At 40.7% G+C, this 117,930-nt stretch overlaps 3 protein-coding genes across 9 annotated transcripts; all 3 read right to left on the reverse strand.

Moving 5' to 3' along the window:
* Positions 1-1,496: 1,496 nt before the first annotated feature.
* On the reverse strand, positions 1,497-9,638 carry si:dkeyp-118b1.2 (Sgf11 domain-containing protein). Of its 4 annotated transcripts, none has more exons than XR_002196424.3 (10): positions 9,528-9,638; positions 8,938-8,977; positions 8,653-8,778; positions 8,265-8,397; positions 7,921-8,092; positions 6,674-6,777; positions 6,108-6,130; positions 5,764-5,809; positions 4,144-5,157; positions 2,511-4,012 (listed from the first exon to the last, which is right to left on the reverse strand). XR_002196424.3 is itself a non-coding variant. In XM_010864575.4 (9 exons), the coding sequence occupies exons 3-9, from the start codon at positions 8,701-8,703 to the stop codon at positions 2,425-2,427; spliced, it is 609 nt and encodes a 202-aa protein (XP_010862877.1). In that variant the 5' UTR covers positions 8,704-8,778; positions 8,930-8,977; positions 9,528-9,635; the 3' UTR covers positions 1,497-2,424. The 4 variants fall into 4 exon arrangements, 1 of the variants encoding a protein (XP_010862877.1); XR_827382.5 differs by having other exon boundaries at positions 8,930-8,977; XM_010864575.4 differs by lacking the exons at positions 2,511-4,012; positions 4,144-5,157 and adding an exon at positions 1,497-2,504 and having other exon boundaries at positions 8,930-8,977; positions 9,528-9,635.
* Positions 9,639-16,976: 7,338 nt separating this feature from the next.
* On the reverse strand, positions 16,977-48,208 carry LOC105006184 (nucleolar transcription factor 1-A). 2 transcript variants are annotated; one of them, XM_010864576.4, is made up of 16 exons: positions 47,841-48,208; positions 44,944-45,119; positions 44,659-44,742; positions 43,559-43,714; positions 43,358-43,422; positions 43,124-43,247; positions 41,188-41,301; positions 37,157-37,266; positions 32,699-32,846; positions 32,444-32,485; positions 32,157-32,281; positions 30,777-30,842; positions 30,404-30,599; positions 22,695-22,745; positions 17,548-17,628; positions 16,977-17,467 (listed from the first exon to the last, which is right to left on the reverse strand). In XM_010864576.4, the coding sequence occupies exons 1-16, from the start codon at positions 47,887-47,889 to the stop codon at positions 17,375-17,377; spliced, it is 1,680 nt and encodes a 559-aa protein (XP_010862878.2). In that variant the 5' UTR covers positions 47,890-48,208; the 3' UTR covers positions 16,977-17,374. The 2 variants fall into 2 exon arrangements, with proteins under 2 accessions (XP_010862878.2, XP_019900273.1); XM_020044714.2 differs by lacking the exon at positions 47,841-48,208 and adding an exon at positions 45,349-45,389.
* Positions 48,209-50,614: 2,406 nt separating this feature from the next.
* Positions 50,615-77,674, reverse strand: slc4a1b (solute carrier family 4 member 1b (Diego blood group)). 3 transcript variants are annotated; one of them, XM_010864573.3, is made up of 17 exons: positions 77,603-77,674; positions 71,989-72,166; positions 71,560-71,695; positions 70,853-70,922; positions 70,630-70,672; positions 65,789-65,973; positions 65,038-65,248; positions 62,467-62,667; positions 62,070-62,218; positions 61,684-61,878; positions 61,246-61,494; positions 60,952-61,041; positions 60,626-60,792; positions 60,167-60,408; positions 53,534-53,703; positions 51,914-52,087; positions 50,615-51,634 (listed from the first exon to the last, which is right to left on the reverse strand). In XM_010864573.3, exons 1-17 carry the CDS (start codon positions 77,648-77,650, stop codon positions 51,554-51,556), a joined length of 2,589 nt encoding a protein of 862 aa, XP_010862875.1. In that variant the 5' UTR covers positions 77,651-77,674; the 3' UTR covers positions 50,615-51,553. The 3 variants fall into 3 exon arrangements, with proteins under 3 accessions (XP_010862875.1, XP_010862876.1, XP_019900271.1); XM_010864574.3 differs by lacking the exon at positions 77,603-77,674 and adding an exon at positions 77,269-77,303; XM_020044712.2 differs by lacking the exon at positions 77,603-77,674 and adding an exon at positions 77,273-77,285.
* Positions 77,675-117,930: the final 40,256 nt, after the last annotated feature.

Genomic DNA, 117,930 nt, shown 5'->3' on the forward strand with positions numbered 1-117,930 from the left:
GTGTCGAGACAGCAAGTGGAAGCTTTAAGATCTTGAACTGTTTCTTCTAGGGATTTTTTATCAATTGTATAAAATTGTGACACAATAACCAAGTTATGTCTTGGTGGTCGTGGTGACGGTACAGTGTCCTTGTTAGACGGTGCAGTTCTGATGGTCCGTCTAATACTTGAACATTTTTTCACTAAAGAAACACGCAAATTCATTACATTTCACTGTGGACATGAGTTCTGATGCTAATCTGCTTTATTGGTTTTGTAAGCTTGTCGACCATGAAAAATAGAGTGTGAGTATTATTGATATTCTTGTTGATCATTCCTGATAAATGTTGCTGTCTTGCCCTGCGTAACTCATTGTTGAAACTACCAAGGCTTTGTTTATAGATGTCATAGTGAATTTGAAGGTTAGTTTTCTTCCGCTTATGTTCCGCTTTCCTACATTCTCTTTTCAGGACGCTTACCATCATGGTGGTTCTCCATGGTGCTTTCTGTTTGCTCATAGTTTTCTTTACCTTTACCGGTGCAACACGATCCATGACATTCAATATTTTGGCATTACAATTATCCAGGAGTACATCAACTGACTCAGCACTTATTGTTGGAGATATAGCCATGGCTTCAATAAACTGAGCATTGGTACTCTCATTAATGTACCTTTTCCTAACAGAAACATTCGGGGTCATAAGTGATTCAAAAAAGACACAGAAATGATCAGACAGGGCCAAGTCTTTAACCATGAGAGGAAATATTTAGACCTTTTGAAATAACCAGATCTAGAATGTGGCCTTGAGTGTGTGTACGCTCTTTCACATGTTGAGTGAGATCAAAAGTGTCAAGTAGTGCATAAAGTTATTTGTCCATACTATTATCTATGTGGATGTTAAAATCCCCTGTAATAAACAAGTTATAATCAACTGATAAAACAGTAGTTCAGCAAAATCATCAAGAAAATTTGCACAATATCTTGGAGGTCTGTAAATGGTTAAAAACAAAATTTCCGGGGTACCCTTCAATGTAAAACAGAGGTATTCAAAATAAATAAAATTAACTTGTGTATTTCCTTTGCACTGGAATGTATCTTTGGATAGTGGAGTTTGGAGTGTGACTGTTTGAGGTTGTGGACAGGTGTCTTTTATACTGATAACAAGTTCAAACAGGTGCCACTAATACAGGTAACGAGTGGAGGACAGAGGAGCCTCTTAAAGAAGAAGTTACAGGTCTGTGAGAGCCAGAAATCTTGCTTGTTTGTAGGTGACCAAATACTTATTTTACAGAGGAATTTACCAATGAATTCATAAAAAATCCTACAATGTGATTTTCTGGATTTTTTTCTCTCATTTTGTCTCTCATAGTTGAACTGTTCCTATAGTGAAAATTACAGGCTTCTCTCATCTTTTTGAGTGGGAGAACTTGCACAATTGGTGGCTGACTAAATACTTTTTTGCCCCACTGTACTTTAGGTTCCTATTGTTTCGGGTAAAAAAATTAGAACACCTTGTGGCCAGAGAACAATCATTTATTACTTGACAGATAAACACAGAGCATGATAGCAGCAATTCAAACTATTCAAATATTTACACTATCACAAAACAGACACACATCACCCTTCACAATGTAAACACGATACATATACACGTTTGTGTGCTAGAAAACAAGCCTAACTACAGTAACAACCCATCAAAAATGAAACATTTACCTGTAAGTGATGAGGAGTTTGTGGCCTGTTTTTCAAAACCTACTTTTCAACTTATATCCGTATGATTCTAGTTCTGTTCTTTTTTTGGTGCATTGAATAAAAAAATATTTGTAACACAAACCATTTCCACAGGTAGGGACTATATGTCAAGTGATGAGTGATAATCTGACCTCAATCTCATAAGAGAGTAGTCATGATTTTGACTGGGTTCATGTAATAAAAATGTAACCACAAACTATTGATCATGATTCAGAGATGTGACTTATTGTACATGTTATTGTACAAAGAAATTTTAAAAAGTTTGTATTGAAATTGAGTCTAATTAAATGGTCCTCAATATTTTTTGCTCTGCTCACTTCAACTGCTTCTGCCTAGCCACTGCACTGTTTGCTCTCTTTGTCTGTGGATTGAGCAAGACATTAATAAAATTTTGTATATTTTTTTGAAAAAAATATTTGTGTAATGATTATGTGAAGGAAAAAATAAATAAAACTGCTTCAATATGTTGTGTTCATTAGGGCACAATGTAACAAACAGTTTTAAATCGTTTCGCAACAGAAACCAAAAACAAGCATTTGATGTTGGAGAGGTTCAACCACTCCCTTCTGTTTGAGTCGGGTTTTGTCCTGTTTGCTACCTAATAAACACAGTAACAGTCTAACACATGTGTAACGGTCCATTGAAAAACCAAAGGAGCCTGGTGGGCTCTGAAATAATGTTCCTGACAGTTGGTCACTGAGGGAAGGCTTCGTCTTTCATCAGCATGCGTGGGCTCTCCTGGTTGTCCGTACGCCGTCTAGGACCCATCATACCTGTGTATGGAAAATAACATTGTGCCAATAGGTAAACACAGGACACACCACTATGCTCGCTGTTTAACCTATAGGCAGAACTTCACAGCCATAAACCTGCTCACTCTGCCATTGGGCATACATGTTTCTGTTACAGCTAAAGCTCAAAGACCCTCCGCCTTCCCTCCACCACTGACTAGAATCCTTAATACATTTAATATGGTCTTAATACTCTCCTTCTGTATGCTTCCCCAAACTGTCAAAAATAACCCACCTTCACTGAACCCCTCAAATCCAGCAGCTTAATTGCATTTTAAACCCCAAATCTATTTTGCATGAATAAACATATTATTCATCACAACCTTTATGAATATCTGGGTTTTCCCTCTTCACAGTGCAGAAAGACTGCATTTAATCAGAGGATACCACTCGTTCCTTTTTTTTTAGCAAGAGATAGCACTTGTATAGCCTATGAAATTAGCAGAAATGTCCAGAAAGTAGTTTTGAATGCATTTTATTGAAAATAAACAATAACACAAAAATTGTGATATTTTCTTATATACTGTACATTGAGGAATTCAACCACAAAATACTAGTATTTCATTTTCTGAACCATTGCTCCCACCCACAAGGAGAATAAACAACAACAATTAGAATAAAATAAGATAATAGATGCAAAATAAAAACTTGAAGACCATGAATCAATCAATTCTAATTAGCACATGTAGAACAGTATGCAAGTGTGTGTGGATGGACTTTCCAGATGTATTTCTCACATGTGCAGCAGCAGCACATAGTATTTGTTTCACAGTCCTTCTTTTGGGGGAGCAGAATCAGCATCTCCTCCTCTTGCCTGCACCAGCTGCAGTGCTGGGCACTTTTTTGAATGTGTAGGGTTACAAGTGCCTTTCCCAGCTACTCCAGGAACCCCACTATTGTTCTGCTTATTAGGCATCCAGGTAGGGTTGATCTTGTTCCATATCATGAAGGCATTGTTTGAGGACACATCAATGTTACGGAAGTTGTTATCCTCCTGCAGCGGTAAGTTCCAACCACCTTGTCCAGGTTGTCCTACTTTGTTCTGGTTGTAGTCCAGGTGATGATGGCTTGTTCCCGGTCCTAACAATCGCTGAACTTAACCATTTTGTGCAGTGTGCTCAGGAGGACCACATTCTTGTTCCTCTTTGAAAGGTAAGAAACAAGAGTGGTCGTGGGGGTGAAGGCAAACTTTAATGAAAAGGCCTCGTTCCTGCTTGTTGCGAGGAGCGCAGTGGGGAGTTCTGGCTTGTTCTTCTAACTGTGTCAAACATGGTGAGTTCATAAAAGGTGAAGAAATTGTCAAATGTATATTTGTGCCCCCTCAGTCCATCTGTCACATCAATCACAACCCACATCCGGCCCTTCACTGGTCAGCTTCCTGTGTAGACTTGCATCTTCTAAGTGTACCTGGACTGTGCATCACAGGCCACCCATATCTTGATGTCATACCTTGCTGGCATGCTGGGCATACTGCTGGAATGGACAGCGAACTTTTGACAAAAGAAATTACATCAATAATTAATATCAGTGTCACCGTAAACAATCACATAAATCAATGAAATTACAGCTAAACACGAAAATTTAAAAATCACTTACATTACAGATACAAATAAAAATGTACCTCTGAATGGAACCAGGTGCTCATCCACTGTTACTTCAGGCCCAGGGTTGTAGAGGCATGGCAGACACTCCACCCACCTCCCCCAAAACTCTCTTATGGCCGCCAGTGTCCCTCTCACACATCTTAACCCCCGGCTATCAAACGTGGCATTCTTGAGAGTGTAAAAGTCTTTCAGAGGCATCGTGCTGTTCTTCAATCAATAAGGTCTCTCTTTCAGCTTTGGGGATTTCTTCTGCATCTGAAGATGATGCATTGTACTCCTGGTTGTATTGTTCCCCATCTTTTTCAGATAGCTCCTCTTCTAAATCATTGTTCTCTTGTTTCTCATCTGAGAACATCAGCTCTTCGACCTGCTGGGCACTAGTTTCCAGTTTCAACATGCCCTTGTGGCTTCAGCAAAGAAAGAACTGGGGACACTCATCTGCAGCACCTTTATAGCCTCCGGCTGCATTCCCCATTAGTAAACAATGCTTTCAAAAATGTTTCACTTTATCTGAAATTGTTTTTATTTTACCTGTGAACTTGAGTCATGTGTGCGGTCATGGAGGGGAGATGCAGCACATGCACAAGAAAGTTTTAGTTTTTGGTTGGAGTTCAATCAGCAGCACACAATCTAACTTTCTCATTGTGTATGTGTGTCTTTGTGGTTTTTGTGGGGTGGATTGTTTTTTTTAAACTGCCGGGTCAAAAATGACCCTAAGACAATCTTTGTACCCTGGTGGTGTACAGCTTTCATGGAAATATGAACAAAGGCAATGTTTCCCTTTTTCTAACGTTCGGGTCACACTAGGAAAAGTCATCAAATCTGAAGTTCATCTAGGGGGTTTTCTCTGCTGTTAAACATAGTGGTGGGTAATTTTTCCCCTTAAGACAACACAAGGGTATTAAAAAAAGTATATATATACTATAGCATTCTTCTGTTCCCCAAACAGACTGAGGTACATATGCACTGTTTGGTAGGTCTAGCATTGGGGTTGCTTGAAGCACACCAGCTTTGATTTCCACAGGCGCCACCTAAAAATAAGATGTATGATGATGATGACTAAGTCAGATGAAAGTGTCAGCTAAATGGCACATAGTTATTATAATTTAATTAATTAGTGTCAGGCCTATACAAAGGAGGCATAAAGAAATAACTATTGACTGCAATAACTATTCAAAGGAATATAACAGTACCATATTCCAGCCACAGGTAGCAGCAGTGATCCAGGTTCTGAGACAGGCCTTAAGTCCAAATGTGCTACCGTTCAGGTGGAGAGGAGGTTCAATAATAACCCACAAGGACCTTGTGGGTTTGTGGTATATTGCCAATATTCCACATAAAAGATCAATGCGTGGTGCTTTAGCCGTGGTATATTGGCCATATGCCCCACCTCTCAAGCCATATTGCATATATACTACAGCTATCCACCAATCAGCATTAAGAATTTAAACCACCCGGTTTATAAGGTCTTATATTCCACAGCTTGGAACCAATCACCATTCAGGACCTAACCCATCCTGCTAATAATCTGTTTCGTAACTCCTTTGGCCTCCTGCCTGTCACCACTGAGATGCGTGTTAATCCCCTGGCCACTCAGCTGTGTGTTAGTGCTTATTTACTGACTGATAATGACTTACCACTCTTGTGTTTAAATGATTTGGATCTCCTGGGTGAGTTTGGATTCTGTAATAAAAATAAAAAGTCTATGCATTTATATATACACACACACACAAACACTAAATCATGTTGCAGTGTTGAAAGCTTTATGAACATACGATAACTTTGTATATTCATGGCTTGTTTTGTTAATGCAATCCTGCAGTTTTTTGATGAGGTTGGTTAGAAACACAGAAATCCTTTGATCTCTTACTAGATAAAGCAAATAAATATATATCTGAATCATCAATAAACAGCAAAATATCTTGACAAACATATACAATCTTACCAATAATATAGGTTGTTTCAAAGAATGTGCAAATACCTTATCTGATTTTCTCTTCTTAGCTGCAAAGAAAGAGCATTACAAGAAAAATTATTTTGAAGATTTACATCATTATATACTAACATACACAAGTGGAAATATCAGCATTTTTATTGTTTGACAATGCACACATGTATTTTCATGTTTAAAATGTTTTATTTGGAAAATACTGGATATCAAATCTTTAATTGCACTTTAATTGCTGCGAACATAATACTATAATGAATGCGTTGGCCAAATTAATTCAGAGAGCAACAAACAAAGATTATGTTATTGCTATATTAAAAATGTTATTCCTTTTTTTATTTTTTATGTCGTATTATTGTCATTGCTTTTTACTACCAGAATTTAACCAGGAAGGTATGACTGAGAACAAATGCCAGTTCTATCTATTGAGCTCCTATGAGCGCGTTAGATGTTACTGCTTACAAAGGGTAGTGTTAGCGGTTTTGCACACTGTTGCAAGACATAGTGCACAATGCAATACCTGTCTGTTTCATTCTGCTTAATAACATTGGCCATCATCTGATGACCTCTGAATAGGACCCGGATAACCAGTCCTTTACCTTTCTTTTCCGCCCCATAGGACCAGTCATTATCATTGACGTCATCGTTATCCTCCTGATCGCTCTCGGATTTGTTGTTTGTGTTGTTACCACCGGTGACTATTCTGTGAAATGACAGTGACATCATCCATTACTGTAACGCCCGACCTGGGTCAGAACACTATGCAAATACTTTTCCGTAGTTAATGTGCACTTGATTGACCTTGTGTTGTATATCAGCCAACAGAATAATCCCAAAATGGCTAACCCGAAACCATTTGGCATTCTAGGCAGGGTAAAGCAACGTTTTTTGAAGCACGTAGCATCATATTCTGACATTCATACAATAAAAAAGTACACAAGAAAAGTTTACATTAATGTTAGGTTGAAAGGACAAGACTTTGCCTTTATGAAGGGTTTGGTATTTATTAAAATCAAAACATTACATTTTTGAGCTAAAAGAATCAAACAGAAATGTCATCAACCATGCTCATAAAAGCTCATCCTTAGAGCTTTGCAAACTTATCAAATTATTTTCACATTATTATGCTGTGGATCTCAGTTGAAAGGGGATACCTGTCAGTATGCACACAAGATCCAACCAAAATGGTGCATAAGCACTTAACTCAACCCCTTAAATTGGAGACGTGCTGGAAGCTGCCATTGTGAGCAATTAGGATCAACAGAACTTCTGCAGAAGGACATCATTTTTGCACATTGTCTGCTTGGACATGATCTAGCATCCATTTAGTTACAGCTTAGGCTACCTACCCATGCCAAATACTTCCGCTGATTAGGATATTTCAACTAGGGTGAGAAAAAAGACTGTTGCCAGGGTTAAAGAACACTACTTTGAAACTGTCTCATTAGGCCATAGGCTTTGTGTTCTGAATGTTTGTTCAAGTAGCGACATGGTTTAAAATTTAATGGGATCTAAAATAAAGTAAAACACTACCATATCAAATTAAAGTGGCACGCAATTTTTTTTTAAACTACTACTACACAGGATTGATCACATCAATCCAGGGAAACTCGAGCGATATGAGTGCATACTGCACAGAACCTTGACACAGCTCACAACTGTCTTCACCCTTTCAAACGTTCGGGAGAGCTCGTCCGAAAAAGCGGCGCACGCTACCTCGGAAGGGGGCGTCTTGAGCTTTCGATATTTGCAGGGTTACACAACAACAAAAAGCGTCTTCGATATGCCTCAGAATATGAAGCATAATGTAAATAAGGCCTAAATGATGTGCAGGTGGGTGGCTAACCTGCGGTTGGCTATGCGGCTGCTGTTGCGCCCCATGCCCAAACATTTCTCCAAGTGCGGGGCGAAGCGCGATGCAGCGATGCTCCGGCTGCAGTTAGGACAGACGCACTCCTTGTTCTTCCACTGGTTGTATACCTGCCCGAAGACATCCAACCCTGGCTGGTCCACAATTTCTACACATCCAGAAAAAATAACCACAATTAAAAACCACTATGGGGTGCCGTTTGTGATGGATCTAGTGAGATTCTCCAAGAGAGTTATTGTCCCATTGATTTGGTTTCTTCTGCGTATTTCCACTATCTCAAAGCCCTCGACATTTGTTGACTACAACAAAGAAATGCATACCAAACTCCCTCATGCTTTCTTGGTCTGTGTCATCCAGGAAGAAGTAGCCCTGCTTGACGGCCCGATGGACTTCGAAGCACACCCCCAGACAAGCATCCTCCACCAGGTCAGACAGGATGTCCTGAGCCACGCCCTGTTAAGAGCCACAGTCTTACCATATTAGAACTAGACTTTCTATGGCCTGTTAAAGGAGTTACAGGACTGATTCCCACTTGGGCCAAACTCAGCAGAACCATGCTAAGTTAATTAATGCTGGCCATCATCCATTTCTGCAGTCCAAATAATGAAGTCTTTGTATAACATAAAAAATGAAATGTGTGAGTGGAAAAGCAGAATACTATTGTAGCCCACACAGAACTTCACCAAATCAACTACTAGGTACATTCACCTCCAGCTTGCTGTTGTCCAGGCTGGACATTGAAACCTCCTCCATTTTCATTTGCCAGAACTAGGAGATGAGCCGATACTTCTGTGTTCATGCTGTAGAGCAGCCAGCATTGGACAAAACGGGAGGCTAGACCAGACATGACAGAAGACACCAGACATATCTATTATTTTATTTTAAAATAATAGAACTTAGAATATCAAATACATCAGCAATGATAGAGGGAACAAAACAACAATTGAGGAGCAAATTTAACATTGTAACATAAGGTGATACTTACAAATGCACAAATGTGTTGTTTGGAGTCTAGGCTATCCACATACATAACCTGACATTAATGACGACGAAAGACAAGGATTATTCGTTAACTGTAGTACTAACCCCAATAATGATGCTATTTATTCGCGTTGCAACACGTAGCTTAAAAACAGCACTGAACAATTAATGTATCCCTCAGATACATCCCATATATATACATTAAAACATGCTGAAGACAATGGCCTTATGGGGAATAACATTGAGTATTTAGCACAATGAAAAACAACGGGGCGATAAACAACGACACTGGATTCGTGTCTATTTCCAATAAAGAGACTGGGGTCATTTTGTGATTACAAACTAGACACATACATACTTTTTTTTTTTAAATCATTAACACAAAATAATTTAATCGGAAACTATTGTTACACTTCGGACGTTAAAAGATTACTGCGAAGCTTGCATTGGTTTGCTATAGTGCACTGCAGCGGTTCGTTTAAAAAAACTCGATGCATTGTCAAAACAACTGCCACTTTCACTGAACAGTTCGGTTTATATTCAACGAATACAGCTACTACATACATAGCAGTTTTGTTTAGTAAACCAATGGTTTTATTTACCTATTTCGGCAGGCATCCATCTTTACATTAAGACGACTCAGGCAGTAGCAATCGATCGCGCAACACATGAAAACATAGATAGAGGATCCTAATGTCCAAAATCGTTTTAACGTGGGTAGAATCAACTGGGTGGGACTTAAAGGTCGATAATAATAACATGAATCATCCCAGGGCTCGACTTTTTAAAATTATCTTTGGATATTCATATAAATTTTTCTAAATTATTACATTTACTTAATGAATGATTAGGTGTTTTTGACAGGATTTTCTTGAAAGAATCCTCTCATATCGATGCAGATATTCTCCTTGTTTAAACAGTGATGCTAAACCGAGTCAGGTTTTCTTTCTATAACATCTCTAACATTTTGTTCTCTGTCCACATTAAGTTCAACATGTAACACATCGAATTTGAACATTCATACTGATGGGGCCTGAAGTAGATACAACTCTAGATGAGGAATATTTTGTCCATTGAGCCAGAAAATCTGAGCTATTTGCTTCTGCGAATGTGTTCAACATTGTGCTCCAGTTCCCTTCTATCTTAAATGCACATGTAGGCTATGCCAAAACTGTTAACATAATTTATGAAAAAAAAAAATATATATTAGGGTTTTATGTAGCGAAGTAACCACTGGGCAATGGACTACTCTTAGTGCTGAAATTGGATTTCAGATCTGGTCTGCCTGTCATGGCCCTAATTTCAGATGTGTGTGTTGGGATGGACAAAATGTCTTGTTTTAGTTTTATGATTATGTTTTCAGACAGGGCCAGATCTAGGAATGAGTGACATAAGCGGTTGCTTAGGGCTCCCAACCGCTATTAATACATTTTTGATATATCGACACAGAATAATTGTGTGAAAGGCCAGAGATCCACTACATCTGCCCCTTCGGAGCAGTTCATGATCTACACAGTCAGAAGTCTTCTCTATCCTGACACCTCTATTTATAGTTTTCATGTGACGTCACTGCATATGGGAATGCCCACTTGGCGGGCAAAACAAAATTCCATTAACTATTCCACAACTTTTGCTAGTTATATTTCAAAATGCCAGATAGTTGCAGTTCCATTGGATGCGCTAACCTTATATATATTGCATTTGCAATCATATCTATCAATCAATCAATCAATCACATTTATTTATAAAGCCCTTTTTACAACTGCAGTTGTCACAAAGTGCTTTACAGAGACGCCCGGCCTTAAACCCCAAGGAGCAAACAACAGTAGTGTCGGATATCTACATGTAATCTGTTTTCATCTGCATCGATGCAAACAACTCCAATGGCCTAGCTAACGTTAGTGAGGCTAGCAAAACCTCTCTTAATAACAACGTTAATACAGGAGAAAATCGCACCAATCTAACCTTCTCCATAGCAACCCAGGCTGTCAATGTTGTGTCATTTAAACAGTAGGAATGGTTTACCTGACATTGGGAAAACATTGATATTATTACTGATACATTTGTCACCCGATTCTGTGTTATACTGGCTGCCCTACGCTACACTGACCACCCACAGAAATTCAATTTTGGTAAATTAGTACTAAACTTCACTTTGACAAAAAAAAATGTTTTCACCTCCCAAACTATTGCATTATTAGCCCAACCTGATTGAATGTACAGATAGCTGTCTGTACTTTTGTATGCTTTCATTCTTCACCCGGGCTGAAGTCACAGAGGTGGTCAAGAAACTCCTCGGTGGCAAGGCCCCGGGGGTGGATGAGATCCGCCCTGAGTACCTCAAGTCTCTGGATGTTGTGGGGCTGTCTTGGTTGACACGCCTGTGCAACATCGCGTGGCGGTCGGGGACAGTGCCTCTGGGATGGCAGACCGGGGTGGTGGTCCCTCTTTTTAAGAAGGGGGACCGGAGGGTGTGTTCCAACTATAGGGGGATCACACTTCTCAGCATGCCCGGGAAAGTCTATGCCAGGGTTCTGGAGAGGAGAATACGGCCGATAGTAGAACCTCGGATTCAGGAGGAACAGTGTGGTTTTCGTCCGGGCCGTGGAACACTGGACCAGCTCTATACCCTCTACGGGGTGTTGGAGGGTTCATGGGAGTTTGCCCAACCAATCCACATGTGTTTTGTGGATTTGGAGAAGGCATTCGACTGTGTCCCTCGCGGCATCTTGTGGAGGGTGCTTGGGGAATATGGGGTCCTGGGTCCTTTGCTAAGGGCTGTCAGGTCCCTATACAACCGAAGCAGGAGCTTGGTCCGCATTGCCGGCAGTAAGTCAGACTTGTTCCCAGTGCATGTTGGACTCCGGCAGGGCTGCCCTTTGTCACCGGTTCTGTTCGTAATTTTTATGGACAGAATTTCTAGGCGCAGCCAGGGGCCGGAGGGTGTCAGGTTTGGGGACCACACGATTTCGTCTCTGCTCTTTGCAGATGATGTTGTCGTGTTGGCCCCTTCTAACCAGGACCTTCAGCATCCACTGGGATGGTTTGCAGCCGAGTGTGAAGCGGTGGGGATGAAAATCAGTACCTCCAAATCCGAGGCCATGGTCCTCAGTCGGAAAAGGGTGGCTTGCCCACTTCAGGTTGGTGGAGAGTGCCTGCCTCAAGTGGAGGAGTTTAAGTATCTAGGGGTCTTGTTCACAAGTGAGGGAAGGATGGAACGGGAGATTGATAGACGGATCGGTGCAGCTTCTGCAGTAATGCAGTCGATGTATCGGTCTGTCGTGGTGAAGAAAGAGCTGAGCCGCAAGGCGAAGCTCTCGATTTACCAGTCAATCTACGTTCCTACTCTCACCTATGGTCATGAGCTTTGGGTCATGACCGAAAGGACAAGATCCCGGATACAGGCGGCCGAAATGAGTTTTCTCCGCAGGGTGGCTGGGCGATCCCTTAGAGATAGGGTGAGAAGCTCGGTCACCCGGGAGGAGCTCAGAGTAGAGCCACTGCTCCTCCACATCGAGAGGGGTCAGCTGAGGTGGCTTGGGCATCTTTTTCGGATGCCTCCGGAACGCCTTCCTGGGAAGGTGTTCCGGTCCCGTCCCACCGGGAGGAGACCCCGGGGAAGACCTAGGACACGCTGGAGGGACTATGTCTCCCGGCTGGCCTGGGAACGCCTCGGTGTCCCCCCGGAAGAGCTAGAGGAAGTGTCTGGGGAGAGGGAAGTCTGGGCATCCCTGCTTAGACTGCTGCCCCTGCGACCCGGCCCCGGATAAGCGGAAGAAGATGGATGGATGGATGGATTTTGGTTGCAGTGTAAGGGGATGGATTCTCCACAAGGTATGCTATGTGGGTGCTATGTATATGGGTCAAAAGTGCATAAAACCTGCAGTGTGTTTGGATACCTTTGGTTTTCATGTTTTGATCTAAACACTAATGGGCTGTAAAAGTATAAAATTTGACCGGCTTGTGCATTAGCTCCATAGAATTCCCAGTGTTAGCCACCATGTTTCAACAATGTTTTGCCCGCCAGGCTGTCAAAGCAACCACGTGACTGAAAACTATGAATGGTGGAGCCAGCTTCCCTTGGAGACTATGTCTGCAGAATCTCTGGTTTTCGTAAAAATAAACCTAACCTTTTCATGGAATACCTAAAATAGTTCCACCGCCACCACCTGTCCGTTGTAAACGTTTTTTTCAATGTTTTATGTTTATTATTTGTATGCTCTTTTCCAGTACTGACTTTTGCTGATAATAAAGTAATTGATTAAAATGCACTTAGTACTAAGCTAACAACAACATAAGCAAAATAAGCAAGCACAAATAGTTTTTTGTTCATATTTACATGTTCTATTAATGAATTGTTTAATATTAATTATATTTGTTCTGTCAGAAAACATACTACTAATAATAAAAAACTATTTTATCCATCCCAATACACCCAACTCATCCGCTGCCCCTCTACCTCATACATCCCCCACACCGAATTTCCACCCCCCTTAAATTAAAGGATTTCTGTTGGATTTTTATATTTAGTAATAATTTCATGTGTAATGTCCATTGGAAATTGTATTAAAAAAATCATATTGTAATATTAAATTTCCCTTACACTCATCCTAATATTGACGATGGAGAATACAAGTGTGTTACTGAATAATGTAGCAACTGGTTGGAGGTGCAACACTATTACAATGAGTTGGCGACAACCTGCCAATGATTTTAGCAGACTAATAGGCTAGCCCTGACAGTAGTATGCCTACATCACTAATACACCTGCGTGAAGTTGCCCCCCCCCACCAACGCAAAACGTCGTCAAACTATGCTCGTTCGTTTGTGCTGGTTTGTGCTGTAAAAAGTTTCGTTTGTGCTGCTTCCGTTTTTTAGATATTAACATAATATTTTTAGGTCAATCAGAGGTCAACCAGCCCTCCCACATGCTCCAAATTCACCCAAAATTGTCTCGTTCGTTTGTGCTACGTTTGTGCTGGTTTGTGCTGTAAAAAGTTTCGTTTGTGCTGCTTCCGTTTTTTAGATATTAAAATAAATAAAAATCGTCAATCTGAGGTCACTCAGCCCCCCACATGCTCCAAATTCACCCAAAATTGTCTCGTTCGTTTGTGCTTCGTTTGTGCTGGTTTGTGCCATTAAAATGTTCGTTTGTGCTGCGTTGGGTTTTAAAATATCAGAAATTAAATCAAATTAATGTTAATATTTATTACACCTATAGGCTACAAATAAGGCTGACTGAATAAAATAAATAAATCAATGGTCACAAGATCAAAAATAGTTATAGACAGCTCTGTATTTTTGTGTGAAGTCAGTAGCCTATAGCCTATGAGCATTTTATTTCGGTTTTGTCTATTCAATCTCTAAAATGTTAGATGCTAATAAAGATGATTTAATAGAACATCATGCAACTTCTTATCAGTGTTTTTTGTAGTCCTGTAGTGTTTAATAAAAACGTCATGTTGTTCGGATATTACATGTCACTTTTTCTGCCACTCTGAGCAAAATGGATTTGTGCGCATGTGCCATCAATTTGTATTTTGGGCAAGAAAACAGCTAAACTATCCTCGAGGCGAGTACACTTTTAAAGTAGAATTGACGAAGATGTTCTGTCATCACATAATTTGTTGACTAAACAATTATCTTCACAATTATTTTTTTAATTATTTTTGTTGAACATTTTGTATGTCATAAACTCTTGTTTTCCTACTCCTGTTAGGAGAAGTAGTGTGCTATTTTATGGAAGTTTGCTCTCAAGTCTATTATTTTGTGTGGTATCTTTTGAAGACAGTTTGTAACTTGTCAGTATTAAGTGTTTTTAAGTTTTAAACGTTTTTTTTTTGTGGTTAATGGAATGTTCAATAGTACATACTTAAATTTGTTAAATCATTTTGACTTAATTGGGTCATGAGTTTCCACATACATAATAATAATAGTAGTAGTAGTAGTAGTAGTAGTAGTAATTAAATGATATATACACAGAAACATAAATACACACACAGTAGCCTACTAGTGAAAAGTTTTAAAAAGTGTTTCTCAAAGTTTTATGTTTTCTTATGCTCACTAAGGCAATATTTATTTTATCAAAAATACAGTAATATTGTGAAATATTATTCCAATAATACTGCAGTTTTATATGTGAATATATAGTCAAGTGTAATTTATTCCTGTAATCAAAGCTGATTTTTAACATCATTAGTTCAGTGTCACATGATCCTTCAGAAAACATACTAAAATAGCTAGCCTACTGATGTTATCAATTTGATGCTCAAGAAACATTATCAATTTTGAAAAGAGTTGTTATTTTCTTCTTCTGAAAACCAATATATACAACAATTCAAAGATTTTGGTTAAGTAATGTAGCCTATATATAAAAAATATATATGTATATTATTTAGCAAGGACGTAATAAATAAATAAAAGGTTGATCAACATTGATCAAAATTAAGAACCTTTCTTAACTGAGCTCCAATAATAATTGAGCATACAATCAACATTTTACTATGATTTCTAATGAATCATGTGAAATTGAAAACTGGAGTAGGTCTAATGATACAGAAAATTCTGCTTTTACATCACAGGAATAAATTACATTGTAATTATACATATAATATATAACCAAAAATAGCTACAAAATAGCAAATAGCTTGTAATAATATTTCACAATATCAGTATGTTCAATAAAAAATAAAAAGCCATAGTGAGCTTAAGAGACATATAGGCCTATGGCCTTTACAATACACACGTGTATAAACACAGCAAACCGATTATGGTGCCTGTATTTGTGACAATTTTTATATTATTAAAAAAACACAGCATACAGTAAGTAAAAACACTTACCTTGAAGTTTATGTTGCATCCACACATCCTGTGATCCGCATCAGTTCGTTAAAAGTTGAAAACGCATAGGATAACAGTAACCTATAAGTGAATATTGTGATTTGGTTTGCCGATTCTTTAGGTCTTACCTTGTTACTTCAGCTAGCCTACTGTTAAAAAAAGTGGGCTGGTGCACCGTCTATAATTCGCTCTCATTCAGTGTCTTTCCCATTCAGTTAGTTGTGCACAAACGGAGCACAAACGAACGAGAATTTCGAGCGTGTGGGGGCTGGTGACGTCATCGTCTATAATTTAATGTCTAATATTTTAAAACCCAAAGCAGCACAAACGAAAATGTTACCGGCACAAACTAGCACAAACGAACGAGACTATTTTGGGTGAATTTGGAGAATGTGGGGGGGGGGCTGGTTGACCTCAGATTGACCTAAAAATATTATGTTAATATCTAAAAAACGGAAGCAGCACAAACGAAACTTTTTACAGCACAAACCAGCACAAACGAACGAGCATAGTTTGACGACGTTTTGCGTTGGTGGGGGGGCCAACTTCACGCAGGTTGTTACCATCTACGTCAGGTTGTAGTACTACATTTTGTCATCTACTGGACAGAATGCGGTATTTCATCACCGTAAAAGGAAAACCAATGAATTAATACATGAAAAGGTACCCTGACTAAATTTATTTATTAATAAATGTATCAATTTATTTGAACAAAAAAATACTGGGCCGAGGATTTTCATGTGAGCAAATCAAAGCTGCAGATGACAACCTTTGTTTAATAACTGTTCAAACAACATGTACCAGGCTGTAGTATGCACCCGTTCAGTTAGTTTTCAAACTCATAAACGCTGTAAACAAATAATTTTGCAATGGATTTGGCCTCAGTGGTGCTGTCATATACTACAATGACACAGCAAGAAAACTGTCCAGGTAAATTTTACATTTCAGCAACAAAAACCATGCTAAGTGACTATAAACAGTGAAAACATCTTAAAACACCTTATCTGAAAATTAGACCGAACCAAAGTAATCTAATTAATCTTCAATCTAGGAATTGTTTGACCTGTTGAAGATGAAAAAGGTACTCTAGGAATCAATTCCTTATGTCCTTAAGCCAGAGGTAGGCAATCCAGTTCCTTGAGAGCTGCAGGGTATGCATAATGTAGATTTAACAGACCTGGAAGATTTGCAAAATTTAGATCACAAACATTTTGCCAAGTCAAATGATTTATTTATATACACTTTGCCTATCCCTGCTTTAAGAAACACGAAACAAAAACTCAACATGTCATATTGTTCCCATGTTTCAGTTCACAAAATATATGACTCCCTGGTATTAACTGTAACCCCATGAATTGTTGCAAAAAATCTGACACTTCAAGAAAGTATAACATTTGAGAATTGGCTTTTTCATTTGAACACAAAAGCGGTCCCCTTCTCAGAAACTGATACACAGCAAATGTGTGTCATTTCAAAATAGACAATCCTTAATCATAGACTCTTGTTTATCAAATAGAGAAAGAGAGCCACAGACTCAGCTGTTGTTTTTATTTAAAACTGATCAAAGCAATTTAATGATTTAGAAAAAATGTGTGTGCATCATTTCCCATCAGTCCTCTTCAGAGCTGGAACTACAAGACTTCTCTGACTGATTCTCCATTCCCATCACATCTTCATCCTCCTCCTCCTCTTCTTCTTCTTCCTAAGGGCACATTAAATCTGTGTTAATTCACTATGGTAAAATTAAACAGACTTGATTAAATTCAGACATTTTTCACTAACCTCATCATCCTCATCATCCTCCTCTTCTTCTTCATCATCACTGGATGTGTTGATATCATCCTCCAATTCATCCTCTGAATCCTAAGGTACAAGAAGTGCATATTGGTGCTGTCCTTCAATATTAAAACTCTACTGTATTTGGCAGTAGGTCAGACTTTTACCTGGACTTTACTTTCAGTTTCACCTGTGAAAAAGACAGGTAGCATGTGGACAAACCATTTGCTCTCATTCCTTTTCCTGGGTATGTTGATTTTATACTTTCTTGGGTAATTTAGTATTGTTTTGAATAGGTATGGAAATATACGCCACTTAAGTTGTTCTTGTTAAGTGTCTGCTAAATAACTAAAATGTATAGTGAGTGCTAGTGCTGCATGGTATACCAAAACATCTGTACTTTTTCAATACTAAAATACCCCAAATGACATACGGTCCTGTGAAAATAATGTCTGAATATACTCAATGTAAACTAAGTTAATCACTTTTGGTTAACCAAATTCAAACCGGTATACAAAAACAACTATATTTGATGTAAAAAAATATTTCTCAGGAATTGGGCAATGAGTCCCTACATTTCAATTGTCCCAGTATTCATATCATCTGTGGTTTTTTTCTAAAATGCTCCATGATACAATTTCAACCGGGTATTTGCTGCAGATGGTGTAGCGCCTCAATCACCTACTCAGATGGAAATGGCATTAAAATGTTTATTTTAGTTATTTTGCAATGCATTACTACTTTTACTACTTGCAAGTCAATTCAAGAGATCCACATGTGCCCCACTGTAAGAAAAAAACAAAGTTTTTGCTATTCAAAAGTAAAATATGTATTTAAATGTGTACAGGCAGACCATATCATTTGTACAAACCCCCCTATTTAACCCAAATTGACTGAAATAGTTATAATCCCCATAAAAAGCAGATCCACAAAATAAGATCTGAGTTTTTTGTAGGCTGACAACACACACCTCAGCGTTTTGAAAAGTGAAAGAAATACACCAATAGCACATTTTGCCACTAGGTTGTATGGGGATTATGACTCTCGAAAAGTAGTAATGCTTTGCTAATTTAATGACAAACTAAGGGAATTTCAAACCACCTATTGTATAATGCTCACATGTTAATAACATTTTGTACATTCAGTTATCAGCTGTAATGCAATGTACCTATAAAATGTTTATGGGCATAAAGATGGGAATCATTTAGGTCACTGTTCAATTATGTTGTATGCATTTTTATTCACCCCTCCAAGAACTGCCACCTTAACGTGGTGGAGGGGTTTGAGTACCCGAGTGACCCTAGGAGCTATGTTGTCTGGGGCTATATGCCCCTGGTAGGGTCTCCCAAGGCAAACAGGTCTTAGGCGACGGGTCAGACTAAGAGCGGTTCAAACCCCCCTTAATGAAGAACAACATTATGAGTACCGTGACGTCGCCCGGTATGGCGCAGCCGGGGCCCCACCCTGGAGCCAGGCCCGGGGTTGGGGCTCGTATGCGAGCGCCTGGTGGCCGGGCCTTCCCCCATGGGGCCCGGCCGGGCTCAGCCCGAACGGGTGACGTGGGGCCGCCCTCCCGTGGGCTCACCACCCACAGGAGGGACCATAAGGGGCCGGTGCGAAGAGGATCGGGCGGCAGTCGAAGGCAGGGGCCTAGACAACCCGATCTCTGGACACAGAAACTAGCTCTAGGGACGTGGAATGTCACCTCGCTGGCGGGGAAGGAGCCTGAGCTAGTGCGTGAGGTTGAGAGGTTCCGATTAGAGGTAGTCGGGATCACCTCTACGCACGGCTTGGGCTCTGGAACCAAACTCCTTGAGAGAGGATGGACTCTTCACCACTCTGGAGTTGCCCATGGTGAGAGGCGGCGGGCTGGTGTGGGTTTGCTTATAGCTCCCCAGCTCTGCCGCCATGTGTTGGAGTTTACCCCGGTGAACGAGAGGGTCGTTTCCCTGCGCCTTCGGGTCGGGGATAGGTCTCTCACTGTTGTTTGTGCCTACGGGCCGAACGGCAGTGCAGAGTACCCGACCTTCTTGGAGTCTCTGGGAGGGGTGCTGGAAAGTGCTCCGACTGGGGACTCTATTGTTCTACTGGGGGACTTCAACGCCCACGTGGGCAACGACAGTGACACCTGGAGGGGCGTGATTGGGAGGAACGGCCCCCCTGATCTGAACCCGAGTGGTGTTCAGTTATTGGACTTCTGTGCTAGTCACAGTTTGTCCATAACGAACACCATGTTCAAGCATAAGGGTGTCCATCAGTGCACGTGGCACCAGGACACCCTAGGCCGCAGGTCGATGATCGACTTTGTTGTCGTCTCATCTGACCTGCGGCCGTATGTCTTGGACACTCGGGTGAAGAGAGGGGCGGAGCTGTCAACTGATCACCACCTGGTGGTGAGTTGGATCCGATGGCGGGGGAGAAAGCTGGACAGACTCGGCAGGCCCAAGCGAACTGTAAGGGTCTGCTGGGAACGTCTGGCCGAGTCTCCTGTCAGAGAGATCTTTAACTCCCACCTCCGGCAGAGCTTCGACTGGATCCCGAGGGAGGTTGGAGATAGAGTCCGAGTGGACCATGTTCTCCACCGCCATTGTCGAAACGGCCGCTCGGAGCTGTGGCCGTAAGGTCTCCGGTGCCTGTCGAGGCGGCAATCCCCGAACCCGGTGGTGGACACCGGAAGTAAGGGATGCCGTCAAGCTGAAGAAGGAGTCCTATCAGGCCTGGTTGGCTTGTGGGACTCCTGACGCAGCTGACGGGTACCGACAGGCCAAGCGGGCTGCAGCCCGGGTGGTTGTGGAGGCAAAAACTCGGGCCTGGGAGGAGTTCGGTGAGGCCATGGAGAAGGACTATCGGCTGGCCTCGAAGAGATTCTGGCAAACCATCCGGCGCCTCAGGAGAGGGAAACAGTGCCCTACCAACGCTGTTTACAGTAGAGGTGGGCAGCTGTTGACCTCAACTGAGGATGTTGTCGGGCGGTGGAAGGAATACTTCGAGGATCTCCTCAATCCCGCTGTCACTTCTTCCATTGAGGAAGCAGAGGATGAGGGCTCAGAGGTGGACTCGTCCATCACCCGGGCTGAAGTCACTGAGGTGGTCAAGAAACTCCTCGGTGGCAAGGCACCGGGGGTGGATGAGATCCGCCCTGAGTACCTCAAATCTCTGGATGTTGTGGGGCTGTCTTGGTTGACACGCCTGTGCAACATCGCGTGGCGGTCGGGGACAGTGCCTCTGGGATGGCAGACCGTGTGTGGTGGTCCCTCTTTTTAAGAAGGGGGACCGGAGGGTGTGTTCCAACTATAGGGGGATCACACTTCTCAGCCTCCCCGGGAAAGTCTATGCCAGGGTACTGGAGAGGAGAATACGGCCGATAGTAGAACCTCGGATTCAGGAGGAACAGTGTGGTTTTCGTCCGGGCCGTGGAACACTTTTCGTCCGGGCCGTGGACCAGCTCTATACCCTCTACGGGGTGTTGGAGGGTTCATGGGAGTTTGCCCAACCAATCCACATGTGTTTTGTGGATTTGGAGAAGGCATTCGACTGTGTCCCTCGCGGCATCTTGTGGAGGGTGCTTGGGGAATATGGGGTCCTGGGTCCTTTGCTAAGGGCTGTCAGGTCCCTGTACAACCGAAGCAGGAGCTTGGTCCGCATTGCCGGCAGTAAGTCAGACTTGTTCCCAGTGCATGTTGGACTCCGGCAGGGCTGCCCTTTGTCACCGGTTCTGTTCGTAATTTTTATGGACAGAATTTCTAGGCGCAGCCAGGGGCCGGAGGGTGTCAGGTTTGGGGACCACACAATTTCGTCTCTGCTTTTTGCAGATGTTGTCGTCGTGTTGGCCACTTCTAACCAGGACCTTCAGCATGCGCTGGGACGTTTTGCAGCCGAGTGTGAAGCGGTGGGGATGAAAATCAGTACCTCCAAATCCGAGGCCATGGTCCTCAGTCGGAAAAGGGTGGCTTGCCCGCTTCAGGTTGGTGGAGAGTGCCTGCCTCAAGTGGAGGAGTTTAAGTATCTAGGGGTCTTGTTCACGAGTGAGGGAAGGATGGAACGGGAGATTGACAGACGGATCGGTGCAGCTTCTGCAGTAATGCAGTCGATGTATCGGTCTGTCGTGGTGAAGATTTACCAGTCAATCTACGTTCCTACTCTCACCTATGGTCATGAGCTTTGGGTCATGACCGAAAGGACAAGATCCCGGATACAGGCGGCCGAAATGAGCTTTCTCCGCAGGGTGGCCGGGCGATCCCTTAGAGATAGGGTGAGAAGCTCGGTCACCCGGGAGGAGCTCAGAGTAGAGCCGCTGCTCCTCCACATCGAGAGGGGTCAGCTGAGGTGGCTTGGGCATCTTTTTCGGATGCCTCCGGAACGCCTTCCTGGGAAGGTGTTCCGGTCCCGTCCCACCGGGAGGAGACCCCGGGGAAGACCTAGGACTCGCTGGAGGGACTATGTCTCCCGGCTGGCCTGGGAACGCCTCGGTGTCCCCCCGGAAGAGCTAGAGGAAGTGTCTGGGGAGAGGGAAGTCTGGGCATCCCTGCTTAGACTGCTGCCCCCGCGACCCGGCCCCGGATAAGCGGAAGAAGATGACATGACATTTTTATTCAAACTTCAGTTATTTATTTATTGCTATGGTATTGTTTTGGATATCAAGTATTGTTTCATTTGAGTATTGTGTTTTTGTTTATTACACCACTATGCGTAAACTCTAGACTGTAGTGTGTGAATATCCCAGTATTTTAGCTGTTTCTGAGATGCTGGAACCAACATATCTCATACCAATGTCAAAGTCACTAAGATCAAACGCCTTTCTCATTTTAATAGTTGTTTGAACAACAAATAAACCTCTTGGCCATGTCTGCATGCTTTATATATTGAGTTACAGTCATGATTCGCTGTTTGGCTCCGTGCGTTCACAAGCACAAGTCCTTAAGGCGCAGATGAGTGTATATTTGCTTTTACTATGTAAAAGAGTATTATGGTATCCCTGAGAAATTGATTGAGATTTAATTAAGTTTCATCATACAGGCACTATTCGGTATGGTAGAATGGCTTATTTTAATGTGCAGTTCCATCAAGCGGATGTGGAATTTTTTACCCAGCCCCTGCAAGTATCATCACATTGTTTTGTTGACTTAGGAATCGACAGAGTTAATTTAACTTACTGACGTTCTGCCCTTCACAGTCAATCCCTGTGCGTTGACGATAGTACATTTCTGAGGATAAAAGGCACACATTAACACATACAACATCCACACTAAAGATCACTCCAGACACATGCACACAATTTCATCTCTACTTACATGCTGGTTTTGCACCAAATCATTTGTCAGTACCTATCGGGACAAAGTCAAAAAATTTGAAGCAAAACCAATGTGTAAAAAAATCACATGCAATTACAGCACCAGTCAAAAGCTTGAAAATGCGATGTCAATCAAGGGCATTTCTTAATTTTTTTACTATTTTACTAGCTGTATAATAATAGTGAAGACATCAAAACTATGAAATAACACATATGGAATCATGTAGTACCAAGAAAAGTGTTAAACATAAAAAGCTTCTCAAATATCATATTGTAGATGCATTAAAGGAGCCACCTTTGGTTTAATAACACCTTTACATACTCTCAAACAGCTTCATGGGGTAGTCAACTGGAATGCATTTCAATTAAAAGGTGTCCCTTGTTAAAGTTTGTGGAATTGCTTTTCTTAATTTGTTTCAGCCAATTAACTGTGTTGTGATAAGGGGTAGGGTTATTATCGAGAAGACAAACATTTTCTGGACAGTATTAGTCCGTATTATGGCAAGAACAGCTCAAATAAGCAAAGACAAATGACATTCCAACACTACTTTAAGACATGAAGGTGTTAGGTCTGCTCTCCCTCCTCCCCGACGCTCCGCCTCGCCTGCGTACTACCCACCGGCTGGAGACTGATGGCAGCAGCGCACCCTGAGGACTCACTTATTCCCCATCACCAATCAGTTGTTTATTTAAGTGTTTGATTCACCACTGCACCTCACAGATTATTGTTTGTCATTACTGACCTTGAGGGGCAGATCTATCAGATTATTGCAAAAGTAAAAATAACTTTTCGATCGTTATTCCTGGTTTTGTTTTTCCTTCCTTTTTGCCTCACCTTTTTATGGACTTGCCATACTCACACTTCACAATATAATCTGTCCAAGCCGAGGCACCTTTTGTTTCCTTCTCCCTTTTTTGTGTTTTTCCCTTCTTTCTTTTTTCCTCTTCACTCCACGTCCCAGGATGAGCCAGGGCTAGCATGAGGGACAGTCTAGGCCTCCAAAGTGAGGCCCGGGGCTCGAGGATAGACTCGTGGTGCCCCTCTGAGGACCGCCTTCTGTATGGAATGACGGAGGTCCAAATGGAGTTGGCGTGCTTCAGGAGTTCCGTCTCGCTGGACACCTTCATCGCCTGGGCTATCGCGATCGACAGGCAGCTCTGAGACCGAGACCACCTGGCACGCCGCCCCCATCTCCTCCCCTCTCAGATGGAACCGGAACCAGCGCCCATGGTGCTGGGAATCACACGACTCCCTGCTGAAGAGAGAGAACGCTGGAGTCGTCAGGGGCTGTGCCTGTTCTTAGGGGAAAATGGGCACTTCGGCAAAGGGTGCTCCTTGGCCCAGACATGGAGCAGGAAAGGGGTGAGTACCAAGGAGTTTCATAGACCAGTTCCTGGTCGCTGTGCTTAGGCTGCCGTTGCACTGTTTTAGGTCCTCAACGCCAATCCAAGCCTTAGATGGCCATCCGGTGGGGTCTGGCTCCATTACCCATGTGACTCACCCTATAATGCTCACCATCAACGGCTGCCATCAGGAGAGACTGGAGTTGCTGGTAATGATGTCATCCATACACCCCGTCATCCTGGGTCTTCCACGGATCCAACAGCAAAGCCCTACTATAACATGGAGCAAGCAGAGGATTCTGGGATGGTCGACAAGGGGCCGTAAGACCTGTCTGACCGTCACGTGCCCTGAGGGCACCCTCACAGCCAACATCCCGCCAGAGTAAGCTTGACCTCTGGAGCGCGTACAACCTTGTGCGTATACGGGAAAGAGATGAGTGGAAGACTTTGTTCAGCATGGCATCGGGCCACTATGAATTCCTCGTAATGCTGTATGGCTTAGCCAATGTGCCTTCAGTGTTCTAGGCATTTTTTAATGAGGTGTTCCAGAATATGTTGGGGAGATACATAGTGGTTTACATACAGTGGATATAAAAAGTCTACACACCCCTGTTAAAATGCCAGGTTATTGTGATAAATCATGTCAGTACCTTTTCCACCTTTAATGTAACCTATAACATTAACAATTCAATTGAAAAACAAACTGAAATCTTAATATTGTTTAGGTCGCATTTTTGCCGCCAAAAAAAGCCCTGACCCATCAAGGCATGGACTCCATTAGACCTCTGAAGGTGTGCTGTGGTATCTGGCACCAAGACATTAGTAGCAGATCCTTTAAGTCCTGTAAGTTGCGAGGTGGGGCCTCCATGGATCAAACTTCTTTGTCCAGCACATCCCACACATGCTTGATTGGATTGAGATCTGGGGAATATGGAGGCCAAGTCAACACCTTGAATTCGTTGTTGTGTTCCTCAAACCATTCCTAAACCATTTTTGCTTTGTGGCAGGGTGCATAATCCTGCTGAAAGAGGCCAATGCCATCAAAGGGTGCACATGGTCTGCAACAATTCTCAGGTAGGTGGTACGTGTCAAAGTAACATCCATATGAATGGCAGGACCCAAGGTTTCTCAGCAGAACATTGCCCAAAGCAGCACACCTCCTCCGCCAGTTTGCCTCCTTCCCATAGTGCATCCTGGCGCCACGTGTTCTCCAGGTAAGTGACGCACAGGCACCCAGCCATCCACGTAATGTAAAATTAAATGCGGTTCATCAGACCAGGCCAACTTCTTCCATTGCTCCATAGTCCAGTTCTGATGCTCACCTGGCCATTGTATGCGCTTTTAGCAGTGAACAGGGGTCACCATGGGGACCCTGACTGGTCTGTGGCTCCACAGCCCCATATGCAAAAAAACTGCAATGCACTGTGCATTCTGATACCTTTCTATCAGTACCAACATTCACTTTTTCAGCAATTTGAGCTACAGTAGCTCGTCTGTTGGATTGGACCACTCGGGCCAGCCTTTGCTCCCCACATGCATCAATGAGCCTTGGCCGCCCATGACCCTGTCGCCGGATCACCACTTTTCCTTCCTTGGACTACTTTTGATAGGTATTGACCAACGCAGACCAGGAACACCCCACAAAGGCTGCAGTTTTGGCAATGCTCTGACCCAGTCGTCTATCCATCACAATTTAGCCCTTGTCAAAGTCGCACAGATCCTTACGCTTGCCCATTTTTCTCCCCTTCCAACACATCAACTTTGAAGAAAGAATGTACAATTGCTGCCTTATACAGGTGCTGGTCATATAATTAGAATATCATCAAAAAGTTGATTTATTTCAGTAATTCCATTCAAAAAGTGAAACTTATACACTCACCTAAAGGATTATTAGGAACACCTAATATCACCTAATATCAACCAACACCTAAAATCAACCAATCACATGGCAGTTGCTTCAATGCATTTAGGGGTGTGGTCCTGGTCAAGACAATCTCTTGAACTCCAAACTGAATGTCAGAATGGGAAAGAAAGGTGATTTAAGCTATTTTGAGCGTGGCATGGTTGTTGGTGCCAGATGGGCCGGTCTGAGTATTTCACAATCTGCTCAGTTACTGGGATTTTCACGCACAACCATTTCTAGGGTTTACAAAGAATGGTGTGAAAAGGGAAAAGCATCCAGTATGCGGCAGTCCTGTGGGCGAAAATGCCTTGTTGATGCTAGAGGTCAGAGGAGAATGGGCCGACTGATTCAAGCTGATAGAAGAGCAACTTTGACTGAAATAACCACTCGTTACAACCGAGGTATGCAGCAAAGCATTTGTGAAGCCACAACACGCACAACCTTGAGGCGGATGGGCTACAACAGCAGAAGACCCCACCGGGTACCACTCATCTCCACTACAAATAGGAAAAAGAGGCTACAATTTGCACAAGCTCACCAGAATTGGACAGTTGAAGACTGGAAGAATGTTGCCTGGTCTGATGAGTCTCGATCATTTCAAATTGGTTTCTTGAACATGACAATGAGTTCACTGTACTGAAATGGCCCTCACAGTCACCAGATCTCAACCCAATAGAGCATCTTTGGGATGTGGTGGAACGGGAGCTTCGTGCCCTGGATGTGCATCCCACAAATCTCCATCAACTGCAAGATGCTATCCTATCAATATGGGCCAACATTTCTAAAGAATGCTTTCAACACCTTGTTGAATCAATGCCACGTAGAATTAAGGCAGTTCTGAAGGTGAAAGGGGGTCAAACAGTATTAGTATGGTGTTCCTAATAATCCTTTAGGTGAGTGTATATTATATTCATTCATTACAGACTGACATATTTCAAATGTTTATTTATTCTATTTGTGATGATTATAACTGACAACTAATGAAAATCCCAAATTCAGTATCTCTGAAAATTTGAATATTACTTAAGACCAATACAAAATTTTTTTTTTAGAAATGTTGGCCAACTGAAAAATATAAACATGAAAAGTATGAGCATGTACAGCACTCAATTCTTTTGCCTGAATTACTGCAGCAATGTGGCGTGGCATGGAGTCGATCAGTCTGTGGCACTGCTCAGGTGTAATGAGAGCCTAGGTTGCTCTGATAGTGGCCTTCAGCTCTTCTGCATTGTTGGGTCTGGCGTATCGCATCTTCCTCTTCACAATACCCCATAGATTTTCTATAGGGTTAAGGTCAGGCCAGTTTGCTGGCCAATTAAGAACAGGGATACCATGGTCCTTAAACCAGGTACTGGTAGCTTTGGCACTGTGTGCAGGTGCCAAGTCCTGTTGGAAAAATTAAATCTGCATCTCCATAAAGTTGGTCAGCAGCAGGAAGCATGAAGTGCTCTAAAACTTCCTGGTAGACGGCTGGGTTGACCTTGGAAAACACATTGGACACCAGCAGATGACATGGCATCCCAAACCATCACTGACTGGAAACTTTACACTGGACTTCAAGCAAAATGGATTCTGTGCTTCTCCTCTCTTCCTCCAGACTCTGGGACCTTGATTTCCAAAGGAAATGCAAAACTTACTTTCATCAGAGAACATAACTTTGGACCACTCTGCAGCAGTCCAGTCCTTTTTGTCTTCAGCCTAGGCGAGACGCTTCTGATGCTGTGTCTTGTTCAAGAGTGGCTTGACACAAGAAATCCGACAGCTGAAACCCATGTCTTGCATACGTTTGTGCGTGGTGGTTCTTGAAGCACTGACTCCAGCTGCAGTCCAATCTTTGTGAATCTCCCCCACATTTTTGAATGGGTTTTGTTTCACAATCCTCTCCAGGGTGTGGTTATCCCTATGCTTGTACACTTTTTTCTACCACATCTTTTCCTTCCCTCCGCCTCTCTATTAATGTGCTTGGACACAGAGCTCTGTGAACAGCCAGTCTCTTTAGCTATGACCTTTTGTGTTTTGCCCTCCTTGTGCAAGGTGTCAATGGTCGTCTTTTGGACAGCTGTCAATTCAGCAGTCTTCCCCATGATTGTGTTGCCTACAGAACTAGACTGAGAGACCATTTAAAGGCATTTGCAGGTGTTTTGAGTTAATTAGCTGATTAGAGTGTGGCACCAGGTGTCTTCAATATTGAACCTTTTCACAATATTCACATTTTCTGAGATACTGAATTTGGGGTTTTCATTAGTTGTCAGTTATAATCATCAAAATTAAAAGAAATAAACACTTGAAATATATAAGTCTGTGTGGAATGAATGTATACAATATACAAGTTACACTTTTTGAATGGAATTACTGAAATCAACTTTTTGATGATATTCTAATTATATGACCAGCACCTGTATATCCCACCCACTGACAGGTGCCATGATAACGAGATTATCAGTCTTATTCACTTCACTTGTCAGTGGTCATAATGTTATGGCTGATCGATGTATAGGTTGACTCCTGTTTGGGAGTCCTACTAGCTGTAAGATAAAATGTTTTGTGAATACGGCCCCTGGCTTCTACTTTCACCAGACCTCATCCCAGTTGAGGTAGTTTGGGTTGAGTTGGACCACAGGGTGCTCAGTATAAGTGGGAACTCTTTCAAGACTGTTGGAAAAGCATTCCAGGTGACTACCTCATAAAGCTGGTTGAATGAATGCCAAGTGTGTGAAAATCTGGAAATGGGTGGCTACTTTGAAGAATCCAAAATAAAATGTAATTTGATTTTTATTGGTCCTGTCCGGGGAAGGTATCTTCCAAACTTTCGACCCTACTAGGGAGTGTTTCCTAGCCACTGTGCATCAACCCGTTGTTGCTTTCTCTTTGGGGTTTCAAGCTGGGTGTCTGTAAAAGCACTTTATGACTTTTGTGTTAAAGAACATAAAAAATTGTTCTGGGAACATTCTTGCAACATCAACATCATCCATTGCTTTATGGACCCTACTTTAAGTAATACACTATACTATGTACAGTCATGTGAAAAAGTACATATTGATATGTAATCTTCACAGATGAAGGTAACCTAATTTAATAAATAACACAAAGATATTTTTCAATCAAGTATTAATCAAAAAATCTACAGAAATGTAATTTCATAGTGAGGAAAAAGTAAGTACACTGCTACCATCATTAGTTGGTGTAATGTAACCATTTCTTCTGTTTATCAGTTACTTACCTTGACTGGGAAGATTTTTTGCAATCCTTTAAAGTACTGCTTTGACTGTGTCATGTTTGAGGGCATTCTTGCACACATGGCCTACTCCAAACCCCCTCAGCATTTTGAGTGGGATTGAGATCATGGCTTGGACTTGGCCATTCTACAACCCTCCATTTCTTCTCAAGAATTCTCTAGTACAATATGTTATTCATGATAGCAAGTTGGCCAGGCCCTGAGGCAGCAAAGCAGCCCTAAACCATAATGGCATCAACTCCATGCTTTAGGGTTGGTATGACTTTCTTCTTGTCTCTTACTGAGTGAGTGAATGACTGATTATCAATCCATTGTCAAATGGCATAGTGGTTAGATACATGGACTGCCACGTAAGCTAACAGCATTTGATCCTCGCCATGGACAAAAATTTGGCATTAGGTTTTTTCAGGATAGACAAATGTTTCCAGACCTCCAATGTAGGCCATGTGAATGGAGTTATCTTTCTGACTCATGCACTTTGATTGTGGAAACAGAGGCCTGTGGTTCCCTTTATGTGACCCTGAGGTTCTTAAAGATTTCTATGAACATCTTTCAGGTTAGCTATTGGGATGAAGTTGATGGGATGCCCTGTCCTATTTAGATTGCCAATGGTCTGGAACAGTGGAATTATGTACTTTAAATTGCTTGGAAATGACTTTGCAACTCCTTGCAGACTCATGGGCATCAACAATCTTTATTCTGGCGGACAGGGTGTTTGATCTCTGATCTAGGCATGATGCATTACCACACACCCATATGGTTAAGACCAATCCAGAACAAGTTTTCAATCTTTATGGAAAGTTGGACCCTTCTAAGTTACTCACTAATCATTTTTCAATCATTTGCATCTTATTCAGGTACATCTGACTCAAAATTTATTTTTTTGTTAAGGATAAAATTAAGGGGTGTGCTAACTTTTTCCGCATTAGGAAATTGCATTTCTGTTTATTTAAATAGTATAAATGATTTCAAAGTGATTGTTTTTGTGTAATTTGTTCAAGACAACTTTTGAGGGATGTACTTATTTTCTCACATGACTTACAGTGTAGGGTGCATTTTGACAAACAACCAGAGAAAGAATGGACTTTACGTTTAACCAGTTTTGAAGATCTACTTCTTGCTCCCCGGTCTGCTGTTGGGCCATACTGTGGTAGCGATCCTTTTCCTTCTTGGCCAGCTTCTTCCAAAGGCGGCTGACTAATTTCAAAATATTTTCGGTACTGAGATGGCTTGACCTGGCTCTCAGCTCTGCCAACTTCTCGCTGCAGAACACTGTGTAACCATTCCTGTTCAGGCAGGGCAGAAGAGTTAGAGGTCTGGGAGATGCTTTCTAAAGTTTGAGTCTGCGGTCACTGGGGAATAATCATGTTTTGGAGGGCAAATAAATTATTCTTGTTTTGATCCACCTGCACAGCATAAACACATCATATAGGAAAAACTTGGGTCAGAGCGAAAATACTCACAAAGATGGTTTGTCAGTAAGCGCCCTTTCCCCTCCTTTTTTGGCAACGAACTTTGAGGGCGGTAGACTGTAACCAAAGAATGGGGTGAATAATTACAGCACACAAAATGTAAGCCAGAAGTATCTTTACATTAACCCGTTTCCAAAAATGTTGTGACAAAGTGTAAAATGAAAAACAGAATGTAATGATGTGCAACTCATTTAAAACCTATATTCAATAGAAATTGGTACAAAGACAACATATTAAATGTTGAAACCGAGAAATTTTATTGTTTCATGAAAAACAAATGGCCACATTGAATTTGATGCCATTTAAAAAAAAAGCTGGGAAAGGGGCAACAAAAGGCTGGAAAAGTTGTGTAATGCTAAAAAGAAAACCCTGGTGGCCACAAAACTAATTAGGTCAATTGGCAACATGTTAGTAACATGATTGGGTATAAAAACAGCATTCTAGAAAAGATGAGTATTTCAGAAGTAAAGACGGGGAGGGGTTCACCACTCCGTGAAAGACTGCACAGGCAAATAATGCAACAATTTAAGAATAATATTTCTCAACATAAAATTGCAAAGGGTTTGGTGATCACATGTGGTACATAATATCAATGCCGGTTGTTATGGACATTTTGAACTAAGGTACATTTGAGAAATGTCTGTCTTTCTATTGCCTGGTATGTAAATCTTTACTTTTATTGTGACACACGTCTGTATAATATCAGAGCATCACTAGGTACTTTGACCAGCTGTTCTCCTCCCTAGACCAAGAAGGGTGTCAGTCATTTTGTTCCTCAGGAATGTGGTCCTTGGGGGGGAAGTAGGAGCAATTGGCTTCTTTAGGTAAACGCAACAGTAAACATTATGGCTGGAAGGATAAGGTGGGGGGACAGTCCGCCCTTTGGTTAAAACCTATGAGACACAAGACAGATGGGCAGCAACTTACCACACCCCTTTTTCCACTATAAGTACTGATGATTGTCATGTATAAAGTTAAAGACTCCTCGGATGATTATTTTGTAAGCATTTGCAAAAAAAAAAAATTATGCCAAGAGAATTTTGTCTCTGTACTTCCTCGTTCAAGAGTTCTGATCGATGGAATTGCCATCACACGGTAAAACAGCATGCCCCTGTCCCAACTTTTCTGAAACGTGTTGCTGGCATCAAATTCAAAATGTGAATATTCAATTCCAAAAACAATAACATTTCTCAATTTCAACATTTTATATGTTGCCTTCATACCCCTTTCAATTAAATATATGGATGAATGATTTTGGATGAATGATTTGCACATCATTGCATTCTGTTTTTACTTGCATTTTATGCAGCATCCCAAAAGTTTTGGAAAAAGGGTTGTATAACAACTTGGGTCACGGCCAGGCAAACTCACTCAGATGGCTTGCTGGACTTCCTTTCCAACTTTCTTTTCCTGCCTCTTTGGGTAGCCAAAGTGGAGGACTGCATGCTTTTCCTGTAATCCACTAAGAGGCGCTGCTGCTCTTTTTCTGACAAACTCTGATTGGGGGAAGACACACAACTGTTAGACCATGTTTCTGCCAGGTTTACAACATGTACACATGAAATAGTGTGTGCCTAACATGCTGACAGGTCAGAATAGTTCCTGCATATGATGTGGGTTTACACAGGATTTCTCAAAATACAAAGAAGATAACATACACACAAATACCGATTCATGTTGACCTCGAACTCCTTCTTCAACTAGAAAAATGTAAAAGCAAATAGTGCAACTGAGGTTAGACCATTAATGTTTCTAAACAACAAGACAATGAAACACTAGTTTCTAAATGGATTCCCACCTAACATGAAAATACTGAATAAAGAAAGCTTAACGGGACAATCATTTGTGGCTGTGAATGGTTTAACTAACTGTATTTCTGCACATTTACGCAAAAGAGGTGTTTGCAGACAAACCTTGTTACATCGTCTCTGGTAGTTTTCCTTTTCACTCAATGTCAGTGTTTTCCATTGCTGGGAGCAAACCACCATATACTGGTCCGCAGGGATTCCCTTTCCTTGTATGACACTTTTCTGCTCTTTACAGAAAAGATTGTAACCGTTCCTAAAACCACAAACACATAACTATAAACCAAAAGGCAGTTACAAGGCAGTTAAATGCCTTGCTAAGGGACAAAAGGACAGACGTTTCACCTTGCTGGTATGGGTATACTAGTAACCTTAAGGTTACTGCTTAGATGCTGTAACCACTAAGCTACCTCCTACCCCAAAGTAATGTACAGAAGCATTCACTAGTGTCATGTGTTTGGTAGTCATGAGATACTAGTTACAGTAACATTGTGGTAGTAACAGCACCCGTAATGACAGTAGTAAGAAGGGTTTTAATAGGATGTTTTATAGTGACCTACATAGTTTGTATGTGTGAACTTATTGTGGGTTATAGAGAGCTAGTACAGCAGGTATAGTTGTGGTAGTGGCAGTTGTAGTATTAGCAATACAGTGATTCATCTGCTGCACCTTAGATCAGCTACTAAACATCTTCAGATTAAAACACTAGCCACAAGAGATTAAAACTAATATAATTACCAAAAGGGTTAGAGATCACATCAAACTATCTTCTTATATTTAAGGGCTAATAAATAAAGCTGTCCTGCTACCAAAACTCTGTCTTAACCCCTACATGTAGATAAATGTATATGTACTATATAGACTGTGTAAAACAACTTTAAATTCCCATATATACTAAATATTTAGCCAGAAAAATACTATTCATGGGAATATGTCTTTTGTAAACATGCAAATGGTACCAGGGACCTGCCATTAAACAACAATTTGCATGAGATAACAAGCAAAATTTGTTACAGTGCTGTGGACAAATCCCACATGTACAGGTTTTTGTATAGTTTCAAATGCTGGAAGGGGAAGGGAGATTGGGCCATAGAGTAAACCATTTTAATGTTTATTTTTATCTGGAGCTCCATTCTCTTGAAAATCTACTTTAAATTCAAATTTGTAAATATATTCCTGATATTACCAGAAATTGCATCTCTGGTAACACCGTTTATTGACCATTGGTTTTGAGTCTGTTTGGATAGTGAGATGTTCTGGACTAATAATGAGCTACACTGTATTTTGGGAAAAACATTTATACAACCCTTGAACAATTAAATATTGATATAAAAGTCTCATTTTCCAATGTTGTTTTAACTGATTTGGAAAATTATCTAAGATTGTGAAAACATGGAAAACTAAATCTTAACAGCCTCTGTTACATATCAGTAATTGATCAGATATAATATAGACCGCCATTTATATTTTCCCTGTAATTTATCTACATTAGTCTATATATATATATATAGCGAATACATACTAATGTATGTATGTATATATATACTTTTTTTAATGCGTTTCTTGAATAGTAATAAATAGAAAAAGAGCACTTTCAGTTAAGATAATCCCTAGCTGTCGAATCAGCTTTTTTCTAAGTAGTTAAAGGGATAGTTTGACCAAAAATCATATTTGGTGACAGTCCCTTCACCCCGAGTTGTTCCTTCAGGCATTTAGTTATTTTTTAAAACAGCAGCTTTGTCCCAGTCTGTAATTAGCGTTATTAGCATTGTCCTAATTCATGAATGGAAATGGTTCGTACCGCTATCACAAAGCTGCATTGCAAGCGGTATATTACTCCAAAACACCTCAAATTATATTCAGTAATCTATAGCGGTAGCATCTATTTTTAAATACATGCCTTCTGTGTTTACAATTAAGCTTATCCTAGTCAGTACCTTTGCCTAAACCTTTTTGACATATGCACTTGTATTTTGCCTGCTAGTTTACATAGTTATGTACCTTATAGCTATATCTATAATATTCAATACTTCCACACATATAGTAACTTCTTATCATATTCTCCATCCTACTTAGTAAGAGCGAATGTCTCTTACTGACTGACTGACTACCCCTTGTTAAATAGTGTAGTGGTTAGAGAAGCGGACCTGTGAATTATAGATCCTGACTTCGTATCTCCTCGCAGGCTGCGTAAAATCTGGTAGATTTTACGCAGCCATGCATGCGTTTTGGGTCAGGATAGACAAACATTTGCTAGCTAAAACATAGGCTACAGTAGTTACGTTACAGTGAGCCTTAACTAAAACTGTATAAGGTTATATTGCAACTGATTCTGGCATGAAAAAGTTCATCTTCAGTCTCGCTAGAAATTGCTCAATTCTTATTATTATTCCTAAAAAGTTAGTAGGTACCAGTAAGGCTATTACAGGCTAATAAGCTGTTCAAACGGCCAGTGGCAGAAGCTAACAGTTCATAGACTATTTGTGGTGGAGGTAAACTTAGTAAGAAACGTTAGTCAGTTTAACTGTATCAATATCATTCACAAATGGCCAATTAGCTGTTAAACAGCCAGTGAGTGGCAAAAGAGGATTTGTTCATAGACAAAAGGCTATACTGGTGGTGTAGTGTTTAGTAATATATATGTATCATCCTTTCTCTCCCAGGCAAATAAAGTTTGACTGTCCGAGGCGAATATAGCTAGCGAATACTAACTTTGGTTTACTGTGATGTATACACTTACTCTTCCTGAAAGAACGCGTTTGATACCATTGTGAACAAAACTAACCGGTAAACACAGGAAGTAACCGTTTATATGAAATGAGAATTATATCACAAAAAAATATTTTGAAGAATACAACATCTTGTCATTTGAGGTTGGAGGGTTTTAGTGTAATTTTCCACTTGCAATGCGCTGCAGCTTTGCAATAGCGGTACGTACCGTTTCCATTCATGAATGTGTGATGCTAATAACGCTAATTACTGACTGAGAATAATGGATTGTCTTAAAGAAATGACTACGTGCATAAAGGAACAACTCCGGGTAAGGGGACTGTCAAACTATCCCTTTAACCTTAATAGCTCCAAAACTGTTGCTCAAAATGAGAATATGTTCTTAGTCATACTTAGCTTGTAAAAATGGGGTAAAAAAGTATGCAATCATAACAATAGTAATAATAATAAATAATAATTAAGTGAAAGAAAAACAATAGGGCATTACTAGGGGTGTAACGATCCATCTACTACATTGATGTATTGATTTATATTCCTATGATCCAACTACATCGATCTGTGCTCAGCAAGTTGGCCTTCCAGACGACATATATCGATCTAACATCGTTTTAAAATGTAATCAATTGATTGTATCGATACTAGGAAATAACCCATTGGATTTAAGCACGTCAGACTTTATAGGAATGTTTTTTCTTAGCACTTTTAATGATAAAGGCGATAAACGTTACTCGATTCAGTCTGCCTATACGTGACGTCATCGCCCCGGGCCAGCAGCAGCGCAAAAACAACAAAACAGCATGGCAGATGGCAGAGGAGAAGCCGACGAGCGAGAAATTATAAAGCCACCATTGCGGTCCAGTGTGTGGAAAGTGTTGGTTGCACTTCATTTTTGATATTAATACTGTATTTGTATTATTTCTATGTTGTTAAACAACAGCAAAAGTAGCAGGTAAACCTACTGTTAATTCAACCTGAAGAGATGTTGGTTGCACTTTATTTTTTATATTAATATAGTAGTAATTTTATGTTGAAAAACAACAGCAAAAGTAGCAGGTAAACCTACTGTTAATTCAACCTGAAGAGATGTTGGTTTGCATTTTATTTTTGATAGTAATATAGTAGTATTTTTATGTTGAAAAACAAAAGCACAAGTAGCAGGTAAACCTACTGTTGAAATGTTGGTTGCACTTACTGTACGTTTATTGAAAATGAATTGAATATTGAAAATGAGAGCAGCACATTTTAACTTCCTGTTAATTCAAGTGTTGGTTGCACTTTATTCAAATAAAATGTGAATGCATTTGCCATTAATTGTTGTTTACTTGTTTGTTTATATCCATAATTAATTGATACCCGATTCCCTTACAAGAAACAACAGGAATCTAGGAAACTTCACCTGCACTGTCCAGTATCCAGGTATTTATTTCAGTCAAACGGGTTGAATTTTTGGCTGAAAAGATACTGAATTGATTTCAAGTCACTGAATCGTTTCGGATCGTATCGTTCTTAATGAACCATTATGGGCCTTGAATCGTATTGACAACCACGAATCGTGATACGAATCGAATCGTGGTTAAAATGAATCGTTACACCCCTAGGCTTTACCAGTTTCTCTGCTGAATTATGTTTTTTTTAAGTATTTTAAAACCGATAAAGCTGTGCTTTGCTTACATTAAGCACTACCCATACAGATACTCTCGAAATATGCTCCCACTCCCAAAGGTAATGCTAATGTTTAACCCTGAAGCAGGCACAGTGTGCCAAACTACTGTTTACCAATACAATTATTGGGAGCATATTGGCCTTTATAGCAAAGGAATAGACCCAACAACCTACCATGGGGGTTTGTCAGGCTTGCCATCTGCCAAGTCCATCAGCAGTCTTTCACTCTTACGCAGAACAGGCTTTCGCTGGGACTTCGGACTCCCCTCACTCCCTGGGTCCTCCTGCAATGAGTGATGTTTAGGATCAAAACATAAATGCATCCTGAAATGTGGTGTTTTGGAACACTGTAATAGTGAACAAGGCTCAGACAGATGGTCTAGAGATGAGAATATTAACACATTTCCAATATTAACAGGTAAGACTGTTTTATAGTGTTTACTGGAGATGCATTGGCACAGCGGGACCATAGTTCGGTACATATCGCTTTTTGTGGGTACGGTAAACTGGTTTCGGTATGAATGATGTCAGCATGTTAGAAGTGTTTCCACTCGAGTAGCCAACAGTGGCAAAGCAATGCTTGCCGACTGTACATTGTTTACATCTCCTTACACTCTTCATCCCATTGAACCATTTTGTCAAAAAGAAATAGTGATGAAAACATTCGTCAAACACCAAATTTGTATTGCAGTCGATGAGACAATAACTTATTATATAAATCCAGAGAAGAAAATAACTATTTTTTTTTATTTTGGTTGACAAAAACAAGACTAAATTATAATTTTCTTTTGACAGATATCTAATATAACAACCATGATTGGATAAGAGGATTTTGGAAAGGGAGCTTTTAAGAAATTCAGTTTTATTTGTTTATATGCTATTATTGGTGGAAATTAAATGTCACGCCCAGGTCATTCCAGAATCTCCTCCGATTTTTCTCTAATCTGGTGGCAACGGATTGACTGTGTTCATTAAGGGTAATCCCTCAGCACAAACTAATGGTAGAAAAAAGGGCATACATTTGGAGGCACTTTAAATATCCCGTACTATAGACTCAAACAAGACGGAATACAACGTTTCCACCGGTGAATACAGCATTTGCAACCACAAGTTGACAGAAAAATACTACAAACATCAAAACTCATCTGAAAGCGCATCATACCAAATTCCCAATATACACGCATAGGTAAAATCAGTGGTGTGGTGACTGAATAAGTGGGTATACCCTAACTTGTCAACTAAAACATCTAAACTTTTTTGAATTTTCTGTTCCCCTTAATCTTACATTTCAAACTGATATTTCCATCCATGTTATTTAAACTACTCAAACAATAACGCGTGCCCTGTATGCATTATGCACAAGTTAATTACATTTTCCATGCTATGCACAACGCTGTGTTAAAATTGTAATATACACTCACCTAAAGTATTATTAGGAAAACCTGTTCAATGTCTCATTAATGCAATTATCTAATCAACCAATCACATGGCAGTTGCTTCAATGCATTTAGGGGTGTGGTCCTGGTCAAGACAATCTCCTGAACTCCAAACTGAATGTCAGAATGGGAAAGAAAGGTGATTTAAGCTATTTTGAGCGTGGCATGGTTGTTGGTGCCAGACGGGCCAGTCTGAGTATTTCACAATCTGCTCAGTTACTGGGATTTTCACGCACAACCATTTCTAGGGTTTACAAAGAATGGTGTGAAAAGGCAAAGCATCCAGTATGCGGCAGTCCTGTGGGCGAAAATGCCTTGTTGATGCTAGAGGTCAGAGGAGAATGGGCCGACTGATTCAAGCTGATAGAAGAGCAACTTTGACTGAAATAACCACTCGTTACAACCGAGGTATGCAGCAAAGCATTTGTGAAGCCACAACACGCACAACCTTGAGGCGGATAGGCTACAACTTGCACGAGCTCACCAAAACTGGACAGTTGAAGACTGGTCTGATGAGTCTCGATTTCTGTTGAGACATTCAGATGGTCAGAATTTGGCATAAACAGAATGAGAACATGGATCTCGCCTTGTTACCACTGTGCAGGCTGGTGGTGGTGTCATGGTGTGGGGGATGTTTTCTTGGCACATTTTAGGCCCCTTAGTGACAATTGGGCATCGTTTAAATGCCACGGCCTACCTGAGCATTGTTTCTGACCATGTCCATCCCTTTATGACCACCATGTACCCATCCTCTGATGGCTACTTCCAGCAGGATAATGCACCATGTCACAAAGCTCAAATCATTTCTAATTGGTTTCTTGAACATGACAATGAGTTCACTGTACTGAAATGGCCCCCACAGTCACCAGAACTCAACCCAATAGAGCATCTTTGGGATGTGGTGGAATGGGAGCATCATGCCCTGGATGTGCATCCCACAAATCTCCATCAACTGCAAGATGCTATCCTATCAATATGGGCCAACCTTTCTAAAGAATGCTTTCAGCACCTTGTTGAATCAATACCATGTAGAATTAAGGCAGTTCTGAAGGCGAAAGGGGGTCAAACACAGTATTAGTATGGTGTTCCTAATAATCCTTTAGGTGAGTGTATATGGAATTAAGGAGTATATACCCCGGTTCCAGCTGAAGAAAAACAACCCCAAAGCATGATGCTGCCACTACCATGTTTCACTCTGGGTATGGTGTTCTTTGGGTGATGTGCAGTGTTGTTCTTGAGCCAAACATATACCTTTTGGAATTATGGCCCAAAAGTTCATCCTTGGTTTCATCAGACTATAACACATTTTCCGACATGCTTTTGTGAGACTTGATGTTTGTTTCAGCCAGGCTTGGATGTTTTTCTTTGTAAGAAAAGGCTTCTGTCTTGCCACCCTACCCAATAGCCCATTCATATGAAGAATACGGGAGATTGTTGTCACATGTAGCACACAACCAGTACTTGCCAGAAATTCCTGCAGTTCCTTTAATGTTGCTGTAGGCCTCTTGGAAGCCTCCCTGACCAGTTGTGATTAGACAACACAGCAGACATTACTGTGGAGTAAACTTTGTCAGCCTTCAGGAGCCCCCTAACGACCTGGGGCCCCAAGCAGTTGCCTGTTCACAAGCTACGAGTCTGGTTCTGTGGATCTGAATCTACAATGTGCATGTTGTCTGCAGCGCAATAAACATGTTTTGGAATTTGTAGGGAAATGATCACGTGTGTAGTGAACCGTACGGGGAGATAACATACTGTGTATTGTTGTATCCCTACTGTTTACGTGGGGAGTCTTGAAAGGGAACAATCAAGAATATCTGACATTTGTCTACATACATAAATTGCTTGAAGTAATTGTTAGACTGTTAAGCTATTCAGCCAACTTTAACACTCAGGGAAAGTAGAATCAGACTTGTTCAGCATCAGAAGGTTAAAGACCCTCTGATGCTGCTTATGCAGTAAGTCTACAAGCCATCTATGGAGGAATTGTGAGAAAAAGCAAACCTGTGACTGACATTTCTGGGGCTGACCCCATTCAGAGGACTAGTGGATTGTTTGATCTGTAGGCTATTGGTCAATTAAGATTTTTTTAACAGAGCATTTGCATGGCAACATAAGATTCCTGCCTGTACTAGTCCATTGCTATAAGCATGGGGATGGCTTAATCTATCCCCCAAAAATGTGAGTGTTTCTGAAATTGTAAAAGGAAACATTATGTAAGAAAATGGTGCAACACTAATAAAACGTAATTTGCACTCGTTATGCACTCAAATCTCCTACTTAGAGAGAGCACGGTCGAGCTAGTGGGAGTGCAGATTCATCTGGTTGTTGCTCTCCCCCACTAATGTGATTTGATAAAACTGGAATTAATGATTGTCTATGTAAAAAATTTAAAATTCACAACAAAAATACAAAGTTGGGGAATCCAATTGATTTTGGTACATTTTGTGATAAATGTCTGTTGCTGGTTTTAAAGTTGATAGTTTCTAACATTACCTCCATGAAAAGCTCATGGGCTTAGGGGAAAAAGAAAAAAGGTGTTGATTAGACAGAGATCAGTCGAATCTTGGTCAACCAAATATATATATATTTTTTTTTTCTGTACTGTAGATAATCATTATTTCACAAAGTGCTATTAAATCACTTTAGAAGGAGGAAGAGCAATGTAACCCTCTTACGCCACAATCGCGGTCGCACGACCCAACTCTCCCTGAGAGAGTTGTGGTTGTTCCCAATTAATGGTGAATTATATAAAATTATATGAAAACTCACTTCGGCATATTCCTGCTCCAAAGAGAGCCTGATCCACTTGACTTTTTCCTTCTTGGACAGCTTGGACCAGCGCTTCTTACACTCTATACTCTGTCTGATAGAGTCTCTGCTGACCTGGGGAGACATGATGCAATGTCACTTACAGTGGGGCAAAAAAGTATGTAGTCAGCCACCAATTGTGCAAGTTCTCCCACTTAAAAAGATGAGAGAGGCCTGTAATTTTCATCATAGGTACACTTCAAATATGAGAGACAAAATGAGGGGGAAAAAATCCAGAAAAACACATTGTAGAATTTTTAATGAATTAATTGGTAAATTCCTCTGTAAAATAAGTATTTGGTCACCTACAAACAAGCAAGATTTCTGGCTCTCACAGACCTGTAACTTCTTTAAGAGGCTCCTCTGTCCTCCACTCGTTACCTGTATTAGTGGCACCTGTTTGAACTTGTTATCAGTATAAAAGACACCTGTCCACAACCTCAAACAGTCACACTCCAAACTCCACTATGGCCAAGACCAAAGAGCAGTCAAAGGACACCAGAAACAAAATTGTAGACCTGCACCAGGCTGGGAAGAATTCAACTGTGGGAGCCATTATAAGAAAATGGAAGACATACAAGACCACTGATAATCTCCCTCGATCCGGGGCTCCACGCAAGATCTCACCCCGTGGGGTGAAAAAGATCACAAGAACGGTGAGCAAAAATCCCAGAACCACACGGGGGGACCTAGTGAATGACCTGCAGAGAGCTGGGACCAAAGTAACAAAGGCTACCATCAGTAACACAGTACGCCGCCAGGGACTCAAATCCTGCAGTGCCAGACATGTCCCCTTGCTTAAGCCAGTACATGTCCAGGCCTGTCTGAGATTTGCTAGAGAGCATTTGGATGGTCCAGAAGAGGATTGGGAGAATGTCATATGGTCAGATGAAACCAAAATATAACTTTTTGGTAAAAACTTGTCATGTTTTGAGGAGAAAGAATGCTGAGTTGCATCCAAAGAACACCATACCTACTGTGAAGCATGGGGGTGGAAACATCATGCTTTGGGGCTGTTTCTCTGCAAAGAGACCAGGACGATTGATCCGTGTAAAGGAAAGAATGAATGGGGCCATGTATCGTGAGATTTTGAGTGAAAACCTCCTTCCCTCAGCAAGGGCATTGAAGATGAAACGTGGCTGGGTCTTTCAGCATGACAATGATCCCAAACACACCGCCTGGGCAATGAAGGGTCCTGGAGTGGCCTAGCCAGTCACCAGATCTCAACCCCATAGAAAATCATTGGAGGGAGTAGAAAGTCTGTGTTGCCCAGCGACAGTTCCAGAACATCACTGCTCTAGAGGAGATCTGCATGGAGCAATGGGCCAAAATACCAGCAACAGTGTGTGAAAACCTTGTGAAGACTTACAGAAAACCTTTGACCTCTGTCATTGCCAACAAAGGGTATATAACAAAGTATTGAGATTCACTTTTCTTATTGGCCAAATAATTAAATTCATTAAAAATCCTATAATTTTTTTCCCTCATTTTGTCCCTCATCATTGAAGTGTACCTATGATGACGATTACAGGCCTCTCATCTTTTTAAGTGGGAGAACTTGCACAATTGGTGGCTGACTAAATACTTTTTTGCCCCACTGTATGGTGCAGTTATTCTGTTTTTTTTGCCATATAGACTTAGAAATAGTAATAACATATATGAATAATGGCTAAATTAAATGAATTTATTGGAAGTGGGCAGCAATAACACAAGCAATTCACCTAATTAATAAAAATAGATACTGTGATTAAGAAAATCTGATTATCTGAACTCTACACCAGCATTTGCAGAACAACACTGCAATATTAAACCTCTAGCTAGCCTTGAAGGATTAGGTGTCCAAAAAGATAAGCCTTAGAAAGATGACAACAGATAGGAAGAGAGCCATGTCACTCACATCTGGGTTGGCTTGAAGGAACATCTTTCTCTCGTGGCGGTACCAGAGTCCTTGGGGTGTGAGGGGCCCTTTACCCTTTTTCAAACGGTCCCTCTGTACCTGCTTCACTCCAGAGTACTCATTACTGGAACAGTTTTGGTTCAGATCAGACTTCAGAAAGTCAAACATTATTATTAAATCAATGAAATCAGAAGTGCAAATGAATGCTCAATAGACTGCTAAATAATTTCTTACCTCAGTCTACTCTTAGCTTTTTCATAAATTTTTTGCTCTTTATGGAATTTCTCCATGTATTTTGCCTATTTAAAAATGGAAACCAAAAATTAACTGCAAGTTAGTCAATGTATCCAACTTAAATCAAAACAATAACAAATAAATCAACAGTGCTATGGCCACTGGGAGACATTATAAAAATCAATCCACACACCAACACACCTTCTCGGGCTCTGGGAGCTCTGTGTAGGCCTTCCTGATTAATGCAAAAAGCTCAGAGTTAGTCATCTCAGGATGCTTGTTCTTGAATGTTTTAAAATTCTCTTTGGAGAAGATGCTGTTTGGAGGGGTCGGCCTTTTGGGAATGTCTGGGTGTATCTGCAGAAAAGAGCAGAATGTTTTGCTAAATAAAGTGTCCTCACTTACAGTGGATATAAAAAGTCTATACACCCCTGTTAAAATGCCAGGTTCTTGTGATGTAAAATGAGACAAAGATAAATCATGTCAGAACCTTTTCCACCTTTAATGTGACCTATAACGTGAACAATTCAATTGAAAAACAAACTGAAGTCTTTGAGGGGGATTTTTTTTTAACTCACAATAACCTGGTTGCATTAGTGTGCACACCCTTAAACGAATTCTTTGTTGAAGCACCTTTTGATTTTATTACAGCACTCAGTCTTTTTGGGTAGGAGTCTAATAGCATGGCATATCTTGATGTGGCAATATTTGCCCACTCTTCTTTGCAAAAGTGCTCTAAATCTGTCAGATTGTGAGGACATCTACTGTGCAGAGCCCTCTTCAGATCACCCCACAGATGTTCAATTAATCAGAGTCACTTTAAATGATGGCAGGTGTGTAATGACTTGTATTTAACATGAGTTTGAATGTGATTGGTTAATTCTGAACAAAGCCACATCCCCAGTTATAAGAGGGTGTGCACACTTATGCAACCAGGTTATTGTAAGATTTTTATGTTTCATTTTTCCCCTTTGAAGATTTCAGTTTGTTTTTCAATTGAATTGTTCACATTATAGGTCACATTAAAAGTGGAAAAAGTTCTGACATGATTTATCTTTGTCTCATTCTTTTACATCAAAAAAACCTGCCATTTACACAGGGGTGTGTAGACTTTTTATAACCACTGTATGTCAACAGTAATGTAACTTGACAATAACTTTTGTATCCCAACTTCAGATTACAGTATTTTTCTTGAACCAATAGAATGTCAGAGCCAGTGCCTATAGCAGCTTCTAGGTAATTTTACAGGTTTACGATTAATGTTTAGATGGAGATGTGCAATAAATGGAGTTGACCCTCACCTTTGCGTTTTGGCACTGAAAAGGGTTTTCTAAGGCACATTCAGCTTCAGCGACCAGCTCTGCAAGAGAACGAATCTTGCGTATCTGAGAGAAAAATTTAATAATGAAAAACCTATATACAATAATTTTGATAGTAGCCGGGAAAAGAAATATGCATCTGGTTGGCTTCCTTATCATTTAATTGGATTCAGATCTATAAGTCTGTTTCACACCTTATGATCATCATTTGGCTATATGAAACGAACCTGGGAACAGGCTAGGGTTTGCAGGCCAATAGTCACTCACCTTTTGTGAGAGCTCCTTCCATTTCTTCTGACACATCTCTGGAGAATAGGGATGGAAAGCCACCTTGTCCCACGCCAGCATCCTTTCTCCTTTTGTGTATACACTCGTTATTATGGCTTTGGAGATGTTTTCTTTGATACCGTCCAGGAGCTTCTTCAGGTCCTCCCTACCCCAGGCTGCAACCAAAGGAAAAACATTCAGACAGAAGACTCGCTGGTGTAACGACTCGTCTTGGTGTAGTGTTGGAGGGAACCAGGCGCAGGCAGATATCACGTTCGTTGGTTTTATTAAACAACAAACAAACCAAACACGAACGGAAAACAATACTAATGACTGAATGAAATCAAAGTGCGCAACATGCGTCTTAACAATAAACATTCAAACAGTACATTAAACAACACTCACCGATTAACTAACAAACAGCAACAATGACAGTGACAGCAACAATGATCCACAATGTGGGGAGCAGAGGGGAAACATATATACACATACAAACGAGCTAGATTGGGACCTGGTGTGGAAGATGGGAAACATGTGACAGTCCGGGATGTGTTCGTGAGAATATGGGAACTTGTGGAAATATGGCACGGTGGCGCTGCTGCTCACCGCACCATGACAGCTGGTCAAATAAATGTCTACAGGACATAAAGAAGGCCAGACAAACTGATGACAAACTAGTCAGTCGGTCAAATAATGTTATTAAACAGACAATGGAACAGAGTGTCGTACAGTCACCTCCAAAATGATTGCCACCCTGTATAGGTAATAAATAATTACTGCATGAAATATACACCGATAACCCATAATATTATGACCACCTGCCTAATATTGTGTAGGTCCCCTTTTGCCACCAAAAAAGCCCTGACCTGTCGAGGCATGGACTCCACTAGACTTCTGAAGGTGTGCTGTGGTATCTGGCAGCAAGAGGTTAGCAGCAGATCCTCTAAGTCCTGTAAACTGTGAGGTGGGGCCTCCATGATATTGGACCTGTTTGTCTAGCACATCCCACAAATGCTCAATTGGATTGAGATCTGGGGAATTTGGAGGGCAAGTCAACACCTTGAACTCATTGTTGTGTTCTTAAAACCATTCCTGAAATGTTTTTGCTTTGTGGCAGGGCGCATTGCCCTGCTGAAAGAGTCCAAAGCCATCAGAGCATACTGTGCCATGAAAGGGTGCACATGGTCTGCAACAATGCTCAGGTAGGTGGTACGTGTCAAAGTAACATCCACATGAATGGCAGGACCCAAGGTTTCCCAGCAGAACATTGCCTAAAGCCTCACACTGCCTCCGCTGGCTTGCCTCCTTCCCATAATGCATCCTGGTGCCACGTGTTCTGCAGGTAAGCGACACACCTGGTCATCCAAGTGATGTAAAAGAAAATGTGATTAATCAGACCAGGTCATCATCTTCCATTGCTACGCCCATGACCCTGTCGCCGGTTCACCGCTTTTCCTTCCTTGGACTACTTTTGATAGGTACTGACCACTGCAGACCAGGAACACCCCACAAGGGCTTCAGTTTTGGAGATGCTGTGACCCAGTCATCTAGCCATCACAATTTAGCTCTTGTCAAATTTGCTCAGATCCTTACGCTTGCCCATTTTTCCTGCGTCTAACACATCAACTTTGAGGCCAGAATGTTCACTTGCAGCCTAATATATTCCACCCACTGACATGATAACGAGAATCAGTGTTATTCACTTCACCTGTCAGTGGTCATAACGTTATGGCTGATCAGTGTATATTATAGTTTAACATTATGCAATTATATAAATGTATATTAATACAAGTGAGAAAGAAAGATTTTAACCATTCATTAAAAGAAACAAAAACATCTCTTTACATCAAGTTGGCAATCTGATTGAGCTAGCAGTTTCACACTCAGTGAGGTACTCTGTGATACATGCACTGGGAAAGTGCATTCCCCAGAGAGACATGATTAAATTTACAGGTTTCCTATCACCCATAGGACTTCCCAGAACACAACCCTGAAGACATCCATTCCACTATTCCAGACAGCGTTAAGATGATTTGCATTGCTATTTGTGAGACCACCATGCACTGCCATTACACTGCCACACTGCCAACAAGATATAACCTCATAGATACAATCACACAGCTGAGTATTCTTTTACACTTGGGGCTCTGTATTTCAATAATTATCTGTTTCATCAAAAATAAGTTTCAAGTGGAGGATGCTTTATTTATTTATTTGTGTCACAGCTACACAGGACCAAGAAGACAAAGCTTTAAAATTTTAATTACAAATTTCTGCAGGTGTAGTTGCCCACAGGGAAGGAATTGTAACTTTACAGGGTTAGAGAAAGAGAAAACAGAACTTTACATTCCCTATAATAATGTCAAAATATTGAGGACCAAAGAACAATGTAGGAAACAACATAATTCTAAAAATATAGACATTCCTTAGTTTATGTTACAGTAACCATCTGGGGACTTGGAATTACTGTTAGAATTTTTTGAACAGACTGCAGTATTATCCAGATGTTTACAGCCCAAGGAACTGTGGTCAACAACCCAGGATGTGGCTGCACGCTAGTCAACCCCAGAGGTCACTGAAAGTTGGTTTGAACAATTGAAAAAGTACCTTACACAACTGTAGAAGACCTACATACTGACCGAAGAACTGTCAACCTGCACTATCTACCGAACATTTCAGTAGGAGGTATCTCAACTCATGTCATCTTAATTACGACATAATGAGTTCAAATGTTTGCATGCAACCACTTTACTTTTTATTAAGTCACATCCCAAAGACACTAAGCAGCTGGTCAAGTAACTTAACACTTGCCTCTAACTGACGTTTTTATGTGAAAATACAGATGAGGCTAAGCTTAAAACTGTCGGTGGTTGTGAAAACCATTAATAATGTCCTACCCTGATCTTCATCCATTGCCTCCATTTGACCATCCTCTGTGCTGTCCATCACGAAACTGTTACGACGATATCTTCAGATATATTTATGACGCTGAAACAGAACTAGACAGCAGCTAAATATATAGCCAGCTACGCAATACTAGGTTAGGAACTGAAGAACCACATGGCTTATTGAAATTAATTCATGTGGCTGCTTTTAGCACGTGAGATGACACCTTTAACGGTGATTAGTTAGTAAATGAAACATAAACATTCTAATCCAGAAACTAAAGAATTAAGTGGAAGATAACTTAAGTTCTAGCTAAAATCTTGTTTTCATTGCAGCATGTTCTATATTGCTACTACATAGTCACTTCCGTGTTTGCAGAGTGGGCGTGTTAAACCAAAGTTACCAATCACGTGCGCTCAGGACAACACGATAAATACAAAAAGTGTGATCTTATTTTTATTTTATTTATGTTCATTGGTGACAGACCACAAAAAAGAAACACTATACAATATATTGCACGATACAAAATTCTATAAAACACGTCTATGCATTCCTCTCTTCTCCCTCCAAGTTTACATGTAATTCATGATTTTAGCTTTGATTCGCTTTTTCATATTGTTCAAAGCTCAGATCAGATTTGATTCCATCTCCCATGTTGGCGCGTGTTGAGATAAATGTAGTTTAAATAATGTTGATTTAATAACCATGTATTCTTATGTTTTTGTTTTATTAAATTGTATGCTGCAGCCAGGTTAGGGAAATATGATTGAATACAATAATCATAAAGTTTAGAACTCCTGGAATTACACACAGCCACACACACTCAGACTTTACACCTGGCTCTGATAGAGAGACAGGATTAAAACCCCACAATTAACATACAAATGAAACTGCCCCTATACAGCACAAAGAGACCTTCTGTCTCCAGCCCCCTGATGTTCTAGTCTAGGTTAGGACAATAGAATGTAAATTACTGTAACCTGATTAAGATTTCACACCTGTATGCAAAGAACCTGTTGATCTATGCTCGAGAGTTAGTGCATGTCCTTCCTCATTGGATAGCGAAAACCAAGAAATTCGTCCAACATGTCACCATGCCAACGAAGAGCCAACACGGATGGGTTTTACTCACGAGAGTGAAAAGTAACCGCCCCTGTGGCGGGAGTATTAAAACCAATGTTCGATCTTTATTCGGCGCGAATATTTTGTGGAAGCTCGAGGGTTGAGCAAATATTTGACCGCTGCAGTGTATTTCATGTATTTTGACTTATCAATTCATATTAATAAATCTTTGTGCTAAATTTCCATTTGGACCGGATCCTCGTCCTTCTTCAGAAATTCTGGTACACGTAAAATTCTCAACACGCGTCATCAACACATGACAATATTTAGACATTACTTGAAAGACACTTTTCGGTGATGTAGCTGATATTTATCTTATTGTGAATAAGACAAAGATTCCTTAAATATGTTTGAGAGATATTTACATTGATATGGCTTCTATCTAACAAAAAAAAAACATTACGGTAGGTAGATCAGTGCACATTTGTTGGAACAGTAAAACAGGTTTTTAACCGTTATATAGCAGATAGTTAGGACAGTATGAAATGAACATACTAAAGTGCTACTATGGTTAAAGAGTTGTTTGGTGTATAAATATAATTGCACACATTTCTGGCTGTAGGATTGTTTGACTTGAACACTGAAAAAATATTTTTTTTATGATGCATTGCAATCCGTCCACCTGCACTCAACAAAGCAAAATGCGATGAAGACCTGGGCTTTTACAAAGTATTTGGACAGTGACACATTTTGTTATTGGCTCTGCATTCCAGCACTTTGCAAGATGATACAATGCTATAGCGTTAAATTGCAGAGTTTAAGCTTTAATTTGTGGGTAGGGTGGCTTGGGATTAAACGCCTCCCTGGGTTAAATGCCCCCCGTTATTGTCCAACAAACCACCAAATGACAATTAATTTTATTTCCACACTTTCCTTGGTTGCTATTATTCATCCACAAAAACGGTTTTGACATAAGTTTATATTATTTTTTGTCATTTAGAAAACATTGCCATGTGGTGTAATGACGTTAGACCCCTTAACTGGTTTTGATATGTCGATAGGAAGGCCTTAGGCCAGAGGTGTCAAACCGGTTCCACGGAGGGCGAGTGTCTGCAGGTTTTTGCTCTCTCCTTGTACTTGATTGGTTAATTAGGTCACTGATTGGTTAGTTTCTACCCTCACCTGGTTGTGTAGGTATGAACTAGGAACCAATTCATAGGAAAAACCAAAAACCTGCAGACACTCGGCCCTTTGTGGAACCGGTTTGACACCTGTGCCTTAGGCTAAGTAATCCACACTTACAGAGACAAAAATTAGAATACTTTTTTATAGCCATCTTGTTTTTTGTGGTGATTATGGTTGGGCCTAAAGGCACTCTCTCCTTTGGGGAAAAATGCCCCAGGGGGTCTTTTACCCCTGAGAATATACTGCTAAAATATTACAAAATTATAAGAAAAAATTTGCTGAAATATAACAAAAGTTCAAGATATAGCTTAATACAAGTACATTTTTGTTTACTAGCTAGTTTACTGAGCATATATATATATTAACATCTAATATAATAAGCATATCAATTGGCACTGATATTTAATTAATTGCTCAATATTATTGATTAAATGTTTTTAACTTAATACTTTCACAAAGTTAACAAAATGTATTTAAAAATAGTCATCAAAAGTTATTTGAAATTGTAATAAATGTTATAAATAGCTTTTTGCCTTTGGATATTGAAATGTGCAGTATCACGGTTAAATTGGTTTTGTTAACTCACTTAAGCACTGCTATCAAGATTGAATTATTTTCAATGGTATAGTTTACATTGACAGAATGAGTTTTACACCTAAATATGGAATACATTTTAAGTGGGGGTAAAAAAAAACAGGGGGCATTTTACCCCATAGGGAGGGGCATTTTGCCCTGATAGTGGGGTAAAATGCCCCATTTACATAGTTTGGTTGCAATAAAATAGAATCATTCTGCCCAATATTTTTTTCTAAATGTATTTGTCTGACTTTAGTCAATATGTTCATATAAAAACCTGACCAAACATTTATTTTTTGAGTCAGAAAATACAGATTTCCCTTAAGAAGGGCGTTTTCCACCAAGTTACCTTATTTCTTATCCATATCGGTTGAAGCAATAAAAGTGCATTTAGGATATAGTCCCTTGATTTTAGAGAGAGTTCACTGTATATCAGATTGGAAAGATAGCTTGCATTACCTTCTCAATCAACTTCAGACACTGTCTTATAAAACTGAAGTCCTTACATAGACTACACTTTTCCAAGGCTAAGCTCCACAGCATATTCCCTAACACGCTTGCTTCACAACTTTGCCTTATAATCCAACCAGCAAGTCCCACATGCTCTGAAAAGATATACAGCACTCCCAACAACAATTAATCAATTACGTTTTTTCATACCTCAATTTTATGTCTGTCATTATGCTTCCTTTCTGAAATGTAACAAAATTAAGCAACTTTCTCTAATGCAATCTTTAATTGTATATTCTTTGTATTCTATAATATGTGAAACATGAAAAAATATATCTGTCATTTGAAACAGTAACAGAGAAAATATATTGATCCCATTAAAATACTTTGAATTGTGTCAGCAGTTAAATAAAATAAAGGAGTTTTGGATCAGAATCACAGAACCACATGTCTACACAGGCATCTGAGTTTCATTGTACACGTCCTGTCCGGGCTCCTCCTCGAATGTCACCTTGGCATCATCGCCATCCAACTGAAACCAAAATAAAAATAAAATGCTTGAGACTAAGGAACAGCCTCATTCAATGTCAAGAAACTGAGGTTTGCTTAAGTTTTGCTGCATTGTGCTGTACTGTCCTGCATTGTTCACATAATAGTATATGGTATATCACAGATTATGCCATTCAAAGTCACTTTCAATACAGTGAGTGCATTAATAATGTTTTTATCTTTATGTTATTGTTTATTAGTACCAAGTCCAGCATCACGCTTTAACCATAGGATCACCTGTAACACCCTGATGTCCACTTACGCATTTCATCTCCAGCTCTGTGAAGAAGCGTCCGGTCATGGCCACTCGGAGAGGGATGGTGAGGATGAGGACAAAGGGAAGGGCCAGGGAGACCGGGCTGGACTTGACGATCCATAGTACCACCAGACACACCACCTGGATAGCAGTGTATAAATGCATTCTGCCCGTTGACACCTAGGCCAGGCAGAAGAAAAGGTATTCCCTTAAGATTAGGAATCTCCTTTTTTAAGGAGGCATACAGAAACAACCTATCTGGTTGCAACATATCACCAAAATATGAAATATAATGCGCCTCAAAATAATTAAGGGAACACTTAAATCACACATCGTGTCTCTATGAACGAAATATATTAAGGATCAAAATCTTTACTATACAACTTGCAATTTCATCATGGCAACTCATAATGTGACTCGGTGGTGTGTATGGCCCCCATGTGCCTGTATGTACTCCCGACAACAACTGGGCATGTTCCTGATGCAGAGGGTGGATGGTGGGGTATTTCCTCCCAGACATGGATCAAAGCATCAGTGAGCTCCTGGACAGTCTGTGGCGCTACTTGGCAGCATCGGATGCAAAGATACATAACAGCCCAGAGGTTCCCAATTTGATTCAGGTCTGGGGAACGTGAGGGCCAGTCAATGGCATCAATGCCTTCATCATCCAGGAACTGCCTACACACTTTGGCCACATGATGCCAGGCATCGTCCTGCACCAGGAAAACCCCAGGGCCCACTGCACAAGCATAAGGTCTAACGATGGGTCTGCGGATTTCATCCTGTTACCTAAAAGCAGTCAGGGTACCATTAGCTAGCATGTGGAGGTCAGTGCAACCCTCCAAGGATATGTCTCCCCAGACCATCACTGACCCACCGCCAAACCGGTCATAGATGATGTTGCAGGCAGGATAATGTTCACCACGGCATCAGCAGATTCTTTCTATCACATGCTCAGTGTGAACCTGCTCTCATCTCTGAAGAGAACAGGGCACCAATAGCGAACCTGCCAATTCTGGTGTTGTCTGGCAAATGCCAATCAAGCTGCACGGTGCTGGGCTGTGAGCACAGGTCCCACTAGAGGATGTCAGGTCCTCATGCCTCCCTCATAGAGGCAGTTTCTGACAGTTTGGTCAGAAAAATGCACACCAGTAGCTCGCTGGATGTCATTTTATACGGCTGTTCAGCTATCCTTGTGTAACGGCCCGTCTCCTGGTATCTCCTCCATGCTCTGGACTACCTGTGCAACCTGAATGGGCGGCAGGTATCGCCTCATGCTATCAGTAGTGACAAGGACACTAGCAAAACGCAAAACTAGAGAAGAATCAGCCAAGAAGGATGAGGAGAGAGCAATTGTCTGTGGCCACCACCTGTAAAACCATAACGTTTTTGGGGGTTGTCTTTCTGTTGCCTCTCCAGTTCACCGGTTGTCACTTTCATTTGCACCAAAGCAGGTGACATTTGAACTGACTTGGTGTTATACTATAAAGATTATTTGTTCCCTTAATTGTTTTGAGCAGTGTATTTTAAATGTCTTTGTCTTGACACATTTGACAGAAAATTATGTTAGTAAGACCTAGCCAGTGTCTGACAAGCATAATGTGTTAGAGATGTCTCTTAATTAACCTTAGTGGCGTAGAGCTCGTTGGGATGGTATTTTTTGGGGACGAGAAGGAGCAGGATACGATCCCACAGCTGGATCCCGTTGAGTGAGGTTATTCCCATGTAGAGAAAGATCCCAAACAGAGCGGTAATGGGAATCATCTTCAGGATGGGCTCCATGAGAATGGACAGACCTTGATGAAGACAATTATTAGTAAAGTTACCCTTAGACACAGATCTTGTGTCAGTTTAGTATTTCCCCCACTAATGGTGAAGGCTAATATTGGCAGAAGGGAAACGGTCCTAGATCCATTGTAGGTCTGTCGCGATATCAGATTTTCACTACACAATTAACGTGGTCAACAGATTTCACTGTAATGATATTATCGTGGTATCTATAGAAAATTAGAAGACAGAAATGCTATCGGTCAAATTCATCTTCAACTTTGTTTAATGTGTTTATTTTTTTTTATTATTTTGGCAAATTAATTACACTTAACATATGAGTGTATGGAGGTAGAGAGAGTCTGTAACTGTACAAATAAAAAAATAAAAGCGTACAAAAAGAACAATTACACTTAATGGATAATGAAAAGGCAACCAGATGAACTGATAAACAAAAGATCCACAGAGAGTTTTTGGAAAAATTTGCCTTGTGAAACATTTTCGTCTAGGCTACGAAAAGGTATTAATTCAAACACTAGTGTAAAGGTCCAGAGTCATAGTTTAAGTGCATGCATCGTGTGTCCATTGTAACACATGCAGGTACCCTGTATGTGCGTTTGTGTTTTTCCCCTCCTGACGTTTCCCCAGGTGTCCTTTATGTTCCTGATTATGCTCGTTGGTGTTTCCCACCTGGCAGTAATGAGTGCATCGCCAGACTGCTGAGGTGGACCAATCAGTGGACACTCCTCCTAATTGCACCACCTGTTCCTTTTTTTCTGTACCCAATCACATCACACATCCCCTGGTTTAAAAACCCAGTTAGTTGGTTCTCCCAGAGAGACTCTTTTGCTTTACCCCACATGGACATAGATACTCTTGAGATACATACCCTTTTTGATAGACCGACACTTTGTTCATTCATACATCACTTAGTTTATAGCACATACATCTCACTTTGTCCTGTTTCATGTGAGTATGTTTTGCTGTGGTGTTTTGTTTGATGTTTTCTAGTCAATTGCTTAATGTTTAGTCCTTGGTCAACCTGTGTGTTTTTGTTTGTCCCTGGGAAAACTTTTTTTTTGCAAGTCACCCTTGGGCATACACAACCCGTAGGAAAACGTTGTCTAAAAACACTAGTTAGAACTGAGCTGACCACTCCAGGTCAGGCCCCTTTTCCCTAACCACTTTACCGTGTGTTTAAACGTTAACCACTTAAACGTTTTATGTTTGACGGTAGCTTTGGTTGTCTGTGTCGTTTCTTCTCACTGTGCCTTTACACTACACTAATTTGAGTTTTATATTACAGGGCTCTGTACCATCCACCCTGGACTGCTAGAGCCACAGAGTTCGTAACATAACGTGGGGGCTCACCCAGGATCTCTCATTGATACCCATGCCACTCATGCACCTTGGTTTAAGTGTCTAGTTCAGTGTTGAGCTGTGCAGCTGTGAGTGTGTGATCGGCTGGTGTAGTGTTCGGTATTTGTTGTTTCATGTTGCTGGCTTACGATGGCTACTTCTGATTTGGATGCCTTTTTGGCTTACCCCACGTTGGAGATCTACAGGCTCTGGCTGACGAGGGCGAGGTCAAGGCTCCAGCCACACTGCCCCGTTTCGACCCACTCTCCCCGCTGCGGTCAGACAGTGATGCCAGAAGGGATGTCCGTTCGACACGGCTCCAAGTGGAGGCGGAAGAGAGAGCACAGAAGGGATGGAAACTCTCCAGTTGGAGATGTGTAAATCTGAGGCCGAACAGGAGTTGCACAGCCTCGAGGCCGAACAGGAGAGGTGTAGGCTAGAACATGAGTCACGTAAACTTGAGGTAGAGCAGGAGACACGTGGACTTGATCAAGTACTGGAGATGCATAAGCTTGAACAAGTGTTGCGTAAGATGGAACTGGATGCAGAGACAGCGAGGTTAGCCAGTGTTCGTTCTATGCCTGCTAGTGAGCCATCCTCACCAGCGGGGTCTTCTACTACTTTTGTTATTAGCAGACAGATCGCCTTGGTACCGGTGTTCAGAGAGTCAGAGGTTGACTCTTATTTTTGTGTGTTTGAGCGTATAGCGGTATTATTGAAATGGCCTGAAGAGGTATGGTGCTTACTGCTCCAGTGTAAATTGACAGGCAAAGCCCAAGAGTTTTGTCAGTGCTACCTCTTCAAGACAGTTTGAATTATGACGTGGTCAAAGCAACTGTTCTTCGTGCCTACCAGCTTGTTCCTGAGGCATATTGACAGAGATTTAGGTCCCATAAAAAGACATCTACCCAGACTTAAGTGGAGTTTGCTAGAGACAAGGAAAATCGGTTAGACAAATGGCTCACTGCTTGTAAGGTGACTGATTTCAATTATCTTCGGGATTTACTCTTGTTGGAGGAGTTTAAAAATTGCTTACCTGAATGCATTGCTGTTTGCCTAAATGAACAGAAAGTGCACTCACTGAAGCTTCAGTATTGGCAGACTAATTTGTGTTGACGCACAAGAGCGTATTCTCGGCTCGTACGGAGTGTAGGGTTGCGGAGCCTTCGTCACCTAGCCCTAGTCGACCATCAGTACATCAAACTGCCAGTGGAAAGGTAATACCCATATTGGAGATGTTGAATAAAAGTGACCAGTCTCTTTCGGAGGAACAGTTATCCACGTGTTCCCCGCTTGTGCCATCACACGTGCTCAGGCACGACGAATGGGTGTCGTGATAGCATTTTCAAACACTATTCTGTCTAGAAAGTTTGACGAGGAGGATATCTTGTGTGCTACCTCTGGTAAACTGGCGGTGTCTGAAAAACAGCCCAGGATCGGGAAGAAGAATGTGGACCGTGTTGCTGATGCAATACAGTTATCAGTAACCTGTGAGCAGCTTGTTGCTCACTAAAAGGGTGACAATAGCCTTGCTATGTTTTTCTGATGCCTCAGTGGAGGAGCTTAAGAAGAAAAACATGGCATACTTCATTGATAATAATCTCCTCATGCCCATACCTGCCATAGGCGAACCGTTCAAACAGGTGGTTGTTGATTGTGTTGGACCATTACCAATGTTTATGTGTGTGGCCACACAATACCCAGAGGCCATTCCTCTGTGAAGGATTACTGCTCCGGTGATGAGCAAAGCCTGTATAAAGTTATTTTCAACATTTGGGTTACCTAAGGTGGTACAAACTGATCAAGGTTCAAATTTCCTTCCTAAGCTTTTCAAACAGGTGTTAAAGACCTTGTCAATAACGCATCATGTGTCAATTGCATATCACCCAGAGTCTCAGGGTTCGCTTGAACGGTGGCATCAGACACTGAAGTCTATGCTCCGTAAATATTGTTTGGAATCCGAGAAGGATTGGGATGAAGGGGTTCCTCTAGTTGTTTGCTGTCCGTGAAACGGTACAGGAATCCCTAGGGTTCAGTCCGGCTGAACTAGTGTTTGGACACACAGTCAGAGGACCTTTGAAAGTCCTAAAAGATCAGTTTTTATCAGAAGGATTGTGTGCAAAGGACAATGTATTAGACTACGTGAGTCCCTTTCGTGAGCGCCTACATGGCACCAGTGCGCTGGCAAAGGAAGCCCTATCTTTCCTCGCAGAGACGTATGAAACGTCATTATGATAAACATGCTGCTTCTTGTCCTCTGCGGCCGGGTGACCAAGTTCTTGTGTTGTTGCCTGTACCAGGTGTGTCGTTGTCAGCACGTTTCTTGGGTCCTTATGTGACTGAAAAGAAACTAAGTGAAACTGATTATGGCGATACAAACCCCTCACAGAAAACACCAATCCTGTGTGTGCCACATTTACATGTTAATGACATACCACACCAGACCCATCACCCAGATAGACAGTCCAGAGAAGCCAGCAGACAGTGCCGTCTCTTCTATTGCTACAGCTTTTCTTGTCTTTTTAGTGATGTTCCTACATGCATAAACGTGTCAGAGCATGACATTAACATTGGAAACGCTGGATGTGTTTCCAAGCAAAACGCATATCGGGTCACCACATCCAAACGGAAGATAATGAAGGATGAAGTAAATTACTTGCTGGAGAATGACCTGGCTACGCCAAGTTCAAGTCCATGGAGTTCCCCAATGCATTCTGGTTCCAAAACCTGATAACACATCCAGGTTATGTACGGATTATCGAAAGACCAGTGCTGTCACAGTGCTTGACTCGTACCCGTTAAATGTCTTATTAGAATATTTAAAAATGAATTGTTGTACAAAATGCACAAGTGCAACTCATTGTCCAGAGGCAAAATCAAGGTTCAATTTTGATCGAAAGAAAAAAAATTCTACTAATACTACTATTTTAATCTAATCGATGATAATAAACCAAATACTTTTTTTGCATTCATTTTAAATGTTCTTAGTTAGCATAAACAGTGAGCATTATAACATGTATAGCCCAACTTAGACGGTTATTTGTCGAAAGAATAGACGAAGAATTAGACTAAATGAGTCGAAAGATTCGTTGTTTTAACTGAATTATTTGAAACGAATAGAAATTCCCATCACTACTTTACATTTTGTGTATGCGTGAAAACCTACGGATCTTGATCTTGATTTTTATATACAATAATGTCATTACCCTTTTCAAGAATTTGCCACTTATTTTTCAAAAATGTTTTAAAGCAATAACAAAACATGAATGAAACACAAATAGCAGAACAACACATCCTTAGATGTTGAGTTAAATTATTATAACAAGTCAGATTCAGGAAGATCAAGGGTAATTGGAATGACTGACAGACCTTTAGTGTGTAATGTAGAGATTTAGCCCAATCATAGCCTACTGAACTGGAAAGCAATGGTTTAGAAACTCTTTCCAAAGGCACTGTACATATCCCATAAGGTAAAATGCTAATTCAGTTTTTGGCTAGCAATGTAAACTGTAACTAATTGATCCCACAAAAGGTGTTAAATTGGTTATATTTCTATTTGTCTTCTACTGCCTCTTAATATGAAAATAATCTAAAAGTAATTCAAAGTAATCAGATTATGTTACTGATTACAAATGTGGACAGGTAACTTGTAACTAACGGATTACATTTAAAAAGTAACCTACCCAAACCTGTCAGTTGATTTGTAGGAACACAGATGGTAGGACATTTTAAGGAAGAGCTGTTTAAAGGTAGGTGTCCATTAGTTTTTCAATAAACGGTTCCAATTATGTAAACATAAAATAAATCAGACTCTAGACTAACTTTTTTCAAATACCTCACATACACCAATCAGCCATAACATTGTGACCACTGACAGGTGAAGTCAATAACACTGATAATCTTGTCATCATGGCACCTGTCAGTGGGTGGGATATATTAGGCAGCAAGTGAACATTCTGTCCTCAAAGTTGATGTGTTAGAAGTAGGAAAAATGGTGATGGCTAGAAGACTGGGTCAGAGCATCTCCAAAACTGCAGCCCTTGTGGGGGTGTTCTGGGCCTGAGTGGTCAGTACCCATCAAAAGTAGACCAAGGAAGGAAAAGTGGTGAATTGGCGACAGGGCCATGGGTGGCCTTGGCTCATTGATGGACGTGGGGAGCGAAGGCTGGCCCGTGTGGTCCGTTCCAACAGACGAGCTGCTGTAGCTCAAATTGCTGAAAAAGTTAATGCAGGTGCTGATAGGAAGGTGTGAGAAAACACAGCTACAGACCAGTCAGGGTGCCCATGCTGACCCCTTGCTGAAAATGCCTACAATGGGCACGTGAGCATCAAAACTGGAACACGAAGCAATGGAAGATGGTGGGCTGGTCTGATGAATCACATTTCCTTTTACATCACGTGGGTGGCTGGGTGCGTGTGCGTTGCTTACCTGGAGAACACATGGCACCAGGATGCACTATGGGAAGGACGCAAGCCGGCAGAGGCAGCGTGAAGCTTTGGGCAGTGATTTTCTGGGAAACCTTGGGTCCTGCCGTTCATGTGGATGTTACTTTGACAGGTACCACCTACCTGACCATTGTTGCAGACCATGTTCACCCTTTTCATCGCAACGGTTTTCCCTGATGTCACTGGTCTCTTACAGCAGTATTATGTGCCTTACCACAAAGCAAAATTGGCCCCTACTCACAACTTACAGGACTCAAAGGATCTGCTGCTAATGTCTTGGTGCCAGATAACACAGCACACCTTCAGAGGTCTAGTGGAGTCCATGCCTTGATGGGTCAGGGCTGTTTTGACGGCAAAAAGGGGACCTACACAGTATCAGGCAGGTGGTCATGATGTCATGGCTGATGAGTGTGTAGGAATGCCCCTTCACCACGTCATTAAAAGCCAGTAGTATTCTCAAGTAGTTTTACTATAATACTTTTTATACCTACAGTATTCATTCAAATCAAAATAAAAACAACAGTAAATATTAGCTCAGTGCATATCGAAAATAAAGGGGTATGACCTCTAAGGAGTACATTGTCCAGTGTGCTGCTCTGTCAAAGACCATGGATCCCAGTCTTAGCATTGGCATGCCAAAACAAACAGACCAAGATAATGAAATGGTCAGTAGGTAAGGTCACTCACCAACAAGCAGTGCCACCAGCATCCCGCTGACTCTCTGCTCCATCACCTTCTCGATCTCCGGCTTGGGCCCCTTGCTCATGACGGTGAGAGCATTTGCATGGCTAACAGAACGCACAGTGGCAGCACTCAGCCACGGCACACCAAAGAAAGCACCAAACCCACCCATCCCCACCAGGATGAGAAGGTCCAGGTGGAAACCGGATCCCTTGACCATCTTCCTCTCCGGCTTACTTATTATCAGACTGGCAATGATAAGAGGATTGAAATTTAAAAACACGCTGTCCAGTAAATACACTGAGTCTTGTTTTTGTAGGAAGTTTGCTTTAATTACTTATTAATTTCATTGATTCACTTGCAAATGGCCCTAATTTACAAGTGTATTGGGTTGCTTTTGTTAATAGGCTAATTAAAAAACTCCACATATTGTAAATGACCTGATTGCTGACAGCTGTCACTCACGTGGTGATCTGGGACTCGAGGAAGATGAGGATGAAGACTAGACAGGCGGGAAGGCAGCAAGCAAACATCAGCCACACAGGGAAAGGCTTGTGTTCACCGAAAGGGTTGATGAGCCAACCTCTGACCTCCGGGTTGGACACTGTCAGACCCTTGGGAACCACTAGTTTCTATTCAGTGACATAACAGGAAAGTTCAATGAAGTGTGCTCAACTCTTAACCAGGCTTAACAAACTCATTACAATCCCAGTACATGTTTGGTTTGGCAATAACAGAGCAATGGAGAGTAAAATCTAAAAACATTTTGTACGAGGCTTGCAAGGACTAACCTGAGTGTAGGTATCCTCTATGTTGATATCCACGAGACACATCAGGAAAATAGCAATAGGCACACCAAAGTCCCCAATCAAGCGGCGGATCTGAAAGGAAGGACCAACACATACTGTAACATCTGAGCTTGAAAGAGTGTTATGTAAAGGTGCTGCAAGCAGTTCTCAACCAACTGAGCTACACAGGTCTACCACCAGCAGCAGCACCAACACACAATGACGAGGATCATGAGCAAATATAGTGATTGACAATGTCAATTAAAACATGAATAGCTTATTCATTTCTATCATTACCTTTCCAGGCAAGAAGGTCCCGTTCTTGAACTGGCGCAGGAAGAAGGCAATAAAGAAACAACCAAACATGAGACACATGGAGAGGAGAGCTGTGTTGGGGTAGGCCCGATCCATGACGTTAACCGTGGTGGTTGTGTTGCCTGTGTTGTTGTCATACAGGTGACTTTGGGTTACCACCAAGTGCCATGGGTCCTCCACGCTGTCGTTAAGGTGGTCGTAATTCAGGACCAAGGGGTGGGCCTTGAAAATCTAAACCCAGGGATATGGATGAATGTTAACGGTGCATTCGAAAATGTGTTATTCCAAAAGCTGTTTTGGAGCAACGACAATAAAAAACATATTCTGATCTTCTCTAGACAGACACCAATAATGAGTAAAGAGTGGCATAGACAGAAATTCAATGTAACAAGGTAGACAGAAGGGGATGGTGGTGCGTACCCTGCCTAACTTGGAGAAGGTCTCGTAGATGAAGATGAGAGAGATGAGGATGGAGAAGATCTCCTGGGTGAAGCGGGAGATGAAGCGGACCAAGAAACTGCCCTCACATGCCACGATAACCACCACAATGACCACCAGCCACACGCCCACCCACACACGCCCTACAATATATTCAATGTCCTGGGACTTGCAGAACTGAATGGGATGGAATGGAATGACTCTGGGTTATTGACATTTTGTCAGTCTTGTTTCATCATATTCAACAAAGGATATATACCATAGACATCTTCATCACTCCCATATAATAATTTGCTATATACCATATATTATATTGAATATGTTGCAACATATTGTATGAAACCACAAATGTTGATAGAACGACTCACAGCAAAAAAGGCCTCCTCAAACACCAACAGTGGACCTGAGAAGCCGATGACCAGGACAGGCTGAGCTGCGATACTACAAAAGATTACCCCCTGGACACAGGTGGAGATCAGGAGCTCAGACACACCCATCATGTTGTCCACCTTATCAGCTGCAATAAGGCAGGGGTGGAGGAAAGTGATGTGATTGTAGACACAGACTCAAACAGTGGGGTTCTGTGTAACTCAGTTGGTAGAACATAATGCTTGGGTCATGTGTTGATTTCCAGTACAAAAAGGCAAGAAATTGTAAATGCTTTCATAGCTCAGTGGAATAGTCTCAACTATTTAAGTCAAATATGACCATCTGGCGCACCTGATAGACTCAAAATAACAGAAACCACACACGTAGATTCTTTACCTAGCAGTCCGCCGAAAGTGACAGCAGGGGATAGGGCAGCGAAGTAAATGAATATGACAGCTGCGAGAACCTGAGCATTGAGGGCATCGGTGAAGTCACTTGCATAGTGCTGGTAGCGTCTCTTTGCGTCTTTGATCATCCCGCCAAATGGTCGACCCGTACGGACAAGTGGATCCTCAGGAAGAGGCCTGGAAGTGGAAACTAGGAAAACATTAGTTATAGCTGGGAAGGTTTGGAATATACTTACTACAAAACATATTTTTAAATAAAGGTGGTATGCTGATATCTACAGGTTTTTAAGAGAGATCATTCACAATAACCTCCATCAACTAATTAAAAAAGTGTGCTTTTTTAATACCATTAAGCAGGAGGACTATTTTGACATGTGAGCTTAGCATTATAATATTTCAAAGTTTTATAAAACAACTGTATAGTGCATTAAGTATTTGGCCAGGTAGAAACGTTTAGTTGTTTTGGTTCTGTACTTAAACACTTTAAAATGAAACAATCACTAAGACCTTAAAATAGCTGTGAATGTGTAGTGCCAGTTACATCTTTTAGTTTTGACTTTGGAGTCTGCATTTGATGTCAGAAGGCATAATCCAATATGAAGACTAGGGAGCTGTCTATGAAACAAAAGCAATCGATTTGCCAAATTAAGTTGGAACCACTGGTGTCTTCAGCAATTGGCAACAACTAGAAAAATGACCAGAATGGTGTAAAACAACCCTAAAATAAGAGAAATCACCAACAACCTCACGAAGGCTTGGGTGAAAGTTTCACAATCGAATGTTTGCAAAAGTCTTTGTTGGCAGAATTACAAAGGCTACACTGCAAGATGCAAACCTCTGATCAGCACCAAAAACAGAAAGGCCAGATTAGAATTTGCAAAAATTTACAGAGAGTGCAGTTTTGGAGTTTTATGGACAGATGAGATCAAGGATAAACTTTATCAAAGTGATGGGAAGGCAGCATAGTGGAGAAGGTTTTTAAATGCAGATGATCCAAAGCATACCTTCTGTGAAGTGTGGTGTAGGTAGAGTGTATCATGGCATGGATATGTATGGCTGACTCTGGAACGTGCACACATCTTAATTGGTGATGTGAAGAATGATGGCAGCAGCATAATTAATCTAGTAATGTAAAGAAAATGCCACTAGACACATTGGGTGGTACTCCACAATCCAACAGGAAAATGACATGAAACAAATTGCCAATGCAACTAAGGAGTTCATTGGGGGAAGAAATTGGAATGTTTCAGACTGGCCAAGTCAATCTCCTGATTTAAATCCGATTGAACATGCATTTCACTTGCTGAGGAAAAGACTGAAGCTCGGCCTCAACAAGCGACAACACATAACGGCTGCCGTAAAGGCATGGCAAGGCACCTCAAAGGATGATAACAGAGTCTGGAGATGTCATTGGTTGGCAAACATGTTATTGCATGCACAGCATGTGCATTTCTTGCATTTGCTTTATTGTCCCAATTCTCATTAAATCAAGGGATGGAACTCTGAAAGTGCTGTTATTCTTGGTCGGTATATCTTACAGTGGATTTAATAAGTCTACACACCCCTGTTAAAAGGCCAGGTTCTTGTGATGTAAAATAACTTGATGTTTGGTTTTTGTAAGGTTTTTATAAAAAAAAAATCCCCTGCAAAGATTTCATTTTCAGTTAAAAGTGAAAGAAGTTCTGACATGATTTTTCTTTGTCTTAATCTTTTACATTACAAAACCTGGCATTTTAACAGGGGTGTGTAGACTTTTTATATCCACTGTACATCTTGGCAGTATGCACCTCATATTCAACTTATCATTGTATTTTTAAATCCTTGAGCATGAACTGCTCGTTTAAGGTCCTGTCCAGCATCTCAGTGGTGTTCAAGTCAATCTTCTGCAAATGGTAGATCCACCCCAATCCCCTGGAGAGAGTTCAAGATCTGTCTGACACTTTTTGTTTTTTTCTTTATCATGGTGATCAATTTTGGTCAAGTCTTCCTTGATTGAGCGGGAATTTGGCCATTGCTGAGCTAACCAGTGCTTTCTTTCTTTTTCTTAATACACCAACATTTTATTTTTGCCATGACTAAAGTTTGGTCTGTGTCTTTGATAAATGTATTCTTATCTTCATCATGATGGCCAACTTGATTTGCATTGACACTTCTTTGGTCCTTTTGTTGTCAGACCCTAACAACCTAGATTCAAGATTAAACATTGATAGCTCTCTTGAGGATGCACTTATAATTCAAACAAATTTGCCTAATAGGAGACATATGTGAAGCCAAATGTCAAAATAATTCCTTACCCTGTAATTGGGAGACTATGTACGTGTTTTCATGAAATAGTTCATCCAATATGAAATACCAAGTTAAAGCTGACAATCTGTTCTTTAACTCCTTAATCTTTGCACTATTTCAAATCCAAATCGTTTTAGCACAAAGCAAAACATCAAAACTTGTGTCACTCCAAATACTTGTTGACTGAAGTGCATGTGTGTATGCTCATAAACTGTATTTTGATTAGATATTATTGTGTTGTTATAAAATATACTGATGTTGACCCTATGCTCACATTTGCGAGGTTTTACATCTATGCGCAGCACCGGGTCGGAGGGGCGGAGCCTCTCCTGCAGTAATTTCTTCTGAAAGCTGATGATGGACTGGAGCATAGCCCCTTCCTGGATTTCTGTGGGTGGGATCACAATGCTGCAGTCCATGAAGTCAGCCAGAGAATCCATCAACTCCCGTTCACTCTGCGCCTGGAAAGCACCCTGGTTGAACACCTGGGTTGGAAGAAATACATATTATGTTTAATGTCTTTTAGGCTTGTTGTGCAGTGAACCTAGTCCTGGAATAATAATAACACAAATGCTCAATGGAGAATCAACTTGGAAATGGCTTCATATCCAAGACTAGGCTTAATCTGTTTCCATGAAAATAACCTTCTGTGTCTGGTGTAGTGGAAAATGTTGTTACATTTACAAAAGACACATGTAGCATGGTTTGGTGAAAAGGCCACATATACAAGCACTGATGGGAATTACAATATCATGAATTGTGGTCTAAGGTAGTTCAGCAGTCTAAGTTTCTGTATCTAGTGCACATGTATTTCTGCAACATGGTTTTGGATTCAGCCCACTGCTCTTTAAACAAAAAGTCAAAACAACCTACAGTATAAAATCGTGAATACATTTTTAGTCCTGTTTCCCCATTTCCCATTCTTGGATGTTCCCAGTCCTATTTCTTTGTCCAATTTCTCTCATTCCATGTGCAGTATTGTTTATCTTTCTGTTGTTTAATTGTATTTTCATTTGCTGACTCACTTTGTCGGCCATTAGTGCCGACATGGCTCGACCAGTCTCGTGGTAGTTCATGTCACTCTTGTTGGGGCCCACCAGGAAGAAGATGAAGCGGACTGGCACTGGAGCCTCCAAGGCCGAATCCAGAACCACAGCCTCCTTAAGACGCACAAACGCTACTGTGGGCCTCTCTAGAAAGTCCAGAGCTCCTGGAAAATATACACACATACAGTACACACATAAACCTGCACAGGTACTGTATACACTGATGAGCCAAAACATTATGACCACCTGCCTAATATGCTCTTGTTCCTTTGTGTGCCACCAAAAAAACGCAGACCCGCTGACTAAACAAGACCCATGAAGGTGTCTTGTGGTATTTGGCACCAAGACATTAGCAGCAGGTCCTTCGAGTCCTATAAGTTGTGAAGTGGAGCTGCTGAGGATCGGATTTGTTGGTCCAGCACATCTTAGAAATGCTCAATTGGACTGACATATAGGGAATTTGGAAATCCAAGGAAATACCTAGAAAAGTTCTTTAAGTATCAAATTGACATCCACATGAATGCCTGGACCCGGGGTTTCCCAGCAGAACATTTCCCAGAGCATCACACTCCCTCCACAGGCTTGTTGTCTTCCCACAGTGCATCCTAGTGCCATCACTTCCCCAGGTAAACGGCACACACATCCACGGCCATCCACATGATGTAAAATAAATCGGGATTCATCGGACCAGGTGACCTTCCACTGCTCCCAGGTCCAGTTCCGACGCTTATTAAGCTTATTGTAGGCACTTTTGATGGTGGTCACAGGGGTCATCATGGGCACTCTACGCAGCCCCATATGCAGCAGCTACGTAGACCAATACGCATCAGGGTGCGATGCACTGTATATTGTGACACATTCCTCTCATAACCATCATTCAAATTTTCTGTGACTTGTGCCACAGTGGACCTTCAGTAGGTTTGGACCCAACAGGATAGCCTTCAATGCCCTCGTGCATTGATGAGCCTTGGCCGGCAAACACCCTGCCGCTGGTTTGTAGTTTTCCCTCCTTGGACCACTGTCGGTAGGTACTCTCCACTGCCGTCTGGAAGCACCCCATAAGCTTTGCCGTTTTAGAGATGCTCTGACCCACTGGCTTTTTCTTTGGAACTCTGCCTAAGTCGCCTCTTCACTGTTGACATTGAGTCTGGTGCTTTGCGGGTACTATTTAATGAAGCTGCCATGTGAGGACACAGCGTTGTACAAGATCTTCAGTTTCTTGGCAGATTCTGAAATAGCTGTCATTTCTCAGAACAAGAATAGACTGATAACTCTAAAATGGATTAAGTTTATTTTTTTATTTTTCAATCTACACACTACCTCAATGCTCAAGCAAGCAGACATTTTTGCAAAGAAAAAATAAGAAATAAAAAAGAAATATCACATTTACATAAGTATTCAGACCCTTTGCTATGACACTTGAAATTGAGCTCAGGTGCATCCTGTTTCCACTGATCATCCTTGAGATGTTTCTACAACTTGATTGGAGTCTACCTGTGGTAAATGCAATTGATTGGACATGATTTGGAAATACACAGTTGTCTCTATAAGGTCTCGCAGTTGACAGTGCATGTCACAGAAAAAACCAAGCCATGGTTGAAGGAAGAGCTCCGTAGAGCTCTAAGACAGGATTGTGTCGAGTCATAGACTTGGTGAAGGTTCCCAAAAGGATCTGCAGCCTTGAAGTTCCCCATGAAGAAGTTTAATACCATCAACATTCTTTCTAGAGCTGAACACCTGGCGAAACCAAGCAATTCAGGGGGAAAGGCTGAATAAATGAGTGGAGGAATATAACAAATGCAGGTGCTTCCATACAAGTGTAGTGCATGATACAATTAAGAAATGAACATCCTATTATCCTATATGGCATGTATAAAAATACAACAGGCTCAGCTGACCTCAATGTTGTATGAAGATGGCAAGAGGAAAGGATCTAATTGACTTTGAAATAGATTTCATTGTGCTCTCCACCACAATCATCAAAACAACAAATTACAAAATCTTTTAGAACAGTGGTGTTCCATCCATCCAGTTAAGATCCAGAGACTCACAGAATCAATGCCAAGGCATGCTGAAGCTGTTCTGGTGGCTTAAGGTGGGCCAAAACTTTCCTCAGGTTTTTCTTTTTATTTATTTATTTATCACTCTTGAAGCTGTTTCTGTAATTGGTACATTTCAGGCTTGCTTTTGCTAGTTTTTTTTAAGTAAAAAAAAGATTGTACATTTTCATCTCATTGTTCGCTTGCTGCATTTATGAGCTGAACATTCCATATTGGGTTATATCACTCCAGGCGTGTAAAAAAACCAAGATTCTTCCAAGATTTGGTCATCCAGCCAAAACAGTCAAAGGGCATGGTAAAGATCAAGAATCCAATAGCTGAGCTTCAGAGTTTCTCTACAGAGATGGGAGGACCTATCGGAAGGACGACCATTTCAACACTACTCAATCAGGCCTTTATGTTAGAGGCTTGGTGGAAGCCAGGCCTGAGTAAAAGGCATATGACATGCTGCCTGAATTGCCATTTCAAAAACAAGGTCCAGCTCATCAGCTGGCTAATACCATCCCTATGTTGAAGCATGGTGGTGGGAGCATTATGATCCTGATCAACAGCTCCCAGGACATCAAACTCGGGCAAACGACCAAAAACATATCCAATACAATGCTGGAGTGGTTTCGGGACAAATCTGTGAAAGTCCTTGAGTGGCCCAGATAAAACCAGTCTGACAGAGCTTTGAGAGGATCTGGTAGGAAACATTGAAGAAACTGCTCAGTGTCCAGTGTATGCAAAGTGAGTTGAAGCCAAGGCCTTAGATATGAGGTCAATGAGGACCGGGCCTTGGTAATTATGAAAAATATGTAAATCTATTAAAAGAAATGTAATAAAAATTAATCGCCACAACATAACTGTTTAATCAGGAGTTGAAAACCTCTGGTTTATCCTCCCAGTGGGTGTCACCATGAAGCTGCAACTTAAATTACTGATTGATGCGTGATGCGTATCTCTGTGTTGATTGGATAGCTGCTCAAATTTACAGCCGGATGGGATCTACCAATACAGCCACACTCCAATGTCAAACTGACCTGGCATGAACCAAGGTACTGTTAGGTCTGGAAATATTTGGACACTGACAACATTTTCACAAGTTTGGCTCCATACGCCACCACAATGGATTTGAAATGAAATAAATTAGATGCAATTGAAGCCTAGACTTTCAGCTTTAATTCAAGGGGTTGAACAACAATATCGTTTGAAATGTTTAGGAATTGCAACCATTTTCATACACAGTCCCATTATTTCAGGGGCTCAAATATTATGTATGAAGTAACACAATTATAAATAAAATGTTCATTTTTAATACTTAGTCGAGAATCCGTTGCAGACAATGACTGCCTGAAGTCTGGAACGCATGGACATTCCAAAAAGTGGGTCTCCTCCTTTGTGATGGTTTGCATTTGTTTTTTTGTGGATTTTTCTGCCTTAAGTATTGTCTTCAACAAGTGAAATGCATGCTTGAGATCAGGTGATTGACTTGGCCATTGCAGAATATTTCACTTCTTTGCCTTAAAAAACTCCTGGGTTGCTTTCGGAATATGATTTGGGTCATTGTCCATCTGTGAAGTGAAGCGCTGTCCAATCAAATTTGCTGAATTTGGCTGAATCTGAGCAGACAATATACTCCTATACACTTCAGAATTTATCCAGCCCCTTCTGTTCTGTCGCATCATCAATAAACACTAGTGACCCAGTGCCATTGGAAGCCATACATGCCCATGCCATCACACTGCCTCCACCACGTTTTACAAATTAAGTGGTATGCTTTGGATCATGAGCCGTTCCAAGCCTTCTCCATATTTATTTCTTCCCATCATTCTGGTGCACGTTGATCTTAGATTCATATGTCCAAAGAATGCTATTCCAGAACTGGGCTGGCTTTTTTAGAAGTTTTTTGGCAAAGTCTAATCTGACCTTTCTATTCATGAGGCTTATGAATGGTTTGCACCTTGTGGTGAACCCTCTGTATAAGTCTTCTCTTTATGGTAGACTTGGATAATGATATGCCTACCTCCTGGAGAGTGCTCTTCACTTGGCTGGATGTTGTGAAGGGGTTTTTCTTTACCATGGAAAGGATCCTACGATGAAAGCAATGCTAAACAATGGCATCTGTTTTTTTCAGCTAGTTAGCTAGCTACTAATACTATATATGTTTTCAAGAAAGATTTATCAACTGTGTTATTCCGGATGAATATATTGAGGTATTTTAAGAAGGCGAAAGGGAGAGACGGAGATGAGGGGACCCTGGATTGAGTCCAAATATGTGTATGTGATTAACTACGCGTTTGCATGATTAAAGGGATTGTTTGTCCAAAAATCCTATTTGGGTGACTGTCCACTTACCCTGAGTTGGTCTTTAAGGCACATAGAGATTTTTTTTAAAACAATCCATTACTCAGCTCTGTCTTAGTCAGTAATTCGTTTTATTAGCATTGTACAAATACATGAATGGAAATGGTGCGTACCGCTATCGCAAAGCTGCATTGCAAGTGGAAAATTACACTAAAACCCTCCGAACTAAGAAAAGTAGTGTTGTTTACCTAAAAGAACATGACGATGTTGTATTCCTCGAAATAAAGTTCAAATTTTCGCAATATAAATCTAATTTCAAATACGGGTAAATTTAGTTCACAATTGTATCAATCCATGCATTCTTTCAGGAAGAGTAAGTTTATACCTGTGCGATGGTTTCTGCCCATTTTGTTTAACACTGAGGCTTTTAAAAAATATTTTCAGATCATTAATTTCCTTCAGATTTGCACTTACCTACAAGCACCATTGATGCCTCTACATTGTCAGTAGTATCTCTCTGAGGGAAGAAAAATAATGTTCACAGTATGGTCGACAAAAATAGAGGTTTGAACACATTGACATTGAATGTGTGTGTGGGGGGGGGGGGGGTTACAAAATGTACAATGTGAAGTGTTTATCTATTTCTGTAACTATTTTAAGTGAAAGATGATCTGATGAGTAGGACAGGGTGACATACTCTCTCTTTGACTGAGAAGGTCTGCATCTCCGTCCCCCCGACCATGGGTTGGCTTTCTACTGTAGTTTGGCTGAGGAAAGAATCACAGCTTATATGTACCTACTGTCAGTCCCAAATCCATAAACACTCTTCAAAAATAAATACTGTCTAAAAGTTTTTCTTCAGCTGTGCCAATAGGAGAACCATGTAAAAGCACCTTTCATGGCTCCAGTTAGAACCCAATTTGCTTCCAAATCTACTTTAAACGAAGAATTGTTCTTCAGGGACCCACAAATGGACAGACGGAGAACCCCCTTGAAACCTTTTTTCCTAATCAGTGTAGACATACGGTATTGGTTTATGCCTTAAAACAGGTTAAATATAGGTTTAAGCATCTAGCCTAAAGTTTGCTAGATTATATTGTGCGGTGGCAAGGTGAAAAATATTTTCTATTTTATGTCAATGAGCAACACAGTTAACATTAATTGCTCCAGAGGTCATTGATATGAATAACTTGTTCTTTGTCAACTTATCTATTATATATACAAATAATTTAAACAGATGATCATTTGATTTTAACCAGTGACAGCTGGTTTGTCACTAATATAGTGTTCATAAAGATGAACTGTTTTGACGTGACTTATTTTGAACCCTTCTGATCCAAAAGCATGACTTTATTGTGAGAAACCCTTAAGGTTACAAATCACAAGCTAAAGACAGGACTTTACCTGCGGTTCTGGAGTAAAGAACGGAGCACCCCGTCCCGGTCGCCTGGACGGATTTCTTTCTTCTTGATCAGCTCGTCCACCATTTTCTCAGCAATGCTGGGTAGACTACGCTCCTCCCGGTCCAACATTACCACACCTAAACAATCCATAGAAAGAAATGAGGGGTCAAACAGGGTCAAGTATTTTCTAAGTGAAAAAGAACACTGTTTGTGCAGTCAACAAAAATATTTTGATGCTTAGTCCTGTTTCTCTCGCAATATTTTTGGACCACAGACCATAATTGTAAAAACGCTGTATTAGGGCTTGCATTTGAACATTTCCTAAAACCTACGGTCTTATTCACTCAGAACTTAATGAAAACACAAATGATCTACCTGGATTAGGACATTTTACATTTTAACCAGCATTCTCTCTGTGCCCAGTTCTGACCTGTGTTCATGGTGCGGCGAAGCTGGATGAGGCTCTTGAAAGTGAGGTAGGAAATATGGGATGTTCCCCAGCCTCCGGCCTGGGGGTCATAACTCTCCTCGTAACCCATCCATCGACCTGTGTCCTGCCAGTAGCACTGCTCCTGGTTCTTCATCAGCTCTGCCAGTTTCACGTTCGTCTTCATGTGGGAGACAAGAAACTTGTAGGTTGTGGAATTGTGCGGGGCTCCCATAGCAACCATAACATTTAAATGTTACTTTTATTTGTATTACTAAATTGTGCAGGACAGAGTATCAATGTAAAGTATGGACAGACTAAGCATTTGGTGACATGCAAGGTTCATGGAGGATACTTAAGTAAAAGATTTAGTCTTTTACATTCGGATCGAGGTGTGGAATATGTTGTTTACATGAATTCAATATCATATCTCGGTTAGCCATGAATCTCCAAGTTTGAAAGTATGTGATTTGGATGACATGGGGCACATATTAACATTTTTGGGAACCTGTTTTGGCTTGACAGTGCCATTTTTACAACAAATGGTGATTCAGAGAGACGTAAGAGTTCGAGCATGATTCAACATACACATCTAGATACTGATTAATCATGTGTGTCTAATATTGGCTGTCATGAATCCAGTGACCAATACATTCACTTTTTTGCATCGTTACTGCTGCACACTCTTCCTGAAGGTCTGAAATGTGTGCTGAGAGAGTGGCATGAAGTCGATTGCTCAGGGCATGCTCGGCTGGTGACACTGATATGGCAGGCCGGGTGTAACTGGTGTCTACAGCGTAAACATGGTGGCGGTAGCCCCCGTTTGCAGTGCTTTGGCCTGCTGGCTTGTTTGTGGTGTCAGTGTGTAGACGACAGCTTAGCTCCTGGCTGTGTTTGGAGTATCAATAAAGGATGCATGGCAGAGTGCGCCTGTGGAACAATAGCTTCAAAGCATAAGCATGTGTATTTGTTTGTGTATATATCTATCTTTTGTTTGAACACATTATCAATAGTGACAATCGGTGTGTTAAGTTTGTCGTAGTTCTTGAACAAAGCCTTCTGCCTCTGCCAGTCACATGCAGATCTCAGTCTAATACTCATTTTGTCATGGGTCTCATTCAAATCACTCCTTCTGTGTCATACTTATGAGTTAAATCAGGTCTAGATCAATGTAGCTCCTCTCTCACAACAGATGTCAAAGACAGACTGGTGCAATAGCAAACAGTGGGGTGTCTCACTGCTTTTAAACGTACCTTCATCCCATCTCAGAAAACAATATGCATTGGTATCACCGTTCAAATTCTGAAATAAAATATCTCACCAATTGTCAACTTGCACGTCTATATTCCTAGTCATATGAAATCTATATTCCAGCCAAACTATATTCAATAGAAAATAGTACAAAGACAACATATCAAATGTTGAAACTGAGACATTTCATTGTCTATTGTTTCTTGAAAAATACATCCCCAGTTTGAATTGCATGCCAGCAAAATGTTAAAAAAAATTGGGACAGAGGCAACAAAAGACTGGAAAAGTTGTCTAATGCTAAAAACATTAACCTGGTGGAATATCAAACAAGTTATTAGGTCAATTGCCAACTGGTCATTGACATGATCGGTTATAAAAAGATCATTCCAGAAAGGATGGGTCTGTCAGAAGTGAGAATGGGGAGGGGTTCACCACTCAGTGAAAGACTGCGCAGGCAAATAGGGCAACAATTTAAGAATGAAGTTTCTCAACATAAAATGGCAAAGAGTTTGGTGATCTCATCATCTATGGTACATAATATGAATCCTGTATGCAAGGGACAAGGCTGAAAACCAATATCGGATGCCCGTGATCTGCGGGTACCATACCATCATGCATGCTGGCTTTTGAACTGTGCGCAGATAACAAGCCAGATAATCCTTCGCCTGTTTAGCCCTGAGGACACAGCGTTCATGATTCCCAAAAATTATTTCAAATGTTGATTTGTCAGACCACAGGACAGTTTTCCACTTTGCCTTAGTCCATCTTAAATGAGCTCTGCCCCAGAGAGGGCGACAGAGGTTCTGGGTCTTGTTTATGGTTTCTTCTTTGCATGGTAGCGTTTTAACTTGCATATGTAGATGCAGTGAAGTAATGTGTTCACAGACAATGGTTTGCAGAACTGTTCCTGAGCTCATGTAATGATGTTCACAACTGAATTTTGTCTGTTTTTAATGCAGTGCCATTTGAGGGCCTGAAGATCACAGTCATCCAATATTGGTTTTTGGCCTTATCCCGTTATTCTTAAATTGTTGCACTATTTGCCTGAGCAGACTTTCACAGAGTGGTGAACCCCTCCCAATCTTTATATCTGAAATACTCATCCTCTCTGGGATGCTCTTTTCATACCCAATCATGTTACTGACCTATGGCCAATTAACCTAATTAGTTATGAGATGTTCCAGCATTTTTTTGGGGGGGGTTAAACAAATGTTCCAGCCTTTTTTTATCCTGTCCCAGCATTTATGAAACGGATTGCTGTCATCCAATTCAAGTGGACATGTATCTTTCAAGAAACAATAACATTTCTCAGTTTCAACATTTGATATGTTGTCTTTGTACTATTTTCAATTAATTATAGGGATTGTATTATTTTTTTCTGGAAAGTAACATAGGTCCTACAACTCCCTATCAAAATACAAAATTATCCATGCAAATTCCTTCATAATACGATGGCATAAGTTAACTTTGCACTCATAGAATTGAGTGGCTTGGACCTGTTTGTATTAAGCAAGGAGTTGTACTGTTGGTAAGTTGCCTTTCAATGGAATCAACTGTATCAAAAATAAAATATCTCCATCAGGTCGCTAACATCTTGTAGGTTTTTTACTGGAGCAGTGCAAGGCAGGTTTCACAGAAATACTTGTTTCACAGTGCATTTTTTAAATGCACTGTAGCAAAAACTGGTTCACAAAGAGAGATCTGAGCATTGTAATTAACTTATATCCTATCATCTTTACATAGTAATATGACTTTGTGAAATTAGAAAACAGGCCCTCAGAAATTATTTTGGAATTTGAGTTTATTGCTCTAATACTTTTTAACATTCTCAGATGAAACTGGTATGTTAAGAATATTCTCAGTACAAAACCAAAACCTGCATTTTTTTAAATTACTTATATTGTGCCTGGCATATATTCTAACCTTTTGACTGTGCATGTATTTCATGCCATGTGAAATACCAGGTGAACATTTTTGTTTAGTCACCAAAATATCAGATAAGAAAAAGTTTTACTGTTTACTGGTTCTAAACTAATTGTAATCCAAAAGAAGAAATACAATTTTCAAAATGTAAATCTTTCAAGTGCTAAATAGAACAATGGCAAAACCAATTTTCTATAAAATATTTGGCTCAACCAAATAAGTCATGTGATAAGTCATGTGGACAGATTCATTGTGCTTACACACCCGTAGGGCTTTTGGGATTGTTAAAATGAAGTTAGCTACAGTAAACACAATCAAAGCACAGTTAACCCGTTATTAAGCTAAACTATATAGACAATATTAAAGTGAATCGTTTTGAAACATAAAGCATGATAAGTACTGTTCAGATTGTTGTGCTTGTGAAAATGCATCACCTACTTGTTAATATTGCATTAGAGTGGTTGAAGAAAAACTGCAATCAACTAGCTGTCCTGATTTGGCAAACAAAATGTAGAATTAAGAGACCACTGGATCCTTTTTCCTTTTTCTTAGTAGAAAAGGAAGGTTTGGAGTGAGGAACAGAAGGATTAACATTAAGAGACTACTGCAAATTGAACGATTCTGTTCCTCACTGAAAACTTTCCTTTTCAACTTCTTTGGAAAGGAAAGAAAATGGTGCAGTGGTCTCTTAATCTTTTTCAGAACTGTATATACATACAACGATCAGCCGTAACATTATGACCACTGACAGGTGAAGTGAATAACACTGATAATCTCGATATCATGGCACCTGTCAGTGGGTGGGATATATTAGGCAGCAAGTGAACAAAGTTGATGTGTTAGAAGCAGGAAAAATGGCCAAGCGTAAGGATCTGAGCGACTTTGACAAGGGCCAAATTGTGATGGCTAGACGACTGGGTCAGAGCATCTCCACAACTACAGCTCTTGTGTGGTGTTGCCTGTCTGCAGTGGTCAGTATCTATCAAAAGTGGTCAGAGGAAGGAAAAGCGGTGAACCAGCGATTGAAAAATTATGTAATTGCTTATTTATGTGTATTCCTGTGGTCATGTCTTCCTTGATATATATTGTGGCCTGTTGGAGCCTCCACATATCTCTGACTGTAGCAGAGGACAGAAGTCCATCACAACAACATGGATTATTTCCAAAACACAGCTAGGCATAGGTGATGAAGAGTCAGATTTGATGGACTGGAAGTTGTGTGAGTGTGTGCCTGTGTAGATATATACAGAATGATCCAGCATGAGTTTGTATGGCTAAGTCGTGGAAATATAAACAAAGTAAATGAGGTGGAAATCATAAGAGCAAAACACACTTTAACCTATTTTGGACAGTTTAAAAAGTATTATGTGACAATTAAATGTACATGTAAATAAATTGACAATGCATTGTTGTGTATTTCCTACACCTCTGTTACACCATTAAACCATTTCTATGGGTTTAATCATGTACATTTGTGAAATTAATTATTGTGGCAAAACCTTTGCAGGGTGGCAGTGATAAGAGACCAGCTACAGTTATTATACAAAAATAGATAGAAAATAGACATACAGTAGTCTGTAGTGAGTAACATTAAGATTTGGATGCCTTCATATTATATCTAAACATTTATTGAATTTTCTACATAAACTACCCTAAAATACGTTGTTTCCTTTTTATGAGGATGTATGCATTTTTGCATATGACTACATGGCCCATAATCAATGCCTGAAGGTAGCACCATTTGCCTCCATTACAGCTGCTTACTTTTTAATAGGATTCTACTTATTCTAAAATATGGTTGGGAATCACTGATGGACAGCAATCGGAGCATCTCTTGGAAAGTGTTTTCCTGTACATCTTCATAAATAAAATACATAACTAAATTGTTCTCCGATAAATACATAACTAATAACACCTTTTTTAATTTCTCTAGAACTTTCTCCCAAATGTAGCTCTATAGATACAAAGATTCATTCCTTCTAAGGCATTACTTTTTCCAGGGTTGTGTACATTTAATGTATATCATTAAACTTAATATTTATATTTATAACACCATTTCTTGCACTATATTATTATTAAGGCAAAATGAAGATGTACGCTTGGACTTACCTACAACACACAATGGACCCCCTCAATGCTGAAAAGGTATGACTTCATAAACACCACCTCTTTATAATGTCTGTGACTGTAACACGCACACACCTACCCACAAACCCACAGTCCACTTAGAATCTGAGCCAGCGTGTTCCCAATGTCACCCATAATATTGATAGTAAATATCGGGAGTAGAAAACCAAGGGCCAGTCTGACTGTCTTAATCCAGATGAACATCTTATCATTAAATGTATTGCTATGTCTGACTGTCTTAATCCAGATGAACATCTTATCATTAAATGTATTGCTATGTTTGGGAAAAAAACAGATTAGATTGCGTCCAACTCACCTTCAAAATCCAAATGTCTGAAGTCTTAGAGGAAGAATTGTCTTTCATTTTTTTCGTTCCTTTTCTGGTTGATTCCCCTGTAGACATTTGAAAGCTACCAACATTACCAAACTGAGACCTAAATGGATGGGGGATCGCAAGGTCACCAGATTTAATAATCATGTAGGTGTCCTATTTTGCACAGGTACATTGTTGATTCTACATGTGAAATTTCTGAATGTCTTTTGCATATCACCCTCTCCTGATGCCCCCTTTACATCCACCCTGGAGAAAGTAGGATTCATTGGATTGCTCAAAGGCATTAAACAGATTTATCACATTGTTGACTCAGCAGATCTGATCCGGCTACCTTTTAGTTCCTGGCCCATCATTCAGATGTGCCAGGCTTCCTGTCACCCTATGGCTTTGGTCCTGAGTAGTGTACTATATGCTGTCATTTTAGGTGTCATTTAGGAAACAACTATAGAGCAAGAAATATCCTTAGAGGTTAATCCATAATGACAATAGTAAGAAACTATATAAAAAAACTATAGAAATGTAACATCAAAGTTTGGTAATTACAAACCCGATTCCAAAAAAGTTGGGACACTGTACAATTGTGAATAAAAACAGAATGCAATGATGTGGAAGTTTCAAATTTCAATATTTTATTCAGAATACAATATAGATGATATATCAAATGTTTAAACTGAGAAAATGTATCACTTTAAGGGAAAAATAATTTGATTTTAAATTTCATGGCATCAACACATCTCAAAAAAGTTGGGACAAGGCCATGTTTACCCCTGTGTGGCATCCCCTCATCTTTTTATAACAGACTGCAAACTTCTGGGGACTGAGGAGACAAGTTGCTCAAGTTTATGAATAGGAATGTTGTCCCATTCTTGTCTAATACAGGCTTCTAGTTGCTCAACTGTCTTAGGTCTTCTTTGTCGCACCTTCCTCTTTATGATGCGCCAAATGTTTTCTATGGGTGAAAGATCTGGACTGCAGGCTGGCCATTTCAGTACCTGGATCCTTCTTCTATGCAGCCATGACATTGTAATTGATGAAGTATGTGGTCTGGCATTGTCATGTTGGAAAATGCAAGGTCTTCCCTGAAAGAGACGACGTCTGGATGGGAGCATATGTTGTTCTAGAACTTGGATATTACTGTCAGCATTGATGGTGCCTTTCCAGATGTGTAGGCTGCCCAGTCCACACGCACTCATGCAACCCCATACCATCAGAGATGCAGGCTTCTGAACTGAGCGCTGGTAACAACTTGGGTTGTCCTTGTCCTTTTTAGTCCGGATGACATGGCGTCCCAGTTTTCCTAAATGAACTTCAAATTTTGATTTGTCTGACCACAGAACACATTTTAAATTATCCTTGGCCCAGAGAAAACGCCTGCGCTTCTGGATACGGCTTATTTTTTGACCTATAGAGTTTTAGCCGGCAACAGCGAATGGCATGTGGATTGTGTTCACCGACATTGTTTTCTGGATGTATTCCTGAGCCCATGTTGTGATTTCCATTACAGTATCATTCCTGTATGTGATGCAGTGCCGTCTGAGGGCCCGAAGATCACGGGCATCCAGTATGGTTTTCCGGCCTTGACCCTTACGCACAGAAATTGTTCCAGATTCTCTGAATCTTTGGAAGATATTATGCACTGTAGATGATGATAACTTCAAACTCTTTGCAATTTTTCTCGGAGAAACTCCTTTCTGATATTGCTCCACTATTTTTCGCCGCAGCACTGGGTGAATTGGTGATCATCTGCCCATCTTGACTTCTGAGAGACACTGCCACTCTGAGAGGCTCTTTTTATACCCAATCATGTTGCCAATTTGCATAATAAGTTGCAAATTGGTCCTCCAGCTGTTCCTTATCTGTACATTTAACTTTTCCGGCCTCTTATTGCTACCTGTCCCAACTTTTTTGGAATGTGTAGCTCTCATGAAACCCAAAATGAGCCAATATTTGGCATGACACTACAAAATGTCTCACTTTCAACATTGGATATGTTATCTATATTCTATTGTGAATTAAATATAAGTTTATGAGATTTGTAAATTATCCCATTCCTTTTTTACTCACAATTTGTACAGTGTCCCAACTTTTTTGGAATTGGGTTTGTATATACGTAGTACATTACTAAGTTTTCAGCAATTGATTAGACTACAAAACTCCCTTCACATGTAACAGTACGACTTGATTTGTTTGAACATCATCAAGCCATTCTTTTAAATGTCCTATACATATTTAATAGCACAGTGTAATCTGTGAGCATTATTGAATGATCAGTGACTGGGGTGGTAATAATTTTATCTGGATTGCATTGAAAGCATGTAATGCACGGATTTACTGTATATTATTTTGCAACAAGTTTTACAGTCAATTGTTATAATTATCCAGCGGTCCGTTTGCAGCATTATGAATGGAGAGTCATTTTTAATAATAATAATAATAATACATATATTTATATAGCGCTTTTCAAAGACCCAAAGACGCTTTACAATACATACATAACAAACAACTACAGATAGAGTAATGAGACAAACGGTAGCTAACAAAACAAAAACAAAAAGGGGCGGGGTAGGTCAAACAACATAGGGCAGGGGCTAGGCTTGTGTGAACAGATGAGACTTGAGGTGGTGGATGAAGATGGCAACAAATTTGGAGTCACAGATGAATTGTGGAAGTGCATTCCAAAGTCTTGGAGCAGCCCATGTAAAAGCCCTGTCTCCAAAGCTTGGATCGAGGGATGATAAGGAGGCCAGCAGTGGCAGAGCGGAGTGACCTGGAGGAATGGTATTGGAGAATAAGGTCAGAGAGATAGGGTGGAGCAAGTTGGTGGAGGGCTTTATACGTGAGAAGAAGAATTTTTAAGTCAATGCATTTAGAGTTTGCGAGCCAGTGGAGTTCTTGTAGGATGGGGGTGATGTACTGCAGGGATTGGGTGTGTGTGAGAAGTCGTGCGGCCGAGTTTTGAACTAGTTGTAGTTTATGAAAAGATGTGTTAATGCCAGAAAAGAGAGAATTGCAATTGTCAAGACGGGCAGAAATGAATGCATGTATTAGGGTTGCAGCGGCAGCGCGGGACAGGGAAGACAATTTTGCGAAGGTGGAAGAATGAGTGTCTGTCTGTTTTGACTGTCTGTTTTATGTGTTGGAAGCTGTGTGAGGAGTCCAGTATGACACAGAGGTTGCGTGCATGAGGGGATGGACATACAACAGAGTCATCAATAGTGAGGGTGAAGGTGCCGGCTTTGGTTAGTGTGGATTTAATAAGTAGTTGAAGTTCAGTTTTGTCACTGTTAAGCTTGAGGAAGATCTGCTGCAGCCAGGTTTTTATTGTTGCCAGGCAAGTTTCAATATGAGACAGTGGAGAGTTGGGGAGGGATTTAGTGCTGAGGTAGATCTGAGTGTCATCGGCATAGCAGTGGAAGTCCAGTTTAAGTTGATGGAGGATCTGACCAAGGAGGTGGATGTAGATGATAAAGAGCAGGGGCCCAAGAACAGAACCCTGGGGGACACCCTGTGTGACTACAGCTGAGTTAGAATTATGACCATGGACCGAAATGTTGTGAGTACGGTTGGTGAGGTATGAGGGTAGCCAGGAAAGTACGGCTCCCTCAACACCCAAGGCTTTGAGCCTGGTGAGGAGAATCTGGTGATTGACTGTGTCAAAGGCAGCACTCAGGTCAAGCAGGATAAAGATGTTGAGGGCGCCAGCCTCAGCAGAGACTAGAAGGTTATTAACAACTTTGAGGAGGACAGTTTCAGTACTGTGAAGTGGTCGGAAACCAGATTGAAAAGGCTCAAAGGTGCACGGTCCCGGAGAAAGGCAGAACAGATTGCATCCGAGAGTGTCTGGGGGTCGACAGCTTTTATGTTGCAGAAGGAGATGAGTCCTTTCACAGTATTGTGTGATATGTTTGAGGAAAAAGAGAAATGCAGGGTCTTATGGTCAGATAAGGGGAACAGTGAAGGGGAGATGTGAGGGATGTTGAGGGCAACAGTGCAAATTAGGTCAAGAATGTGGCCCTTGATGTGGGTTGGGAAATTGACATGTTGGGTTAAAGCAGTCCAGGACAGCAGTGGAATCAGAGGTGAGTTTAGAGCTTGAGGAGTCAATGTGAATGTTAATGTCGCCAAGCAGCAGAAGGCAGGAGGAAAGTTATACCGTTATCGTGAGTAGTTCTGCTAGGTCTGAAAGAAATGAATCATTGTTTTTTGGAGGTCGGTAGAGTAGAATTGTGGTGAGGGAACAGGCTGATTTGAAAGCGATGTATTCAAGTGAGAGAAATGAGCGGAGAGACAGCTGAGTTACTTTATAAATGGATTTGTGTAAAACAGCAAGGCCACCACCACGTCCAATGAGGCAGGGTTGGCACAGATAGATATAACTAGGGGGATTGGCTAGATTAAGGGAGAGAAAAACGTAATCAATGTAAGTGATATCTGGGGCACAGGGGTGGCAACCAGGAGGTAACCAGGATGCCAGAACAAGAGCCAAAGAGAGAATACCTAGCCGGTAAGTAGGCAGCCGGTAAGTAGGCAGTGGGTTGGGGAGGGGGGCCTCAAGCATGGTACAGCAGGAGAGAGGTCCAATGATGGAAGTCGACAGGGAGTTGATAAATAAATCCACAAGTAAAATAATCTTGTTGGGAAGTGGTAGTCCAGTATTGGATGTGGAAAATGTTTTCTGCGTAGGTATTAGCTTTAGTAACGCAGAGGTTCAGCTCGTGTCGCAATCAGGAGTTAAACTAGAGCTGAAAAACTGATAGCTTGATACAGACAAGCCAAGTGGTAGAAAACTTAAAACAAGACAGTAAACCAGAAGAGTACAAAAAACAAGGCACAGTTCCAAAGAGAAGCAGCAGTCCAATGCGACGACAGCAGCTGCTCTCCGTGGAGAAAACAAAGTCAACGTAGGACGGATGAAGTTTTTGACAACTTTTAACTGACACAAGTTCAGTTTATCAAAGGAGTGAGTTTGTTTCTGTCCCTTGGTTTATTTTCAGTCAACAGTGAGTAGGGGTCTTAGTGTTTATAGGTTTAGAGTAGTCTCTCTTGTCATCTACCATGCCAATGCTCTGAAGAGAGAGGAACACAGAGAGGTAGTGAGAAAGAGATGAGACACATTTTTCTAATTTCACTTTTCACTCCACAAGAATGAGGCATAGACTCTAGCAGTGGTCAATAACAATATTTTTCTCTGCTCAGAGGTCCCCTGAAGTACCCCCTCTTGTTAATTTTATTAGTAAGCCTATGGTGACATGAGTTTTCTGAAGTACCCTCCTGGGGAAGCCCCAGGGCTCCTAGTACCTCTGGATGGGAACCACTATCTTAGAGAACTCCAGTGTGGGCCGGATGAGATTTATAGTTGGGGTTACTTGGCCAATCAACGGGGGGGTAATTGAAAGACCGGTCAGAGTGTCCATGATGACCCCTGTAACCACTGTTGAAAGCGTCTATAATGGACATGCGAGCGTAGGATCTGGACCTTGGAGCAGTAGAAGAAGGTCACCAGGTTACATCACGTGGACAGCCGTGTACATATGCACCTGGGGAAGTGATGGCACCAGGAATGCAATGTGTAAAGATGACAAGCAAGAAGTAGTGTGTTACTCTGGGCAGTGTTCTGCTGGGAAACCCTGGGTCCAGGGATTGATGTGGACGTCAGTTTGACACGGGCCACCTATCTAAACATTGTTGTAGACCAGATACACCCCTTCATGGCAACGGTATTCCCTGATGGCAGTTCCTTTTCAACAGAAAAATGGCCTTACCACACTACACAAATTGTTCAGGAATGGTTTGAGGAACATGATAGAGTTCAAGGTGTTGCCCTGGCCTCCAAATCTCAATCTGATTGATGTGTTGTAGGATGTGCTGGACCAACAACTCGGATCCATGGTGGCTCCACCCCGCAACTTACAGGACTTGAATGATCTACTGCTAATGTCTTGGAGCCAGATACCACATGACACATCTCTGTTTATGATGGGACCTTATTGTTTACTCTAACAGCACTCAGTTTAATCTTTCCAGCAGAGAACACACAAAAAGAGAAATGGTAACAAATTAACTTTGTTTCTTTTTTCCAACAATAACCAAATTATTCAGTTTTCAGAAAATAATATCACAGGCGAATGTAACAGGCTATAATGAACAACAGCAATAAAATTTATCAAATTTACTGTGCATATTTGTTCTTTATTAAGTTCAGAGCCTGAGGCACTCTGGCTTTTACCAGTGGAAAAGAAAATCTGAGTTAGCGCTGCTAGCATAATATCCTGCTGCTAGAAGAATGGTAATGAAGCCTCAAATGGCCAAAACTACGTTTAGCTGCTCTGCAGGGGCCATAATATACAGTGAGGGAAAACATTTTTTGATCCCCTGCTGAATTTTTATGTTTACCCACTGACAAAGAAATTATCAGTCTATAACTTGAATGGTAGGTTTATTTGTAAATAAATAGATAAATAAATAGATAGATTAATAAAAAAAAGAGATGTCTCAATATCTTTATCTAATTGTGTAGCCTCCTAGAAACTATACATTTGAATGGACTTAATACTGCAAATGTTTTTTTTTCAAATACCAAAACTAGTCCAATTTAGAACATTCATTTGTTTAGAAAAAGAGCATGATGTGCTTTCTGATTTTGGAAAACTACTTTGCACTTTTTACTGAGAATTTATTATCAATCAAATGTATCATGGCATAATATCGAGTAAGATGTAATTGAACAGTATTTAATATATTTTCATACAAGTATATGGTGCCTACAAATTGTACCTAAAAACATCTAGAAGACCCATATCTGTTAACCAGCCAATACTTGCTAGATTCCTCTGGGTTAATACAGATGGTTCAAGGAGTGTAGTGTCAGGTTTCCAGTAACAGTGTTTTCTGTGTGCACAGACATAATGGAATGGGAACACCTCAATCATACTGAATGTCCCATTCAAGCAAACAATAATAAAACAATTAAATTATAATTACAATATTTAAAAGATAAAAAAATATATACACATTGCATTTGCATTGTGTACACTTGTGCATCATCCAAATGCAAAATACATTTAATTTGGATGGTGTGAAAGTTTTGCGTAGTCCAAATGCAATAGACATTTAATTTAGATTCTGTAAAATTGTGTTGTCCAAATGCAATAGACATTTAATTTAGATTCTGTAAAATTGTGTTGTCCAAATGCAATAGACATTTAATTTAGATTCTGTAATATTGTGCATCGTCCAAATGCAGTAGACATTTAATTTGGATGGTGTGAAGTTATACATCGTCCAAATTCTATAGACATTTCATTTGGACGTGCAGCTATGCTTATACTGACGATGCTTGTTCTGCAAAGTCCATGCCTGCTGTTGGTCAAATGCAATAAGTTAAGTACTACAATTACCTGTGTTCACAGTCTTGAGCCAGTAGTCAGTACAGCACTAGTCTTCAAGTTAACAATATCTGACGGCTTCGACATGCATTCCCTCATATGGATGAATTTGCTGACTTTGAGCTTGAGTTGTCTATATATTTTGTCTGACATTTCTTGGTGGTTCTGCATTGGAAGTGCAGATACCCTTATTCTGATGATGCTTGTTTTGTAAACACCATTCCAGCTGTCTGCCATATGCAACAAGTTAAGTACTTTTGTCTATGTTTTGTCTTTCAGTTCTTTGGTGGTTCTACATTGGGAGGGCAGCTATGCTTATACTGTACCTACGGTGCTTGTCCTTTACACCCCATGACAGCTGTTTAGTAAGTTAAGTATATTTATTGCCTCTGTTAACAATCTTGATAATGTTGTCATAGTACAGCACTATTCTATTAACATTATCTGACAGCTTCAACGTCCATTGCCTCATATGGATGTGTTTGATAACTTGATCTTTACTTGTCTATGTTTTGCCTTAAAGCAACTCAAGAAAAACAGAAATGTTTGTTTTAGGACCCAAGAAACAAAGAGTTGTCAGCTCTCACTGTGAACCTTGAGTTGCTTATTTTCATCTTTGGAGAATTGCAAAAATCTAAAACTTTTTATCAAAAACTGATGCAGAAAAACAAATCCATGCTTTTACTTCCAGATTAGATTATTGCAATGCTCTTCTTTCCGATTACCCTGATAAATCAATAAATAAACTTCAATAAGTGCTTAACACGGCTGCCAGAATCCTAACTAGAACCAACATTTTTTTACACATTACTCTCCTAGCCTCTTTACACTAGCCTGGCTGCCTGTTAGGGTTAGGGCTGAGTTTAAGGTTTTATTGTTAACCTATAAAGCAATACATGGACTTGCTCCTACATACAGTACCTCGCTGAAATTATCCAGCCATACATACCTAGACATAACCTTAGATTGCAAGATGCAAGCCTTGTAATTGTACCTAGAATTTCTAAACAAACAGCCGGAGGCAGGGCTTTCTCTCAGAGCACCACTACTGTGGAATGATCTGCCAACTAAGGTTAGATGTGCTGACTCGGTGCAAACTTTCAAGTGTCTACTAAAGACCCATCTCTTCAGCATGATCTATGATTAAGTGCAGTCTGGCCCAGGGGTGTGAGGGTGACCAGAAAGGCTTGATACTGTCCACCCTAGCTGTCCTGCCACTGGGATGCCTTTCGGAGTCACTGGCTTGTTGTTGTCTCTCCGTTGCGCCCAGCATGCAAAATAGTTTGAACTCTGCTGGCAATACTTGGCCCTCATTCAGGGTGGTTGCGGTTGGTGGGTGTCCCTTTGGTGGATGCTTGGCAATGTGGGTGGATTGACTTCCTGCCTGTTGATGTCACACCACCCCCCTGTCTCAGACCCAAGGTTTTACACTGCTATATTATTGTGCCGGGGGAGTAGGGTCGGTTTTCCTTCACTGTAAATCCTTGTAGCTCTAAGGAATGCACTTTCACGTGCATTAATTAATTATTAAAACTTGCAAGCCGAAGCAATCTTAATTGATCTGAAGGGGTAAACACCACTACATTCCAGGAACCCAAGTCTGTAATGCATACACCCCTCTCTCAAGATGACCACATCATTCACGCAGCAAGCCTTTATTTCATCCTTCATAAAGGTGTCTGCGAAAACCGTTTAGTACCATTGCAAAAACTTAGCTTTTTCTTTAGCCATCATTGTTTTCACACCGTACTTATGTGGTTCCAGATGGGGGCTAACATAGTTCTCATTGTCCTCGACGTTAAACTTGTAAGGAAAGTAGCCTTTTTTCAAATCCTTAAAACCCATAGCATGTGGCAAAGCTGCCAGCTTCATCGAATGTGCTGTCTGTAAAAATCATGAGCTTGCTACCATAAGCAACAAGTATTGTGCCAATACTGTTAACAAGGTGTTGCATCAAGATGTAACCATCAAAACCTTTCAAGTTGTGTGATATAAAGGTGTAGTCAGTATACATATTTTGGTTGCCTAAACCTTTGGAAAAAACAGTGACACAACCATCTCCAGACGAACACATCGTTATTAAAGCTTATTGCACACACAAAATGTGCAGTGTGTATACCATTCACAGGATTGGCAATTGTCTCAAAATCATAAAATATTTAGCCCACACTGGTGTCCTCAGGTTAGAGGGTTTTATGAGACATTGATGATTCTGTCAGATCCACGTTACAATTGGGACACATGTTAGCCGTGTACTTGTGCGCTATATAGTTAGAAATATAAACAGTATATTGTGTTATGGAAATTTTGAACTAAGGTACATTTGAGAAATGTCTGTCTTTCTATTGGCTGGTATGTAAATCTTTACTTTGATTGTGACACACATGTCTGTATAATATCAGAGGATTATTAGGTATTTGGGCCATGTCCTCCTGCCTAGACAAAGAAGGGTGTCAGTCCTTTCTGTTCTTGAGGAACGTAGGAGAGAGGGATCTGGTATATGTCTTAGGGGGCATTCTTGATTGGTCACAGTAGGTTGTAGGGTTAATCATCTGCCGACCTGGAGGTTGTCTAGATGCTTTAATTCCCCCTTAAGGGTTGAGAAAGTTAAGCACATGAGGGAAGTGTCAAGCCCAGGACATGTGATAGAACAAAGGGCATGTGTTTGATTGACATGAGACCGATGGGCAACAATTTACCACATCCTTTTTTCTATGATATAAATATGGATTGTTCATGTATGGAGTTAGAGACTCCTCAGACGATTATGTGTGTGTAAGCGGTTGACGAGTCTCTCATATTTTCATAATCGTAAATAAAACTGTTAGAATGTGCCAAGAGAAATGTTTGTCTCTGTGTTCCTTACTCCGAGTGTCGATACATTGTCAATTGCCATCACAATTGATAACCACAATCGACAAAGTATTTCTTCTAATCAGACCTGCTAACCCAACAACCTTGTGGAACTTAAAGCCTTTATGATGGCCATAACATATCTGCTTATAGTCTGGGCACTGCTTTGTGGTCCGAGGCCACGTGTGACAATCTGTATGAAGACATTCACTACAACTGTGTTTACAACCGTGATCACAGCGGGTGTTAAAACCTGTATACCACCACTCACAGACATATGACACCCCCAGAAAACATTTCAGGTTTGTGATGCCATAGAAATGGTTGTCGTGTATGTACATAAAGGCCGTTATATGGATGTTGTTCCTCGCTGTTTTGAACTTATTAGCCCCATTGCGGGCTCTGTGAAAGACAACAATTTTACACCCTGTCATTTGTTCAAACCGGACAATATCCATGAATGTCACACAATCATCTAAGGCTAAACCAGGATTTGTATGTAACTCACGACCACTAGCTACGGCCTCAACATATATGTACTGTGGGTTCAACATACCAATCAAACAAATTGAAAAGCACGTAGATTCTTTATCAACACCATATATAAATGCCTTCTTTTTTTTGTGATAATCTGATCTAGCAATAGCGTTTGAGTCTTACGTCACGCCCCCCCACTCTCACGGTTGTTGACAATTTGCACCACTAGCTCTAGTGATTCATCAACCAAAAGCTCTGCATAATTCTGTATAACTTTCGAGTAACCCGCAAATGGGTGTTCATTATATTCTTCAGTTCTCATGGTCGCACGTACTGAGGATATCAGAGATTCACCAAACCACCATCTGTAGACGATCACCGGGTCCTAGTACAAAGTATGAAGCTCTAACAATCAAAGTATCCAAGCCTTCCACAATGCCAGCATAGAGCGCGCCGAAATCAACAACTTCACCAATATTTTGGAAATGTACAGACTGTCATGTAATTCCACATTGTCAAAATGATTACGTTGTATCACTCTAATATCACCATTACCGGTCTGTGTTAAAGATCTGAACCTGTCAAAATCAGCCAGGTTGTTGTAATGAGTATGCGTCAGAGAGTTTGTTGGGGAGTCAACTAGATCAACCAAAAAATGTGGGCTACTAATCTCGGTTAACAAACCTTGTGTCTGTGCATTAACATCTGTATCACTGTGCAACAATGTATTGACTAGTTCATGTGTAATCCTTAGACTAACAGATTCACAATTTTGTACCTCTTGATAGGGTGACCCTAGCGATGACATGCAGGGTCTTTCTGTTGTATTGTGAGTATTATCTATAGGGGTATCACTGTGTTCACTTGTCTTAGGTATGTTCTGTTGGACATGTGTTGAGGTTGTTGATTGTTTAGTGTCTGGTCTTTTTGGCACTATCGCCATTTCTCTAGGTTAGCATGTAAATAACAATCCCCTTTCAGGTTAAAATAATATCCTAACTCAAACATACATTTACATACATCACAGTTTTGATTAATTGACTGTAAAGATGTATTACCTTCAGCTTTCAAGCATTGTGTAATGGGGCAACAATGAAACAAAAAACTACAGCCACAAGGTGGGGGGTTTCGTACCTGAAGCCATTATGGTGTTATAGTAGTCTCCAAAATCACCCGCTCCACACTGTTGGTTGATATATAGAATACAAAGATTCAGCTGTATGCAGATTCATCATCATCATCATTTTCTTCCGCTTATCCGGGGCCGGGTCGCGGGGGCAGCAGTCTAAGCAGAGATGCCCAGACTTCCCTCTCCCCAGACACTTCCTCTAGCTCTTCCGGGGGGACACCGAGGCGTTCCCAGGCCAGTCGGGAGACATAGTCCCTCCAGCGTGTCCTAGGTCTTCCCCGGGGTCTCCTCCCGGTGGGACGGGCCCGGAACACCTTCCCAGGAAGGCGTTCCCGGGGGCATCTGAAACAGATGCCCAAGCCACCTCAGCTGACCCCTCTCGATGTGAAGGAGCAGCAGCTCTACTCTGAGCTCCTCCCGGGTGACCGAGCTTCTCACCCTATCTCTAAGGGATCGCCCAGCCACCCTGTGGAGAAAGCTCATTTCGGCCACCTGTATCCGGGGTCTTGTCCTTTCGGTCATGACCCAAAGCTCATGACCATAGGTGAGAGTAGGAACGTAGATTGACCGGTAAATCAAGAGCTTTGCCTTGCGGCTCAACTCTTTCTTCACCACGACAGACCGATACATCGACCGCATTACTGCAGAAGCTGCACCGATCCGTCTGTCAATCTCCCGTTCCATCCTTTCCTCACTCATGAACAAGACCCCTAGATACTTAAACTCCTCCACTTGAGGCAGGCACTCTCCACCAACCTGAAGTGGGCAAGCCACTCTTTTCCGACTGAGGACCATGGCCTCGGATTTGGAGGTGCTGATTCTCATCCCCACCGCTTCACACTCAGTGCAAACCGTCCCAGTGCATGCTGAAGGTCCTGGCTTGTATGCAGATTGTGTAATGTAAATAACATTTTAATACAACGCAGAAAATGTCTGTAAATGTTTACACTTACACAAAGGGTATCTGTTCAGGATGATGTGTAAAATCACAACTGTGTAGTCCAACTGACCCTAATATTGGTTACTTGGTCTGAAATAAAAACTAATTGAGTTAACACTGGAAGTACCGGAAGGGGTCAATTTGACCCAGAGGTACCTAAAAAAAAAAATCACGGAACCTGATAGATTTACCGGAACCTTTTAGGAATGCTCCTAGATATGCATGCTTTATCACCACAATTTTTTGTATGTAAAAATAACAAATGGAAAATATTTGCCCGAATCTCTACCAGATGCGCTACCCACCATTTTTATTTTTTAAAGCTGTAATTCTCCTTATCTGTCACCAGGTGACACACAAAAATGACTTATATGCCACCAGATGGCACCATGTTTTGGTGATACCACGTTTTCAAATATGGCAGTAACAAGATCAGTTGATTAAATCCATTTGTAATCATTTGGTAAATTTATCTGACAGATTTATCAAAATGTTGTCCATAGATATTATTGAAAATTTGAAACACATCAGCCTCTCAGCATTTTTACTTTTGCAATAACTTAATTAAATGAACTAGATTAAAAAAATAGGAACTTGAGAACAGTTTTGGATTACAAAGACTCATGTTACTCTGTTTCGTTCCAGAAATATTGCCCAGTCGCTTATGTGGGACGAAGGCATCAATTTGTAAACAATTTAATCTCACAAAATTCCATGATCCGTTGTGAGCAGTTAATGTAAATAAATAAACACTTCACAATAAATTCACAAGAACTGTTGAATTTGACCGTTTATTAAAAGTGAATTATTATATATAAATAAAAAATGAAAAAATTGGTTTTCAAGCTTTGAAATATAATCTTTATTTCCAATCAAACCCTTTCTCAACATCTCAGATATAATGGAAAAATTGCATGCTTCAAGTTTTATATCAGCAAACTAACAGTCTTTGCAGACAATGTGAAGAGGCTATCGAGCTATTACAGAAACAATGGGATTGTCCTGCCAGCAATTGGCTGTAACCACGCCCTCCTACTAATTACCACACGTCCACACTCAATGCAGACTTTTGGTGCATTTCAATTAAAACTGGTAAACAATACCAACACCCAAATAACACGGTCCAGTGTCAATGAGGAGAAGACATTTTGAGACTATAGGCTACATTTCTCTTTTCGCATCATAAGTCCCATGTGTGCTTGTTTCATTGTCAATGCCCACATACAATGCAAAATGTAATGGCCGTTGGAGTGCATTTACCAACTCGCTTACATGTTTTGGCAGATATCATTAGTTTTCTTCCCTGTACATCTACCAACTTGTCAACATCCCCTTTTCGTTGGTGGGGAAAGTGTCAGTCAAAAGTCGCTTATGCGCTTCTGGACCGGCAGGCTTGCTCATTATTTGATTTGCACCCAGCTCCTTAGCCAACTCAAGAGTGAAACGCCTTCTGTTGTACAAAATATGTGCATTGATGCCGGCCAGGTCTAAGATGCTGTAAAACACTGCAACAGGCCATTGGCGTCTCCCTCCCTTTACCAAATACAACTGAGCCTTCTGGTTCATAAAATCAATGACGCATTCCTAGCCTTCAGAACTTTTGTGGAATATTTTTCAGACTGTGCCTGTGTACAGGGTGGCATATATTGTCTGATTTGATTCATTGTACCAACAATTGTGGTTTTGTTTGCCAAAAGATTGCTTGCCAGTGGCAAGGAGGTGAAGAAACTGTCAGTGGTTACAATTATTCCTTTTCATAGATTCCATCAGATGCATTATGACATTGTCAGATAAATGCTGCCCAGTTGGCCTGCTATTGTCTTTTCCCAGATAGGGAAGTGCATTCAACCTATATTTTGTTTCCACCTCAGTGGCAATCCAGAACTTTATCCCAAATGTGTCTGGTTGATTAGCCATGTACTGTGTGAATCGATAGCGTGCAGTGACAACTGCGCCCTCTGCTGCTTCACCTCCCCCTGCAGCGGACGGGCTCCAGCGTTCGACGTCACCGGCCTTCTGACACCACCGTCCATCTCATCATGCTTTTCACCTGTGTCCTGTTTAGCGCACCTGTTCCTCATCCTCATCATTCCCCCCAGTATATATGTTCCCTCTGCTCCCCCTGTCTTTGTGTGTAATTGTCTCTGTATATACGAAAGAGCTGTATATGCTTCGTGTCGACATATATATATATATATATTTGAACGTTGTAGCATTAAAAAACATACAACAATCACGCCGTTCTCCTGCTCCTCCTTGTTCCACCCCCCGAAGCCGTGACAGAATTACACACCTACGAATACAGCAAGGAAATGGAGCCACAAGGAGCCACAGGCGAGGCCGGTGTTGCGGAGGCGGTCAAAGTACACTCTACAATGCTGGCCAGCCTAGGCGCCGCAATGGACAATGTGTTGAAAGCGGTACAGCGCCTAGAGCTGAGCCAGCAGAACCCCGCAGCACTGGCCGTCTCTCCGCCTCCCCAAGCCGCGCCGCCCAACATGGGGCCGATGCACCTTCCCCTACCCAGGGACTACGACGGGGCGGCGGACCGCTGCCAGGGTTTTCTGTTACAGCTGGACATCGCGCTCCAGGCGATGCACCCTGCGCTGACCGAGGCCCAGAAAATCACCTCACTCGTCTCCTGCCTGCCCGGAAAAAGCCCTGGAGTGGGCCACCGCCGTCTGGAACACCGAGGAGCCCACCCAGGGCAGCTACGCTGATTTCACCCGCCGCTTCCGAGCCGTGTTTGACCATCCGCACGAAGGGAGAGAGGCGGGTGAATGGCTGTTCCACCTACGGCAGGGGACGAGATCGGCGCAGGAGTTCGCACTGGAGTTCCGGACCCTGGCAGCGGGATCGGGGTGGAACGAGTGGGCTCTTATCGACCACTATTGGTGTAGCCTTCGCGAGGACGTCCAGAGGGAGCTAGCTTGTCGAGACGTGTCCCTCTCCCTCGACCAGCTGGTAGACATGTCCATCCGTCTCGACAACCTGCTGGTTGCGCCCTCTGCTGCTTCACCTCCCCCTGCAGCAGACGGGCTCCAGCGTTCGACGTCACCGGCCTTCTGACACCACCGTCCATCTCATCATGCTTTTCACCTGTGTCCTGTTTAGCGCACCTGTTCCTCATCCTCATCATTCCCCCCAGTATATATGTTCCCTCTGCTCCCCCTGTCTTTGTGTGTAATTGTCTCTGTGTATACGAAAGAGCTGTGTACGCTTCGTGTTGACATATATATATTTGAACGTTGTAGCATTAAAAAACATACAACGATCACGCCGTTCTCCTGCTCCTCCTTGTTCCACCCCCCGAAGCCGTGACACGTGCTTTGATAGGGAATAGCTATTCATCAACAGTTATGTTCGCACTGGGCTTGTAAGAAGCAACACTGTTCTCAGATATCATGTATATATCGTTTTCGTTAGTTATCACATCTTTGCTGCAACATCAAGTCATTTCATTTTATGTATTAATGACAAACTCATCCACTTTCATACAACAGATAGCGTTTATCTTATTACTCAAAACAACATTTAACACACATAAAATAAATCCAAAATACAGCATACAAAAATCTGAATTCATGACATGCTTCAATTCCCGGACATCACGCATCCACGCATGCACACACTCGCGCACACACACACACACACAAGCATTTACGAACTCACATACACTACAGTTCGTAAGCATTGCTGCCTGTTAAACAATTTTACCATTGTGTAGAAAACATTCCAGCGTTAATGCTCATTGTACAATTTGATAGGACACCCTTACAGACATTTTGTTTACCAGAACTAACATATCTTATGCTGTCAACGAATCAGCATTGTTCATTCAAATTTAAACTCAACATGTAACAAAGCCATCAGTTTTTTTTTTAACACTATTTTTACCCCAACCGTGACATATTCAGCCTAGCCATAATGTCTGATTGACACAGGTTTACTTTGTTACTTCAGAATACCAACGTTGCCCACACGATGTATGCATTACATAGTTCTTTGGTGGATTACAACCTTTGTGAAAAACGCCAGATCTCTATCAACCGGAATGTACTAAGGATTATTTTCAATTTTTGCAAATCTGATCTTAAGACCCATTTCATGTTAGGATAAAATATGCGAAGAAACTCTCCAAATCATAAGACTTAACCCAGTCTTTATATCTTACACTGAAAAGCAAGATTTAGTAAATGCTCTCACGCCTGAAATTCTATACTTGTTAAAATTGCACAACTCCATGTTACACAAGCATTGCAATTCATGTAAGGTAAACAGTGGTTGGTTATAAACCATCTATTACATACCCACTTATGTTAACATCTGTTAACTTGGGAATTTAACATTCCCGAACCCTGGCTTCCTGTTGTTAAACATCAAAGCCACCATAAATTACAAACCCCCATACCATATTTCATCCCCGGAACTGCCCTGGAACATAACATACGTAATGCCGGAAGTCCAACCCCGAGCATACGTCACATAGGAACATTGTTATATGCTACCAACCATGCTTGAAACCAAATTCCTTTTTTTTCTGGCTAGAAACCATGAGTAAGACAGGCCTATAGGCCATGTTGAATAGAATAATGTTATTTTATTTAAGTTCAGTTCGCTGACTGAAAATGAGCAGGACACCTGAGAATGACACTCTACAGCCATGGTGCTAATATTTTTTACTGCAAGAGAAGAAAAACTTCAATAAATCTTTTTTTGCTGATATTATATTAAGATTACATTTAGTCTATTATTTAAGAGAATGGTATGTAGCTTAGTAATTTTAATGAATACAATTTTTAGAGACATATTTTTTTTAACCTGTAGACCAAATAAGTTAGACTACTTAAAAAATAACGTTAAATAGCCTTTTCCCCAGATCAGAACTGTTGGCTATTAGCGAAGACTGCACGTCACTATAGTTAGTCATCAATGCAAAGAGACACAGAAATATAGTTAGAGGCAGAAACATACAGCTCAAACAACTTGGGCCGATTTGACTAATAATAGCTAAATGGAAATGTGAAAAACTGTCAGAAAACAAATGCTCACTGGACACCTGACCTAACTTGGCATTGCAACATGTTTAGAAGTGTCGCTTGTTCGCTATTATCACAAAGAACTTTTGTGAGAGCCAGACCAAATGAAAACATGCTGGAGAAGTGCTTAATGCCATCAGTCAAGATGGTGGAGGCAATTTGATGGTCTGGGGGTACTTTGGTGGGAGATTTGTACAGGGTAAACAGGATCTTGAAGAAGGAAGGCTATCACTCCATTTTGCAATGCCATGCATACCCTGTGGACAGCGCTTGACTGGGGTCAACTTCCTCCTACAACAGGACAATGACACAAAGAACAGTTCCAAAGTATGCAAGAACTATTTAGGGAAGAAGCAGTCAGATGGCATTCTGTCTATAATGGAGTGGCCAGCACAGTCACCGGATCTCAACCCTATTGAACTGTTGTGGGAGCAGCGTGACTGTATGGAACGTATCAAGCCAATCCAACTTGTGGGACGTGCTTCAGGAATCATGGTGTGAAATCTCTTCAGATTACATCAACAAATTGACAACTAGAATGCCACAGGTCTGCAAGGCTGTAATTGCTGCAAATAGAGGATTCTTTGACAAAAGAAAAGTTTGATGGACACACTTATAATTTCAATTAGAAAATGATTATATCTAACCTGATTATTAATCATTTACTATATTTCCTATTTATTTTGTTATATTTTCTATTCAAACTCATTTCATCTAAGTTTTCATGGAAAACAAGGAAATGTCTAAGTGACCTCAATCTTTTGAACGGTAGTGTAGTTTCTCTCAGAATATATTATAGACAGAATCTACAACAGGACAGCTGTGGTGTACAACAAACAGCAGGTGGATCCACTCATTTTCCCTGTTGCCACTGTAACCCAGGCTTAGATGTCCTCTCCAGGGGGCACCCCTGTCCACAGAGAGGTGTTACAGATCTGGGAATGGTTTAGCAGGGTCTGGTTAGGTGTTTTCACTACATGGGAAAAAGTGTATTAACCGTTGTTCTTCTCAATGGGAGATCCAATTACCTTTCTTGGTTTAGACTCATTCACAGACCAGCAGCCACAGACCCTCCTGTATGCGTTTAAAACAGATAGATCTGATCCAACCCATGTTCGACAGGGTACGCTTGGAGGCTCTGTCCATGGTTCTAGTGGACTCACGCGGGACACAGTACGCTCAAAGTACACTTCTAGTGGCCCAGTAGGCCCTGGTTCCAGGAGCTTCACCACCTCGTCAGACGTCCGTGGTGCAAGCTATGCTGCAGGAATCTGTTGTCTTTACACTTGTAAATGGCAAGCCTTAGAAAAGCGAGTAAGAAGATGCATTTTTTGTCTGTCCAGGATGTTTTGATGACTGTACATCTAGGCAAGCTACTGTTGGGTTAACACTTTCTGTGTCCAGCTTCACCTGCAGCACAGTAAAAAAATTATTATACCCTAGTGTAGCCCCAAGTGGGGATAATGATAAAACCATCTGTAGGCATCAGAACCCAGAACAAGTGATGACAATCTATTTAGCTGAATTACATGATCCACCTGTACTGCCTAAAGACAAATCAACATGACAGCACAGTGTTGTCCTACATCTAAGGCCTTTGCAATATTCATAAAAGAAATCAAAACGGAAAAAGGAATCAGAAATTGCCAAATTCTAAAAAGATGTGAATTTATGCTGATTGTAGGCTAAAGGTTCCTGCACATATATGAGCTGGTTTTATTTATTGAAGTCATACCATGTCAGAGTGATTGATAGTGTTTGGTGAAGAATAGCATTGAAACCCTTTTTTGTTAATTGTAATAACGTATTATTAATTATGTTGATTTTACTAAACATGTTCAGAAAGCTATATCTGCTGTTTATATTCAGAGCTAGTGATAATGTTTTTAACTGACGTTACTACCCCCTGTAGTAAGGTCAGATCTATCCATATTATGTTTCTGCTACTCAACAACTTCACTAAAGACGTTTTTCTCAAGGGCACACATCATTATATTACTTTTTTATATTGCTTTTCTTGTGACAGACATACGTCCCATTTGTATGTTTAGTTACTTAAGCTAGCTATTTTCTACTGTGCAGATTCTTAACAAATGAGCCGACAAGATCCGACATTACACCCAGGGTTTCCATATTTCACTAACACTGGCTAATCACCCGGCGGAATCCACATAAAAACAGCACAATCGCCATTTCTCATACAACCCTATCTGGAAACCTACACATCTGGTGATAGTGGTTACTAGGGAATAATAAAACTAATGTAGATGTTTATCACTTCGATGTAAACTAATAGCATCTAGCAAAAATCATAATATCATTTTTTTCCTTAGTGATATTTTTTTCAACCAGTGTAGGTAATGTTAGAGCTAACAATACCACAGTAAACAATGTAGCTAACATGAATAACAGGAAAAAAACCTAAAACAATTATGAAACAGTGACATGTCATTGTCAACATAAGGAACAGACACAGATAGTGATTTAATATTATCAGTGATAATTTCCAGACGGAGTTTAACAGATTACTGTAATAACTAGTGAATCCGCTATATGCATCTGACGACCGCATATCAATCTTTGCGTTCAGTACAGCCAACTACCTTAGTTGGCTAGCTAAATGAATGTCAGTCGGTCTTCCTGAACGAATGCTGGCTGCAGCAAGAACATATATAAACTTCACAAAAACGTATTTCTCTATTCCTTAGACAGTTACTACAGTAGTTTAGTCATATTAACAGCAACGACACAGAAGACGGCTAAAAATACGGAAGAAGGCGGCTAAAAAAGCAAGAGCTAATAGCTACGCTGAACGGGAAAGATGGAAAACAGTACCATACAATATTTGCCTGGTGATCCTTGCAAAAGCAGATCATCAACAAAAATAAGTAGGCTAGTTAACAACCGTTGATGTCTAAATTGAAGAGTTTAAAATTAAATATAGACCCTATCACTTATCTGTCATCTTTGTAAAAGCCGATTTTCAGAATGAATTTTTCACTTTCTATGATCGCCTATAACTATCTATGGCTATGGCTTTCAGCAAACTATTAAAAATCATATGATATTACAAAAGGGTAAACACACTGAGAGAAGTGGAACTGAAACCTGAAATGCAAATGCAAGACCATAGTAAACAACGCCATAGTCATGCAGTAAAAACCTTGACTACTCCAAAGCAAAAACCTATAAGTTAGATGGATGGTAGGATACATGGAACGAAGTCTGTTTCCATGTCCATTCAGCGTGATACTTTCACATGAACACAAACACGGTAGGCCTTTGATAAGAAAATTGAATAAGGTTTAAACAACCTCAATCATTGCCTATTGCGTAGGAACAGATCCACAAGTGGTCAGAGGACTTGACGGTGCTAGTGGACAGCGCCGTCTTTACACCCTAAAAATCAACATAGGTTTACATGACCGCCCGCTTTGACTCAGTGTGTTTGACTCATAGGTTTACCGCTTTTAAGAAATTGTACATGTGAACATAATAGCCTATTAAAGTTTAATTAAAATTATTATTTGTGCAACATTTCCTGTAAAAACACTTAAATGGATATCCAGGGCTCGGTGAGGATGAATTTAGGCTGTTTGTTGACATATGTTAGGATACACTCATCCAGCACCTGCCTCACTAGCATTATTATGACACATCTACTCGCCCTCATTGTGACGTAATTCAACGGAATTTCGAACCTGCTATAAATGCATTCTTTGTAACTTGTGCAGACCTTAATATCAGCACACGAAAGAACAAGAAACATTACCCGCAGAGGAAAGTTTTACAACTAGTCTAATACGATTTAGATTTTTGAGTGCAGCGCAGACGAGTAGGTTTCAGAGTGCCTAGCCAAAGTGAAATGAAAAATCAGCGCAAAGAAGATATTGCCTCGCCGCAATCAATGTAAGCAAGTAACGTAATCATTAAAAAGTATGTCGCATCGCATCATCTTCCGCTTATCCGGGGCCGGGTCGCGGGGGCAGCAGTCTAAGCAGGGATGCCCAGACTTCCCTCTCCCCAGACACTTCCTCCAGCTCTTCCGGGGGGACACCGAGGCGTTCACTGGCCAGCCGGGAGACATAGTCCCTCCAGCGTGTCCTAGGTCTTCCCCGGGGTCTCTTCCCGGTGGGACGGGACCGGAACACCTTCCCAGGAAGGCGTTGCGGAGGCATCCGAAACAGATGCCCAAGCCACCTCAGCTGACCCCTCTCGATGTGGAGGAGCAGCGGCTCTACTCTGAGCTCCTCCCGGGTGACCGAGCTTCTCACCCTATCTCTAAGGGATCGCCCAGCCACCCTGCGGAGAAAGCTCATTTCGGCCGCCTGTATCCGGGGTCTTGTCCTTTCGGTCATGACCCAAAGCTCATGACCATAGGTGAGAGTAGGAACGTAGATTGACCGGTAAATCGAGAGCTTCGCCTTGCGGCTCAGCTCTTTCTTCACCACGACAGACCGATACATCGACCGCATTACTGCAGAAGCTGCACCGATCCGTCTGTCAATCTACCGTTCCATCCTTCCCTCACTCGTGAACAGGACCCCTAGATACTTAAACTCCTCCACTTGAGGCAGGCACTCTCCACCAACCTGAAGTGGGCAAGCCACCCTTTTCCGACTGAGGACCATGGCCTCGGATTTGGAGGTACTGATTTTCATCCCCACCGCTTCACACTCGGCTGCAAACCGTCCAAGTGCATGCTGAAGGTCCTGGCTTGAAGGGGCCAACACGACAAGTATGTCTGTATATTAAATTATAAAATATATATTCTGTCAGGCGAAATTTCTAATTTACTTTTCACGTTGTGTAGGCAATATGGCTATTATAATGCTTCTGTGGGTCTCATAAAGACATTTTAAGATGGTTAATCTTATAATGTTTAAGGACCTTTACGGTAGTTTCGCATTCCATCCACTGCAATTGTAGCCTAATCCCAGATCTGTTTTGTTGTCCTGTGAACTTTTAAGAACATTGTGAAAGAATGATGCTAAATCGAAGGCTATACCACCTCGCATAAAATGAAATGAAAGCACGTTTAGCTGAACCGACACTGTAGCTAGAAACATGTTTAAAATGTTTTTATCATATTTCTGGTAGGTTGGATAAGACGCTATCAGTCTCCATTTAAGGCCAACATAGACACAGCAGTAATGGAAAGGGGAAAAGAAGTGTTGACCATGGAAAGTGTCGTGAATCACCTCAGCCAGAAGCTTCCAACGGTCAGAGGATTGGTAGTAGAAAACATTTAATCTGTATTTGCTCATATTAACACTATAAGACAAAATATCTCACATGTTTTGCACTATTTTAGGCCATCTCATTAGTGTCAAACTAGTGCAATAGATGTAACTAGCAGAGATTACGTTTTTTGCCGGACCGCGTGAGCGTTGCTGGCCAAAAAGAGCTATGTATCTGAGCGAGTGATTGACTATTCCAAGTAGTATAGTAGGTAGTAGTAAGCCTATTACTGGCAAAAAAACTGTAGAACCGGCCAGTGGCAAAGGCCATGTGGTGGAGGTAAACCTAATAAGAAATGTTAGTCAGTTTAACACAATGCTTAATGGTGTCTAGCGAAATATTCAAACTTGACGTGATGTTAATGCTTAACAAAATGATCTAATTTAGAGATGCTATATCGATACCCTGCAACAGCACAACTCTGTAGGGTGGTTACAGACACAGCCTCTCATGTGTCAAACCCGTTTAGAATCCAGTGACGGCAACAACATTCATTGCTAATCTAGGCCTGAAATTTCTAATTATAATGCATGTAGCAGATATCTTTAACACAATACATTCTATGGCCTCAAGAGCACAGACACTATTACTGCTTTCTTCAGCAAATCTGTTGTTGGACATAATTGCTGTCTTACGATACTTAGGAATTTACTGGGGTGCAGGTCACAGAAGCAAATTCACTCCACACCTTCAGAGGAAAATCATTTTGAATACAGACTTTAATTTGAGCAAGCAGACATAGTAGAGCACCAGTCTATAGACCAAATCTTTCTACTTCAGTACATATATTTCATGTGATTACGGTCTTGAGTCAATAGTCATAGTAAAATACCAATCAAAATGTTAACAATAACCACTCTGCATCAATGTGCAGTGACTCCTGAGGATGTGTCTGATGTCTTGGACCTTGACTAGTCAATGTTTGGCCTTCAGTTTCTTTGGAGGTTCTAGCAGGGGAGTGCAGCTACGCTCATACCAACAATGCTGGTCCTATGAACCCCAAGCAAGCTTTAGGCCAAATACATGATCTTCCATAGTAAAACTACATGTTTACTGTCCTGAATCATTTGTCATAGTGTAAAACCAGTGTAGAGGTTTTCATAAATTCCTCCGGCTCAACGGGCAGTGCCTCACATGGTTGTGTTTGAAGTCTTGGAGCTTGACTAGTCAATGTTTGGCCTTCAGTTTCTTTGGAGGTTCTAGCAGGGGAGTGCAGCTACGCTTATACCAACGATGCTTGTCCTATGAACCCCAAGCAAGCTTTAAGCCAAATACATGAATTTCCATAGTAAAATTACGTTTACTGTCCTGAATCATTTATCATAGTGTAAAACCAGTGTAGAAGTTTTCATATATTCCTCTGGCTCAACGTGCAGTGCCTCATATGGATGTGTTTGAAGTCTTAGAGCTTGACTAGTCAATGTTTGGCCTTCAGTTTCTTTGGATGTTCTAGCGGGGGAGTGCAGCTACGCTTATACCAACGATGCTTGTCCTATGAACCCCAAGCAAGCTTTATGCCAAATGCAAATATAATGCTACTAATATTTAAAGTGTTTCCTGTACTGAATCATTTGTCATTGTGTAAAACCAGTGTAGAAGTTTTCATATATTCTTCTACCTCAGCGTGCAGTGCCTCATATGGATGTGTTTGAAGTCTTGGAGCTTGACTAGTCAATGTTTGGCCTTCAGTTTCTTTGGAGGTTCTAGCAGGGGAGTGCAGCTACGCTTATACCAACGATACTTGTCCTATGAACACCAAGCAAGCTTTAGGCCAAATACATGATTTTCCATAGTTAAATGACATGTTTACTGTCCTGAATCATTTGTCATAGTGTAAAACCAGTGTAGAAGTTTTCATTTATTCCTCTGGCTCAACGTGCAGTGCCTCATATGGATGTGTTTGAAGTCTTGGAGCTTGACTAGTCAATGTTTGGCCTTCAGTTTCTTTGGAGGTTCTAGCGGCGGAGTGCAGCTACGCTTATACCAACGATACTTGTCCTATGAACACCAAGCAAGCTTTATGCCAAATGCAAATATAATGCTACTAATATTTAAAGTGTTTACTGTCCTGAATTATTTGTCATTGTGTAAAACCAGTGTAGAAGTTTTCTTATATTCTTCTAATTCAGCGTGCAGTGCCTCATATGGATGTGTTTGAAGTCTTGGAGCTTGAATACTCAATGTTTGGCCTTCAGTTTCTTTGGAGGTTCTAGCGGCGGAGTGCAGCTATGCTTATACCAACGATACTTGTCCTATGAACACCAAGCAAGCTTTAGGCCAAATACATGAATTTCCATAGTTAAATGACATGTTTCCTGTCCTGAATAATTTGTCATTGTGTAAAACCAGTGTAGAAGTTTTCATATATTCTTCTACCTCAGCGTGCAGTGCCTCATATGGATGTGTTTGAATTCTTGGAGCTTGACTAGTCAATGTTTGGCCTTCAGTTTCTTTGGAGGTTCTAGCAGGGGAGTGCAGCTACGCTTATACCAACGATACTTGTCCAATGAACACCAAGCAAGCTTTAGGCCAAATACATGAATTTCCATAGTTAAATGACATGTTTACTGTCCTGAATCATTTGTCATTGTGTAAAACCAGTGTAGAAGTTTTCATATATTCTTCTAATTCAGCGTGCAGTGCCTCATATGGATGTGTTTGAATTCTTGGAGCTTGAATAGTCAATGTTTGGCCTTCAGTATCTTTGGAGGTTCTAGCAGGGGAGTGCAGCTACGCTTATACCAACGATGCTTGTCCTACGAACCCCAAATAAGCTTTAGGCCAAATACATGAATTTCCATAGTTAAATGACATGTTTCCTGTCCTGAATCATTTGTCATTGTGTAAAACCAGTGTAGAAGTTTTCATATATTCTTCTACCTCAGCGTGCAGTGCCTCATATGGATGTGTTTGAATTCTTGGAGCTTGAATAGTCAATGTTTGGCCTTCAGTATCTTTGGAGGTTCTAGCAGGGGAGTGCAGCTACGCTTATATCAACGATACTTGTCCTATGAACACCAAGCAAGCTTTAGGCCAAATACATGAATTTCCATAGTTAAATGACATGTTTCCTGTCCTGAATCATTTGTCATTGTGTAAAACCAGTGTAGAAGTTTTCATATATTCTTCTAATTCAGCGTGCAGTGCCTCATATGGATGTGTTTGAAGTATTGGAGCTTGACTAGTCAATGTTTGGCCTTCAGTTTCTTTGGAGGTTCTAGCAGGGGAGTGCAGCTACGCTTATATCAACGATACTTGTCCTATGAACACCAAGCAAGCTTTAGGCCAAATACATGAATTTCCATAGTTAAATGACATGTTTCCTGTCCTGAATCATTTGTCATTGTGTAAAACCAGTGTAGAAGTTTTCATATATTCTTCTAATTCAGCGTGCAGTGCCTCATATGGATGTGTTTGAAGTATTGGAGCTTGACTAGTCAATGTTTGGCCTTCAGTTTCTTTGGAGGTTCTAGCAGGGGAGTGCAGCTACGCTTATACCAACGATACTTGTCCTATGAACACCAAGCAAGCTTTAGGCCAAATACATGAATTTCCATAGTTAAATGATATGTTTACTGTCCTGAATCATTTGTCATTGTGTATAACCAGTGTAGAAGTTTTCATATATTCTTCTACCTCAACGTGCAGTGCCTCATATGGATGTGTTTGAAGTCTTGGAGCTTGACTAGTCAATGTTTGGCCTTCAGTTTCTTTGGAGGGTCTAGCAGGGGAGTGCAGCTACGCTTATACCAACGATTCGTGTCCTATGAACACCAAGCAAGCTTTAGGCCAAATACATGAATTTCCATAGTTAAATGACATGTTTACTGTCCTGAATCATTTGTCATTGTGTAAAACCAGTGTAGAAGTTTTCATTTATTCCTCTGGCTCAACGTGCAGTGCCTCATATGGATGTGTTTGAATTCTTGGAGCTTGACTAGTCAATGTTTGGCCTTCAGTTTCTTTGGAGGTTCTAGCAGGGGAGTGCAGCTACGCTTATACCAACGATGCTTGTCCTATGAACCCCAAGCAAGCTTTATGCCAAATGCAAATATAATGCTACTAATATTTAAAGTGTTTACTGTCCTGAATTATTTGTCATTGTGTAAAACCAGTGTAGAAGTTTTCATATATTCTTCTAATTCAGCGTGCAGTGCCTCATATGGATGTGTTTGAAGTCTTGGAGCTTGAATACTCAATGTTTGGCCTTCAGTTTCTTTGGAGGTTCTAGCGGCGGAGTGCAGCTATGCTTATACCAACGATACTTGTCCTATGAACACCAAGCAAGCTTTAGGCCAAATACATGAATTTCCATAGTTAAATGACATGTTTACTGTCCTGAATCATTTGTCATTGTGTAAAACCAGTGTAGAAGTTTTCATATATTCTTCTAATTCAGCGTGCAGTGTCTCATATGGATGTGTTTGAATTCTTGGAGCTTGAATAGTCAATGTTTGGCCTTCAGTATCTTTGGAGGTTCTAGCAGGGGAGTGCAGCTACGCTTATACCAACGATGCTTGTTCTACGAACCCCAAATAAGCTTTAGGCCAAATACATGATTTTCCATAGTAAAATAACATGTTTACTGTACTGAATCATTTGTCATTGTGTAAAACCAGTGTAGAAGTTTTCATATATTCTTCTACCTCAGTGTGCAGTGCCTCATATGGATGTGTTTGAAGTCTTGGAGCTTGACTAGTCAATGTTTGGCCTTCAGTTTCTTTGGAGGTTCTAGCAGGGGAGTGCAGCTACGCTTATATCAACGATACTTGTCCTATGAACACCAAGCAAGCTTTAGGCCAAATACTTGAATTTCCATAGTTAAATGACATGTTTCCTGTCCTGAATCATTTGTCATTGTGTAAAACCAGTGTAGAAGTTTTCATATATTCTTCTAATTCAGCGTGCAGTGCCTCATATGGATGTGTTTGAAGTCTTGGAGCTTGAATACTCAATGTTTGGCCTCCAGTTTCTTTGGAGGTTCTAGCGGCGGAGTGCAGCTATGCTTATACCAACGATACTTGTCCTATGAACACCAAGCAAGCTTTAGGCCAAATACATGAATTTCCATAGTTAAATGACATGTTTACTGTCCTGAATCATTTGTCATTGTGTAAAACCAGTGTAGAAGTTTTCATATATTCTTCTACCTCAGTGTGCAGTGCCTCATATGGATGTGTTTGAAGTCTTGGAGCTTGACTAGTCAATGTTTGGCCTTCAGTTTCTTTGGAGGTTCTAGCAGGGGAGTGCAGCTACGCTTATACCAACGATACTTGTCCTATGAACACCAAGCAAGCTTTAGGCCAAATACATGAATTTCCATAGTTAAATGACATGTTTACTGTCCTGAATCATTTGTCATTGTGTAAAACCAGTGTAGAAGTTTTCATTTATTCCTCTGGCTCAATGTGCAGTGCCTCATATGGATGTGTTTGAAGTCTTGGAGCTTGACTAGTCAATGTTTGGCCTTCAGTTTCTTTGGAGGTTCTAGCAGGGGAGTGCAGCTACGCTTATACCAACGATACTTGTCCTATGAACACCTAGCAAGCATTAGGCCAAATACATGAATTTCCATAGTTAAATGACATGTTTCCTGTCCTGAATCATTTGTCATTGTGTAAAACCAGTGTAGAAGTTTTCATATATTCCTCTGGCTCAGCGTGCAGTGCCTCATAAGGATGTGTTTGAATTCTTGGAGCTTGACTAGTCAATGTTTGGCCTTCAGTTTCTTTGGAGGTTCTAGCAGGGGAGTGCAGCTACGCTTATACCAACGATGCTTGTCCTATGAACCCCAAGCAAGCTTTATGCCAAATGCAAATATAATGCTACTAATATTTAAAGTGTTTACTGTCCTGAATTATTTGTCATTGTGTACAACCAGTGTAGAAGTTTTCATATATTCTTCTAATTCAGCGTGCAGTGCCTCATATGGATGTGTTTGAAGTCTTGGAGCTTGAATACTCAATGTTTGGCCTTCAGTTTCTTTGGAGGTTCTAGCGGCGGAGTGCAGCTATGCTTATACCAACGATACTTGTCCTATGAACACCAAGCAAGCTTTAGGCCAAATACATGAATTTCCATAGTTAAATGACATGTTTAATGTCCTGAATCATTTGTCATTGTGTAAAACCAGTGTAGAAGTTTTCATATATTCCTCTGGCTCAACGTGCAGTGCCTTATATGGATGTGTTTGAAGTCTTGGAGCTTGACTAGTCAATGTTTGGCCTTCAGTTTCTTTGGAGGTTCTAGCAGGGGAGTGCAGCTACGCTTATATCAACGGTACTTGTCCTATGAACCCCAAGCAAGCTTTAGGCCAAATGCAAATATAATGCTACTAATATTTAAAGTGTTTACTGTCCTGAATTATTTGTCATTGTGTACAACCAGTGTAGAAGTTTTCATATATTCTTCTAATTCAGCGTGCAGTGCCTCATATGGATGTGTTTGAAGTCTTGGAGCTTGAATACTCAATGTTTGGCCTTCAGTTTCTTTGGAGGTTCTAGCAGGGGAGTGCAGCTACGCTTATACCAACGATGCTTGTCCTATGAACCCCAAGCAAGCTTTAAGGCCAAATGCAACTATATTGCTACTAATATTTAATAGTGTTTACTGTCCTGAATTATTTGTCATAGTGTAGAACCAGTTTAGAAGTTTTCATATATCCCTTCGAGCTTCAGCGTGCAGTGCCTCATATGGATGTGTTTGAAGTCTTGGAGCTTGACTAGTCAATGTTTGGCCTTCTGTTTCTTTGGAGGTTCTTGGTGGGGAGTGCAGCTACGCTTATACCAACGATGCTTGTCCTATGAACCCCAAGCAAGCTTTAGGCCAAATGCAACTATATTGCTACTATATTTAATGAATGTTTAATGTCCTGAATCATTTGTCATAGTGTAAAACCAGTGTAGAAGTTTTCATATATCCTCTGGCTCAACGTGCAGTGCCTCATATGGATGTGTTTGAAGTCTTGGAGCTTGACTAGTCAATGTTTGGCCTTCAGTTTCTTTGGAGGTTCTAGCAGGGGAGTGCAGCTACGCTTATATCAACGGTACTTGTCCTATGAACCCCAAGCAAGCTTTAGGCCAAATACATGAATTTCCATAGTTAAATGACATGTTTCCTGTCCTGAATCATTTGTCATTGTGTAAAACCAGTGTAGAAGTTTTCATATATTCTTCTACCTCAGTGTGCAGTGCCTCATATGGATGTGTTTGAATTCTTGGAGCTTGACTAGTCAATGTTTGGCCTTCAGTTTCTTTAGAGGTTCTAGCAGGGGAGTGCAGCTACGCATATACCAACGATACTTGTCCTATGAACACCAAGCAAGCTTTAGGCCAAATACATGAATTTCCATAGTTAAATAACATGTTTACTGTCCTGAATCATTTGTCATTGTGTAAAACCAGTGTAGAAGTTTTCATTTATTCCTCTGGCTCAACGTGCAGTGCCTCATATGGATGTGTTTGAATTCTTGGAGCTTGACTAGTCAATGTTTGGCCTTCAGTTTCTTTGGAGGTTCTAGCAGGGGAGTGCAGCTACGCTTATACCAACGATGCTTGTCCTATGAACCCCAAGCAAGCTTTATGCCAAATGCAAATATAATGCTACTAATATTTAAAGTGTTTACTGTCCTGAATTATTTGTCATTGTGTACAACCAGTGTAGAAGTTTTCATATATTCTTCTAATTCAGCGTGCAGTGCCTCATATGGATGTGTTTGAAGTCTTGGAGCTTGAATACTCAATGTTTGGCCTTCAGTTTCTTTGGAGGTTCTAGCGGCGGAGTGCAGCTATGCTTATACCAACGATACTTGTCCTATGAACACCAAGCAAGCTTTAGGCCAAATACATGAATTTCCATAGTTAAATGACATGTTTACTGTCCTTAATCATTTGTCATTGTGTAAAACCAGTGTAGAAGTTTTCATATATTCTTCTAATTCAGCGTGCAGTGCCTCATATGGATGTGTTTGAATTCTTGGAGCTTGAATAGTCAATCTTTGGCCTTCAGTATCTTTGGAGGTTCTAGCAGGGGAGTGCAGCTACGCTTATACCAACGATGCTTGTTCTACGAACCCCAAATAAGCTTTAGGCCAAATACATGATTTTCCATAGTAAAATAACATGTTTACTGTACTGAATCATTTGTCATAGTGTAAAACCATTGTAGAAGTTTTCATTTATTCCTCTGGCTCAACGGGCAGTGCCTCATATGGATGTGTTTGAAGTCTTGGAGCTTGACTAGTCAATGTTTGGCCTTCAGTTTCTTTAGAGGTTCTAGCAGGGGAGTGCAGCTACGCTTATACCAACGATGCTTGTCCTATGAACCCCAAGCAAGCTTTATGCCAAATGCAAATATAATGCTACTAATATTTAAAGTGTTTACTGTCCTGAATTATTTGTCATTGTGTACAACCAGTGTAGAAGTTTTCATATATTCTTCTAATTCAGCGTGCAGTGCCTCATATGGATGTGTTTGAAGTCTTGGAGCTTGACTAGTCAATGTTTGGCCTTCAGTTTCTTTGGAGGTTCTAGCAGGGGAGTGCAGCTACGCTTATACCAACGATACTTGTCCTATGAACACCAAGCAAGCTTTAGGCCAAATACATGAATTTCCATAGTTAAATGACATGTTTACTGTCCTGAATCATTTGTCATTGTGTAAAACCAGTGTAGAAGTTTTCATATATTCTTCTAATTCAGCGTGCAGTGCCTCATATGGATGTGTTTGAATTCTTGGAGTTTGAATAGTCAATGTTTGGCCTTCAGTATCTTTGGAGGTTCTAGCAGGGGAGTGCAGCTACGCTTATACTACCTATATTAGTCCTATGAACACCAAGCAAGCTGTAGGCCAAATACATGAATTTCCATAGTTAAATAAAATGTTTACAGTCCTGAATCATTTGTCATTGTGTAAAACCAGTGTAGAAGTTTTCATATATTCCTCTGGCTCAACGTGCAGTGCCTCATATGGATGTGTTTGAAGTCTTGGAGCTTGACTAGTCAATGTTTGGCCTTCAGTTTCTTTGGAGGTTCTAGCAGCGGAGTGCAGCTACGCTTATATCAACGATACTTGTCCTATGAACACCAAGCAAGCTTTAGGCCAAATACATGAATTTCCATAGTTAAATGACATGTTTCCTGTCCTGAATCATTTGTCATTGTGTAAAACCAGTGTAGAAGTTTTCATATATTCTTCTAATTCAGCGTGCAGTGCCTCATATGGATGTGTTTGAAGTGTTGGAGCTTGACTAGTCAATGTTTGGCCTTCAGTTTCTTTGGAGGTTGTAGCGGGGGAGTGCAGCTACGCTTATACCAACGATGCTTGTCCTATGAACCCCAAGCAAGCTTAATGCCCAATGCAAATATAATGCTACCAATATTTAAAGTGTTTACTGTCCTGAATCATTTGTCATTGTGTAAAACCAGTGTAGAAGTTTTCATATATTCTTCTAATTCAGCGTGCAGTGCCACATATGGATGTGTTTGAAGTCTTGGAGCTTGACTAGTCAATCTTTGGCCTTCAGTTTCTTTGGAGGTTCTAGCAGGGGAGTGCAGCTACGCTTATACCAACGATACTTGTCCTATGAACACCAAGCTAGCTTTAGGCCAAATACATGAATTTCCATAGTTAAATGACATGTTTACTGTCCTGAATCATTTGTCATTTTGTAAAACCAGTGTAGAAGTTTTCATATATTCTTCTACCTCAGTGTGCAGTGCCTCATATGGATGTGTTTGAAGTCTTGGAGCTTGACTAGTCAATGTTTGGCCTTCAGTTTCTTTGGAGGTTCTAGCAGGGGAGTGCAGCTACGCTTATTCCAACGATACTTGTCCTATGAACACCAAGCAAGCTTTAGGCCAAATACATTAATTTCCATAGTTAAATGACATGTTTCCTGTCCTGAATCATTTGTCATTGTGTAAAACCAGAGTAGAAGTTTACATATATTCTTCTAATTCAGCGTGCAGTGCCTCATATGGATGTGTTTGAAGTCTTGGAGCTTGACTAGTCAATGTTTGGTATTAGTAGCAAATATAATGCTACTAATATTTAAAGTGTTTACTGTCCTGAATTATTTGTCATTGTGTAAAACCAGTGTAGAAGTTTTCATATATTCTTGTGCAGTGCCTCATATGGATGTGTTTGAAGTCTTGGAGCTTGAATACTCATTGTTTGGCCTCCAGTTTCTTTGGAGGTTCTAGCAGCGGAGTGCAGCTATGCTTATACCAACGATACTTGTCCTATGAACACCAAGCAAGCTTTAGGCCAAATACATGAATTTCCATAGTTAAATGACATGTTTACTGTCCTGAATCATTTGTCATTGTGTAAAACCAGTGTAGAAGTTTTCATTTATTCCTCTGGCTCAACGTGCAGTGCCTCATATGGATGTGTTTGAAGTCTTGGAGCTTGACTAGTCAATGTTTGGCCTTCAGTTTCTTTGGAGGTTCTAGCAGGGGAGTGCAGCTACACTTATACCAACGATACTTGTCCTATGAACACCTAGCAAGCATTAGGCCAAATACATGAATTTCCATAGTTAAATGACATGTTTCCTGTCCTGAATCATTTGTCATTGTGTAAAACCAGTGTAGAAGTTTTCATATATTCTTCTACCTCAGCGTGCAGTGCCTCATAAGGATGTGTTTGAATTCTTGGAGCTTGACTAGTCAATGTTTGGCCTTCAGTTTCTTTGGAGGTTCTAGCAGCGGAGTGCAGCTACGCTTATATCAACGATACTTGTCCTATGAACACCAAGCAAGCTTTAGCCCAAATACATGAATTTCCATAGTTAAATGACATGTTTCCTGTCCTGAATCATTTGTCATTGTGTAAAACCAGTGTAGAAGTTTTCATATATTCTTCTAATTCAGCGTGCAGTGCCTCATATGGATGTGTTTGAAGTGTTGGAGCTTGACTAGTCAATGTTTGGCCTTCAGTTTCTTTGGAGGTTCTAGCGGGGGAGTGCAGCTACGCTTATACCAACGATGCTTGTCCTTTGAACCCCAAGCAAGCTTAATGCCAAATGCAAATATAATGCTACCAATATTTAAAGTGTTTACTGTCCAGAATCATTTGTCATTGTGTAAAACCAGTGTAGAAGTTTTCATATATTCTTCTAATTCAGCGTGCAGTGCCACATATGGATGTGTTTGAAGTCTTGGAGCTTGACTATTCAATCTTTGGCCTTCAGTTTCTTTGGAGGTTCTAGCAGGGGAGTGCAGCTACGCTTATACCAACGATACTTGTCCTATGAACACCAAGCTAGCTTTAGGCCAAATACATGAATTTCCATAGTTAAATGACATGTTTACTGTCCTGAATCATTTGTCATTGTGTAAAACCAGTGTAGAAGTTTTCATATATTCTTCTACCTCAGTGTGCAGTGCCTCATATGGATGTGTTTGAAGTCTTGGAGCTTGACTAGTCAATGTTTGGCCTTCAGTTTCTTTGGAGGTTCTAGCAGGGGAGTGCAGCTACGCTTATACCAACGATACTTGTCCTATGAACGCCCAGCAAGCATTAGGCCAAATACATGAATTTCCATAGTTAAATGACATGTTTCCTGTCCTGAATTATTTGTCATTGTGTAAAACCAGTGTAGAAGTTTTCATATATTCTTCTAATTCAGCGTGCAGTGCCTCATATGGATGTGTTTGAAGTGTTGGAGCTTGACTAGTCAATATTTGGCCTTCAGTTTCTTTGGAGGTTCTAGCGGGGGAGTGCAGCTACGCTTATACCAACGATGCTTGTCCTATGAACACCAAGCAAGCATTAGGCCAAATACATGAATTTCCATAGTTAAATGACATGTTTCCTGTCCTGAATCATTTGTCATTGTGTAAAACCAGAGTAGAAGTTTACATATATTCTTCTAATTCAGCGTGCAGTGCCTCATATGGATGTGTTTGAAGTCTTGGAGCTTGAATACTCAATGTTTGGCCTCCAGTTTCTTTGGAGGTTCTAGCGGCGGAGTGCAGCTATGCTTATACCAACGATACTTGCAGTGCCTCATATGGATGTGTTTGAAGTCTTGGAGCTTGAATACTCAATGTTTGGTATTAGTAGAAAATATAATGCTACTAATATTTAAAGTGTTTACTGTCCTGAATTATTTGTCATTGTGTAAAACCAGTGTAGAAGTTTTCATATATTCTTGTGCAGTGCCTCATATGGATGTGTTTGAAGTCTTGGAGCTTGACTAGTCAATGTTTGGCCTTCAGTTTCTTTAGAGGTTCTAGCAGGGGAGTGCAGCTACGCTTATACCAACGATACTTGTCCTATGAACACCAAGCAAGCTTTAGGCCAAATACATGAATTTCCATAGTTAAATGACATGTTTACTGTCCTGAATCATTTGTCATTGTGTAAAACCAGTGTAGAAGTTTTCATTTATTCCTCTGGCTCAACGTGCAGTGCCTCATATGGATGTGTTTGAAGTCTTGGAGCTTGACTAGTCAATGTTTGGCCTTCAGTTTCTTTGGAGGTTCTAGCAGGGGAGTGCAGCTACGCTTATATCAATGATACTTGTCCTATGAACACCAAGCTAGCTTTAGGCCAAATACATGAATTTCCATAGTTAAATGACATGTTTCCTGTCCTGAATCATTTGTCATTGTGTAAAACCAGTGTAGAAGTTTTCATATATTCCTCTTTCTCAACGTGCAGTGCCTTATATGGATGTGTTTGAAGTCTTGGAGCTTGACTAGTCAATGTTTGGCCTTCAGTTTCTTTGGAGGTTCTAGCAGGGGAGTGCAGCTACGCTTATACCAACGATACTTGTCCTATGAACACCATGCAAGCATTAGGCCAAATACATGAATTTCCATAGTTAAATGACATGTTTCCTGTCCTGAATCATTTGTCATTGTGTAAAACCAGAGTAGAAGTTTACATATATTCTTCTATTTCAGCGTGCAGTGCCTCATTTGGATGTGTTTGAAGTCTTGGAGCTTGAATACTCAATGTTTGGCCTCCAGTTTCTTTGGAGGTTCTAGCGGCGGAGTGCAGCTATGCTTATACCAACGATACTTGTCCTATGAACACCAAGCAAGCTTTAGGCCAAATACATGAATTTCCATAGTTAAATGACATGTTTCCTGTCCTGAATCATTTGTCATTGTGTAAAACCAGTGTAGAAGTTTTCATATATTCTTCTACCTCAGTGTGCAGTGCCTCATATGGATGTGTTTGAAGTCTTGGAGCTTGACTAGTCAATGTTTGGCCTTCAGTTTCTTTGGAGGTTCTACCTGTGGGGTTCAGCTACGCTTATACCAACGATGCTTGTCCTATGAACCCCAAGCAAGCTTAATGCCAAATGCAAATATAATGCTACTAATATTTAAAGTGTTTACTGTCCTGAATTATTTGTCATTGTGTAAAACCAGTGTAGAAGTTTTCATATATTCTTCTAATTCAGCGTGCAGTGCCTCATATGGATGTGTTTGAAGTCTTGGAGCTTGAATACTCAATGTTTGGCCTCCAGTTTCTTTGGAGGTTCTAGCGGCGGAGTGCAGCTATGCTTATACCAACGATACTTGTCCTATGAACACCAAGCAAGCTTTAGGCCAAATACATGAATTTCCATAGTTAAATGACATGTTTACTGTCCTGAATCATTTGTCATTGTGTAAAACCAGTGTAGAAGTTTTCATTTATTCCTCTGGCTCAACGTGCAGTGCCTCATATGGATGTGTTTGAAGTCTTGGAGCTTGACTAGTCAATGTTTGGCCTTCAGTTTCTTTGGAGGTTCTAGCAGGGGAGTGCAGCTACGCTTATACCAACGATACTTGTCCTATGAACACCAAGCAAGCTTTAGGCCAAATACATGAATTTCCATAGTTAAATGACATGTTTACTGTCCTGAATCATTTGTCATTGTGTAAAACCAGTGTAGAAGTTTTCATATATTCTTCTACCTCAGCGTGCAGTGCCTCATATGGATGTGTTTGAAGTCTTGGAGCTTGACTAGTCAATGTTTGGCCTTCAGTTTCTTTGGAGGTTCTAGCAGGGGAGTGGAGCTAAACTTATACCAACGATATTTGTCCTATGAACACCAAGAAAGCTTTAGGCCAAATACATGAATTTCCATAGTTAAATGACATGTTTACTGTCCTGAATGATTTGTCATAGTGTAAAACCAGTGTAGAAGTTTTCATTAATTCCTCTGGCTCAACGTGCAGTGCCTCATATGGATGTGTTTGAAGTCTTGGAGCTTGACTAGTCAATGTTTGGCCTTCAGTTTCTTTGGAGGTTCTAGCGGCGGAGTGCAGCTACGCTTATACCAACGATACTTGTCCTATGAACACCAAGCAAGCTTTAAGCCAAATACATGAATTTCAATAGTTAAATGACATGTTTCCTGTCCTGAATCATTTGTCATTGTGTAAAACCAGTGTAGAAGTTTTCATATATTCTTCTACCTCAGCGTGCAGTGCCTCATATGGATGTGTTTGAAGTCTTGGAGCTTGAATACTCAATGTTTGCCCTTCAGTTTCTTTGGAGGTTCTAGCAGGTGGAATGCAGCTACGCTTATACCAACGATACTCTTCTTATGAACACCAAGCAAGCTTTAGGCCAAATACATGAATTTCCATAGAGAAATGAAATGTTAACTGTCCTGAATCATTTGTCATTGTGTAAAACCAGTGTAAAAGTTTTCATATATTCTTCTGGCTCAATGTGCAGTGCCTCATATGGATGTGTTTGAAGTCTTGGAGCTTGAATACTCAATGTTTGCCCTTCAGTTTCTTTGGAAGTCCTAGCAGGGGAGTGCCGCTACGCTTATACCAACGATACTCTTCCTATGAACATCAAGCAAGCTTTAGGCCAAATACATGAATTTCCATAGTAAAATTAAATGTTAACTGTCCTGAATCATTTGTCATAGTGTAAAACCAATGCCGAGGTGTTCATATATTCCTCTGGCTCAACGTGCAGTGCCTCATATGGATGTGATTGAAGTCTTGGAGCTTGACTAGTCAATGTTTGGCCTTCAGTTTCTTTGGAGGTTCTAGCAGGAGAGTTCAGCTACGCTTATATCAACGATCCTTGTCCTATGAACCCCAAGCAAGCTTTCTGCCAAATGCAAATATATTGCTACTAATATTTAATGTGTTTACTGTCCTGAATCATTTGTCATAGTGTAAAACCAGTGTAGAGGTGTTCATATATTCCTCTGGCTCAACGTTCAGTGCCTTTTATGGATGTGTTTGAAGTCTTGGAGCTTGACTAGTCAATGTTTGGCCTTCATTTCCTATAGAGGTTCTAGCAGGGGAGTGCAGCTAATTTTGTACCAACGATTCTTGTTCTATGAACCCCAAGCAAGCTTTAGGCCAAATACATGAATTTCCATAGTTAAATAAAATGTTTACTTTCCTGAATCATTTGTCATAGTGTAAAACCAGTGTAGAAGTGTTAATATATTCCTCTGCCTCAATGTGCAGTGCCTCATATGGATGTGTTTGAAGTCTTGGAGCTTGACTAGTCAATGTTTGGCCTTCAGTTCCTATAGAGGTTCTAGCAGCGGAGTGCAGCTACTTTTATACCAACGATTCTTGTTCTATGAACCCCAAGCAAGCTTTAGGCCAAATACATGAATTTCCATAGTTAAATGACATGTTTACTGTCCTGAATCATTTGCCATAGTGTATATTCAGTGTAGAAGTTTTCATATATTCCTCTGCCTCAACATGCAGTGCCTCATATGGATGTGTTTGAAGTCTTGGAGCTTGACTAGTCAATGTTTGGCCTTCAGTTTCTTTGGAGGTCCTAGCAGGGAAGTGCAGCTACGCTTATACCAACAATGCTTGTCCTATGAACCCCAAGCAAGCTTTAGGCCAAATGGAAATATATTGCTACTAATGTTTAATGTGTTTCCTGTCCTGAATCATTTGTCATAGTGTAAAACCAGTGTAGAGGTTTTCATATATTCTTCTGGCTCAACGTGCAGTGCCTCATATGGATATGTTTGAAGTCTTGGAGCTTGACTAGTCAATGTTTGGCCTTCAGTTTCCTTGGAGGTCCTAGCAGGGAAGTGCTGCTACGCTTATACCAACGATTCTTGTCCTATGAACCCCAAGCAAGCTTTAGGCCAAATGGAAATATATTGCTACTAATGTTTAATGTGTTTACTGTCCTGAATCATTTGTCATTGTGTAAAACCAGTGTAGAAGTTTTCATATATTCTTCTGGCTCAACGTGCAGTGCCTCATATGGATGTTTTTGAAGTCTTGGAGCTTGACTAGTCAATGTTTGGCCTTTAGTTTCTTTAGAGGTTCTAGCAGGGGAGTGCAGCTACGCTTATATGAACAATGCTTGTCCTATGAACCCCAAGCATGCTTTAGGCCAAATACAACTATAAAATTACGTTTTTAAAATCCTGAACTAGTTATCATTGGGTAGAAGCTGTTCAGATCTTCATATACCGTTGTGCTCAAAAAAATTGCATACCCTTGGAGAATTGGTAATATAAGTCTAAATGTGCCACAATATGAAATAAATAACTATATAAATAAAGACATAAATAAATAAATGAATACATAAATTATTATATAAATGTTAAATACTTAAATATATAAATAAATAAATACACATTGCATTTGCATTGTGTACACTTATGCATCGTCCAAATGCATTAGACATTTCATTTGGATTGTATGAAGTTAAGTGTCATCCAAATGCAATGAGGTGGGACCTCACCCATTTGATAGAGCTGTCCACATTGGACTGTTATATTTTTGGTACACTGTGATTGGACACTTGAGTTCTAACTATGCCAATTGGCGTTTGAATTTGTTATTAAAATAGAATTGCCATTTTGAAAGCTACACCCTCCTCCTTCCATGACTTTTCCTAAATAGACTTTTCCATAACATTGTTCCGTTCCGTCTAAACTGACAAACAGAAAACTATTTAGAGACAATTTACCTGTTCTTGTTACCCCGTTTTCCTAATCCGCCCATTAGCCCACGCCACTCAGCGTAGGTTCCCAAATGGTAACCAGGAGCTAATCACCCCTAGCTGAATGCATGACATCAATGGATAAATGCGCTATTCTCCCAGATGAATGAAAACCTAATTAGGCTATTATTGAAACATATATACAAATTATATAGGCTATTTATTACATGGGTTAGGAGATTCAGCTTATTATGTAGGCTAATTCACCAAATGTAAACTGAAAATGAAAATCTACATTGTTTTAGGAGACAAATCCTATCCACACCAATCCTAACATCTCTTTT

The sequence above is a fragment of the Esox lucius genome, chromosome 5 (genome assembly GCF_011004845.1).
Source record: "Esox lucius isolate fEsoLuc1 chromosome 5, fEsoLuc1.pri, whole genome shotgun sequence".
NCBI lineage: Eukaryota > Metazoa > Chordata > Actinopteri > Esociformes > Esocidae > Esox > Esox lucius.

What these genes read in the sequence shown, in the direction of transcription:
- LOC105006184 (XM_010864576.4), bottom strand. Translation starts at nt 47,889, where the DNA reads ATGGACAGCACAGAGGATGGTCAAATGGAGGCAATGGATGAAGATCAG. An exon ending in AAGTCCAGCAAGCCATCTGA is followed by an intron (nt 30,843 to 32,156) that starts GTGAGTTTGCCT and finishes CTTTGGTTACAG; the next exon opens with TCTACCGCCCTCAAAGTTCG. An exon ending in ATCTTCAAAACTGGTTAAAC is followed by an intron (nt 22,746 to 30,403) that starts GTAAAGTCCATT and finishes TTTTATCCTCAG; the next exon opens with AAATGTACTATCGTCAACGC.
- slc4a1b (XM_010864573.3), bottom strand. Translation starts at nt 77,650, where the DNA reads ATGAAAGACAATTCTTCCTCTAAGACTTCAGACATTTGGATTTTGAAG. An exon ending in CAGACATTTGGATTTTGAAG is followed by an intron (nt 72,167 to 77,602) that starts GTGAGTTGGACG and finishes TCCCACATGAAG; the next exon opens with ACGAACGTGAAACTGGCAGA. An exon ending in CCTTCTCCAAGTTAGGCAGG is followed by an intron (nt 61,495 to 61,683) that starts GTACGCACCACC and finishes CCCTGGGTTTAG; the next exon opens with ATTTTCAAGGCCCACCCCTT.
- si:dkeyp-118b1.2 (XM_010864575.4), bottom strand. Translation starts at nt 8,703, where the DNA reads ATGAAAATGGAGGAGGTTTCAATGTCCAGCCTGGACAACAGCAAGCTG. An exon ending in AGAAGAGAAAATCAGATAAG is followed by an intron (nt 5,810 to 6,107) that starts GTATTTGCACAT and finishes TTTTTATTACAG; the next exon opens with AATCCAAACTCACCCAGGAG. An exon ending in ATCATTTAAACACAAGAGTG is followed by an intron (nt 2,505 to 5,763) that starts GTAAGTCATTAT and finishes TTCCATACACAG; the next exon opens with GTATGATGGGTCCTAGACGG.